The sequence below is a fragment of the Henckelia pumila genome, chromosome 4 (assembly GCF_033568475.1).
Source record: "Henckelia pumila isolate YLH828 chromosome 4, ASM3356847v2, whole genome shotgun sequence".
NCBI lineage: Eukaryota > Viridiplantae > Streptophyta > Magnoliopsida > Lamiales > Gesneriaceae > Henckelia > Henckelia pumila.
In genome coordinates this window covers 3696937-3836151 of record NC_133123.1, presented here as the reverse complement: position 1 = coordinate 3836151, position 139215 = coordinate 3696937, and the positions used below count along the sequence as shown (strand labels likewise).

Genomic DNA, 139215 nt, shown 5'->3' with positions numbered 1-139215 from the left:
TTCATAAGAAACAGCTGCAAGTGCCTACTTCATGTACCCCACAAGGGAAGTCTAATGTTCCAAACAGCGAAAAATACAGAAGCATTTGTGCGATACAGGTTATATCCTTGACAACAAAATAGGAACAAGTACCTCCGGCGTTGTCGTATTTGATCTCGTTCGTCAAAACTGCTCTTAGGATCATAACAACCCAATAGAAATTCCCAAACCTCTCCTCTGATTGATGGATGAATTCCCTTTGAGACATGATTATAAAAATATTTCACAACCATAACTTTTGTCAAAATCACCACTAAAAATTCACAAAATCTTCTATCATGTTAGTGGAACGCCTGACAGTAATGAATTTGATAGATGATCTCAGGCAAAACAATTAAAGTACAAAATAATAATAAACTCACATCTTCTCCCTACAGACCAAAATCTATGAATTAATACCAGATTTTTTTATTTTCTATGAGGAAGAGGACGCTATAGACAGAAAGCACAAAACATAGATAAAAAAAGATATACATTCACATAACGTGCCAAGATAGAATATGACTTCACGTGGAAAGGGTCTGAATCCAAGCACCTTAGCTTTCAAATGAGTAGATTTAAAATCATTTACTAAGTGGAAAGTGATAGCAACAAATCCCTATAAAAACAAGCTTACCCCGCGATGAATACGACCGAGTGTTTTGCCAATATCAAGATAACCTTCTGTAGAGAAAGCAGCATTCCATTTCCGTGCACTTAAAGTTTTTCCAGCCTGATGAATAAAAAAAAAGAAGTTGCTTAAACCTAGATGGAGTTAAAGGAGAAGAGGATTGTGCTTGAATTTTCTAAGAAATCATAATAGAAACTCTCATTATATGAAACCAGAAAATGACACACAATACTTTGATTAATGTTATAGCATCTGCCTAATCTAATGGCATTGCTTCATTCATCTAACAAGCTAGATTCTGGCACTGAAAAGCAGATAGTACTATAACAAATTGTTATTCCACTTGTCCAAGATCTCCAAATTTAGTCTCATCATTCTACTCTCCATATATTAGAAGAAAACAATTCCAAGGCAGTCAAACCACCCTTTTTCAGATATATTCCTGCATGTCCTGATTGCATAATAGAAAGAAAATAATTCACTCCAAGGATCTAAAAAATTCTCTCTGAATCAAACGACACCTCCAATTTCGCATTCTTGTTCAAATTACTCGTACCTAAATTTTACAAACTCGTAGCTCCACTTAGTGTCATCTAACATAACCAGGTTCGAGTAATTTAGGAGGAAATCCACCACTCTAAATAAAAATAAATTGTAGAAGAAAATCAGCATGCAGCAAAATTAGTGTTAGCAACAATTGCTTGAAGCCTAGTGTCTAGCTTGCGTAAGTAGAGGTCAGAGAATATTGATCAGAATTCAGGAATATCATTTAGCTCCACTAAATAGAAAAAACCTTTAAAAAGAATCCCCTTTTCAGATGCCACATTTAAAGGAACGCATAAGGCTTGACAATTATATTATTGGATTCTTCATGACATTGGTCAGCTGGAGGAACACAATTCTCATCAAATATGGATCAAACAAAAGCAAAACAGCCACAAATCGATAAAACACCATCACTCTAGCATTCGGATCATAGCTAAATGGCTATTTTAAACTAGAGCTTGAAAACTTGAATCTCATTCACGATAAAAAGGAAAGAAACACCGAACCTTGATCCTGAACTTGCTTTCGGGAACATCAGTGCATTCAGACCGAACCTGGTAATAGGAATCAGCTGGAGTTCCTGGGTCCCTCCACATTTTTCAGATACTTCACCCCCAAATAAGTAAAATTTATTTATAAAAAAGGGAAATTTAACTTGAAAAGTCCCTTGAAAATCCAAAACCCAGATTAAAAAAGAAAAAGACAAACGAAATGTCAGCAAGAAAATACCCACCGCCCCTAGATCAATCAGCTGACCTTCCCGTTAACAAAGATCAGGGGCCTTTCCAAACCAAGCAAATTAATCATTATGGTTTTATACAGTTTACATGCGCAAAACCAAGAAAATGATCTCTTCGGCGAGTCAGGTGGAGAGGAGAGACCATGAACACCATGTTCACATACAATGCCGTTTTATGCGTTCAATCTATGTTTCTCTCTGGGATTTTATTCAATCCATCTGGTTTAACTGCTTACATTGGAGCGAAAATGACGTGGGATCGAGGACTTTGTAGCCCACTCGCCTTGATTCGCGCTTCCTTCTCATGGAGGAAGGAGAGGAGGAGCGTGTGTACGACGCGCAGGCCTTGTAGACTTTTTGATTGGGTCAAGTTTGACTTCTCTTATGGGCCCCGTTTTGGATTGTTGAATGGGTCTTTGGTCTGTCCATTCAAGTCGGCCTGAGCCCAAAACTTAATCGGATCGGATCCAACCCCTACCCCGGAAACCGGGACTGATTATTAAAAATTGAAGGTAGTAAAATTCCGTAAAATAAATTGAAATTATTTTTATTACGGTCGTCCCATGATTGACTGGATAAACTTATAAATTATAATTGCATTTAAATGTTTGTTTAAAACTTTATATTATTATATCACGAAAAATCATACGTTGCTCGTTGTATGCCACTGAATCTATTCTCAAAGCATATATTGTTAGATAGATTAATCACAATTTTACTATATACCCTCAAATGATTTGTGATTTTGCTTTCAAGAGTAACAAAGATTCAAGGAAATTAACCATGTATCCAATATTAATTAATAAACTCGCTTAGAATTGAAATTATTTGATAATAACCAATCTAATGAGATCAAGAGCAAATATAAAAAATGAGAAATGATGTGCAGGGAATTTTGTGTGTACCACGTGATGTTCGTGCGAACATTTGAGAAGTTCACGCGAACATCGGATTTTTATTTTCAGATGAACATATAAGATGTTCGCGCAAACATCACGCGGTGCACACAAAATCTTTGCATACTGATGTGCAGGAATCATTATTATATTAAAAATATACATCTCCCTTTAATTAAATATATTTGTTGGATACCATTTCCCAAAGTGCAAGACATGGAAAAATTCTTGATATGATGAAGCAAAGTATAAACTAGCGGAACAATTTTTCAGTGGAAGCTAAGAATAACAAAAGGCACCAAAATCTTCATCCCCACAACTTGTGCAACCACACCTACAAATACCTAGCTACCTTGGTCACATCTTCATTACTTCATTAATCACCTTCAACAAATTCCAACATTTCCAGCATATATAAAACAATATTCTTTCATTTTGGTTCTTGGCCTAGCTTATTGGGTGCATGCATTCTTCTCCAATGGCTCGATTCAACATCATCTGTTTCTTGGGGATTTTCAATGTTCTATTGCTGATCAAGAAAGGTGACGCATTTGAATTTAAGGTTGGTGGCTCCCAAGGTACTTGGGCAGTTCCCGCTGATCCTAAATCTTCCGAGTACAATCAATGGGCTGAAAGGAATCGGTTTCAAGTTGGGGACTCCTTGCGTAAGTGAAGCATATCATTTTATAAATAATCAAAAACCATGATATTTTAACCATGCCCATTTTCAATGGCATTAATTAATATATACAATGGGATTGTTTCTTGATAAATTTGCAGTGTTTGTGTATGCTGCGGATCAAGATTCTGTGCTGCATGTAACCAAAGACGATTACACCAACTGCAAAACCACATCGCCTATTGCAAAATACAGTGATGGGCACACGGTGATCAAGTTGAATGAATCAGGGGCGCATTATTTCATCAGTGGGGTGGATGATAATTGCCACAAGAATGAGAAGTTGGTGGTGGTTGTCTTGGCGGATAGAAGCAAGCGTTCTCCTCCACCCGCTCCGGCGGTGGAGACGCCGCCACCGTCTCCGGCACCTTCTGGCGAAGAATCCCCTTCTCCGCCTTCCGATGAGGGGACGAACCCGACCGCAGCTCCCTCTCAGGAAGCTTCTCCTCCTAATAATGGTGTTTCTTCAATTGTGCGTGGTGTCGTTGGGACCATTGGAGTTGCTCTTCTTGGTTCATCACTTGTTCTGGCTATTTGATGTGAATGTGTTGGAGTTGAAGGTGTTTTATTTTATTTTATTTTATTTTATTTTTTGAGGTTGTTTTATGTGGGAGTAATGGGGATTTTGTGGGAAGATTTATTATTTGTTTGGCATGATTTGATAAATAAGGTGACTCCTATGAGGAGTTTGTAACTTTGTATAGAACATTGATTGCATGTTTGTGTGTTATAATATAATCGTACAATTGAAAATAAAATGATCTGAATATTATTAAAAACCTTGTTTGTGTATATATAGTGTTCTAATTGTAATGAATATCCTATGTTATGGACTAGTACATGTTACCCCCGAGGATAGCATCCCCAAAGTGATTTGGACGGAACAGATTGATCTGCTGATATGATCTGATCCGTCCAAATCACTTTGGAGATGTTATCCTCAAGATAGCATCGACCCTTCCCTTATGTTATAACAAATGAATATTTTCAGTTTATTATTTGAAAAATAAATGACCCGTTTTGTAAGATGTACATGTTTTATTTTGATAATTTATGTAGTCATGTTTTAGTTTTAATATTTTTTTTTGTTTATTTAGTTAATTTTTGTTTGAGTTGTGAAGGTGATTGTGATATATATGTTAACGACGCTATCTCAGATATATTACTAACATATGCACACTATATCATTAGTCCCAAAAAAAAATTTGAGAAAAATGAGGGAAAATAGTACGAATTAAATAAGTTATTATTGTGAAATTGAGATTTGATTAAATAAATATCTAAAATTGCAATGGACAAACTTATATAAGTAATTTTTTTTTCTCTTATTAAAAAATCTCTATCTATAATATATCTATACTCTATACTAAAATTGCAATGGGGAAACTTATATGAACAAAAAAAATTTCTTTTATTAAAAAATCTCTATCTACATCTATAATCTATATCTCTTCTATTATAAAAGTGTGAATCAAAATTAAAATTTTACATTGTGCATTATCGACTTTGTCTTTCGTTTATATACACTTAAAAATTTGGTCAAGATAATTTTGTAAATCGATTATTATGATGATATCAAAATTGACAAATTGTGTGTATGCTAAATAGAGATCCAATGCTTAGAAAATTGAAACATCAAAACTATTTCGTTTTTTTTTTTGCTTGTGGATGAAAATGAATCTATATCTATTATACAAAGATCCGAAGTTTTAAATTATATAAATAGATTAGTGTTAAGTGCATAAAATATCACTATATTGTTTTATGATACATTTAAATTATTGAAAATTATATTCACGAGTCAAGACTCATATGATAAATTAAATATTAAAAAACTTAGATTAAGATAAAGAATTTTTTTAATTTTTTTTTAAAACAGATAAAATATGATAATTGTAAATAAGTTACAAATAATTAGATCTATACTCTTTTAACATTATTAATATTGTATAAACACCACCACTTGCTCCAAAACAACTCCAACACTCGATCAAGAACTTAGATCTTTAATATTAATACATTAATTATTGCACTACAAATAAAAAATTAAAAATTATAAAATATATTCAACTCAATCAAGTACTTTAACAATAAAATTTATATACAAATATGTACACCTAATGTTTATATATTTCGTTACACATTTGTAACGCATGTGTCTCGATTGCTAATATATAAAAATTTCTTTCGCCTGCAACACATCATAGTTTTTCTTGATATTCATACAAGTATAAAAAAATTACTAACATCCCACGGTTATATCCAGGGGCGGACCCATGTAGGGTCCAGGGGGGCATGGCCCCTCCTCAAATTTTTTAAAAAATTATTAGTGTATATTTATATTAATTTTTTAATAAAATAAAATATGGTACATGTTAATTTTAAATAATATTGATGTATTATATTTCAAAGAAAATATGTTTAATAACTCATCAAATAATTGTATAATGAATTATTATGAATTGATTATAATGTTTTAACTTTTATGGCCGTCTTTTAGTTGATATAAAATGCATATTCATGATTATTTTATGAATTGTATCCAATAACGGAGTCAGATTTTTATCTCTATCCAAACTAAAATTTTTTAAGCTCTTTATTTTTTTAGTGTTGAGTTTTTATCATTTTATTTTTAAATTTTTTCACGGAGATATTGACAAAGTTGACTAAATTTAATGTATAAAAAATAGGAAAAAAAATTAGGGCGGAACAACACATAGCTCCATCCGTAATTGTGCCCTCTGACCAAATTTTCTGGGTCCACCCCTGGTTATATCCATGTTTATTATTATTATACGATGTCTTTGTCACATTCATGGGCGACTCATTGTTCTATCGAAAAAATAATTCAAATTGAAAGAAAAATCTAAACTTCGTAGGTCATATTATCAAAATCATAGAACGGCAGATACATATGCAGTAAAATTGCAAATTATTTTCCCCTTCAAATAAAAATCATAATTTTTCGAAATAAATAAATAATAAATAAATTAGGCAAGTGTTGCGTTGTCTCCCTTTCAACGACGCCGTTAAATCGAGTTCGTCCCTTCGTCTTCCTGGAGCAAAACTCTTCCAACAGTAATCCATCATAATAATAAAATAAATTAAATTTTTTTTAAAAAAGCCAACAAAACTCATGGCGATCAAGACAATGTTCGGAGCGTTTCGAAATCGTTCCTTTTCTAGTCGCGTATCCCCCTGCTATAGCTCTGTAAGTCATCTTGTTGTCGAGTTCATAGCGGCATAATTTGGTTCATTAACAATAATTGAAGGTGAAAACGAAGCGGGCAGTGTTCGGAAAAATTATTTCTTGTGCTTTTAAGTAGCAAAGTATTTAGTATAAAGAACGCATGCCGGGAAAAAAGATTGGATTTTTTTTAGATTTTGTAGGTGAAATATGTTGGTTTAGGTTTAAGCTGCGTTGACAGAGGGGGTTGGGGCAAGTATCTGAATTCGCTCTCTTGTTGAACTTAATTACCAGCCATCGGTAAGCAATGCATGACAATTTGTTTTCTTGATAAATTGATAGCCAATGTTTTGGTGCTTAAAGGAAATCCTTTAAAGGAATACAAATGGGCCTAAATTTCCTTCGTTTGTGCTTCTAATCAATATCGTGTTTAAGAAATGCCGCTTCTTTAATTTTCGGGAGTGTAGTTTCTGAATGAGTTACTCTTCCACAACTGAAAATTTTCTCATGAGATAACTTTTTGTGGATCCTATATTTTTGTTTGCTGCATAGCTCAGCACACTGGTTTTAGCTGAACATGAAGGAGGCTCAATGAAAGTTTCATCGTTGAGTGCTGTGGAGGCTGCTAAATCTTTGGGTGATGGCAACTTAGTATCTTTACTGCTTGCTGGTTCTGGTCCTTCCTTGCAAGAAGCAGCGGCCCATGCGGCTTCACTGCATCCTTCCATTTCCAAGGTATCTTCTTCTTCTCTGTAGTTTTCTATATCTGTTGCAAATAACCTTTCAATTCAGGTGTTTCGTCTTGTGTATAATTGAATGATGGAATAAAATAAATGATAAATACGCAGATGTTAAAGGCGCACATGTGAATGGAATATAGGCTCTTGGGCTCTTGGCACATGCCTTATCAAACTGAAGTGCCCCAAATAATAATATTTAAAATTTGGATGTATGAAAAAAGTTTACATGTTATGTAAATTACAAGCCAAAGTAATAAAACAAGTCGTCGTTACAGTACAAGAAAATATGAACGACTATTACTTTGGTTTTCATTTATAACGCGCCTTGGGCCTTCTAGGTGATCCAAGATGCTTGTTTTATGCCCAAACCACACACCTCGTTGCAGGGATGCTCCTTGGCATGTCTCCAAATGCGAAGGTTGCACATTGCTTCACCTTGAGCACACTTTGAGGGTTTTTAATGAATGGTTAAAAAGGTAGGATGATCTAGGGATGACAACAGAATTGTCTGTCTTTGCCAAAAACATATTAAACCGTCTCATCATCAAATTTATCTAGCCTTTTGGTGTATGATCAATTGGCTTTGAATAGCTGCTAGTGACAGGCTTGGTGGGAAATAATGAAGTTTATTATTGGTGCCCCCGTGGTATTATACATAAACCTCTCTCGGAAATACAGCAGAGAACTGTGAAAAGTGTCTTCCTTTCACATGATAGGTAACCATGTATGAAAATATTTAGTCCCATATTGTTTTCTAAGAAATGGGATTGCTGCGGTGGAGAAGTAGTTGGTCGGCAGACCTAAAGAATTGTATGTCCAAAATGTACATACTGATGCTAGGTTTCCAGATTCCTTTGTGTTTGATTCGGTGGATTTGGATTGGAAGAAATGATTTCAAAGTGGATTTCAAATGATTCCAAATTTGAAAGCTGTTCAAATCCATTCGAATGACTAAAATATAAGTTTAAAATGGTAGGGAAGGAAATTGAAATTCAAAAAAATCATAGCTATCCAATCAAGTGCAATTGATTTAAATAATGGATCCTCAATCCAAACACTTGTGCTATTTGAAACTGGAACTAATGGTTTATAATTTGGGAAAAAGTTGATTTACCAGATACTAGTTAGCTGTGTTAGCAATATATGACATTATATACCATGCAATTTTTTGTTTTGGATTCTGAAGTTTGCCATGCGTTTGTTATGCAGGTTCTTATTGCTGATTCAGACAAGTTTACCTATCCTCTGGCAGAACCATGGGCTCAACTGGTACGCATAGTGCAGCAAAAAGGTAGCTACTCACATATAATTGCTGGATCTGGTTCTTTTGGAAAAAATATACTCCCTCGTGCAGCTGCTCTGCTGGACATTTCTCCTATCACTGATATCACAGAGATTCAGGGGTCTCATCAATTTGTGAGGTAATTTGAAATTTGATTTTAACCAGCAGAATTTATTTTCTTATGAGAAATAAAAGATTTATTGCCTTTCGATTAACCATTCTTTTGTATGGCAGGCCAATATATGCTGGCAATGCTCTGAGTACTGTCCGTTATACTGGCACCAACCCTTGCATGCTAACAATTAGATCCACGTCTTTCCCACTGGGACCTATGCCGACTCGTTCAGATTCTGATGCTGCACCACTTGAGAAGGTTGATCTCTCGGCCTTAGACGAAGGTTTGTGCCAATTTATATTGCACATATTGAAGGATTAGAGTGGCTAGGTTTCCAGTTTCCTTTGTTCTCTAACTCATATCTAATGCTCAATTATGTAAGCGGAGATTTTTGTCTAGCCTAACGAATTGAGATTGAGAATAGGCATGTTTGGCTGTCAAATTGTAAGTACTCATCGTTTCTATAGAAGAGAAAATGATTGTTCTCTTTTTCAGATGGTGCAATTGGCAAATCAAAATATATAAACCTCTCATCTCAAGATTCTGAACGACCAGATCTAGGAAATGCACGTGTTGTGATCACCGGAGGACGAGCTCTTAAAAGTGCCGAGAATTTCAAAATGATAGACAAGCTTGCGGAGAAACTCGGTGCTGCAGGTTCTTTTCAGTAAGCTCATAAATTATAGGGCACTGCACTTCTGCATGGTTTACCACTTACCAGCACCTACTAAAATTCAATGTTCTGGTGGATTACATATTTGACTCTAAATGACTTTATTCTTTTATTTTTGCGTATATAAATAAGAACATCCCCGCTGTCTTGTTACTTCATATATTTTCTTAAAAAAAATTTGTCGTTTTATTTTTAATAGTTGGCGCCACCCGTGCTGCTGTTGATGCGGGATATGTTCCAAACGAACTACAGGTAAGGAACAAAACTTATCTGGGTTTCTGAGCAGGAAATGATAGAAAATTGCGTCAACATTTACTTTTGTTCATATTTAATGCTCTTCGTCTTTCATTCAATAACAAACTGTATTGCAAATACAATTTAATTTTTTGATAATTTTGGTAATTGATTTAATGATAGGTGCAATGCTATTACAAATAGATATTGGTCTGATTTTTTAGATCTGTTATGCATAAGAGATTGATGCATAACATTGTTGTAAATAACACAGATCGTGATTTTAGAGATTGTAGTTAAAACTTGCATCTCAAAAGTTATAAAGTCCTAAACAATGCTGATGGTTCTCGATTTTGCCCAGTTTACACATGCCTATGCTGATACCACATTATTCTTCCAGGTCGGTCAGACTGGGAAAATTGTTGCTCCTGAATTATACATGGCTTTTGGCGTTTCTGGAGCCATTCAACACTTGGCAGGCATGAGAGATTCTAAGGTCATTGTTGCTGTAAATAAAGATGCTGATGCACCAATTTTCCAGGTCCTTGTTGATCCATCCCACTCTCATGTACATACGAAAGTTTGAAACTGTTATATTTAGTTTCCAATCGTGCAACTTCAAGGCTTCTAGTTTACTTTCTCGATTAAAACTTGGTAAAGAAGTTTATATGGATATTAAATTTTAGAGGTCCATGAGGTGATTCATTTCATTCCTCTGGTAAGGATAAGATGATATATATCATTAAACCGGATTCATCACCAAATTACTGCCTGCAGTTGAAAAACTATGATAATCATATGCCTTTTCGCTTTGCTTTTCTACCAGGTTGCTGATTATGGGCTGGTCGGTGATCTTTTTGAAGTCATACCAGAATTGTTGGAGAAAATTCCTGAGAAAAAGTAGACAGATGACAACTGTAGAAAACTTGATCACATTTCTTCCGGAAAAGGTTATTTTAATTACAGTTTTTTTAGCCGTTGTTATAATAGTCTATGTTGGCTGCTACAGAAAATGGGATTTCTTGAATTTTAAGTGCGGAGACAACCAAAAATTCATTATAGTTTCTTGGTACAGACTTTAATAATACACACTTGCCTACTTGAGATGTTGCATGTTGGTGTTTTTATAAAATCTATGGAATTTTTCTGAGACAGCGCATGTCTATAACGATGAGCTGTTCCAATGACTAGTATATTACGCGCTGATTCATATGAAATTTTGCATGCAAATATACGTATGTATATTGTAATTATTTGGTTTAAAAATGGCTTCAGGACACTGTGAAAGGTGCTACGTATTGGTTTTGGTTCTTGTCGGGTACTTTATTCTCTTTGTGCTAACAAAATAGAGTAAACTTAGCCTGAAATTTTATATTGCGGAGCCTTCCAGCTGAACCTAATTATAAACTTTTAGGCCCCGCTCGTCAATCATTTATGAGTAAAATAATATAAATTAGAAAGGTTGTCACAAAACTATATATATATATATATATATATATATATATATAATAGAATTTTCTTGGATTTGAACTTTGCATCCTCACTTCTCAATAATTGTTATCTAACTAAAATGATTGATCATTAAACATTGAATGCAAATTTGTAAAATATAAATCTCCAAGTCCATCTATCCATGTATTGATTGCTACTTGCTATTATTTCCGGTATATTTGTAGGATGCATCAATCAATATGTCACTTGGTTTCATCCTATTTATTGGTGTGTAGGGATTGAAAAAATAAATGTTTTGGTGTATGATATATCTTACCATAATCGAAAATTCATAATACAATAACTAGTTTTCAATCATTTGTAGATTGAAAATTCGGTCTCTTTATGAGTTATAATTATAATTAGTATTTATTTATTTTTTTTATATAGAAAAATTAAGTTTTAGTTCAAACTGAAAAAGATTGACGAAGCTACAAGAACCGAACATGATCAATGAATGTGGATGTTCGATTTTGCCATACACGACCAAAAAAATTCAAGTTTTATTGCAAACTGAAAAAGATTGGCAAAACCTATTACTTTGAGACTTTTTTATATAAGCTTATCTTCCTTTCTAATTAAGATTTAAATTTTAATAATAAAGATAGATTGAAACTTAATTTGATATATATCACTGCGCAAATCGAAAAACATATTGTCCTTTGCTAAAGATGCGCAAATTGAAAAACATATGGTCCTTTGCTAGAGATGTGATGCAATAGCTAATAGACACCGTTTGGTTTGAGTGATAGGAAAAGTAATATATAGATAAGTAATATAATGTAAATTAAAAATAAATAAAAAAAATAGTTAATACATTATTTGATTTGATGGATAAATTATAATTTATTTGATTTAATTGATGTAAAATTATTAATTAATAAATTGATAAATAATATGAAAAAAAATAAGCGAAATTAATTGGAATAAGTTTTACTCGTGTGACATAAAAACAGCTATCCCAAAAGACGTGGAGGAATCATGTTAATTATACTCGTGTGACATAAAAACAGCTATGGTATATATGTGTATATAGATCAAAGTGTTAGATCTCTAAAATCTGCTTATAGATGTAGTTAACGCATAATATTTGTCATCAAAATCCAATATATATAATATATATATCTACATTAAAAAGTCAGCTACAAAAAATATATATAATTTTATTGTCAACCTTACTGTTGGAGCACTAAAGGTCAAATACTTTCTTTCATATATGATATATTATATGCACAACACATTTTATATGAATCATGATAAGTGATATATCCGTTAGATGAACATAAACATGGAAATGGAGTTCGCTGCCTAAATCCATCGCTATGTACATTAACTTTAATTTGTTCATCCCAATTTATATATATTCAATAATATTGATTTGAAAAGATCATGCTTTAATTTGAAAAATGCCAATGAGTGATACTGGAGAAATTAAATAAGAAGTCCAAATTGAGAATACTTGAAAGAGAGGCACAAAATCCATATAATGATCAAACAAAGATCGAATTAAGTACAGTTGAATGTCACTCATGATCACTTTAATTAGGCACTTCAGTACCCTTTTCTTGAAAATACAATATATAATTAATTATACAACACATATATATGTATCCAAGTGATCGTTTTTATTCTTTGATATTAATGATTTAATTTCTGATATATTCATGATGATACGTAAATAAAGTTTAAAAAATACAATAATCACAGGTTTCTCTTCTTCAAGTCATCAGTGCAGCTACTCTCCTTTTCAAATTGATGATCGTTCAATGATCCACCCTTCCCAAAAATATTTATTTTGGGCTGCTCAACAAAATCAAAGAAAGATAATAAATATATAATTAATCAGCTAAAAATATACTCGAAAAATATTTCATTGAACCCGAATGTCTAATTATCATGAACATGATAAACTATGTACGTACCTCAAAAACATCAGCCTCCTTTCCTTTGATCTCTTTATGATTCATGAACTCATTCATGTAAGAAATCTGTCGAACCGACGAATTAGCATGCAAGAAAAAAAGAGATACATATATAAATTAAACCGAGAAATTAATATATATGTAGATGCCCAACTCTGTGGCCACCATGCACAATAGATTAGTTGACCAGTACAATAGGTGAGTTGAATTGTACATGATGGACATAGAGTTGAGCAACCATGGACAGCATAACAAAACTCTATATATGTAATAGTTATATATGATGTTGGGAGACTAACGTACCTTGGGACTGTTTGCAGGAGAACTTGCGGTGTCCAATAGCTCATAATTCATCACAGGCACTTTAGTTTTCTGTTTCTTGAGACTATTTTGCTTGCACATGATATTACTTATAATATTCCTGCCCATGTTATTATCATTATCATCATGATCATCATTATAATAATTACCTCCGATTCCGTTAGGAAACCCTAATTTCGTATCGAAATCTGTCAACTTTTTGACGGCGGAGGAAGCAGCATCGGAGACAAGAGAAGGGGTTTCGTAATCTGAAGACAAGGAGCTGTTTTGATCATCTTCGTCACACATGAACCCTTGTATGTAGAAAGTCCAGCTGCTCTCTTCAGTACCGGAATCCGCCATTTTTTCATGTGATCAAGAAATCTTCCATGTTTCTTTCATTAATTAATTGAAGTTAGGCATTTAAATGTCTTAATCCAGTTTTTGGAGAATTAAGCCCTCTTGTTGAAATAAAATACATATGTATATATAGTGGAGTACGTACTATACATATTTATAAATAATTATTATTATATTTTAGGGATGGGAATCTTGATTAATTGAAGTTGAGGTAGGTATAATTTTGACCAACTGCAACTGAGTTTTTTTTAGATTATAAATTAATATAAATGCATTTGGTTTATTCCACTCTTAAATTTTATGCTACATTGGTTATTAATTGTTCTTTTTAGTAAACATCGAATATTTTTTTAGCATTATATATGTATAAAATACGTATGTATGTTGTGATGGGTCCGGAGTTTTAATTTTTGTGGTGTTGGATTAGAATTATAATATTGGCAGAGATTTGCCAAATCTTATTTTCTATCTGCCCTTTCCCTTTCAACTAATATATATAATATTAGTTGTACACATTGGAACAAGTCTTTAAGGTTTGAAGATGGATATTTGACATAAACATTTCCTTAAATTATTGTCCTCTCTTTATCAAAATAATCCTCTCTGGATAATCATTAATTGTGTGAACCAAATTAACTTTAAAAAGTTTTATTCATATATATAGATTCCCTATAAAATTATAGAAAAAGTATTTTAATTCAAAAATTATTTTGTAGTTTGCAATACTTTGCATGCCGACATAAATTAATTCATGGATCGATAATTTTGAGATTGACACACAAAGGAGATTGAAGTTAACGATCTTCGAATTTAATTAAACAGTACTATATATTATTTAATCTGCCTATAAAAGTCTAATATCGAACCAAAATTATAAGTTTTATTTATTTATAGAATAAATGAGTTCCGGCCGTTGAAAACAGATAAACGTGACCCAAAGTATCTATTAATTCCATCATATATTTATTGACTTAAGAGCCAACTTAAGAAAGCTTAAGAAACTTTTGACATGCCAAATTAACTATTATTTGTTCATGTCAAACAATTAAGATAGTAGTTATGGTCTTAATTTGTGTAGATACAATAACATCAATTGATCTTCTTTATCATGTCCTCGAAACTTATGTACGCTCTTATATAAAATCATATCAGATGTAGCATAAACTACCTACTAACGTATGCACAATAATAAATGGTATCACATATAGAAGTGAAAATTTATATCGAATTTTCGTCGTCTTTATACATCGAAATGCAGGCGCACAAACGAACACATATGGTGTATTAATGCACATCGAACACTTACCCTACAAAAGTTTGGCGGCTGTAACTGTCAACAGGGAACATGCAGGACAAATTTATATATGCCTATACGTTAAAGTTTAGTATTAGCTAGATAGCTGCATATATATATAACTTCATGCAGGACAAATTTGTAGGCTAGCTAGCTCATCTGAATCCTAGTTCTATACATATATTATTGCATTTTTTTTTACATACATTCATCTTATTATGATTTGATCATAACGTACCGGTGAGATATAAAAGTACTTTAAAATTTTCACGGGCATAAATACAAATGTATGTATATATACACTGTACACAAATCATATATATGGGAGACTCATGAATCGGTCATCTCTGCAGAGTTCATGATTTAAAGGGATCCCAATTTTTTTTAAGTTTTTTTTAAATAATTGGTAGTTTGAGGTAATTTTATTCAACTAAATTCAAATGCTCATCTTCATTCTATGATACGAGCCTTGATAAAAGAGCTTCATTTTAACAATCATATATACTAGCGTCCCTTGCACGCGATGCGTGCATATACATAATTTTTTTTTATGTTAATTGATTTTCGTGTTATTTTTAGAAGTCAGATGATGAATTAGATATTCAAAAATTTAAGAGCGGTAACTATCTAATCTAATCTAATCTAAAAAATTTAAAAATACAAACAAAATAGCGAATGTCATTTTGGTAAATAAGATGAAAACTAATGACTAAAAAAAAAGAGGAGATCATATAAAATGACTAATTTATCTAATAATTTTGGTTTTTTTTTTTTGGAATTAAATTATGATATAATTATAATTTTATCACAAACTTCACTAATTAATTAAAATTTAATTAATTAAATGTTCTCCACTATAATATATAATAATATAGTAAGATACTGTGTCTAGGCTCTAGCCATACAAAGATAGGTTTATACTTTATTGTTCATTTGCCTCCTTCAATTTGATCCCACCGTAACCAGTGGTTTAGAAAATCGAATTTTAGCATTATATTTGATTTCTAATTATTAAAATTTGGTATTGAAAATTCGTAACGAAGTTTTTTTCATGGAAAATTAATTTAATATATTAAAGGCAACAACAATATTACGAGGGACAAAACAACTTGTAAATTGACAGATATGGATCGGTGAGAAAGTTCGAACAACGATAATATTGAAGAACCGATCCATCTATGAAGGATATATAATGATAATGAAAAAGTGATTCAAACTCTCATTGAGAATGAATTATCTATATAAAGAAGTTAATGTAATTAAATACTATTGAATATATATGCATTCTTATTATATATATATATATATATATATATATATATAAATATGTAGCTTTTATTGTGAATTTCCTCTTGTACCCTCTCCTTTTCTTCACATTGTGTTAATGAAACCCCCTCCTCTTCTTCTGTGTTAATCTATCTTTAATTTAAATATATTATCTAACTTGTTGATTCATGTTTTCAATGGTTAATTACTCACGTGCACTTTTTTAATATATATATATGTGAATTAATGAAGAGAATTTGTCCAAATAGATATCGTGTTATTATGTTTTGAATTGTGTTAATGAAACCCCCTCCTCTTCTTCTGTGTTAATCTATCTTTAATTTAAATATATTATCTAACTTGTTGATTCATGTTTTCAATGGTTAATTACTCACGTGCACTTTTTTAATATATATATATATGTGAATTAATGAAGAGAATTTGTCCAAATAGATATCGTGTTATTATGTTTTGAAAAATGTTTATTGACCAAAAGACGATGACCTAATATTTAAGGGACACTAATTTTTTAAGTTCCACTCATACCTCGAAAATTTCAGATACGACACGGTATATGCACATACATATTGAACTTTATGTATCAATTTATGATGTGTGGCAGCCAATATATATATGTGTTACTATTATTACATAAGGAGTAAAGTAACAAATGAAAACTAAGAATTCATACTGTATTTGGTGGGACAAGCAAGTGACCCTACAATTAGGGGAGAGCATACAAATAAATGCAAAACCAGGCAAATTCACCAGCCGACCCTCGTGTTATGATAGTTGTGTTTATTTCCATTTCACCTGTGAACTCTCAAAGCCTAAGGACAACAGAATACGACGTATACCGACAACATTGTTGCAACAAATTAATATGAGGGCGATTATGATGATTAAATTGGGTACTGTAGGTCATGTATTTAATAATTTTACCCATCTGGCCAACGCCGTAACGTCATAAAGCGTAAACTGATAAACATTTTTCAATAGGAGAAAGACTTATATATGTTCAATTTTAACCATTTGGACAATTTCAAAACTAGAGATATTATTAAAACAAGTAGTTTTAGAAAATTATTATTATTATTATTTTTATTATTTTAAATACGATTAGTTATGAGTCCTTCGACTGAATCACCTCTTGCGTCTGACTCAGTACTGCAGCAATTGATTATAAAACACGATGATCGTCGGTTTTAAAATATATGAATAGATTTTGACTTATATGAACTGAATATTTAAGAATATCCATGAGTTTCTGAAATTTGAACCCCGAAAGCAATGAATATATACTAGCAAGCGGATTTTTAACAATAATTAATTATTTTAAAATATTAAGCTATCGATTATTGTTAGTGCATTTAAGTTATTATGAATTATGATTAAAAAAATCATTTAGTTATTTTTAGAATTTTTTTCAAATAGGTTCTTAAAAGTTAAAATAATTTTTATTGAATAAAAAAAGGTATCTTTGTTCATCCATTAGATGACCAAAATATTTACTTAGAGTTGATGCATTATTCGAGAACTTGTAAAAATATTAGTTTCGAGACATATATTTTTTTTTCGAGACATATATATTAATTACATATAATGATTTTAGGAAAATAATTCTTCCTCGCTCGAAACTAGCTTCTAAAATTTGAATTTGATGATGCACCTATATTTTATACAAGAACTTAAACATCCTTTTATTATATGAAACTTCTAAGCCATTAATTTTTTATACTGCCATATCTTAGATATATATTTTATAAAAGAAATATGCTTGAGAAATTTGTTAGATGCATGCATTTAGTTTTACAAGATGTGGGAATTGGACTAATAATATGCTTCAATTATTCTAGATGGATCATATAGTTTTTATAATACGTTGGAATGGGACCATATAATTTATTTAATTATTCTAAAGGTATCGTATATTTTTAAGAGTAAATAGCCGGCAATTTTACATTATTATTTTAAACGAACGACTACACAAAATTATTTTTTCGGTCACGGAATAATTTCGTGAACACAGAGAAAGTGATGTTACTAAATTGGAACATGGCGTGGAAGAGTCAACAATTTGTACCAAAAATTAGGTATAATTCTTTATATACAAATATATTATATATATGACGTGGACTCGCATGACATGCCATTTTTTTTTGACGTGGACTCGCATGACTCGCATGACATGCCATTTTAACACGTGTGACTTGCGTAGATTGTTTCCCGACGGGAACTTTTCCAAATTCCACCCATGCGCTGCCCGCACTCACTTTGTGTGCGTTCAGCCGTTACTTGAAATGAAATTTTTTTTTAAAAAAAAATTCGACCAATATTTTTCAAAATAAATATATCTACCAATATTGGAAAAAAATAATAATTTGGCTAAAATTTGCACACAAAATTTTTTTAAAAATGATTTCACATGTCAATCTTGTGACGTAGAGATATCATGTATCACTCATACAAAAATAATATTTTTTATATTAAAATTATTATTATTATTATTGTGAATATGTACATAGTTGACCCGTATTCGTAAAAATATTATTATTATTATTGTGAATATGTACATAGTTGACCCGTATCCGTGATATCGTTACAAGAGACCCAATGCAAATATATATCCTTGACCTTTTAATGACAGTGATTTTTTCCGGAATTTTTTTTCACTCAAGAGCCCGTTTACTTGACCGGCTGTGATAAATTATGTGATTATCAAACTATTTGAGTTGAGAGTATAATAGTAATTGATAAAGCGATGGATTACAATTTTATTTTTTAAAATCATTTATAAATATAAAATATATGAAAGATAATGCTATAATTTTATATTCAATGATCTTTTCTATCGCCGTAACATAAATAATTAATAATTTGATTGACGTGACATAAAAAATTAATACATAAATTTACAACCAATCCAATCCAATCTCATCAAATGAACTAAACATAATTCAAAGGTCGTTGTTGGTTCGAATCAATTTACCCGAATAATTTTCATCCACGGATGTAGAGAATTATTAGATAAGGGCCACCAAGCTGAATAAAGTCAAGCATTTGAGAACGTTGAAACTTTTTTTTAAAAAAATGTGCGATACTATTTTTGTGCTACATCAACTCTATTTTGGCCCACATGTCCCCTACAACTCACCTTTCAATTTAATCGATCAATATATTTAGTTTTGCAAAAGATTTAAACCATTTCAAACTGTAATGCAATTTTATTTTTTTAAAAAAAATCAACACAAAAGATTGTATTTCTGAAAATAAAGAACAAAAGGACTCTCGATCGTACCAGAAAACAAGATGAAAAGTGGAAGTGAATTAACCCAAGTAAAGTAATTTTCTTAGGTACATTGTGGGGTAAGGAAAAGGGAACTACACCACGAAACCTAGTAGATGGATTGGTGGCTTCAAATAATAATTTGTCGAAACAGTGTGAGTTTGAAGTTGAAAATAATAGACTTGTCCCACACTTTAATAACATCATTTCCACATCAAACCTGCCAAGGACAAAAACATGTATTTCTGGCATGCATATTAGCCCTCAGGCTTTTACCTACCTTAGTCGAAACTAGAAATAATACCTACTTTCTTGGAATAATTTCTCCAAAAGAAAAATCATGGAAAGGAGGACCTGCAACAAGGAAAAGAAATTCATAACTTAAAAAATTGGGAGTGGACAGGGGGAAAGAAGAACAGATGTGACATAAGCTTTGGTTTTAGATTCAAATCATGTAATGAGATTTTGCATTGAAATGAGTACCTTCTTGGCCACCTAAAATATAAAACGGAATATGAGCAATCATTTTTGTGCTGCCTTCGTCCCAGTTGACGATACCTGAATACTGCTTGACTTCACTGGAAGGGTGAACAGGTCCCAAAATAGACATACACACAGCAGGTTCATTCATCAAACTCAAACAATCTTGCGCACGTTTCCACACCCTTGCATCAGAAATTCGTGAGCGAGCAACCTGCGAATTTCACACGAAAGTATAAGCCAGAGGTTAACTGCCTTTGGAAGTTTTGTAAGTCTGTATATGTGTGGAGTACAACTACTCTGACCTTTCCCAATGACACACGAGCTCTTGGAAGTAATTCACGATGATAAGTGGCAAGTTTCGCTATTGCGGTCACCACAAAACAGAGGAGCCTCGACTGAGAAGATTTTTTAAAACCAGAACTTCCAGAACTGTGGGAAGCTTCACCTAATCCCAGACGACTTTTCTCACACACACACACAACAAAAGACAAGAAAATCAACGGTGTGTAATTGAAAATGACAATTGATGAGAAGTACCTTGGAAACCATAATATACCTTGAAGAAAGGTTTTCGTACAGGAGTAATTCCAAGCTCTCAAAAAGTTCACGAGCTGCATCTTTGTGAGCTCCACCACCACCTCCATGCTCCCCAATAGCCCAACAAAGTTGTAGTGCCAACTCAGTCTACACAATATTCATAAATTTTGTTGAATAAAATATCATTTATCGAGCAATCACCATTAATTTAGAGAAAAAAGGTGCAAGCGCAGTCTGAACTGACCTTTGCAGGATTGTCATAAGCTTCTCCAAGCCTGTTCACAATTGGTTTCTGCAATACAAATTCAAACGAATTTCTTCAATTTTGAGTTGCCATAAAAGTATGACACTGTTAGAACCTCTCAGAGAAAGTGTAAGTGAAAATATGCATATGCCACGTTCAGATAATTTGAAGTAAGAACAACTCTAAAAATACCTTCAGAAGTGCAATGAAATGAGGAGCACGGTGAAAGGCAGCAAGCATGAATTCTACAAGCCTCCGCTGAACCTGCAGGTGCATACGTGTGGCTTCATATAAAGCAAAGGACAATTTCAACATCACTGACACATAATCAGAAAACCTCTGCTGGTTAACAATGCATTGAGCCAATATGTTGTGAATGAGTGATTTGAATAACTAGAAGTCACAATGTTGTTTTGTGAAAAAATATAATTGTTCACATTAGTACAACCTCTAAGTAGGAGATTGCATCCACGCACACAAAAATAATAGATCATTTGAAACTTTCTTACCTCATATGAGAACATTTTGTCAGGAAATAATGAGGAGCATCTAGCCATAAGCAGAGGAATCAAAGCACATATTAAAGCTGGCACAGATATAAATCAGAATCAATAACGTAATCCGGCAGAATAACTTATTGCCACACATATGGAGTTATTTTAATCTCATTTCAAGTAAAAGAAAATACAGAATACACGAAGGAGTAAACCTACACTCATTGGCATCGTGATCAGCTGAAGCAAAATAGGAATCAAGAAGCCGTGGAGCTATTTTAAGTACTTCTTTCAATCTATCAGACTGCGGAGAATTAATTACAGCCTGCAAAGCAGCAGCCATTGCAGGAGAGGTCCAATGACGTTCCTGAAACATCATATTGACAAAGAAACATTAGATACCCTGACCCAGGAAAACTATAACCAAACAAAATTCAACTCAGTGGTAGAATAACAGAACTCATTTGCAGGAGAGATCCAATAACTATCAATAAGTAAAATTTCTAGAAACTAATAGCTTAAGTGATCCATATCTAGAAAGGACCTATAATTACTTCAATGGAGAAAAATAAACCAAATTGTTTGGCAAGTTAGAGAAACAGGAGACCATTTGCGCAAACAAATCATAAAAAAAAGTTACAGTCACATACTCTCACAATAAATAAAATGAATAAAAGGTGTGTGAAACATTAGTTGGCCAAAACATTGGCCTCTAACTTGCATAGCACAATCATGGAAAAAATATAGGCGGTTATTAGATTGGATGTTGCTAACCAAAATTTGAAGCAACAAACCAGAGGAAAAGCTATAATAGTTCACTGTCTAATTATGACATTAAATACTTTCATCCTTTGGTTATCCTAAAATTACACAGAAAGTACCATACAGAAAGGCCATCATTCTCATCCTTGAGGAGATCAAGAAAGATAGGATCAACAGCCATAGGAGTGCTATCTTCAGATTCAGAATCTGCACCTCCATCTCCAATGGATCCTGTATATGCTTCATCCATAAGTGCAAGCAACATCTGTATACAACAAACAAGAGTTATTCATTGAGCAGAAATTTAGCTGGTATGTTTTCTAGAAGTTCTGTCCAGACCTCAGGTGCAGCGCTTTTTTGAATTGAAGCTATGCTGCTTCCAACAAGGGACCCAGAACTTCGTTCAACCTTTTCCAGTGCCACAACCAGTACTAGTCAAGACATATAGAAAGATGTCACAGTGCAGAATGATGAGCAAGAAATTTACAACAGACAAATCTTGCAACCAAAACAATGGTTACCGATGTTGCTGCATACTCGACAAATTCTTGCAAAATTGTGAGTGCAAATAAGAACCTGTATATCTAACAAATACGGAATACCTAATCGTGTAAGGCAAAGAGGCTGAAGAATAAAGAAAATGACTTAATTTTACTTTTTTCATAACCACCCGAGTGTGAAATTTGTAAAGGAACCCACTAACATAAATTATGTACATAACTCCCTGATGAAACTGTAGCTTAGGACTTCAACTATAAACACTTTATCTTTAAGCCTAAAAGGAACAATAACTTCTGAAACTAAATTATAAGATTCAAATAATAGCTTTTATAAGTTCAACTCAAATAGAGACTTTGAAAACCATTTTCTCAACACCAATGAACCACAGGTACTACATGGGATAAACCCTTTTGCTCCGGAGTGCTAAATAATGCAAGCCAGAGATCATAGTGGTCACAAAATCTAGATAAACAAACTTACTAGGTAAGTCAATAAGTGATGGGAAAAGGGGAATGAAGGATCCAGGAGAGATGAATCCACTGAAAACTCTTAAGAATAATTTTTCTAATCTGCATGACAAAGAAAAAGATTCAGGGCTGAAAGACCAATCGATACAGACAAGCGACAAGCTCAGTGGTGACAGAAAATGCATTTATTTGGTGACAGAAAATGCATTTATTTGGTGACAGAAAAATGCATTTATTTGGGTGATATTCATAAATAATCATCACTCACCACCTTGAAATTCAGTGGATAACAAAGAAGAATGTGGTAAGAGGAGACTTACTTCTCTCCATTCCATGCAATCAACTTCAGCATTAATGGGAAATACTGCATGTTAACAAAATACATTAATTGACTATATCATGCTGCGAGACATGAAAAGAGGAAAGTAGTGCTTTAATCACTATTCTTTCAGTTATTCATTATGTTGTTCCTAACACAAATCTTGAAAGTCGTTCACTTATCAACACAAAAAGAAATACTGCACCTAAAATCTTTTCAGTTTGTTATTACTTTGTCGCTAATGTAAATCTTGAAAGTCGTTCTGTTACAGGTTTGAGCTAAGGGCCAGGGATATGATGGGCATTCCGGTACGGGCACCCGACCGACCCAATCAGGTCGGGTAATTTTTCAAAAATGTCGGGTTCCAGTTAGTAAGCGAAACTGATAATTTTTTTGGGTTAGTATCAAGTAGCGTTCTGGGTACCTGATCGAGTTTGGGTAGGGTGAGGGTCTTTTCTTTAAAAAAAAGATGTTTTCAGTTTTTATTCATTAAGTTTCATATTTTATTATTAGTTATTAATGATAATAAAAGAAAAGAATTAAAAAAGGCATCAATTTTCATAATTGTTTTGGCTGTCTTTTGTGCAAGGTCGAACTCCAACTTTTTCTGCATGTTTAAAAACCATCATTTTAGGGTACCCGATATTTTGCAGGCACCCGAAATTCGTGTAGCATGCATGATTGTTAGGTTTGGGTAGTATTTCTGCTACCAGACCTGAAAAACTGAACCCGACAAACCCGACCCAACGCCCACCCCTACTAAGGGGTGGTAGTGGACTGGGCCGGACAAAACTAGGGAAATACAAAATATCTAGAAATAAGAGAGGCAGAATGCACGCATGAGCATAAAAAGGGAGGAGTTAATGTTTTAGGAGGAGAAGATTTTTGTTGAGAGACGTAGCTAGTACTGCTAGGTTTTGAGAGAATTTAATCATATGACTCGCAGTCATCTATTGCACACCATTAATTATATTCTCTCATCTATTTACTACAGCGACAAACAACCAAATTATCTCAAACCACATGCGTCGATGATACTCAAAGCATATACCTGCGGAAGCAATGTGGGAAAGGATTTTAGAAGCTTTCCCTTGTTTGAGTTCAAAAATTCAAGAGTTTTTTCAGCAACTAGAGGGTCTGCAAATTCACTACAAGAATAATCCAAAATCGGCATGTATATGAGGGCCATCAAATTGATACTTGATAGATCCAGGTCCATTGGACTGGATAAAAGATGACATTAACAAATGCATTGTGGAAAAGAGATATAACTGTTTTGGCATTAACTCCGATACCTATACACCACAAAAGTAAACAAACTAAAACCAAGAAAGAACGTTTCTAAACACACTGTTATTTTAGAAGATTTTGAAATTCACCATTTACGGTTGCTTGGTAAGTTCAAAAGTAAGTAAAGAGAAAGACTGCTGTCAGTTCAAAATGATGCTGCATTCTATCACAAATTCATGAAATTAAATACTGATATGACAAAAAAACTGGGTCATCTAATTTTTTAGGAACTCAAGCATGAACAACGGACAACCAACACATATTTATCAACATAACAACGAGACGACCAATATTAATTATATGTAAACCTAAATGTGACCTGAAACTATAGCAGATAAAATGAGGAGTACAAACCAGAAGGTAGATGTGAATGTTTCCTTACCGGCTCAAACATGAGCGGAAAAACGTTCTAAGGCTAGGATCAGCATCGTGTAAAATGACATCCCCAAAATCAAGGAAAAATTGAAGAATGAGCTGAAAGACAAAGGATGACAGCATAGAGTATGAGCAAACAATTTGGATTAAAATGAATCAGATTCATCATCAAATGGGAAGAAAAGCAGTACTTATTTCACAACAAAACAATGATTTCAAAACAGATAGCAATATTCTACCATTCTAGAAGACATAACATTGTGCTTTGTTAATAATTTGGATTTCATTTGTTTCTATACTGGAAGATGGAGTCAAAGGTAGCCTCTGGAGTAGTTTATTTCTCAGTTACATATGCTTTTCCCACACATATTCCAAGGAAACTAACTATTTAGATTATCCAGTTTGATGTCAGCAATATGAATTAATGAAGTGCTCAAATGTTGACAGCATGATAAAATACTACAACAAACGAAAACAAGAAGGAAAGAAAGTACCAACAAAAGAAGGCCGTTGGAGGTTTGGGTCTTGGTAATGGATGCAACGGAGCGTTGAAAAATTTTGTTCAAGTGCGGGTAAACCCTAGCAATGAGCTCTTCTGAATTCTCACTTTTACAAAGCTCATATAACCTTCTGATCTACGCAATTCAGACAAACTTCAATCAATCCACAGATAACGTACACTCAGGCAACCGTACATACCTATTTGTCCAATAAGGAAGGGAACTCAACGGAATTGAGGATCGAAGGATCGGAAGCCGGGTCGGTGGCGTAGTTGGAATCTCTGGCACTCGACGATAACGATCGAAGATGAAATTCCCATTCCCTGTTTCTCTCTTCCATTGTTAGATTCCCGATCAGTCTCTCGAATAATCACCACTTCTCCGAGTCTATCAATCGACAATTGCTAATCCATTGCTGTGCTTCAAGCTACCCATTTTTAAGTGCTTCTTCTCACTGAGATAACCGTCCTTCTACCTATATTGGAAAGTTACTTTTTCACATTTTTTTTTTATTTCTGGGAGAATTTATTAAAATATTTCAATTGTTTCAATTTAGTCCCGATTATGTCCCTCTAATATTTCAGGGGCCAATTTTGTCCTTCACAATTTATTATGTGTTCCACTCTATCCTTGCCGTCAATTGTCTAGCCTTTGGTTAACGGAAATACTCACGGGCATCTCACGAGAGTTTTCTATTCCCAATTAAAAGCCTGATATTGAATCCTTAGCCCTAATTCCCAAATCCCAGTGTACCAATCGTCCCATTTTCCCTCCACAACGTCAATCTATCGCTGATAATAGGTTTCAACCGTGTCGGGAGCATGCATCGGCAGGTTTCAACTGCGTCGGGAGCACACATCGGCCTTGTTCGACCACTGTAAGTTCGTTAATTTTATTTATATTTGATTTTGGAATCGACTTGCACATATTTCGGGAGATTGATTTTCACAAAATTGCATATGTTGATTTAGTGATTTGAGAAATGGATTGGAAAAATTTTATATGTTTATGAAAAATTCTGAGTACAAAATAAAATGATGGTGATGAGCACGAAGAAGATGCATGCAGTTTAGGTGAGGGCCTCAAAAATAAAGTTTTTTTTTTCTTGCATCTAATAACAAAAAATGTCGTCATCTTTAGAATATCTAATAAAAAAATTATGTCTTCGTAAATAAAGTTTATTTTTCCTTGCATCTAATAAACGATTTTTCCAGCCACTAGTCTTTCTTGGTGTGATCAAACAACTAGACTAAGACATGGATGAGATGAAAAAAAAGGGAGGTCCAGGAGCTTTGTAAATCATAATTTCTACATGAATTCAGTTAAGTATATTAATTTTTGGTCAGATTTCTTCGTGATCAATCTCCATCGTATATTTATTATTTGCCTTCTTACATTTTTTTACACTGATATCAATTGAAACAGGTCCGTGGTTTTTTAAAATTCAAAGATTTTATTCTATCCCATTCTATTTTATACAGTAAACGATTTTGAAATTTTTGTTAATAGGACAAGAGATATGTTGTTTTTGTTCGACGGAACCCTTGACATTATAATAGTTGGGAAGAAACGCATACACAAGCTTACAAATTTGACGGTATTGTGCACAAGTCGTATCGAACTACAGAGGAAGTTGTGACAGCATTTAATACATACATGGAGAACAATGCGCTTCTTTCACCTTGTTTGCCAAAAATCTCCGAGCTCAACTTCGTTGCCAAGTTCAATTGCCAAGTCAAGTTCTAGTCAATCCAACAAATCTGAAAAACTAGCTAAACTGATAGATGTCCAGTAAGAATTAACACATTGAGCATCGCAAGCATGGAATTGTTTTAATTGTTTGGTGCATGGATGACATCAGTAAAACCAAATATGTATGGAATTGTTTTTGTCTTACTTATTGGTGTAACGTGAATAAAGGATCATTTGAACCAAATCTCTGATCATATATTGAAACATACTAGTATAAATCGATTGAGCTATGTCGAATAATACGTGTGAGTGCACATTATAGTGTATTTTATTATTTCATATACATTTTTGAGTGCATATTATAGCGTATTCTTATTATTTCATATGTATTTTTGTCCTATTATTAAAGTTAAAAGGTTTATTCTCTGCTTATTCAAACATGAATTGACTATATAGGGAAGAAAATTAAAAAAGAAACGTACTTGTTGAATTCAAAAACCAATCTGTAAAATACAATTCCACGCAAACAAGTAATTAAATAATAATGCACAAACCAAAGCTCAATTTTAGTCTCAAGATAATTAGATGACATATTTTTTAATCAAAAATACACTATTTCAATTCAAAAGCTTGAACAAAAGTTCATTTGTCGAATGATAAAATCAACTCCACCAGAATTGCACAACATGAACCAAAATTGAAAACGAAGCATGTTCAAGCAAAAAAAAGCTGGTACTTTTTTAAAATTGTTGCATGAACCAACAACATCAACCAAGACATAAATTTTCCAGTAACATCAACTCCAAGATAAAAATATTCCAGCAAAAAAACAAATGCATACACTTTCCTAAAGCCAAGTCTGGAAGTCCAAATATTTGGTTCATAACACAAATAACTACCCCACATCTAGTCAAGATCATAAGAAACCAAGTTCAATTCTTGACAGTGGAAGCTTCAGAAGCACTTGAGGCTGATTTAGTTTTCGAAACAGCCCTCACATCTCCATGGACTGGAACTAAACGACTCTGCTTTCTTTGATCTCTTAAGATTGCTCCGAGTCTGGAAACAGTCACAAAGTTTTTTCCCCCTTTGACAAGCACATGTTTTTTCATATTTGTGGCCTGAATAACATGCAAAAAACAAATCATAGTAATGTGTATACGTATGTATGCATTAGATGTATAATATTATTAAACTTACATCTATAGTGGCCGAACTACTTGCAGCTCCAGTTTGCATACTAACCTGTGCAACCGACCTTCTCACCTGTATAAAGAAAATTAAATTTATATAAGTAGTATACATATGGTAGCATCAACAAGTTTAAGCAGGTACCTGCAATTTTTTCCTTTTAATTTGTTCTGAAGCAACAAATGTTGTTTGGCTTTGTTGTGTGAGATGCTCATGCACAATCTCCTTGGGTGCTTTACATATCCTTTTGTTATGTCCAAATTCTCCACACTTCTTGCACTTGTTATTTCTTCTTGCTCCACGCAGATGTGTTCGGCTCAAACTAGGCGGTTCATCTCTTTCCCTCCTTCGCAATTTAGCAGGCCTGCCCACTTTCTCTGTGTATTCCGGTGGTAATGGAGATGACAATGCACATTCAGGCCATAGATCAGCACCAGTAACCAATTCATCAATATCAACGCAATTGGCATCACCTTCTTCATTCTGCATAATAGTTAAAACCTTATTAGGAATTTCTCCAGAATCAATAGCCGCTCTATTGTCCAACATTTCAACATCATGATCAACATGACTATCGAAAATCCTATCATCTTCTTCAAAATCATACCCACTATCATAAAACTCCTCTTCTTCCACATCATCGTCACCATAATCTGATCCACTTTCATCATCATCTTCAGCTTCTATATTAACATAAAAAATAGTGTCACTTTCATTAGTTTCTACATTATAATCTTCTATATAAATTTCCACTTCATAGTTAGTTGGGATGTGCCTTTTGATGGCCAATACATCTTCTTCATTCTCTAGATATCTATCATTATGCCAAAATCTAATCCTTTCTTTGTTTTTCAGGCCTAATTCTTCCGCAAATCCCCACAAATGAAGCATCTGGATTTTTTTGGCTATCAACAAAGTCAAAATACTCGATACTCCCTCCAACATATTCCTTGGATGTAGTCATCACATTCATTGTTCCATTATAATACATTTTCAAACTAATAAATGTGGGTTCTCCAAGATGGCCTGCACGTAAAAGCAAACACAACAAATTTTTAGTGCAATTCAGCAACTAAGTAAACAACATATAATGTAAATTCTCATATGAAATAGAATACCATAGTCCGGGGTAAATTTCAAGAAACATGTACTTCGTCTAGCCATCAAATCTCAGTGAGATAATTTTATTTTCCTGTATAATATATCAATTATCAAAATCAATCATGAGGGACAAATAAAACAACAAACACTAATTCACAACACAAAAGTACGTAATAGTTACATCACTATATATATAGATATATATATAATGCTTGTGTAAGAAAGATTGCAACAACCAAAGAAGCTTAAAATAATGAAACAATCTCAACAACACAAATGCAGAAGGCTGTAAAGGTCGAAAGCCCGACCACCATAATCTAGAATTATGAAAAAAGGTTTAAGAATTTGTGATCAAGCATGTATAGATATATACACAAATATATATATATATATATATATATATATATATATATATATATATATATTGAACATACGCCTATTGGATTTGTCAATTGAGAAGTAAATGTTTGAGTTGGCCCGATGATAGATTTTGGCACCAGCATTTTATTTTTGTACTTGCCGCTCAATTATTTATTAGTCTTTTCCATTGAGTGAAAATAGCAATTTACTTCGCCTCGTGGGGAGCCCAATATTTCTTAGAGTGTGACTTTGGCCCAATTATCTGATAGTCCGGCCCATTTCCAAAACACAATGTAAGCCTATCCAAACCCGACCATGCCGGGTTTCGCTTTCGCTATCTTTCCTCAGGGAAGCGACGCAAACCCTGCTCCGAAGCCTAAACCTTAAGGTTAGCCCCCGTTTAGTTTCAAAATCCAGACCAAAAAAGCACTTTTTTAAAATAAAAAAAAAGTGATTTTCAGTTAATAAGGTGTTTGGATAGCCAAATAAGTGCTTAAAAAAGCACTTTTTAAAGTCAAATTAGAGCTTTTTCAAAAGCCAAAAATTATAGCTTAAAAAAGCACTTTTTTAAAAAATATAAATGAAATCCAAACGGGATCTTAGTCCTCTTCAATGGCCGCCTCCATTGTTTAATTCAAAAGTTCAAATTTTTTACTGAACGACACTCGAGAAAAGAAAGAGATTCCATGTACTTTGATTCAAGACATGGAATCTGGAGCTCGATCATTGGCTGAAAATTTCTACCAATCAACAAATTAGATGATGAACGATAATTATATATTAACGATCATCATACAACATATATTATATTAATCCCAACTTCGATATTTAAATCACCAAAAATTATCAACCGTTTTATTTTTCTATCCATTTTCGACATCCAGTATAGCCTTTCCTGTTGGTTATATATATTTCTATAGCATGTATGTATTTTGGAATAAATGAATCAATGAAACTCATTTACATGATCATGGGACTGATGTACGTATTTTGGTAATGCTTAATTATAAATAAATAAATAAATCAACACGATGACAGTAGCAATATTCAACCAAAGAGTCAAAGATCTGCGAACTCTCCATTTTTTTAGCCGTCTTCATCGAAATTGAAAGGGACCATGCACTTATATCAGCATACTCTATATATCAGGCCATAAGTCCCATACTGAAAAACTCGAAAACAACATATATACTTTCGTTGGTTGTGTCTTATAGTTTAAGGAATTTTGCATATGTCCATCCGCAGAAAGTTCAGAGTGAGTGTGAGGCACATATAGACGAATAAAAGATTCTTGTACAGACTTGTATTATTAGATTAAACTCTAATATCACATGTAATGTTAGTACTTTAACGGAGCGCAATATCCAATTGACATCACAAGATTGTTATAAAGTTAAGTATTTGTTCTTAACGGTGAAAATAAATAATTAGGTCATTCTGAATTTGAAAGCAAGTAGAGCACTATGCATTTCAAATGCAACATCATACTGAGAAGGAATAAAATAGCAATTTACTTCGCCTCGTGGGGAGCCCAATATTTTTTACAGTGTGACTTTGACCCAATTATCTGATAGTCCGGCCCATTTCCAAAACACAATGTAAGTCTGTCCAAACCCGACCACGTCGGGTTTCGCTTTCGCTTTCGCTATCTTTCCTCGGGGAAGCGACGCAGACCCTGCTCCGAAGCCTAAACCTTAAGGTTAGTCCTCTTCAATGGCCGCCTCCATTGTTTATTTCAAAGGTTCAATTTTTTTACTGAACGACACTCCATAAAAGAGAGAGATTCTATGTATTTTGATTCAAGGTTTAGTTGGTGATTTGATAGAGATTGCAGAAGATTATTTGAGATGGGCTTTTTTATTTGAAGGAGGGTCTGAAGAGGGAAAGAGATTTCTGAATTTGTGAAGTAGTGTAATACTGATTTTGGTGGTAATGTTTGTTGGGCAAAGCGTATAATAAATTTATGCGCTTTATTAAAGATTTTTGCATTCCCTCTGTTACACTTCTCACTCTTTTTGCATCTTTCGTGGTAATGGTCGTGAAATTGGAGTAGTTGTTAGCAGAGCTGAAAACTTTTAACTCGAGTATTCAGCTAAGTTCAAAAGAATGCATTTGGTATGGATGGAATTTGATTGTTATTGGAATAACGACGACTGGATTAAAACTTCAACTTGCTTGGTTAATATATATCTCAATTTTAGTTAGTCAAACACTGCATTCCATGAAAGCAGTCAATTTAACTCAAAATTTGGACAATAATTTTCAAACCGTGTAAAACTAGCATTACTAGCAAATAAATTACTGTATAATTAAATCCCTGTTCACAGATAATTCTTGCTTTGATACTTGATAGTCTATGTGTGTTTGTCACGAATTGATTTATGTCTCTGTATAAAGGGCATTGATGAGTTAGACATCTCCCATGGGACGAAGCAATTCGGAATCTCTAGTCAAGGGTCAAGGATCTCCTTTAAGGAAGACCCTTTCCCAAAGGGAAAGATCTCCTGTTCAGCATAGGAGTTCCAAAGCTAAAAATTCATCGGGGCATAAGAGGTCACCTAAACGTTCAAGGTCAATGTCCCCTGTGCATCATTCACCAGCGAGAAAGAAGCTCTCCAATCTCCACAAATCTCCAAAACGTAGAACATCACAGTCTACTACATCTCGTTCTCCAGTTAGCCAAAAGCCATCAGGTCGAACTAGGTCCCCAAAACCTGCCCGTTCGAGGTCTCCTCCCCCTCATTCTTGATAAATTTTGGGAAAAGGGATTGAAATCTATCATATTGAAGAAAAAGGAGTCATTACTTAATTTACTTATATACCATTCTGTTTAACTTATCAAAAATAAAAAATTCTTATTAATATTTAAACCTAAATCCCTTTTTCTCTCTAATCAAACTCTTTGTATAACGCAATCCAGTCTTTATCCACTAAAAAATGTCATAAAATTTTTATCAAATCTTCATTCTCTTTTTTCACATACCTTCCAAACTACGCACTTAAGCAAACTCCATGGCTAACAATAGTCTGATAAGGTTTCTTTCAAAATTTTTGTGATTGTTTACAAAACACAAAGAACCCAAACTTCACTCAACCACACTTGAATCGACCGAAGCGTTTGGGTCTTGGTTGATTTGGGTCGTCCCAATAGTGGGTCTCCCCAAACAATGGGGTAAGCATGTTCTTGGTAGAACTTAAGAGCTCTGGATCGACCCAAGCATGGGGTAAGCTTGGGTCCCCATGCTTGGGTCAACCTAGACATGGCAAGCTCTTGGGTCGACCCAAGCTTACCACATGCTTGGGTTGACCCCAGCTTGGGATCGACCCAAGCATGTGGTATGCTTGGGTCGACCCAGAGCTTTCTTGCACCCAAGCATGGGGTAAGCATAGGTCGACCCAAGCTTATCCCTTTCTTGGGTCAACCCAAGCTCTTCCCCAGAGCTCTTGGGTAGACCCAAGCTACTCTTAGCTTAGGTGGGTCCAAGCCCAGAGAGCTGTGGTCTTTGGGTGGACCCTATGATTGTCTGTGTTATTGTTCTAACATTTTTTAAATTTTGAACAGGTATATTTGCCAACAAAATTAGACAGGAATGCAATTTTTTGTATCAAATTAACAATTGAGTCGAGATATAAAGAGACTGCTGAGAAGATTTATCACTATCTGAGCAACGAGGAGAGAACGACATTTTTTTATCAGTCTCCATTTGGTAATCTCGTTAGGTATTACAGAGATTTTAATGTTTCCTGTCAAATTATCTGGTATCTTATGAGTAGTCAGATAGTTGATAACGACAGTGATGATTTTTGGAAGGTCGTGCGTAAGAGGCAGGTTAGATTTTCTATGTTATAGTATTGTTTAATAACCGACCTCGGTTGCATTATAGAGCCGATATATATACCAGAGGGAGGTGCTTTTGTCTCCAGACACTTTGTTGGTAAATCTCAGATTTTTTTTAGTGATTGGAGGCAAAGATTACTGCCCTAGGTCAGAATAAGACCGAGGGGATGGATGTGGAGAAGTTGAAGATAGCTAGTCTTTATTTTTATTGTGTCGTGTTCGGTGGGGAGGTGCGGGAAAAAGAGCATGAAGATCGACCTTAGATGTCTAAGGCTTATAGATGATTTGGATAGATTTAATAGTTATCCTTGGGGTAGAATAGCCTATCATGATGTCGTCAGATCTTTGAAGAAGGACTTTTAAAGAGATATACTTCCCTCACCGAGGAACGGGGTTGTAAAGAAGTTGATGGCAGCTTCTTTCACAGTGGTTTTGTCCTGCCTCTGCAGGTATATCATCTTTTTATTTTTAAAGTGATTTTGTTATATTTATTTCTAATAATAACATTGTTTGAAATTTATGTTATAGATCCTTGCTTATGAATGTTATCCTAGTGTGGCACAAAATTTTTCCAAGAGAAGAGATGTGGTGGACGGTTTGATGTTGCCTTGGATGTTTCAGTGGGTAACTAACACGTGGCCCTCAAATCGTGCCCCGTATGATGTTAATGTTAGTGCAGCCTTTGGTGCCTGTGATATACATGTAAGTAATATGACTTAATTTGATATAGTAACTGTTGTTATAAATTTTTAATTTATCTGATACGATATTGAATAAATATAGGATTGTGTTGTATGTTTGACTCCTACTACCGAGGAGCTCATGTCATCGTATTATACAGCCGGTGTTTTTGTTGATTCTGCACCAGATGTTATCACCACTTGGGTATTAGAGCTGTGGAGTCTGGGTCTGACTGTTATATGTAGCCAACACCCTATTGAGAACGATTTAGAGTCTCCCCTAGTCCAACACACACCTTCTTGTCACTATGGTTTCAGCACCCCTTCTGTTGAAGCCATTAGATCCAGCTCCAGCACCTCTTCTGCCGAAGCCACAAGATCCAACTCTATCACTGCTTCTGCTGAATCCATTATATCCAGCTCCAGCACCAGTTCTCTCATTCGTACGGGTCCTCGAGTCCACTTTGGACTCAATCCTTTCCGCCGCCCATCACCACTGGAGCATCGTTTGAGTGCATTGGAGAATAATGTTAAATCATTGCGTATAGAGATGAGAGCGTGCGGAAGGGAAATGTGATTGGGTTTTGATGATTTGAGATCGAGTTTAGCAGACCAGACTGTTTAGTGTTTACTTGATGCTCGGTTTTGTAGCCGTGAATATGTTTTGCTACACGAGAACTTGACCTGATGATGCTTCTTGCCGCCCTTTTCTGTTGGAAACTATGGAGCAATATTGTAACGAAGTCACCATTTTAATATGACATTCTGAAGTCTACAACTGCGTGTATGACTTGTATTTCCAAAGCTGGCCTCTTTTGAGTACTGCATAGAAACAGCATTTATCTTGTAAATTTTGTGAAAATGACTCCACTTTATGCTGCACAGCCACTGTCTATTTAACAATTGCGTTTTGAGTTAAAAATAGGATTCAATTCTTTTATGCGTATTTTTGATTCTACTGGTGGTCAAAAGTCACCATGTTATCATATAATTCAATTGGACATATTTTTATTGGAATTGGTTTTTCTCTTAATTTTTTTTTCTTTGAAATTTAAACAAATGTGAAAACAAACGATGCACAAAAACTGATAAAAAAATTCTCAAGAAATCTGCCTTGTTACAGACCTGTTTTTGCAAGTAAAAAACCCATAAAAAAAGCATGAAATCGGATAAATCATATTGGGAAATAATAAACAAAAAATTGAAAATGCAACAGAGCATTGTTGTAAAAATCGCATTGAAGCAATATGAAATTTTGGAACAATTGAACAAAACGTATATATAACCTTGAACTGAGTGAAATCAGTTGGGCCTACTGTTGGTTTGCCATAAATCTATCGCACCTTCAAAATTCCAATAAATCTGGAGAGTTTTTTTTTATGTACGTTTGATTTTTCAATTTAGTCGCTGTAGAATTTTTGGCTCCAAGTGAGGAAGCAATAAACTTTGAAACTAAATGGTTGCAACAAACAGATGCGGTTTTGCCAAATATAGGATAATACTCTATTGTTATTTACGGGTTTCTTCATCCATGTCAGCCACGAGCGGTGAACAGGAAGGCGGTGGTTTTTTTTCGGATGAGCCCGTGGTTTTTGGATGGGTGGTTTTCGATTTCTTTTTCCATATCAGCCACGATGAAGAGCAGGGCGATGGCTTGGTTTATTTGGTTTTGGCCATACGAATGTGAACGGTGGATAAGGGATCTGACAGGTGGAAGAAACATGAGATTCTAGTTTCATTATTTTTAATTAAATATATAAATATAAATTTATATTGGGTGAAAATAACAATTTACTTCGCCTCGTAGGGAACCCAATATTTCATATAGTGTGACTTTGGCCCAATTATCTGATAATCCGGCCCATTTCCAAAACACAATGTAAGTCTGTCCAAACCCGACCACGACGGGTTCCGCTTTCGCTATCTTTCCTCGGGAAGCGACGCAGACCCTGCTCCGAAGCCTAACCTTAAGGTTAGTCCTCTTCAATGGCCGCCTCCATTGTTTAATTCAAAGGTTCAAATTTTTTACGGAACGACACTCCAGAAAAGAGAGAGATTCCATGTACTTTGATTCAAGACATGGAATCTCAAGCTCGATCATTGGCTGAAAACTGCTACCAATCAACAAATTAGATGATTAAACGATAATTATATTAAAGGTCATCATAAAACATATATATATTATATTAATCCCAACTTTGATATTTAAATCACCAAAAATTAGCAGCCATTTTATTTTTCTGTCCATTTTCGACATCCGATATAGCCTTTCTTGTTGGTTATATATATATATATATTTATATAGCATGTATGTATTTTGGTATAAATGAATCAATCAAACTCCTTTACATGATCATGGGACTGATGTACGTTTTTTTGGTAAGACTAAATTATAAATAAATAAATAAACACGATGACAATAGCAATATTCATCCAAGGAGTCAAAGATCTGCGAACTCTCCATTTTTTTAGCCGTCTTCATCAAAATTGAAAGTGTAGTAGCCCGGTTCCATTTTACAAGATTAAGTGATTTTAAACATGTTAGAAAATGACATAATTTTAAAAGTGTCAAAACATGTTTAAGGATTCATTATTTGGTGTTTATAAGTGGAAAATCAGATCCGGATTATCTGAATTAAGGTAGGTCCCGGGGGTCCAAAACCAATTCGGAAGCACCCAAAAAGAGTTCGGAAAAAGCAATGCGATCGGAGCTTCTGAACCAGTTTGGAGCTTTCGGTAAGATTGGAGCTTTTGATCCCCATTCGGAGCTTCCAAACGCATCCAGTGCTAGGTGTCTTCGAGGGTTGAACACGTAGCTGCATGCGCAGATCGGAGCTTCCGATACTACAATTGGAGCTTTCGATTGTGGCCTATAAATAGGGGTTTCGAGGGCCACAATTTCACACCAATTTCATTGCTCCTCTCTCAGTTTTTAGTATATTCTAGGTGATTTGGGGTGATTCTAGCCTTCCTAGGCTTGGTCCGGAGGTTGGCGAATTGCTCCAGGAGTACTGCGGAGAGGTGCCCAAGTTCTGGGGTAATCGTTATCAGTGGGCTGACGACGGACGCAGGTATAACTTTGGCTCCTTATAGTAAACAGGAGTATGTTATAGTCTAGTTAAGAATTTTAGAATAAAGTGGTAATGCATAAGTACTTTGCATTGTAGTGTGGACTATAGGCTTGGATCTTAGAGCTGGTATAACTTGCCTAGTAGAACTAAGGTACGTAAGTACATACTAAGATAGCCAGCTGAATATAAATATTTATGTGTTGCATTATTATCTGTCGTGATATGCATGATATACTGTTCATGATTTGTATGTGGCATTTGCATACCATGTTGAGCCTGTTATCATTTGAGTTAGCCAATTGTTCTAGGGCCGCTCATCCCTAGGGTTGTTTTTTTGTACGATCGGGTACCGTGTGACATCCACTAAACCGACGGGGCAGCGTTTGCGGTTTACCTAGGACGGTGATAGTCCAAGATCGAGTTCAGTATGTGTGGCACACACTGAATCTTCGGAGCAGTGTGCGCATACTAGAGGCGCCTATGTACTGAGCATGATTTTCCAGATATGAACTCAGTTTACCCAGAGCATTCATATTTCATGTTGCATGCATTATATAGACCTGTATATTCAATACTTTTCTTGCTGGGTGTTAGCGCTCACGTACCTACTTTTATCTCGGACACCCCATTCGACGGACAGGTTTTGCAGGTGGATCAGGAGCGAGATCAGTGGTTGATAGGTGACCAGAGCTTGGTAGCAAGGGTCATCAGAGGGGTTATAGATTAAGATTTTATTCGGTATTTATTCATTTGGTTGTATTAAGATTTATTTATCTTGGAATTGTATAAGTTTAAGATTTTCCTCTGTTATTTCTCTGATTATGTTTTATTAAGTTAAATGCATGCTTAAGTTTTTTATTAGTAGGTGATCATGACGCGGGTCACTACAGAAAGGGACCCAGCGTTTATATCATCATACTCTATATATCAGGCCATAAGTCCCATACTGAAAGACTCGAAAACAACATATATACTTTTGTTGGTTGTGTCTTATAATTTAAGGAATTTTGCATATGTCCATCCGTAGAAAGTTCATAGTGAGTGTGTGAGGCACATATAGGCGAATAAAAGATACTTGTACAAACTTGTATTATTAGATTAAACTCTAATACCATATGTAATGTTAGTATACGTACTTTTACATAGAGCAATATCCAATTGACATCACAATATCATTATGAAGTTAAAAATTTGTTCTGAATGGTGAAAATAAATAATTAGGTCATTCTGAATTTGAAAGCAGATAGAGCATTGTGCTTTTCAAATGCAACATCATACTGTGAAGGAATAAAAATTTAAGAGAAAAAACCAATTTTAATAAAAATATGAAATGAATAAGAACCGTCATATTATTGGTAAGAATCAACTGTATATACATACTCAATAATAAAAATTACAGATTTAATGAATCAATTAATTAAAGTCCCAAAAATCCATGAACAACCCTTTTCATTTTTGAGCAACAATACTTAGAATGTAAAGGTAATTTCACAACAAATTCATATACGCACAACTTCCCTTCAATTTTTTTTTTTGTTTGAAATTTAAACAGATGTGAAAACAAACGATGCACAAAAACTGATAAAAAAATTCTCAAGAAATCTGCCTTGTTACAGACCTTTTTTTGCAAGTAAAAAACCCATCAAAAAAGTATGAAATTAGATCAAGCATATTGGGAAATAATAAAACAAAAAAAGGGAAATGCAACAGAGCATTGTTGTAAAAATCGCATTGAAGCAATAGAAAATCTTGGAACAATTGAACAAAACGTATATATAACCTTGAACTGAGTGAAATCAGTTGGATCTATTGTTGGTTTGCCATAAATCTATCGTACCTTCAAAATTCCAATAAATCTGAGGAGTTTTTTTTATAAACATTTGATTTTTCAATTTAGTCGCTGTAGAATTTTCGGCTTCAAGTGAGGAAGCATTAAACTTTGAAACGAAAGGGTTGCAACAAACATATGTGGTATTTCCTAATAGAGGATAATAATCGATTGGTGTTTACGGGTTTCTTCATCCATGTCAGTCACGATCGATGAACATGAAGGCGGTGGTTTTTTTCGGATGAACGTGTGGTCTTTGGATGGATGGTTTTCGATTTCTTCTTCCATATCAGCCTCGATGAAGAGCAGGGAAATGGTTTGGTTTATTTGGTTTTGACCATACGAATATGAGCGGTGAAATAAACCGATCTGACAGGTGGAAGAAACGTGAGATTCTAGTTTCATTGTTTTTAATTAAATATATAAATATAAATTGAATTAGATCAATTGATAAATTGATATTGAGTCATACCAAACAGTTTCTAATCCTCCCTCAATCTTTATAAAATAGAAAAGATAGAAAAAGATATAATATAATAAATAAATAAATAAATAAATAAAAATGATAGTTAATATAATATTTGATTTGATTGATAGATTATAAGTTTATTTGATTTGATTGATTAAATTTTATGTAAAAATTATGAATTATGCTTTTTTCTTTTTAAAAATAAAAAAAATGCGAGTAATATTATTTATAAGGAGTAAAATACTAATTTAAATTAAATGATTTGATTCATATAAGATAAATAATTAATGATTTAATTGATGTAAAATAAATAATTAATAAATGGATAAATAATATGACCAGAACGCGAAATTGTCTAAAATAAATTATATATAGATTGCCAAACCATCCTACCAAACGACACCCCAATGTATTATTTTTTTATTTTTTTAATGATTTTAATATTTGTTTTCGATGTAACGCCTTTGCGTGAAATCACAGACTTGTCTCAAACAAAAATATAGTTCCCCTTCTATTTGTATCTACTACACTTGGTAGTGGGGAAAAAAGACTTTCCGCTCAATTATTTATTAGTTTGTTCACTTGAGTGAAAATAACAATTTACTTCGTCTCATAGGAAGCCCAATATTTCATACAGTGTGACTTTGGCTCAATTATCTGATAGTCCGGCCCATTTCCAAAACACAATGTAAGCCTGTCCAAACCCGACCACGTCGGGTTTGTTGGGCAGAGCGTAGAATAAATTTATGCGCTTTATTAAACATTTATCATTCCCTCTGTTACACTTCTCACTCTTTTTGTATCTTTCGTGGTTAGGATGACAATTTTCCCCGCGGGAAAAACCCGAAATGAGACGGGTTTGGAGGAGTACTTTTGGATATGAGTTTGGGTTCGGGGATTTTTAAAAATTCTCGAAACATATTGGGACGGGTTTGGGGATGCTATCCTCATCCCCGAACCCGCCCCGATAATAATAATAATAATAATAATAATGATAATAATAATAATAATAATAATAATAATAATAATAATAATAATAATAATAATATACAAATATTTTAATTATCAAATTTTATTAAATCTAAAATATTATTAAAAAATAAAATTAAAATTATTATTATTATTTCATTTATATATATATTTTTATACATTATATATAATACATCTGTTTATGATAGCGTAGTTTTTTATAACATAAAAATATTATTTGAATCTCATTACGTACACATAAAATATTTATATCAGTCTAAATATATATTATTTATTTTGATAAATTTAGAAATAATATATAATCTTAATAAATTTTTGATACATAGTATTTTTTTAAATAATAATTTTGATTTATAGAAATATTTTGTATTTAAAATATTTTTATTAATTTTAAAAGTTAATATTATAATAAAAAATTTGACCCAAAATATTTTAGGTATTTTATTAAAAAAATTGAATAATAACTTTTATATTCTTATATAATAAAATTTACTAATTCATATATATATATATATAATAATAAAATTTATTTATAATATAGATATATATATGTTTCGAGTATGTGTATGAGTATTGGGATGGGGACTTGGTCCCCGCGGGGATGGGTACGGGGAATCCCTGATAATAATTAATAGGGATTGGGGCGGGTATGGGGATCGGGTTTAAATTCAGGGACGGAGATGGGGAAGGCATCCCCGTCCCCAACCCGCCCCATTGACATCCCTATTCGTAGTAAGGGTCGTGAAACTTGAGTAGTTGTTAGCAGAGCTGAAAACTTTTAACTTGAGTATTCAGTTAAGTTTCAAAGAAGCTGGTGGTATGCATTTGGTATGGATGGAATTTGATTGTTATTGGAATAACGACGATTGAATTAAAACTTTAACTTGCTTGGTTAATATATATCTCAATTTTAGGTAGCCAAACATTGCATTCCCTGAAAGCGGTCGATTTAACTCAGAATTTGGACAGTATAATCAGAATCCCTGTTCACGGACAATTCTTGCTTTGATACTTGATAGTCTATGTGTATTTGTCACGAATTGATTTATGTCATCTCCCATGGGCCAAAGCCAAGGATCTCCTATAAGGAAGGGTTTTTCACGGAAGGAAAAATCTCATGTTCAACATAGGAGTTCCAAAGCTGAAAATGCTTCAGGCATAAGAAGTCACCTAAACGTCCAAGGTTAAGGTCCTCCGTGCATCATTCACCAGCAAGAAAGAAGCTCTCCAGTCTCCACAAATCTCCAAAACGTAAAACATCAGAGTCTATGACATCTCGTTCTCCAGTTAGCCAAAAGCCATCAGGTCGAACTAGGTCCCCAAAACCTGCTCGTTCGAGGTCTCCTCCCCCTCATTCCACCATGAAAAAGAAGCCTTCATCACGAACCAGATCCTCAAAACAGGGAATGTCAAGGTCTTCAGTGTCTCGATCACCCGAGAAAAGCAACTCTATCAAATTTAGCCAAATCCCCTGTTAGTCGCAGATCAAATTCCCCAATAGCTTGCTCTCCTTCTCCACGGGAAAATCGAGAAAAAAGGTGTACTTTCTAATTCATTTAAGAAAAAATATTCAACTTTCTATTTACGATTTTATCATTTTTGTTTAACTACATATATATGTTTTCGGGTATGGGTATGGGTATTGGGATGAGGACTTGGTCCCCGCGGGGATAGGTACGGGGAATCCCTGATAATAATTAATAGGGATTGGGGAGGGTATGGGGATCGAGTTTAAATTCGGGGACGAGGATGGGGAAGGCATCCCCATCCCCGATCCATCCCATTGTCATCCCTATTCGTAGTAAGGGTCGTGAAACTGGAGTAGTTGTTAACAGAGCTGAAAACTTTTAACTTGAGTATTCAGCTAAGTTTCAAAGAAGCTGGTGGTATGCATTTGGTATGGTTTGATTGTTATTGGAATAATGACGATTGATTTAAAACTTCAACTTGCTTGGTTAATATATATCTCAATTTTAGGTAGCCAAACATTGCATTCCATGAAAGCAGTCGATTTAACTTAAAATTTGGACAGTATAATCAGAATCCCTGTTCATAGACAATTCTTTCTTTCATACTTGATAGTCTACGTGTATTTGTCACGAATTGATTTCTGTCATCTCCCATGGGCCGAAGCCAAGGATCTCCTATAAGGAAGGATTTTCACGGAGGGAAAAATCTTCTGTTCAACATAGGAGTTCCAAAGCTGAAAATGCATCAAGCATAAGAGGTCACCTAAACGTCCAAGGTTAAGGTCCTATGTGCATCATTCACCAGCGAGAAAAAAGCTCTCCGGTCTCCACAAATCTCCAAAATGTAGAACATCAGAGCCTACTACATCTCGTTCTCCAGTTAGCCAAAATCCATCAGGTCGAACTAGGTCCCCAAAACCTGCTCGTTCGAGGTCTCCTCCCCCTCATTCCACCATGAAAGAGAAGCCTTCATCACGAACCAGATCCTCAAAACAGGGAATGTCATGGTCTTCAGTGTCTCGATCACCAGAAAAAAGCAACTCTGTCAAATTTAGCCAAATCCCCAGTTAGTCGCATATCAAATTCACCAATAGCTCGCTCTCCTTCACCATGGTAAAATCGAGAAAAAAATGAGTACTTTCTAATTCACTTAAGAAAAAGGATTCAACTTTCTATTTATGATTTTGTCCTTTTTGGGTCTGACCACTGATCAAACCAAGCACTAAACACTTTCTTGGTTCTGACCAAAATTGATCAGACCCAAGCACGTAGTCAGACCCAAGAAAGCATGTGTTTGGGTCTGACCTACTATTGCAAAGCTTTAGATGAGGACATACAAATTTTTTTGATAGACCATAGAAATTTTTTGGTAGACCACGATGGATCATAAAAAATTTTTATAGACCATAAAAATTTGTAGGTAAACCATAGAAATTTTTTGTTAAGTGCATGGGTTGACCCAAGCACTCCCAAGTACTTGCTTGGGTCTGACCACTGATCAACCCAAGCACTCCCAAGCACTTGCTTGGGTCTGACCAAAATTGATCAGACCCAAGCACATGGTCAGACACAAGCAAGCATGTGCTTGGGTCTGACCTATTATTACAAAGCTTTGGATGAGGACATACAATTTTTTTTGGTAGACCATATAAATTTTTTGATAGACCACGGTAGACCATAGAAAATTTTTGGTAGACCATAGAAATTTGTAGGTAAACCATAGAAATTTTATGGTCAAGCCAACAACCCCAACACTGCCAAGCACTTGCTTGGGTCTGACCACTTGTAAGGCCCGATATTAATTAATTCTAATCCGAGAATATTTAATTTTAGAATTAAATTCTAATATTCTTAAATAATTTAGGATTGAAATTGAATTAAATCGATTGTTCGGGGACTGATTTGCAAATATTCCAAAGTTCAGGGACTCAAGTACAAATATGCTAATATATATCATATATCCCACTTGATTTATATCATTTATCACGTGAATATATCAGAAAGAAGGCATAAGAAGGGCTGAACCTATTCCCATGCCATTTTTGTCCCTTTAAAGCTCCGATAATTTGTGATCTAGCCATCAGAATTTCAAGATAAATATATATCTGCGATCACCGCTCCGAGAGCTTCGTTCTGGTACAAGTTTTATTCACTTTTATCATATTTTATTTTGAAGTTGAAGATGGAATTTTATTATTCTTGGATATATATGTGTGTGAGCTAGCATCGATTATATATTCGAAGACGGATCGGTAAAAGACTGTCGTTCGAATTTGATATGAATTTATGAAGCAAATTCAAAACCCTTCCATTTCTGAATTTATTGTATGGCCGTGTACATGTAGAAGGGAGAATGAATATATATTTTTGAGGATTGGTATATTGAATTTGATATCGTTTTGGTTACTGATTTTGCACCGTTACGCCGCCGGTTCAAGAAATTATCAAGGTTTTGTTTAGTGTTATTGAAGCTGAGAAAAGTATGAGATTAAAGGATGATATGGTGGTTTGTTATCATATATTTCAGCTTGTTGTTATAGTGCTTCGAGTTCGAGAATTCATCTTCGCAATCGGAAAAGAAAATATCAAGATTTGAAGCAAGGTTTGAAGTTCATTTGTCGTGAATGTTTGCCAAGACTTTGAACAGCTTTTGATATGTGTCTTTGATATACTCTTTTCAAATTTGAATCACGTTCGGAATCGAGATTGAACGGTATAAATGACAGCGAATCCAGATGGATAGAACACTCGAAATAGATACGATTTTTGAGTATTCCCTTTTAAATCACATACTTGTTTTCTTATATGCTTTTATGTGATTTTGGATGATTGTTATTGTTTGTTTGATTATTTGGTTATGATTTCTAGATGTTTTACAGTATTTAATGCATACAGATTATGTTGCATTCATATTGAACTCTACCTTGAAAAGCACAAAAGGCTGATTGGCCTAGAGTTCATATGACGTTTGGAGAGCTGTAGTTGAGTAGCATGTAATGTAGATTTATTTCCAGAGCTAGATGACTCAGTATAGTTGCACCAAAGTCAGGGGAAATAAAATACTTGACGTCACCTCGATTGGGTGAGTTGGTGATTGGTTTGAGAATTTTATTCCCCGGGATCCCAAGAACCGAAATTCGATTGATATCAGATTTGATAGCTTACCTTTGAAACATGCATTGCATTCATGTTTATTATATTGCATGTTTTGTTATTTATACTGGGATTATATTCTCACTGGAGTTATCCAGCTATTACTGTGTTTTGTATGTGTGCATGGCAATAGGTGGGGCAGGAGCTAGTCAGACTCGACATGGATAGCGAGAGAGAGAGAGAGAGAGAGAGAGAGAGAGAGAGAGAGAGAGAGAGAGAGAGAGTCTTGGCATGTATGGACTCGGGTTTTGGCAAGATGACATGTATATTGAGTTTGCCAAACATTTTAGAATACAAACAAGAACTTTTGTATATGTTTGCGTCAAATACTTGTTTATGTTGACGTCGTGTATCCTAGACAATGAGAATCATGTTTATACCTTGGTAGGTGATTAAGAATGTATGTATATTAAGTTGAGATTGAATAAGAAATGAATACCATGTTTTCAGATTTGAAATATTTAAGTTCTGAATTTTTGTAGCAGGGCACGGACCCCGTGCAAATTTTGGGTAAGGGTTCGTGTACCCCACTGTTTTTGACATTGTGCAGAAAAGCAAAGGCACGGACCCCGTGTCAACCTCCGTGCAGGGGTCCATGTGATCTGTAGTCGAGGCAGAGAGTTGAGATTTTTGAAAACTTGGGCACGGACCCAGGCACGGAGGTGGGCACGAGGTCCGTGTACTTTGCATTTTAAGTTGGTGCATGCATATTAATGCACGGACCTGTGCACGGAGTCCGTGTACCTTTTATTAAAAAAAAAAACTTTTGGTATTAATTTAAATATAGTGCATTAATGTCGTTTAATGTATGATTTTCTCTAAAATAAGATTAGCAACTCTAGGTACCCACACCACTGATCAACCAAGCACTCCCAAACACTTGCTTGGGTCTGACCAAAATTGATCAGAACCAATCAAGTGCTTGGGAGTGCTTGGGTCGACCCAAGCACATGGTCAGACCCAAGCAAGCATGTGCTTGGGTTTGACTTACTATTTCAAAGCTTTGGATGGGGACATACGAAATTTTTTGGTAGACCATAGAAATTTTTTGGTAGACCATAGAAAGTTTTTGGTAGACCATGACCATCGAGATTATCTTATATGATTATACATATTTTAAGATATGAATCATTAATTTTGCGATTATGTTATGTGATTATTGTAGTAACCCAGATTCCATTTTAAGATAATAATATGTTAAAAATGATTAAGTTTTAGTAATTAACCGATTCCGGAGTTTAATTGGGCTTCAGAAAAGAATTTGGGCTTTTGAGTTTGGGCCGGATCGGAAGCTCCGAACCCAGATCGGACGCTCCGATCCCAGCCACTTCGGAAGCTCAGCGGAAGCACCAAGATCGGAAGCTCCGATCCTGGAACGGAAGTTCCGATCTCCAGCTGCCAGCAATGCTCGATGACTCAGCCACGAGTTTTGACAAGTGTTGAACGTAGAGCAGATCGGAAGTTCCGATCCCGATGTGTCACACATGCATGCAATGAGCTGGATCGGAAGCTCCGATCCTGAAATCGGAAGTTCCGATCCTGGCCGGGAATTTTGCTTATAAATAGGGCTCGTTTGATTTTATTTTGAAATACGAATTCTCGAGTTTCCTTCTTCAGTTATATAGTGTGAGATATACACTTGAGGGCCCTATCGGTTATAATAGAGGTTCTGGAATAACCAAGGTGTGGTTATAGTCATCTGGGACTAGCGACTTCAAAGGGCTAACTACGGACGAAGGTATGGTCCGGGAATCTATTTAAGTTTTGGGAGTACTTATTAGCTTAGTTAAGGCTTATAGAATTTATGTAGTGATACGGTGAACTTTTGATTATAGGCTTGGAACCTAGGATCCTACTTTACTTGAACTAGCCTAGAGGTACGTACACATTGACTGAGATTGCCAGCGAGTATACATGTTTATATGTTGCATTTATTTGGCATTATTATATGGCATGATGTATGATTTATCGTTTTCTGTACTCATATGTCATGTGCATATACACGTTGAGCCTATACCTTGTTATACCTGACTATAGAGCCGCTCAGCTCTATACTCGATAGTCTGTCACTGAGAGTACCGCGACGGCGGGGGCATTTATGTCTGTCTACTCTAGTGTACTAGACGAGTGTGGTTGCACCCAGAGGTTGATCCGTGCGGTGGCAGCACTCATGTGGCGCCGGTTCTGAGCATGATTTTTCAGATGACCCTGTACCAGTCATCATGTTGCATGCATTATATACATATGTTTACTCATGTCTATGTACTGGGCGTTAGTGCTCACGTCCTAGTTGTTATCTTGGACACCCTATTCCATGGGGCAGGTCGCAGGATGGACGGAGCTGGTAGTTCAAGGCAGGACTAGGGAGCAGGAGCCTTGAGGATTTTATTATACAGCAGGATTCGATATAGCTGTATAATGTTTACTGTTTAAGGTTTCGATTTGGTTGTATCACTACAGATTTAAGCCTGGATTATGTTCCTAAGCTGATATGTAAATTATGGTTTTTGTTTCCGCATGTTTTACTCTGTTAAGTTATTTTGCTGTATTAAGTTTAATGCATGCTATTTAGTTGCCAGTTAGTAGGTGATATCATGCAGGGTCACTACAATTATACATATTATGACATAGAAATCAACTGATTTCATGATTATGTTATATTATTATACATATTTTAAGATATGAATCCATTAATTTCATGATTATGTTATATAATGATACATATTTTGATATAGGAATCAAATGATTTCATGATTATGTTATGTTATTATACATATTTTAAGATATAAATCTATTAATTTCACGATTATGTTATATAATGATACATATTTTGATATGAGAATCAAATGATTTCATGATTATGTTATGTTATTATATATATTTTAAGATATGAATCAACTAATTTCACAATTATGTTATTTGATTATATATGTTATGACATAGGAATCAACTGATTTCATGATTATGTTATATTATTATACATATTTTAAGATATGAATTCATTAATTTCACGATTTTGTTATATGATTATACATGTTTTGACATATGAATCAACTGATTTCATGATTATGTTATATTATTATACATATTTTAAGATATGAGTCCATTAATTTTACGATTATGTTATATAATGATATATATTTTGACAAAGGAATCAAATGATTTCATGATCATGTTATATTATTATTATAGATAGAAATGATCAATGATAATGCATAACCTACAAAATTATACGTTATTATTATATATGTTATCTTCACTCGCTTTCCATCTACCATATAAATGAACATGATAACTGTAACCATAACCTACAAAATTCACAAATGAGAATAAGACTATTTTAATTAGTAAAAAATAACAAGAAATCTCCACGGTTTACCATGATCTACCCTGAAAATTTCAGGGTCTACAATGGTCTACCCATGGTCTATCCATTGCGAAAAAATTAAGACAACTCGTGGCAAAAATCAAATAAAGTGATTAATTAGTTTAACTAATAAAAATTTGATTTTAATTATAATGAAATGAGTCAACTCCTTTTTTTAAAAAAAATAATAAATCCAAAGTCCTTTTTTTTAATCATAAACTTTTTCAACCGGCGCCCCTTCACCACGATTTTAATAGACACCCAATAAGAGTTTGAGATTGACTAGAATGTTGATATTCACAATTTGAATAGATTTGACTCTATCTAGAATTTGATCGCTTACCTCATCTTGTATATTAATTATTTTGGTATTCAAAGTTCAAACTTCTAAAATTTAATATTTTTTTATAATAATTTATCTGGGTAGAATAATCAAAGAGTGAATTGTCCTAAAATCCCTAATACCCTTCCTAACTTTATTATAACTCCATAGGTAAAAGATTCTTTACTATAACTCTCTAGGACCACCAAACTTGAATATTTTAATATTTAATTCTTGTGCTGGATTTATGCTAATCTATGCTTGAAATCTATAGGTTCTATGCTTAACTTGTAAAGGTTTTATGCTTGAATATGGAGATTTTGTGCTCATTTGCGGTATAAAAAATTATGCGGAAAATTGGTATCAAAGCTTTAGGTTAATTATTCAGACATAATATTATTCGTTAATTCATGCTTTTCTTTGTTGAGGAGAAGATTTTACAAAAAAATGACTTCAAACGAAGGTTTGAATCAAGAGGATTTTATTCATACGAAATCCTATAAACAAGTTAATCTATTCACAATAGATTATTTACAACAGGTTGCGACTAATGCTCTCAATTTTGAAGAGATAAAGAAAAATGATTTCTAACTCTAAATTTTTAGAGATTACCCCAGATTTCTCTAAACTCTCCGAAGATCTTAGAAAAATTCAAAAGACGGTACAATATTACAGCAATCAGTTGTATGAAATACCTCGGAAAATTGAAGAAATCCTTAAGAAACAAGAAAAAATTCTTGGAACTCTAAAGGATCTTCAAAATAAAATCCTAAACCTATAACATACTTCTGGTTCTAGAAAAGGAAATACAGGAGGAACGTTACCACTCTCGTTTGGTACCGAACCTTTGTTACATCAGAAAGGTAAAACCAAAATGGTTCAAAAACCTTTAACTAATGATGAAATGATGATTAATCTTATAAAAACAGTATCAGAAAAAAATACTATCTGATGACTACTTTAGAAAGATTAAATCTCGAGGATCTACAAGATCTTGTGGATTCTTTTGTGAATCTCAAAGTTATAGATCTAAAAATGAATTTCCCTAAGGGTGAACAACTCATGGGAAATCCCCCAAGATATGTGGTAAAAATAGAAGAACCACATAGTGAGTTCCATGTGGAAGAAAATTCACATCCAGCAGGAACCAGATCAAGAAGGAGTAAAATACCACTACATCAAACTCCTTATGGAAAAACTGTTTTAGACCCGATACATCCTTATGGGGTTATGTTAAACCTTGATGTTTTGGACTTCAAAAACAGAGAAGATCTTATAGATGATTGGACGTCAGCTATGAGAATTGCAGCAGGGACATTAGATCTCAATAAAGAAGGATTCATTAAACTTCTAGAAATGAGTCTAATGGGATCTGTCAAGATCGCATGGGAGATGACTATGCCAGATACGAAGGAATCAATCTTAGCAGGAAAATCCCTCAGCGAGATTGGAGAAAGAATGACCACCCTATTTAAAGCACAATTCATAGGGGTAGACTATTTCAATAATCAAGATACAGAGAAAAAGAGAAGATATACTCAAGCTCTGTATAGCCTCGAGTTACATGATATCTGTTTAGTTGATGAATACATTATGTTATTCACTAAATACAGATGGAATTCGGGAGTCGAGAAAAATGTAGTTATTCAGCTATTTTTCGCAAAAATGCCAAGTCCCTGGAGAGAAATGCTGATTAAAGAATACGTTCCAGGTAATATTGATACATTGGCAAGACGCCCGTCCTTTTTGAAAGGAAAATTGGCAGAATGGTGCCATATGGCAGCATTACAAAAGAATTACAAGAAAATAAAGGGTATAGATAAGCGTACACCTTTGTGTTGTAGAGAAAATGATCTTCCAACGATCATTAAAAACAGAACACAGAGATTTAAAAGGAAGAAATTCAGAAATAATCCCTATAATAAAAAAATGAAGAGTTCTTAGAAACCAAGAACATTTTGGTCCAAACAAAAAGCCAGATCCTATAGATCAGATAGAAGAAGTGGACCTACAAGAATGTCCCCAGCAACAGGCTCATCAAAAAGCAGGGGAAGAACACCATCAAGAAAAACTTTCAGAATAACTCATACAAGAGCAAGTGAAAGTTTCAAGGATTGCAACTGCTGGACATGTGGAGCAAAAGGACATATATCTACAAATTGTCCAGAAAACGAGAAAAAAGAGTCAAACTCTTTGAAGCAATACCAGATATGGATGATGCGGTTTTCTTTCAAGATCTAGTCCAAGTATATCAATTTGAGGATATCCCCTCAGATGAAAGCATATACGAAGAAGAGATATTATTTAGTCAAGAAGTTTCTGAGGATGAATCAGAATCAGAATCAGAGTAAAGAAAAGGTGTTTCGACATGAAACACATGAAAATTTGGCTGGGTTCTTTAGTCAAACCACGATATCTCATAATATGGTTCAAAGGATTATGAGAGAAAATCCAACACTACAGAAGTACCAAGGATTTTCGGCTGGACAAGTTGAAAGAGTTTTAGGAAACCTAGGGCTAAGACAAAGAAGACATAATTTGATTTATAAGGTATCCAGAAGGGAAATGTCGATTCCTATGGAATTAACCAATAATCAAATTGAGATGCAGTTGATTTCCTTTGAAGAAATTCGAGAAGAATTACAAAAATTAAAAGCAGAAGTAGCAAAGACAATGTCTTGGATTCATATTGGAGCAATCCAGATTATGATCAAAGCTACTTTTAAAGAAGGAATAGATTCACCCATAGATATCGTAGTATGCGATAAAAGAATGAGGAATATACAAGATGCGGTTCTAGGAACTATCTCAGGAAATTTGTGCGCAGGAAAAATTGTGGGAGTTATTTATCCAAGAATAGCCTACAATTTAGCTGATAGAGATTTTAGTCGAGCCTTGACATTGCATCAAAACTTCAAGGAAAAAAGGCTAATGAAGGAAGGTAATAGGCCATATTCTATTACATATCAAATTTCATATGCTATTTCTAACACTCACCATTCTGAATTATTTATTAGAAATGAGTTCATTGAAATTCCAGAGATATTTGGGAAAGTTGCTCATGCAATATACCCGGAAAAAATCGAGTTTCCTTTAATTCAGGAAACAGACATTCAAATTCAAGACAGGCCTGTTCTATACAGAGACCTTAAAATAGAACCCCGAAGGTTATCTTTCCAATGAGACCGAATGACAAGTAGGAGATGGGACAAATCTCCTATTCAAGAAATTCCACCAGAAGAAAAGGAGTTTTCTATAATATGAAAACTTAGATCTCCAGAAGAATGGAAAGAAGTGAAAATAGTATTCAAAATTACAAGTCATCGGAATCAGTTCCCTTGTAATTCGATTTACTATTTGAAACAACAAAAAAAAGGAACTTACCAAGGAGTGATAAATATTGGAGAATTGGAAGTTCAAATCTGTGGAATTCGAGAAAAAGAAATGGATCAGCTCATTCTTGGCCTAGAATTTCTGGAGGACCATAAACCATGGAAACGCCTTGAAAAAGAAATAGAGTTTATGGCAAAAGAGAAGACTTGGAGGATTCAATAAAAAATTCTACGAGATGGAAAACCAAGAGAATTGGATAAGGGACAATCCCTTAAACAGATTCGAAAACTCTGTTTACAAACAGAGGAAGAAGCAACTATTAAAATTAGTAAGTCATGAATATGATTTACTAGGACGCATCGAAGAAGTAGAAAGAAGTAACCATACTCTACCTTCTGAAGCCTTAGGAAAACTAAAGGTGAAAAGTCTTAATCGGATTACTGAGTTGCAACACAGTCTGTTAAAAATGGCAGGACCATTTAGTAATCCCTTTAAAAAATGACAACAAGTCCTTTCTCCATATACATTCCAATAGGAATGTTGTATGAACAATATAAGGCTGAATATTTTGCAGCTTATATTGACTCGGGAGCAAAAATTTGTACAGCAAAAAGAGGAGTATTCTCTGAAGAATGTGAATAAGAATTGCCAAAAATTGCTGGACGGGATTTCTCTAGAAGAATTTTAATTCTTTGCAAAGGAATAAAACAAGCAGAAATCCTCATGGGAGGAGCAGGTCAAACACCTTGGTACAAGGTAAAGACACCACCAATCTATTTCCATGATACAGGAGCTGATATCCTGTTAGAAAATAACTTCTTACAAATGTTTAAGAAGTACACACAAGACAATGAGTCAAGAAGACTTATGTTCACTACAATTTGTGATCATAAAATTATCGTTCAAAGACTCAAAGTTGCTTTTTATCGACAATTTTCGATAATATTTCGCAGCCAGCGTGGTGATAAAAGACAATTTTTTCACCCAAAAATGAAAGATCCAAGAAGGTTTGGAGAAACCATGTTGAAAATAACAACAGAACAAGAACTCCAAACAGAGGATATGGAGCTTCTCAAGGTGACTCTAAATCACAGAGATATAGAGTTAGAAAATAAGGTATCCCTTGAAGATGTCAAAAAGAGGCTCAAAGAAAGTTACAACGAGCATCCTTTGGCATGTTGGGATAGAAATCAACTCAAAGCTAGTCTTACTTTAAAGGAAGGCAAAAAGTATGAATTCGTCAGATATAAGCCTATCCCGATGAACATAACAGATCAAAGGGATATGAGAATAATTATCAAGGAACATTTGGACTTTGGTCTAATCAAAGAAGGAGTTTCACCATATAGCAGCCCAGGATTTCTGGTCAGAAATCATGGTGAAATAAAAAGAGGGAAACTCAGGTTAGTTATTAACTACCAAGGTATTAATAAAATCCTGGAGTTTGACGGATACTTCATACCGAGTAAAGAACACCTAATTAGCTGTGTACGAAATGCTAGAGTGTTCTCAAAATTTGATTGTAAGTATGGATTTTACCAGATTCGAATGGAAGAAGGCAGTAAGAAATTCACAGCCTTCTCTACTCCACAAGGACACTATATTTGGGAAGTTATGCCTATGGGATTGGCTAATGCACCCCAGATATTTCAAAGAAAGATGGATAACCTTTTTAAAGATTATTTCAACTTTATGTTTGTTTATATTGATGATATTCTTATAGCATCAAAAAATATAGACGAACACGTTAAACACTTAGAGATTTTCTCTAAAATTTGTAAACAAGAAGGACTTGTCTTATCTGAAAAGAAAGCAGTCATAGCAACAAGGAAAATTGAATTCCTTGGTATTGAGATTGATGAAACTGGAATAATTCTACAACCCCATATTGTGGAAAAGGTAAACAATTTTTCAGATAAAATCAAAGACATAAAACAACTCCAGAGTTTTCTTGGAGTAGTTAATTTCGCAGGGATGTTCATTAACAACCTAGCAATGTACAGAAAGGTGTTCAGGCCTTTGTTAAAAAAGGATGCTAGGTTTATATGGACCGAAGACCATACTCAAGGGGTAAACCAATTAAAGGAGATATGTAAGAATCTCCCAAAAATGGTTATACCCGAAGATGAAGATGATCTGGTTTTATTTACGGATGCTAGTGACGATTGGTGGGCAGCAGTCCTTACCAAGATCACTTCGAATGGAGAAATACCATGCAGATACTGTAGCGGTCTTTTTTCAGAATCAGAGGCCATCAGATGGCATATCAACGAAAAAGAATTTTATGCAGTTAAAAGGGCGTTCGAAAAATGGCCATTATTTTTACTTGCTAAAAAATTCACGCTAAAGGTTGATAACACTCAGGTAAAAGCTTTCTTAAAAAATAAGATTGAATCTAAACCTGAGAAAGCTAGGTTATTAAGATGGCAAGCATTATGTCAAAATTATATTTTTGATATTGTTATTATTAAATCTCATGAAAATATTCTTGCAGATTTCTTAACAAGAGATGGAAGGCAGTGACGTGGATTCCATCATGAAAATGCAGAGGTATCTCAGGGAACACCTTGGGTTGCTTCAAATCGAGTTCAACCAGTTAGCCATTAATGCTGAAATGGCCGGCATGTTACAACAAGCTGATCGGATCAAAGTATCTAATCGAATTACAGGATGCATGCAAGCTCAAACACAACTATGGGCTGCTATTCAAGGGCCAATTGTGAAGGCCATAGAGAAACCATTGGTTTCTCATAAACAAGATATGCTAAAACCATTGGTTTTACAAAAACAAAAAATACAACCACCGGTTGGAAAACAAGATGTTGAGGAAGCTAAAACTCAAGAAACAAGTGTTAATCTATCATCAGCTTTTGATGATCTAGATGAAGCAACAATTGATGAGGATTCCTCATCAAGTCAACCCTCCGCCTCTGGGGTAAAAGAGGAAGAGATCAATCTTAGGCCCAACACTGACAAGGGCAAATCTAAGATCGATACTAATCCAGCTATTATTTCTCCATTTCAGGTTTATCAACAGAGGTGGGAGAAATTAAGTACAAGAAGTGAAATTAACCCTAACACTTGCAGGGTTGATGTTGCAGGGATATATCCAAGGATATGGCTAAAAAACAATGTCAATCCTAAGGATGTAAAGCTTTTGTATGAATTTGGAGCCTTGGCCTCAGTTTATACAACGTCACCAAGCTTCCCGGAGATATCACATTTACCCAAATGGATTCAGGAAGCAGTCCAAGAAACATGGGCAAATAACGACCATTTGTTCAGAGGAGATGTGCTTGAATTATATTTCTTTAGTGCAGCTCCAGAACCAACAGGGAAAGGATCACACGAACCCTTTCATTTCATCAAGCTAAGGAGACCTGACATGAATAATCAAAGATTCATTAAGGACCCTATTCCTGAGGAAATACCATTAGTGTCCACTTTTGGAGAAAATGAAATCTCAACCAGAAGGGCATGGGGTATTTGGGTTTGTCTCACCGAGATGGACAAGGTCAAGTTTTTGTTCAAATTTTTATCAGAATTCTGTGAACGGATCATTCTTGTTAAACACAATGACAGGAAAAAACTACGGCTTTTGCGGAAGAACTCTTCGAAAAAAAGAAAAACTTTTTATGGAACAACAAGCTACCGGGGAGTAAAGAGACTCGCCAAAAATTTTGTAACATGGCTCATATCGGAAGATGGTCAGAGAACATCTGCCCAGAGTGTCCCAACCAGAAGGAGCCAAAATTCGAAAAAAACTTCAGACCCCGAATGGATCAAAAAGATTTTTCCGAGACAAGCAAAGGTGGACAAGGACCACCAAAGATGCGTTTTCACAGGGGCCTACTTCAAAAGCAAAAGATGCCCCGACAACAATAAAGCAGGCATGTGAGGAGAATAAAGCCAAAAGAAAGTGGCAGACATGTGATTCCTCCACTAGTAAAAGATGTCATCAATAATGACATAAAAAATACAAGACAACTGCCTCCTCCACTAGTAAAAGATGTCATCAATAATGGCATAAAGAAAGAGAAGATAGCTGTAAGATTCCCTGAAGTTTCTCGGTGAAACGAGTGGAACCTCAGCTATAAATACAAGCGTTCAAGGAAGCTGAAGACATCGATCATTCCCTTCAGTTTTCTTACAAATAAATTGTTGTAATATTTCTCTCTCTATTGTATTAAGTTTTCTTTATGTATTACAAGAACAAGGCTACTATGAGTAGCTAAACAAGTTGTCTTCTCCTCTTCAAAGGAGTTGATTTATGTAATAATATCATGTCTGAATAATTTCTTTAAAGCCTCTTGTTCTTTCATGCTCATATTTTATAATTAAATTTATATACCATATGTCTTAAGGTAGAAAATGAATTAAGGCTGTGCTGGGTGTCGTTGAAGTAGCTTGTGCAGAAACCATCTGTTGCGACTGCATGGTTGGAGTGTGAGGAGCACTTCGTAAAACTCGGCAGGTATGACCCGACAACATTTTGGTCAAAGAGGTATTTGAATTTATTTCATCTTACGAAAGCATGTTGGACCCTAATTCAGAGTATATCGGTTGGAAACCTTGCGTAACTGATAGTCTTGCATGACCGAGACTGGTTCGATAGGTTAACAATGCCACGTACAAAGAATTAATTGCTAAATAATATTTAATTCAAAAATGGGGACCATTAGGGAATTAAAATAAAGAAAATTATGATTAGAGAGTTAAAATAAAGTTTGAAGGTTTACCCATAATCAAATCAATTAAAACCAAGATTTTAATATTTGTAACCCTTAAACACCAGGGTTTCACATCCTCCCCTCATTACACAATGAAGCCTTCGTCACGAACCAAATCCCCAGTTAGTTCCCCAATAGCTCGCTCTCCTTCGCCACGCAGTAAAAGGCTGAAGAGAGGTAAAGGTCTCAGAGATGTTGAAAAAGGGGGCGACAAGGAGCATGACAAAAACTACGGTAGAAACGGCGACAGGGCCACACACAAGGAAAGGGATTATGACAGGGCATTGCCGGTGCAGAGATCCGATAAAAGGCAAGGAAGGGATGCGATTGACAATGGTTCTTCTAAATCGAGGCGCAGACGCTCAGGTTCACCAACTGATAGTCGCCATAGAGGTCAACACAGATCAAGATCACCCTCAGCTACAGATGATAGAGCACGCGACCGGGTATCTGATGAAACCTACTAACTTTTGCGGATTTTCATTTTTAAAATTAGATATGTATGTTGATGAAATAATTTTTTCTCTTCATTTGAAAAGCAGCAAGGTGCACAGATTGGTAATTCCTAGCGTACTTTTCCAGTCTAATTATTTATCTGTGTGAATATTTTATATCATTGTCGTATCTGATGCTGATATTATACCCTCATTTTCACAATTTAATTGACCCTTTAAACATTTTCTGCAATATTGTTTGTCATGAATATACTTACTGATCTATTAATAGTGTAGAGGTAATTTGATTCAATTATTTTTTTTAAAAAAATATCTTTGGTCTCAATGTTTCTGAAAAGGCTCAAAATAACTGTTAGTTGTATACTTGTATTGTTTTTGACATAATGGGAAGGATGTCATCTGATCGTTTCTTGTATTTCTGCAGAGAGCATACCCAAGAAATGCTGAACAGAGGTGAGGCACCTCTTTACAATCATTAATACTTGAATTTTGCATCTCAAGATGCATATTTTAGCTGTCAGTGACTCTCACCAATTTTTCCTTTACATAGATAACAAGTAGATTGGGTGCTTTTGAGAACTGCAAGTTATATGTGCATTTAGGTTGGATCGGTTATCTTCTAAGATCACCGACATTCATGCTTCAAGAAATATCATGTTTGTTAATTCTAGTTTCTGGTTTTTGTGAGATTTGGCTTGGATAGATATTTCAATCATCGAAGTCCATTACATTTTCTTTTTTTCGCCTTTTCAGATCTATTGTTATCTCATTTTTTAAGAGAGAGGTTAGAATCCCAGGGGATTTGTTTCTCTGGTGTGTAGTAAGCTGCTGCACGGCTTTAGCTTTTGCATCCTTTTACAATGTTATTTCTTGTGCAAGCAGGAACGATGACAATGATTCATTAGCTAAAATGAAGGCTGCTGAAGATACGCTGGAAGCCAAAGAAAAGGTATATTTTCCATGTCACATAGTTATTTCATTCATAGTCGCCTAAGCCTTTTTTAATCTGTTTTTTTCTTACTTACTTTTGCTTAAACATTGAGCTCAATTTTATTCTCTACGTATTTAGTTTAGAAAAATATGAGCATCCGTGACTTGTGCATGAATTATACACATATGAATCTATTTACATTTGCAGCAAAAGCCTTCATTTGAGCTGTCTGGAAAGCTTGCCGCTGAAACCAATCGATTCAGAGGTAAATATTTGATTGTCTGTCCAATCAAGTTAAAAGTCTGCATCTAAACATAATATGCTCTTTTGTATTCCACTTCTGATTGTGGTCAAAGTGGGAGAGATTGTGATTTGTGAACCTATAGAGAGAATTGGAAAAAAAATAATTATGATCTTCATCTTGTTTGAGTTGTTCACCATGCTCAATGTTTGGTATCTTCTAAAGATTTTTAGGCTTTCTGTCACATGGGTTAACCGTCTACAATGAAGAATATTTGTTTTGCTTTTATCAAACTTGCAAAAAATTGTTTACGAAGCAGTGTTAAATCATCTATCATTTTATAGGCATTATCAACTAGCCCTCATAGATGTTCCTAGTGCTTTCAGTTTTATATTTTGTTAATCTTACATGTCCTTCTCTCATACCTATCACAGACAAACTAGGTACAAACTAAAGCTAACTCCCAAGTAGAGAATTTTAGAAGTTGCCGTGGCTACTTCTTTTTTGGTGAACTTTTTGATTGAATTGTCTGTTTCATTTGATAGTGTTGATTAGTTGGTTGGTGCAGAAGAGAGCATGTGATGAATGAAATTGATTGAATGGTTGTTATCCTCTTTCCTTGCTTTGATAGATTATTTTCAACATTGACCTGCACTGCATTGATACTGTACTTTTGTGTATAAGGCTGTAAGCCATGAAATTTCTTGTGAAGCGAGCATATAGCTGCCTTCCATGCAGCTTTTTTCCATCATGTGATTTCATGATGTAGGGTGATCAAATGAGGATGAAAGTTCGAAGTTCTTTGAGTTCATTTCTATTATTCTAGGCTAGGAATTGTAAAAAATAAGCTGCTATGGGATAAAATAGAAACGATTGTTTTGGATGGAATTGCCACCCGGTTGTTTAATATCTCCATACTCTGTACGATAATTAATGATGGAAGTACGCAATTCTGACCTTGTACATGGTAAATCTTGCCACTTATATTATTACTAGTCTAACACGCGTAGAGCCTTGTCAGGTATAACGCTGCTGTTCAACGAGGCACCAGATGCTCGAAAACCTGACATTAGGTGGAGATTTTATGTGTTCAAGGGTGGTGAAGTACTTAATGGTAAATATTTGTCGGGCATGTGATTTACCTATACGCATTTATTTTGTTCCTTTCAAATCCAGATTCATGTGCTTTAGTTCATACTTCCACGACTTTTGATGTCCAGAACCCCTTTATGTTCATCGGCAAAGCTGCTATCTTTTTGGAAGAGAGAGGAGGATTGCAGATATCCCTACTGACCATCCATCCTGCAGCAAGCAACATGCTGTTCTTCAGTATCGGTAGAATCAGAATTCAAACTCGTTACTTTCTTAAATTCATGTTGCACCAGTAAAGTATTTTCATATTTTTGCAGGCAAGTGGAGCAGGAGAACCCAGATGGTACCACGTCTAGGAAAGTCAGGTAGTATTGTGGATTTTCCGCTTGATTTCTTTTCAGCCAATTAAAGTTTTTCCAGTAACTTTTGATGTATTCGTGTATGACCCAGGCCTTATGTTATGGATCTTGGGAGCACGAATGGAACCTTCATTAACGTGAGTGATTCATCCCAATAACCCACAAATATTTTCTTCCTATTTTCTTCTTGCTAATTGCTTCGGACAGTTAATTCACTTAAGACACATCGGTCGCAGGATAATCAAATAGAACCTCAACGATACTATGAACTGTTCGAAAAAGATACTCTGAAGTTTGGGAACAGCAGGTAGACCACAATTTATATAGATTGTTGTTATTTTCCCAGACTGTTTGGTGTTTACTTGATGTTCGGTTTTGTAGCCGTGAATATGTTCTGCTACATGAGAACTCGGCCTGATGATGCTTCGCGCGGCCCTTGTCTGTTTGAAACTATGGAGCAATATTGTAGCAGAAGTCACCATTTTGATTTAACATTCTGAAGCCTACTACCGCGTGTATGACTTGTATTTCCAAAGCTGGTCTCTTTTGAGCTCTGCATAGAAACAGTATTTATCTTGTAAATTTTGTGAAAATGACTCCACTTAATGCTGGGGAGCCACTTTTATGCGTTTTGAGTTAAAATAGGTTTCAATTCTTTTATGCGTATTCCGATTCTACTAGTAATCAAAAGTCACCATGTTATCATATAATCAATTATCTAATGAATTATTAAATCCCCCAAAAAATGATTGTGTAGAATCAAATCAGGTTTGTTATGTTATGCTGCCCCTTGTTGGTTTAGTTTTAAAATCGGATCTTACAATTTGATTCTGATTTTTGAACACAAAATATTAAAATTGAAATTGTGCAAAAATTAGTAGATTTTTAGGTATTGTTTGGTTTGTTGTATTATTAATTTATGTATAATTTATTTCATCCAATCTTGCGTTATTCTCGTTATATTATTTATTCATTTATTAATTATTAATTTTACATCAATTAAATCAAGTAAATCTTAATTTATCCATCAAATCAAATAATACATTAAATATTATTTTTTATTTATTTTTAATTAACATTATATTTCTTATCTATATATTACTTATCCTATCAGTCAAACTAAACGATACTTTAAAAAAGTTGACTTGTACAAATAATTCAAATTAATTTTCGAAAAAACTTCGACGAACCATATCACGATTCTATTGTCTTATGAAAAAAAAATATTTTTTATATATAAAAATTATTAGATTTTGTTAATCGTTTATGTCACAAGACTATTTTTATTTATTTATCTTCACGTTGTTTTAATTTTCGTTTGTATAGAATCAATGTTTAACACAAAGCTAATTGATATTCAGATTGTTTTTGTTATATCCTTTTTAAAAAAACTATTATTAAAAATTGTTATTTTATATATTATTCTCTATTTAGGGGAGGTCATTTAAAAAAAAAAAATAAAAATTGACCACGGTTAATTCCCCAAATTTGGCCTCTATTGTTCTATTCTATTTGATTGTTATTTTTAAAATTGATTTTTTTAAAACAGAGGAGTCACAAACTCGGAAGCCCTAACCACTAACCCCAAATTTCGCTCCGATCCCGCGCGCTGCCATACCTGGGAGAACAGCTACCAGCCTACACCAGTTTACCTCAGAAACTTCAATTTGCATGTTCGTTTCTCCCATTTGGACGGAATCGATTGTCCCCAACCCATCTTCCCAATTGTTGCTCAGAATCATCGCAGCTTCTCAATTCCTCGGAGTTATTCTGGCTTTTTTTTCTTGGGTGCCGGAGACGGATTGAATGCATATGGCTACAGATATTGAAACAGTTGAGCAGAGATTGAAGTCCTTTCTAGGTCAGCTCCTAACGGAAAGTGCTATTCTTGAGAGAATTGTCTATAAACACAAGAATCAACATCGAAGATGCTCTTACTTTCAATTTGTGCTGAAGGTTTAGTTTCGCTTCCTTATGAACGTGGCTTGGCTGGAAGTGGCAAGTCATCTTTCTTTTTTGTGTAAATGTGAGTAACGGCTTTTTTCTTTTTTAATGAGTAGGTTCGAAGAGATTTGAACCTTCTGAAATCTGGGAACTTAGAGGAGATATTGGACGCCTCTTTCTTGGTGATCAGCGGGAATAAACCAAAACAAAAGGTGCAGCATTTGGAAAGGTCTTGTATTCATTTTTTGATGTTTTCTTTTATTTATTCTCAGTTTTTCTTATTTTCTAAACGACTTCCGTTGAATTCCTTATGCATAGGTCTTACAAAGTTTCATCCCCTTTGAGTTATATTAATTGTTGGCGACCCTTGTGATTTTAAATAGATACTTGTGAAATCTAATGTTGTTTTCAGAGCTCATTTTATGCTCACTGACAAATATTCATTAGTGTTTATAATTATTTTTATGTATATCGTCTCTGTTGAGTTCTTAGCTAATCAATTAGAGCAGTGATTTACTAGTAGTTTGGGGGAGTTCAAAACAGGGTCGAATTACACAGTTTAAGTGATTGGGTCCAGATATTAGTTAAAATTTCTTGTGAAGACACTATATTTGGTTAAGGCTTCTGTTGTGTTTCCCACTTTTTTTTTTGGCATTCCCATATTGATGTATGAATATTTCACTAGATTAATATAGCTTTGGAAGGAGGACCTCTTAAAACTTATTTAAGATATACCTATTTCTTATCATATGCCAAGGAGAATAAAAAAATTACAACAAACTAAATTATTCATTTTCATCTGTTGGTGATGTAATAAAACTTTGATTATAAATTCTTTGTATGTTGATCAATTTTACATGTGAAAGGAGATTATTGTATCATATTTCTTGCTGTTTTTGCATCTTCAGTTTGAAGAGGAGACGGTGTGATGGTGGCAAATTCAATTTTTTGGAGAGGCTCTTGGGAGCGGCCCGCTTACTCTCACAGGTTTTTCCCATAAAACTTGCAATTTCCTTTTGTCTGACCAATGTACTCTTAGTTGTAACATAGACTATACTTTATTGCAGATGGTCGAGCCCCTATTGAGGGCAGCTATGTATCCTTTCATTTTATTTACTGATAACCATTGATGACAATTTTCTAGATATCATTGGATCCATTTCCACGTCATAATATCGTATGTCGTATGGTTGCACGCATTAATAGTCCCAGTTTTTATATTATATCTGCAACTACTTTTTAGTTTTCACAAGATTTTTGTGTTATTTATCCCTAGTAACAGCGTGCTGACATAATTTAATATCTTATTTTACTTCAATAGCTTTTATTTTCTTGTTGCATGCCGCAATAATGCTTTCGTATTCCTGTTCAATGACTAATTATGTTTCTCTACAGTCTGTTGCTATCAATTTTCCATCTCGCATGTTATTCTCAGGATGGATAAATACTTGTAACACAATTTTACATGATACAAATTTTTTGTGCTTTTTGGTGTTTAGTTTAGCCTCTATCATTATATGTAGTTGTGATGTACACGAAATCAACAAATATGTTCTTTTGTCAATGTTTTCTCTTAACAATTTTTAGGGAGATATCTACGCTGCTTGCTCAATCATTTTTTATGAAGTTTTCCCTGACTACATTGGCTGTGCTTGCACGCATTCGAGTATTAGTTCAACAAGTAAGTGTGATTGTGTATCTTGCAGCACTCACCCCGAACTTCACAACCTTTAAGCATCTTTTTGTCACGTTCATTGCTTTAATCCTAGAAAAGTTTTTTTGAACATTGTTTGCCTCGATCATGTACGCAGGTACTTGTTGATGCTGTTCTTGTCTATAATTGTGTTTCTTCTATTTCTCAAAGGGAACATACTATAAAATTAAACCAAGAGGGATTTGAGGTTAGTCTGCTTTAGTTCATGCAAACGAGTTTTCTCTGATGCGACACATTTATTTGATTTCAAAAGTTGCTTTCGTTACATTTATATACAGGTATTTCGAGAATATTATCCTGGGAAGATGGAAGCTACCGTGACTTTAGACTGCATTTGGCAAATAGATAAGTATGTGTTAGTCGAGAGGACAAATGAAAGTGAATCTAAAAGTCAAGAGAAGGATGGCCAAGAAGATGTATTGATTCATCCGTCAAATATACAATACGACAATATTGATGCTTTCCTGGGAGGTATATCCTCTAAAGTAAATGCGATGCATTAAATTAGTACTTTATTTAATGACGGGGGTACTGAAGTTTTTGTGGACATTAGTCTTCATATTTTCCTTTTCTCCTCTTTCTGTTGAATGTAATTCTTGTAGCTTAATGTATTTGGTATGTTTGCATTATGTTTTTTCCCTTGTTTATTTGTGTAGCGGATGAATCCGATCCCATAGATGCGGAGCTTGTTTCCGCAGAACCGATTGATGGTGAAGAAAGTTCAGCGAGCCATCTTGAAAAGCATCTTCAAAATGATACACAAAGTGCTGGATCGTCGTGTTTGGATTTGGCTTCCCATAAATCTGAAACGTCTGGGGAAAACTTGATGGAATATGGTTCATTGACTGCTAGTTGTAGCACAGCTCCTCTTGTTAAGCCTGTGAAACTTAAAAGCCCAACAAAGAAGAGTGTTGCATTTGTATCTGTTAATCCAACGAGAACACCATCAGCTGCAAATCGATAGAAGGTTCTGCGGAGAGGAACCTAGAAGAGCACTGGAGAAGATCACCGTTGGAATTCACAAAAATAGTCTTTTCTCAGCGATAAAAGGAGGTGGAATATAGGTGGCATTGAAATTATATGAGATCTTGATGCAAATTTAATTCTCAGACATCATCAAGGGGCATTATATTTTTGTAAATCTAAACTAAATTTTATCTCCCCCACGATAATCTTTTTATTTTAATTATTACGGTTTATACTTTAGAACCGAGACCTCACCCATTGTTTATTTTTTAGATATTTATTCCAAGACTAAAGGAGTTCAAACTCACTATTTTCAATTCATTAAACTACAAGCAGAGACTTTTTTTGATATTCTTATTGATCCATTGTTCAGTTTTTAGGTATTTATTTCAAGACTAAAAGACTTCAAACTCATTATTTTCAATTCATAAAACTACGCATAGATTTTTTTTTTTTGACGTGGAACCTGCCGCCGCTGTCTTTGATGCGCACTAGGTAAATATTAACGCAATAGCCTGAAAACTATGTTAATCAGGTAAATCACAAAAGCCCTATGTGACAAGCTAATCCAAAAAACTGTTGGTAGAAGGAATCGAACTTCTAACTTTTGATCAAAAGTTTATCTACTCCATCAACTTCCACCAACTTCCCGGACTACACACATAGACTTTTTGATATTCTTATTGATCCAAGAGTTCACCTACTCCATCAACTTCCCTTATGGACTTTTTGATATTTTTATTGATATTTTTATTGATCCATTTTGATATTCTTATTGATCCATGATCATTTTGATATTCTTATTGATCTTTTTGATATTTTTATTGATCCATTTTGATATTCTTATTGATCCATGATCATTTTGATATTCTTATTGATCCATCATGAACTTCGCTACACGCATAAGACTTTTTGATATTCTTATTGATCCATGATGAACTTCGATTTGCTTCAGCTTCATTTCTTGATTTTGGTCTAATTAAAATCCACTTCCTATGGGAAATTGAATTCTTATACAAATTAAATGGGCGGATTTCCATTTACATACATGAGTAAATAGTTATATCTTCTTTAATTAAGTCTGTCTTCATTTGTCAAGAAGAATGGGTAGATAAATCACCAAGCTTTTAATTCATAGATATGTTGAAGAAAAATAATTATAAACCTTGGAGTCGCAGTAATATTATAAGGACATACTTTATTCAACCCGAAACCGGAGAAGGTACAGTACAGTACTCATACACGCTGCTCCACCATGTTAAATGTACAAATTACACACACGATAGTATGCATAAATTCTACTTAATTCCACAAATTCGAGGCACAACTTTATTCTCGGGGCATGAGGGGCAAGCGTGGGGCTATGGAGTACTTCAGAAAGAACTGAGGCGGCACTCCTCACGCATTTGCATTCCGCACATTTGTGGAAGATTCTCCAGCATTTCCCTCATCTCTCGCATTTCTCCCTTGCTTCCCTCTTCTCTCTGCTGCTTCCACATCATTTTCATGACTTGGCACTTGCATGGAGAGCTTATTTGCTCCATCTGCTGGCAGCACTGCTGGAGGTGCTCCCCTTGGCCACCCATCGGATTGCTCACAGCAGTCCTAAGGAAGGAGACATCCAAGTACTTTCCTCCCATTTTCTCCTTCATCCACATCTGGCAGTGCCTCATCTTCTGCTGCTGTTCGTATTCCTGCATGCAGGAATCTCCACCGCCACGTGGGTTCACGTCATCCACCACCGTGGTGGTCACCACCGTGGTGTAGGTGGTGGCGCTGGCCACGGCCAGAAGAGCGGCGAAGAGAGCGGCGAAAGCGATGACTTTAGCCATTATATTTTTTTGCAGTTGATTGTTTGATACTGAATTATGTTTGTTGTGAGGGAATGGAAAGGGGACGAGGGTGGTATTTGTAGTGGAGTGAAGCGTTTGCATGGCGAGAACGTGGAATGTGAGTCACATGCGAACCGGAAACAGGTCGAAGAGGTGGCATCACCATTGAAACCGAGCTTCCACGTGTGTTAATTCATGCAAATGCCTGGGTTCTATACATGATACGAATTATCATTTAACACTCCCATATTTGGCAGTATCTGATTATATATGTTTTTAGAAATATAAATTTTCGAACAATGAAATGTATATTCAGTTATAAGAAGAAAAAAAACTCAAATGATAGATTATTAGGGCGATTGATAATTCTTGAACCTAATTAAATAATTGTCACTTTATTGATTAATACAATATTTTTGAAGTGATATTCGGGATCGATTTAATTTATAAATTATAATATAAGTAATATTTTTTTATAAATCAGATCAAATCAAAAATTCATTATAAAATTAATCCGTCGTCAGACGATTTCATAAAAAAAATTTTGTAAAATCTTTATTGAAAGAAATTTTTTATTTTTCAAAAAAGGAATCGAAATCTTAATTTATTGCACTTATTAAGTTAATATACGATATTTTTTTTAAATAAAAAAAAAAATTTAAAGGAAACAATGGCCCCTTGTCGCGCGTCATTATTATTATTAATTAAAAGGGTTGTTTTGAATATGTACATCAGTACATGCTTCCCTTGAGGCCTTGACTTGAATGTTTAATCAAAGCGATTAAAATTGATTTTGATGTGTAAGGCTTATAAAATATATAAACTTCACAAAATCAAATTAAAATTTAATTTTTAGATGTAGTATGAAAATACTAACATGCAGTTTATTGTATTAGTCCAAGAATTTACCTATTATGCAACAAAAAATAACAAAATTTTTACGTCTTAAATTTTTTTTAAACAAAACGCTTGAAGTTTATTTGAGAACTAGCTCAAGGTAAATTTAATTAAGACTTAGTTTGTAAAAGATATAGATTTTTGTGCTAATTAATTTTAAATAAAGTGTAAAAGACCAATCGTACGTAGTCACAGAGATTAACAAAACCAATCATGGCTAACAACCTTTAAAATTTTAAAAAAAATTAAAAAATTATAATTTTTAAAATTGAATTCGTGGTAACTAATTAGTATATATATATTATTATTATTTTTCGTAGGATGTTGCATCGTAATCTCAATTTTTTTGGTATACCGAATATACCGAAATTATTTTTTCTTTTAAAATTTTTCACGATATATCGAAATTTGTCGATATACCGAATTTTTTTTTATTTTCGATACGGTATCCGGTATAAAAATTCTCCATACCGAAAATTCGATTCGGTATGGTACCGATATGAATTTATTCATACCGATACGATACGGTATGATATACGGTATCGTAGTTCGGTACGATATATCATACCATACCCGGCCCTACCCTTGACATCGTCTACATGGTATTGAAATTTTAGATGATACATCTAAACTATTAATAAAACAAGAGGGTGAATAATAAGTGCATTTTTTGGTGAAGCTTTTTTTCTTAATTTCAAACTTACCCTTTCATATATTAACTTTTAAACATATTTAATTTTATAGAGATGGTTAAATTCTCATATTTTATATAAAGAATTATCTTACTAAATCTAACTTCATATTTAATTTTATAGAGATGGTTAAATTATCATATTTTATATAAAGAATTATCTTACTAAATCATATATCATATTTATTTTTGTACAATTAGTAACTAAATTGAAATCTTCAAAAAAAAAAAAAAAATACACTACAAGGGGATATACTATGGTCTGAGTAACCTTTTAACCCCAAAAAAAAAACAAACAAAAATCTCCACATCTCTTTTTGACCAATCATGTGATTACATATTAAAAGACCAATCATGTAATTACATGTCACCCGCAGGGTGACCAATCATGTAATTATATATCACCCGCAGGGCACTACCCTGCGGGTGACATGTACTAAACTTGCCCTGCGGGTGACATGTACTAAACCAGAAGAATGATAACCCACCGCAAGACACTACTCTGCGGGTAACATGTACTAAACCAAAAGAGTGATAACTCATGATGTGGATGTATATATGCTCGATTATTTTTACATTTTCTCTCCTAAGTTATAATAAAGAGTAAAAAGCGTTATAAAATTATATATAAAAATCCATTATTTATAAACTTTATTTAATTGTATCTAATAGATATACTCTTTACAAAAGCTTTTTTCACGATAAACTTCAATTTCCAAGTTCGTTTTCCTCCCATGCATCTGCTGGCACACAATCATGGCAACTTCTCGAATATTCCTGAGTTCCAACTGTTCGAGAAATATACACAGTTCTATTAGCTAGTAGTTTGGGACTTTGAAAAGGGTTTAATTTCATGAATTACCCATGCAGTTAATCATGAGTAATGGGGTCAATATACATTCGTTAAAATTATTTCTGGTGATGGATAAGAAATATGGCTTTAATATTCAATCGTACGTCACGCATTTAATTTATCAACATGTTAATTAATGTTTCATAAGTTGCTGATCAAGAATAATTATAAAAAAAAGACATATTTTATTCAACCCGAAACCGGAGAAGATACACTCACGCTGCATGCACGTACACCACCTTGCAAAACTCTACTACAGTAAAAATTACACACACGATTGTATGCATAAAGTCTACTTAATTATTGCATACATTAACCATAAACCAGGCGCGACGTACGATTCGCGGGGAGAGAGGCACAACTTTATTGATCTCTTGGCATGAAGGCAAGCAAGCGTGGGCTATCTAGTAAGTACTTCAGAAAGAACTGAGGCGGCACTCCTCACGCATTTGCATTCCGCACATTTGTGGAAGATTCTCCAGCATTTCCCTCATCTCTCGCATTTCTCCCTTGCTTCCCTCTTCTCTCTGCTGCTTCCACATCATTTTCATGACTTGGCACTTGCATGGAGCGCTGATTTGCTCCATCTGCTGGCAGCACTGCTGGAGGTGCTCCCCTTGGCCACCCATCGGATTGCTCACAGCAGTCCTAAGGAAGGAGACATCCATGTACTTTCCTCCCATTTTCTCCTGCATCCACATCTGGCAGTGCCTCATCTTCTGCTGCTGTTCGTATTCCTGCATGCAGGAATCTTCACCGCCACGTGGGTTCACGTCATCCACCACTGTGGTGGTCACCACCGTGGTGTAGGTGGTGGCGCTGGCCACGGCCAGAAGAGCGGCAAAGAGAGCGGCGAAAGCGATGACTTTAGCCATTATATTTTTTGCAGTTGATTGTTTGATATATACTGAATTATGTTTGTTGTGAGGGAATGGAAAGGGGACGAGGGTGGTATTTGTAGTGGAGTGAAGCGTTTGCATGGCGAGAACGTGGAATGTGAGTCACATGCGAACCGGAAACGGGTCGAAGAGGTGGCATCACCATTGAAACCGAGCTTCCACGTGTGTAAATTCATGCAAATGTAAAATACCTAGGGACCTGCTGAAAGATATGGAGCCAATAGTTGGCAGTATCTGCTTGTGTTTTAGAAAAATAAATTTAAAAATCATTATCGCACATAAGTTATTATACGAGGCCTATTACACACGTATGTAACTAGTAATTACACATTTGCAAAGATACAAATTTGCAGTGTATATACGAAAGGGATTTGAGAAGACCTCTACAAAACACCTGCGCATGTTTGGAGAACATCAAGCGGACAGAAACAAACCTTGTGAAAATGAAAATTACAGCTTATCAAAACGTGAAACAGCTAGCTTTCATATGCGAGATTCTGAGAATGTGATGCATATATTTCTTTATCAACTAACTATTGATCAATTCTTATAACAGTAGATTCATATAAATCCTATATCAATTCCTAGATCAACATGGATGGCTCAAACTTTTCACTCGAATTACTCAGCTCATTTATAATTTAAAAGAAGACCGACCAAAGAAGCCAGTTCTATTTTGAATGTGCTAAACGCAATGTCTGTAAACCACACAAAGGATACTATCAATAAAAAAAAAAACACATAACCATTGGTGTCTGTCCGCAAATATACTCAGTGAGCAACCAAAAAAAGCCCTCAAACTTATCTTACAAGTTTAGCTAGAGAACTGACCGATCACAAGGTAAATTTATACAGCAACCACCGATTGATCTGGGGAACAAATACAACATGAAGACAAGATAAAATCTTTAGGGACAGAAAAGTGCAGTCTTGATATGCGATTCAAGAATCATCAAGCTTTTTGCACAGAAAAGCCAAGAATAAATTCCTTGATTTCATCGCTGGTTGCTCTATCCAGCGCGGTCCGACCCTGTGCATCCTTGACGGTGTAATTAGCTCCAGCTCGCATCAACTCTTCGATCTTCGGTTTATCACCCTCTGAAGCAGCCATCAATAACAAAATATCGACAGGGTGGATGTTCTGGTTCAATAGAGCCTCCATTTTATCGTATGAACCCTCCACAGCTAACATGCCCATATAGTTGAAGTACTGCTCAAAAAGTTCAAATTGTCATAGAGACCATGTTCTTTAAGAAGATTAAAACTATTAATTAGAAGATCTAGATGAGGAGATACACTTTGAATCTATCAATGCAGCATCAACTTCAAAATTTATACTGGATAAGCCTCGACGACATATTTTATTGCCTCGTTTTCAATCATAACATGCACAGTCCTCACCTTCAACATTTACTACGTAGTATTCAAACTAAACCATCTAAATTTGTTATCAATGATACTATAGCATTTATCCAAGCAATCCAAGATTTGCCCATCTTGTAGCTTAAATTCTATCTACACTGCAGCTTCAAGCTTGAAATGGATATCTAACTGGTGTATTCAGTAAATATTCAATCAATCGAAAACTACCTCTATGGTTCTACTAATCAAGTGAAAGTACTGCATGGGAATCCAGTATTGACATAAATAATATCGCCATAACCATACTTTCGCAAGCTTTTCCTACGAAAATCAGGGCAAAAACAGAGGAGTTTTTATTTTCTGTGAAATTTCTCTAAAACTAAAATCTTTGCCCTCAAATCCACCTCCGAATCCATTACCTACACGGCTACACCAAAGCATTCAACCTGCATTTTCGGCGTTCTAAAATAATATGGAAAATAATCAGCCATTGAGTATCAACTATCAAAGATTAGGCAATACTCAATGTTAAATCTTTTTCACATTCTGTTTTCCCAATTTGACGAAAAAGAACAGCGTCCGTAAAAATCGGCCAACATATAAAACCACAGTAATCGCCACTGAACACAAAAGGAAGCCCAGAAAACAATTGCCAACAATTAAGGCGTAAGCAAGAACAAAATCAGCAGAGATATATACTATACCTGTTCCACATCATCGCGGTCGAAATCATCGCGGGACTGACTACCATAAATGCCGGCACCTTCAGCATCGACTCCATTCTTCCCGAACTTGAACCAGCAAGTGGTTCTCGAACCGCAGCTGGTTCCCAATTTTCTTGTGCTTCTGCACCATCCAAGACTATTTGCACACCCCAGAAATGGACAAGTCCGCTGCGGGAGAGCTACCACAGCAGACCCACTCGAAGAAGAAGAAGAAGATCCTACAGGTTTTGATGAGAAATTTGGTTGCAGAGAGAGTGGAAATGTTGACGCCATTGGCGATTATTTCAGATTTTCACTTTACTTTGGAAACCAAACGGTTCTTATCATCTATTAGACTCTTGGGGATTGAAATCTGAAATAGACTGAGATAATTGTTTAGTAAATGTGAATAATATATTATAGATATATATATATTTACTTCATCTTTTGTTCAAGAAATCAGAGTGGCGCAGCGGAAGCGTGGTTGGCCCATAACCCACAGGCCACAGGATCGAAACCTGTCTCTGATAAATTTAATTTTTTTAAATCCTTTCGTTATTATAAGTGTAAATAAATAAAAATATATCATATATTATATTAGAAAAATTGCAAAAAAACATTATAAAATCTAATCTATCTATTTTATTTTATAATAATTGAGGGTATCATAGAAACTGCTTTAGTATGTCAAATATTCTTTCACGATTATTTTTCATGTTTTACAATGATTTATCTTTTTTTAATTTAAATATTTAAAAGTTTTTTATATTATCTTCCTCATTCTCAACCACTAACCAAAAAAATAACTCTCATTCTAACATCTCCACTACTTCATGTTTCAATTTGATAAATTAGTTCTTCCATTTATTTCTTGATTACAAAAATTAAATTTTAATCTATGATAATTAATTTTTTTTTGTGTGCTCCGGTTATTAGTATAATTTTAATAGCTATCAACTTGGTACTACAGTAATATTCAATGAATTTAGGATCTCTTAAAAAAAAGTTATATATCCTTAAAAAAAAGTAATATATCAGATTCTTATTGTTTTTATCCTCTCATAGACTGATACCTTTGGGCTTTTATAATACAACGAGGCTCATCTTTTCTGCAAAGCCCATGTTTTATCCTGATTCTTCAGCACTAAGACCTTTACTTTTTGGATTTCACAGTTCAAGTTTTATGGATCTTTGGCAGTGCGTTGTCAAGAATACTAGTGGTACAGATCTTGGAATCTTTGCAATGGTTTCTTTGGAGTATCTGGATAAACCGGAATCAATTTGTTTTTCATGGGCGGTGTGAATTAGTTGGTGATGTTGTTAATCGTGCAGGTACACTACTAGTGCAATATTTATCATGTCAACCCACTGCCTCTCCCATGACTCCTTTGCAAGCATGTCGAACAATATGGAGTGCACTTTCATTGGGTTTCTTCAAAATTAATGTTGATGCGTCGATTCCACCATCGACTGCATTTATTGAAGTGGGAGTGGTCATCAGAGATGCCCAAGGTATTGTATTGTTAACTCAAGCTACTCGAATTTTCGGAATTTTCTCGTCACAGGTAGCCGAATTATTAGCAGTACGTGAAAGTATCAAAGTTGTTCAAAATCATTGGAATCAAGGCATACTTGAGACTGATGCAAAGAATGTTGTGAAGGCCATTAACCATCCATTTCCATTTTATGCTGATGTTCTAATTGTTTCCTGTATTCGCCAAGTTTGCTGTCATGAAACTGATTTCATTGTTCATCACTATTCACGATCCGCTAATAAAGTTGCTCATGCCCTTGCATCTCGAGATGTGACCCATGGCCAGATTATTGCAAATGTGGAATCAAGTGCTTTGTTTTTGCACTTTTGTATCTATTGACTTGATGAGTATTTAATAAATAACTTCTTTACTCAAAGAAAAAAAATGTGCATAATAAATTATATATATATAATTACTGATTATTATAATAAAAAAGTCGGCGTGGCGCAGCGGAAGCGTGGCGGGCTTCATAACCCGCAGGTCACAGGATCGAAACCTGTCTCTGACGAGGCCTATGTCTAGAGTAAGCTTTTTAATCCATTAATTTCATATTTTGAGCAAAACATAATCAAAACATGGGGTTAAAAACACAAAAACTGATTTTTTTTTAAAAAAATGAAATATGAAAAATAAATGTTTTTAATGATTGTAAACACTTTTTAGATGGTAACAATAAACTGGTTAATGGACTTATTGGTGCAACAGTGTTTGGTAGCTCATCAAAATACTATGACGCACATTAATCTGATGGGGCTTGCATACCTATTGCGAAAAGGGTGGATTCAACAGCACCTCAATAATATTTTCTATGGGCCATCAACTTTTATGTTATGTGATGGAGACAAGTACTCACAGTTAACATGTGTCATATATAACTTGTTAAAGTGTTTTCATTATGTCCCTTAACCATATGTTGAATTATATTATTTTTTGGGCCCTTAAATTCAAATTCCCATGTGCACTCTTCTGATTGATTATATACCCAAATTATTCAGCCACAACATGCCAGTTTACTACTGCATTCATTTATTACTTGACTATGCTCTAATAAAAAATTATCATCCTATTGGAATCAGATCTGAACTTTTATATATTTGATGGATATTTCCCAATTCTTGCAAAAGAAGGAAAAAAAAAAGGTTGAAAAAAATGAAAGAGGATAATTTATACGAGTAAATTAAAATTGGATTACTTGTATTGAGAATGGGGAATTTGATCCACTCTTGAGTCACAGATCTATCTAACTGAGCTTTCCAGCACAGCTGCTGCTCTCATTTTTGCTTTCGATTTTAGTAACCACCATTGATTACAACCCCTTCCTTCCTTGATTCTCACCCTTCCCTTCGAATATCTTGCATTTTCAATTCAAAAAGATTTCAAATTTTACCTCAGTACCCGTCTTCCTTTTCCTCTTAAATTCAAAAAAACTTGAATTTTTGCATCGTTTAGTTGTTATTGTGCTGCAAAAATTCAAAAATGAGTTCGCAAAGATCTTCAAAACCCACGAAACCTCCCAACCAGACAACCCCTTTGAGATCTTCATCTGTTTCTTCCTCATCTTCGTTGTCGTCCCATTTGGCCATGGTTGAATTGAAGCAGAGAATCCTTACTTCACTTTCTAAGCTAGCCGACCGAGACACCCACCAGATCGCTGTCGAAGATCTTGAGAAGATCATAAATGGACTGTCAAGCGACGGCATTTCAATGCTACTCAACTGCCTTTACGACGCCTCCAACGACCCCAAGCCTGCGGTCAAGAAGGAAGGTCTCCGCCTCCTAGCCGTGCTATGTGCCGTACACACCGACCCTGCCGCGACCCACCTCACCAAAATCATTGCCCACATTGTGAAAAGGCTCAAGGACTCTGATTCACAGGTCAGGGACGCGTGTCGTGATGCCATTGGCTCTCTGGCAGGGTTGTACCTGAAGGGCGGTAATGGTGGGGATGGAGTTGCTTCTCTGTTTGTGAAGCCTTTGTTTGAAGTGATGAATGAGAATAACAAAACTGCCCAAGGCGCCGCGGCCATGTGTTTGGCTAAAATGATTGAATGCGCCCCTGACCCGCCTTTGGTTACGTTCCAGAAACTTTGTCCGAGGGTTTGCAAGCACTTGAATAGTCTGAACTTCTTGGCCAAAGCATCACTGTTGCAAGTGGTTTCCAGTTTGTCCCAGGTTTGGTCCCCAATGATGAGGATTGATCTGCTTAGTTGATGCTTGATATCTTATGTAATTCGCCTTTTGAATTCATTACTACTAGGAATTTTTGTTTGTTTTTGTTTTTTATATATCAATCGGAATTTATGAGAAGAGCCTGCTGAAGTTTGACTGTATCTCAAGCTATATCTGATGATTTATTCTACCTTTTGTAGTATGTTTAATAACACCATTGTGAGAGACTAGATCAATCAAGAGCTATATTTGATTGCTTATTACTTTTTGTATATATTTGATAACACCATAGTGAGAGTATATCGGCGGAATATGGAATATTTGCCATATTGGTTTCTGCTGTTCTGCTTTGTGCTTACACATCCGAGGCAAAACTCCTAGACTATGATGAACTTGTACCAGACAACGTTGTATTACATTGCTCTAACAAATCACTGTAGCCGGGATGATTTTGATATGTGCTAGAATCCATCCTTCTATGCTTTATTTGTATCTATGTGGTTTCCAAAAGTTTGGCTGTACTGAAACATGTGCACAAACGAGTGAATTGGTCTGTACCGAAAACATTTATGCACCAACCTTATCCAAGTCAACGAGGATTCAAAATTGTCATCATATTACTTTACATATCTGGCATCTTATTATACACTAGGAGATTATGATTCCTGTGGATGAATTTCAACGGGCAATATTTCTTCTGCTCATTGTGCTTCATAATGTTGCAGGTTGGAGCAATCACACCTCAAAGCTTAGAATCGTTGCTGCCAAGCATTCATGAGTGTCTTGGCAGTTCAGATTGGGCCACTAGAAAGGCTGCAGCTGAGGCTTTAATTTCTTTACCTTCCAACGTGAGTAACATAACACCAGAAGGAGCTGCTTCCACATTGAATGTGCTCGAGTCTTGTCGATTTGACAAGGTATGCATCGTGTTATATCTACCCAAACCATTGTATCCAAACAGTATGATATCTTCCTGAACCATGTTACAGTTTTTTTATCTTTTATGAATATCTGTCCTTGATGCAAAAGAAAATAGTTAATATGACAGTTGGGTGAGGTATATTTTCATCTGTGATTCTCCACTTCTGAAATGGTGTTTGATTTTCTAAAATAGTGATTTTAGCTGGGAAGTGTAGTCGTTTGGGGATGTATTACTTCTTGTATCATGGGTAACCTAACCAACTATTACAATGTCAACGTTTTCCTCAGATTAAACCTGCAAGAGAAAGTATGACCGAGGCCTTGCAGATATGGAAGAAAATTGCTGGGAAAGGAGATGGATCTTCAGATGATAATAAAGCTTCATCTCATGGTAGGCTGTCTGGTCAAAAACTTCATCATTGAATTTATAATTCAAATAGAATTTTTCTCTTTACATGTTCCATATTAAAATGCTCAATATTCAGAGGGTGAGTCTACTGACCCATCAGATAGAAACGATCTTACAAGTCTCGGTGATAAAGGATGCGGAAATTCTGTAAAGGATTCAGCCAACGGATTGTCCCACAACATTTCTGACAAGACTGTAGGGATACTAAAGAAGAAAGCCCCAGCATTGACCGACAAAGAACTGAACCCTGAATTCTTCCAGAATCTTGAAACTAGAGGTTCGGGTGAGTTACCTGTAGAAGTTATTGTCTCTCGCCGATGTATTAAAGCTTCAAATTCACAAATTGAGGAAGAGTCAGAATCCTATGATACAGATCTGAATGGGAATGCTAGGCTTAACTTACAGGCTGGTGAAATCAGAGGGAAATATGGAAGCATGGAAAGGGGCATTGTTGGTGAACGTGGTAATTCTTCTAATCAGCGAGAGTCACCCAACATTTATCCTGATTTTTCCAGAAATCCAGGTCAATCTGAGGGATTTATGAGTACTAAAGGAAACTGGTTGGTAATTCAGAGGCAATTGTTACAACTGGAGAGGCAACAGGCTCATCTAATGAATATGTTGCAGGTTCTCTTATTTTATTTGCAGCTAGATCTTGATTCCTGAATTGGCATTTATGAATGTTTCTTTTCCATTGCAGGATTTTATGGGCGGGTCTCATGATAGCATGGTGACCTTAGAAAACAGAGTACGGGGCCTTGAGAGAGTTGTTGAAGACATGGCACGAGATATGTCTGTATCCTCGAGCAGAAGGGGAAGTAGTTCTATGGTAGGATTTGAGGGATCTTCCAATAGGTCTCTCAGTAGATACAATGGCTTTCCTGACTATTCTGGTGGAAAACTTGGAAGAGGTAACGATGGGCGCGGTCACTTTGGGGAGAGGTTTACTGCATTTGATAATGTTTCTTCAGGACTGAAAGGTAGGGGCTCTTCTTGGAGATCTGATGTGTCAGATTCTTGGGACTTCCCCACATATGGTAAAAATGGCCAAATTGTCTCAAGGAGAGCTGGTGGTGGTGGTCCGACAGACTTCAGAAATTCTAAAACAGAAAATGAGGCTGATCAGTCTGGTAGCCGGAGAGCTTGGGAAAACGGAGCTGGGCCTGTTAGATTTGGTGAAGGACCTTCTGCAAGAAGTGTTTGGCAAGCTTCAAAGGATGAAGCAACTTTGGAAGCTATTCGAGTTGCTGGTGAAGACAATGGAGTTACACGTAATGCTCGAGTGGCGATACCAGAAATGACAGCTGAAGCACTAGGAGACGATGGTCCAGTGCAAGAACGTGATCCAATTTGGACATCTTGGAGCAATGCAATGGATGCTCTTCATGTTGGTGATCTGGATTCTGCTTTTGTCGACGTTTTGTCTACTGGAGATGACCTCTTACTAGTAAAACTCATGGACAAGTCAGGCCCTGTAATTGACCAACTCTCAATTGAGGTGGCCGGTGAAGTTCTGCATGCTGTTTCACAGTTTCTTTTGGACCAGAACTTGTTTGATATGTGCTTATATTGGATTCAACAGGTATAACTTCTGTTTCAATGTCAGTATTTAAAATTTGGTCTTTTCACGCGACTTCATTTGTCCCGTGGTAAAGGATGAGTCTATTTATCATGTTCTGCTTCCTTTATTTAGTTGGCAGACATTGTCCTCGAAAATGGTCAAGATGTTCATGGCATTCCGATGGAAGTGAAAATGGAGATTTTGCAGAATTTGCAAGAATGTTCTTCGGTAGACCTGCCTGAGGACTGGGAAGGCGCGTCAACCGACCAATTGCTACTGCAATTGGCATCTGCCTGGGGAATTGATCTGCGAAATTTGAGTAAATAGCTTTAGTAATTCCTTTTCGCTTGATGATGGTGTCAGGAGTTGAAGTTTGATACACATTTTATATTTACACACCCTAGCTCAAATGCCTGGAGTGCATTGTTAAATTGCAGTAGCATCAATCTTGAAATGGATGTAGAGAATTTTGTCGGAGTGCATTATTTGTTTACAAATTCTCGGAGATATTAACAGAATTGTGTGTTGATGACTTCGATCACTTTCATTCAACCAATTCGTCGTTTGTTTTATGTATTTTGGCTACGATTATGTTTATGTTAAAACCCTATTCCTCTTTCCATTTCTTCTTCTCTTTTTTTTCCTTTTTGTTGAAGATGTTTACTTGATTTTGAACCAATGAAATCTGGTAAAATGAACTGCAGCATTCCTACGAGAATGAATGCCAGACAAGCAGCATGCGTACGGCTTGAGGAGGCCCTTCAGTTTCTAAGCGAAATAAAATTTCATAGTTGAGGTAATGTATTGTAGAAATACTGCTTGAAATCCAAAGTTCATGTATTTATACAATTTCATCTTTATTGAGATTGAGATGTTTGCACGTTTAGAGCAACAATGATGGAATTCTGGTTTTCTGTTTAGTTTTTTTTTTTTAACAAAGCAGCCATTGAAATCCAATACAACGTCAAAAATAAAGAGCTGGGGCCAGTTCCAAATATTTACGTGCAGTTATTGAAAAATGAATCAAAATTCTGACCGAGTATTCATCGGCATCATTTGTTCAGTTAAGATGTAAATTTATCAAGAAATGAGGTTTTCTTATGGAAACTACATACATCTTCCCTCTCATTCTTCAAGGTGTTGATTCATAGACAGATGGAATAGACGATGATCCTCGGATAAAATCAGAATCCAACAGTGGAACGGAGGTGGAAAAGGGCTCTTCACTTAATTCCAGTTCCGCACTTATTATTTCATCCAATATTTGAATCAAGCGAGAATAATGTGACCAAAAACCGGTGGAGGTGAAAAGGCCCCAAGACATCAATAAAATTACTCAACAAGATTAGGATGAGCAAGGAGACTCTAAACAATAATTTCACAGGAAATCATCGATTACCATGGAAACTTGCTCAGCTCCACACTTGCCCAAGTGAAACTCATTACGAAAACTTTCCACATCCCTCAGAACCAATTTCGCATCAATGAATTCAGTCTACTTTTAACGATAAATTTTTTTCAAGAAACATCATTGGGATGCAGTGTAGTAGCGCACAAACACACACACGCACGCTGGTAACAAAAAGATATTTCAAATCACGGATTTCTTCCAGATGATAACATAAACAAATTTCATGAAATCATGGAGCACAGCACTTTGACTGTATGCTGCAAAAGATTGTTTTTTTTTTACCAGAAGAAATTGAGGGGGTGGGGGGCGTGGAGAAGAGAATCCCTCGGAATAATAATATCATCATCGATATCAGGCCACTACTTTTGATTTATCATGACGTTCGTCACAGGGATTTCGAAATAAAAAGATTTTGAAAAAAAAATGGAATCTCTAGAGAGAATTAACCCTAATTGACGCAGAAGGAACAATCGAAGCTGAATTACGGCTTTGGCAGAGCGGCGATTTGGGGATGGAAGTTTTATACCCTGCTTATATAGACGAGGAGAATGGGCCGGGTAGTTACATATCACATGTTGGGCTTCTAACCTACGTGAATTGTGGGCCTCATCGAGTCAACATTATTCAATTTTTTTTCCAGTCGGCCACATAACAATAATCAATTTTCACATTGCGATTTTAATTTTAAACAATATATTTTTGTAGAAAGTAATTTACCCAAAAAAAAAAAAAAAACCACGAAACTAAAGTCAAATTTCTGTTACAATAGTGTTGGTAATCTCTAAAAATAAGTTATTAGAGATTTTGTCTTAACAACTATATAGATTGAGATGCAGTATCTATTATTTAAAACTAGCGTTTTTTGCACGTCATGCGTGCATATATAGAAATTTTTTATGCTATTTTATTTTTATGTTATTTGTAAAAGTCACGTGATTAATTAAATATTCAAAATTTTAAAAGTGATAACAATCTAATCTAAAAATTTAAAAATACAAACAAAGATAGAGCATGTCATTTTAAAAAATAAGATAAAATTTAATTGCAAAAGAAATAGGAGATCATATAAAATTACTAATTTATCTAATAATTTTGATTTTTGTTTGGAATTAAATTAGTATATAATTGTAATTTCATCTCAAATTTCACCAATTAATTTAAAGTTAGTTAATTAAAGACTCTCTACTATAATAAAATAGTAAGATAATAATTTTGGTTTTTGTTTGGAATTAAATTAGAATATAATTGTAATTTCATCTCAAATTTCACCAATTAATTTAAAGTTAGTTAATTAAAAACTCTCTACTATAATAAAAGAGTAAGATACATAAGTTAGATTCAAAATAAATAATTTTAAAAATAGTTTAAGATTTTGCTTTTAGGTTGCCTGCGAATGATTTGAAGTTATAGATTTCAAATTTATTTGACCACTTTTGATAAATTTATGTTTGATGGATTTGAAATATGTCCCTTCCTAATCAATGCAAATGCAATGCTAATTATGATGGTTCGTAATACATATCTTATATAAGATTTGTGTCATTTCAAAATTCATCGTTAAAATTAGGGGTGCAAACGAACCGAATCGAGCAGAATAATGGTAAAATTTTAAGGTTCGAATTCGCCTCGATAAGAGTATATTCGAGTTCAAGCTCGATTCGAAGTTCGATAATTTTAAATATTTTGGCTCGAGTTCGGCTCGAAATGAAGTTCGGGTTCGAGTTCGGTTCGAAATATTCGAACCTATTCGTGAACTATTCGGATATTATGGTTCGAAAGCTCGAAATGAATATATATTATTATATAATTATATTATATTAATTAAATATTAAGGCTCGCGAACTATTCGCGAACTATCGAACAGAGTAATTTCGGCTCGAGCTCGGCTCGAAAAAAAGTTCGAACATGTTCGAATTCGGCTCGAGTTCGATAAGCTCGAATACGAATCAAATATTTATCGAGCGGACTCATAAAACTCAAGAACACGTTCGATTCATTTGCACCCCTAATTAAAATCCACTATTAGATCAAATACTTTATTGCAAATCAAATTATCTCATCCAGGTGCAACATTAAATATTTTCTAAAAAAAAATACAGTAATACCATACAAGAATTTATCTTTTTTTTTTTAAACAAATAAAAGTAAAAAATTCACCCCGTTTGACATTTTTTTTGGCTTCTCGATAATTATTTTTTTCAGTATTTATTAAAACAATTTTTAGTTAAATAAGTAATTTTTTGAATAAAAATACCTTTCTCTAAAACACACACTCTAGATTTTTAATGACTTTTGTAGACTTTAAAAGTTTAAAATTTTTATTATATTTTACCAATATACATACTAAATTGCTAGGGCGACCAATTCTAATGCTAGTCCTTGTATTTTTTATGATGCCCCTTCTTTTATTATGAATGTACTAATCTCGGATTGTAATAACTCTTTGATAATTAAATGAAATCTTTGTTTTGTGGGTTCAAAAAAAAAAAACACACATATAATATATTTAATAGTAACATAAAATTTCTCAAAATTTTAAAACACAAAAATATCAAAATTATAATTTTTAGTTGTGTCTATAGCTAGACCACATAAAAAAAATTTAAATATTATTTAGAACACAATAATTTTGAGGAGAAAAGTTTCGAGAGAAATATGACCTGATGTATTTCTTTGATTTTGAAAAAAAATGATTTTTATTTCGAGATTTTTTAATTGATATAATTTTTTTTTAAAAATAATATATATTTTTTAAAAACCACATTTAATACTATCAACTACTCGAATCTTAACAATTTTATCACATTTTACGTTAATCCTGTTTAATATCGTTTTTAATAACACTGGTAAGAAATAAGATGGACCAAAAAGAAAAAAATTAGACGGTACTTAAAAAAATAAAACTATTAAAAGCTTTTGTAAACTATTAATTAAAAATAAACAAATAAATAAAATACGTCGTCTTCCCCTCTTCCTTCATGACATCGCAATTGCAATTTGCAAATGAGGTGAACTATATTGGTGCTGTCGAAACGGCTTTACGAGGAAGTATCGTTGGAGCTGCAACAATAAACCAACGAACGACAATTTCTCACCTGCGTACTTGAAGCGAGAATCCCCTTCCCCGATCAATTCTGTAGCTGATTCGCCCATCGCCGTTCCGGAATGAGGCGAAGACCCGGAATCGGTGGCCTGCAGAACGCCGCCGCCGCCAGGGTTCCCCACTTCTCTCTATCTACGTTGATAGGTTGCTCTCGTTGGATATATTTTGTTATAATTTTGTGCTGTGATTAATGTAGGATCAATATCGACTGCTGGGGGAAAATGTAGCAAAACTGCGGACCGATCTAATGAAAGAACAGCTCGCTACTTTTCGTTCCCAGCTTGAGGACTTTGCTCGCAAGCATAAGGTCGTCTTATTGTTTTTGTGTTTAATGTTTTGTGCAAGGCTTTGTTGATCTTTAGCCTGTCCTGCTGGCTTAAATTTTGCATCTTTCTTATCTGAAAGATAGTGGGAGGCTTGTTAGAAAATTAATTGGGTTTCAAATTTCAAGCTGTAGTTTTGCTGTTGTCTCCGCAAAGGCTGTAAGGATATAGGCGTCAAAATGTCTATGCTGGAAAAATATGAAAATGTTAAAGAAAGAAGCTACATCTATTTCTTGGTGTTTTAGTTTTTGAAAAACGGGATGGAATTAACATTAGGCCGATAATATTTTTGATTTTAATCATTTTCTTATAAAATATTTGTATTTCCTCGTGTTTGGGCAGAATGACATCCGCAAGAATCCAACTTTTCGATCACAGTTTCATGAGATGTGTGCTAAAGTAGGAGTGGATCCTCTGGCCTCTAATAAGGGTTTTTGGGCTGAGTTATTGGGCATTGGTGACTTTTATTACGAACTTGGTGGGTACCACCAACCTTCTTACCTGTGTTTTCACTTGTGCAATCCACCATTTGCCACATTTGATTTTGATATGCTTGTCATGACTTCATGTCAGTATGTGAACTTGCGTATTACTTGTGCAATCCACCAATTGCTACATTTGATTTTGTGTTAGTTGGAAATATACTCCCTTCTTTGTTTTTATATATCTACCTTTCCATTTCCTTCTCCTTGAATTTTAAGATTCCAAGTTTTAATTATATATTTTTGTCAGAATCTTTCCTCGGTTGAAATACTTACTTTGAATCGATGAGGCTACACTTCATCCGAACACTTATGAGATCACTTTATTTTTATTAAATTAATGAGACTACACTTCATCTGAACACTCGTGTACCTTTCCGCTTGATGAAATTTTATAGCTCACGTTGTCTGTATTTTTACTTGTCTGTTCTGCATCTTATTAGAATATTAGTTGGGATGAACTTCTTAGTATCAAGAAAGCATTAATTTTGAGGTGAACTCTGTATTTTGAGATGTACCATGTGTTATAGTTCATTTTCTCACTCGGTGAAAGTTTACATTAGGAAAACATTTAGTTGCATCTCACAACCTTCATTTTACGATTGTGTTTGTCTGATTCATACGTCTATAATTTTTAATTTGGTATTTTCTCTACTTATGTCTGATAAAACTAATCTATTTATCTAGTCAGGTGTGCAAATTGTTGATATTTGTCTGGCCACTAGACCTCTCAATGGTGGTTTGATCAGCTTGGAAGAATTATGCAATGTGCTAGGTCAAAGAAGGAAGAGTGCTCGTGAGGCTGTTTCTCAGGATGACTGTTTGAGAGCAATTAGTAAACTGAAGGTAATGTAGAATTTTGGCGAGAATAACATAGAGTCTTGATGGGAAAAGAAAAAAGAAAAAGTCCTGTAGTGAAGACAGGATAAGCTTTAAATTGCCTTATTTGCTACCATGCACTAACGAACCAATGCATGAGAAAGTTTTATTGAGTTTCAGAATAAAGCCTAAAGTTTTTGTAGTCTGATGTGGTTGCTAGTTTGGCATGATACTTCAAGATTTGCATGTTTAATGTACAACAACCTGAGACTCAAATCTTTTTCCCACCAAATTTTAGCTGGAGGATGCAACAGTCTTGACATATTTTGGGAGATTTGGATCATGTGATGAGCTCACCAATTGAACAGAGGTTGAATCTTTGAATTAATGACTATTGAGTCATTATTCTGACTTGGGCAACGGAGAGAATGTTGAGATTTCTTGCCTTAATGTTACCCTAATAAAGTATTTATTTGTGTTGTGTAGTTAAGCATTCCTCCTCTTGGATCTCAAATTTATTCTATTAATTGCTAAGATTATCCCTGTTTTTACTGCTGGATTGATTGTGTAGGTTTCTGGTGATCACTGGAGATACCTTATACTGACCCTTTAACTTAACATCCCATTTCACTTGCATCTTTGGACCGTGTTGTTCAAGGATAACTCTATTGTGTTTCCAGGTACTCGGTAATGGTTTTGAGGTGATATCTCTGGGTAAAAAGAAGCTTGTTAGATCTGTTCCTACCGAGTTGAATAAAGACCACAATGAAATTTTAGAGCTCGCTCAGGTTCTCCTAGCCTATACATTATTTCCCATGTCAAGCTCTTGAATATGGTTGTTCACTTGCTCACATTCACACATCTTAATTATTTCACAATTTTTTGGAGGAAAAAATTATTTAATTGCTCCATTAAAACTAGACGATATTGAAGCAGTTTTATTTCTTGCTTTCTATTATCAATGTTGCATTTTGTACTTATCTTTAGGTTTGAACATGTATGACTATATAGTTATCCGAATAACTTAATAATGAACTTCAGGTCATGGTTTGACCCTTGATGCGAGACAAAACAAAATTTGGGACAGATTGTAAGCACTGTTTCTGAGACAGAACTTAAAAATGCTTGTGAATAAATTTTCATGTTCAAAACTGGCCCATCATTGACCCAACGAAGTCTGGAGGTGCCCATAATACCAATCTTCACAGTTTCAATATAGTATGGAACCTATAATTTGATTTAAGTTGGCTCTGATTTCAGCAAGTCCACCATATTGTATCTCAGGGGTTCGATTGGCTGTACCCTCCATGCCCCTCGGCCTCCTCTTCATAATGATGCAATTTATTTAGCAATTTCCTCCTCTTGCACTGACATTTATATCATAATTATTACCTTGAAACCTTTTTTTTTGTTCTTAAAATGATTAGTTACCTTGCTTTGTTTGTTTTAGGGTCTAGGCTATGTGACAGTTGATGAGGTACAAAGACGGCTCTCTTGGGCATCAGGACGTGCAATTGATGCCCTTGAAACTTTACTAGAAGTAAGTCATATCTTCTTCATCAACATGCTTATGCTTTAGAATTTAACGAGTGTTAATCGATTCAGTTTGGTAATACAGGGAGGTCTTGCTATGATTGATGATGGTCACAAGGATGGCAGACGTAGATATTGGTTTCCCTGTGTATCATCTGTTTCTTCCTATGCAGTGATGGATGCTGTCTAATATTTCTTCGTCTTCTTGTTGACCCTGAGTGTTACATGGTGTATTCAATTTTGCGTCAGGCGAACTTATTTTGGGGGTCTTGTTCCGTCAAAAAATTAAAATGTGGTATTCTTGTCATCTTGTGGACCTTTTCCGTCTGCAAAGTCAACCAACCATTCGTAAGTTGGGTGTATATGATGGAATATGCCTCCATACCCCTCTGCAGCTGAGCATGATTCGTGGGAATATTCAGCATGATAAAATGTTTAGACTTGTCATGTGGCCCTAGTTATCAGGAACATTTGAATGGTGTTGTAGTTGTGTAACGTTTGGAGACTTTGATGTGACATGAATAAATGTATCCTATATTGTGTGAAGCAAACCAACATATAGTTTTGGGATTGTTCTACATGTACAATTTCGAGGCCTGCAACAGATTATTTATGTATAAAATTTGATTATTCTTTTTTTGTTTGTGGTGCTAGAGAGGTTCCCTCTTCATACATCATTAAAGTCGAAAATTTGTATGGTTTGTATATCGATGTACAAGTGACAACCGATGGATGATAGCTGTGTACAATTTACAAATTATGGTGGCAAGACTTGGCTTTACCGATGAAAGTTGAGGGACACGCGAGATTGGAACTTTGAAGTAGAATTTCGTTAATGTACATATCATTGTTTTCAAAACCGGACTGACCGGAACCGGTCACTGGTCCGGTTCGAAATACTTCAAATAACCATTTTATCGGTCGGACCGTTCAGAACCGGTCAAAACCGGTCGAACCGGCTAAGAACCGGCCAAGAACCGTTTTCAAGAACCGGCCAAGAACCGGTCCGACCGGAATTTTGATTTTTTTTTTATTTTTTTTAAAAAAATTAATTTTTTTTAAAAATAATTAAAACTTTAATTTAATATTTTATTATATATATACATTATTAATGGAATTTGTACATTCTTAAAAATATTATTGTACTATTATTAGAGTTTTTTTAATTTATTTATTTAATTTTAAAATTATATATAACTATAATTAATATTTTAAATATATTTATATTGTTATTTATTTTTAAAACTAGGATAAATATATTTTTTTGTCTATTTATATACATCTTTTAGGTTTTAAATTTTAAAATATATTATTAATTTTATTATATTATATAAACGGTTTTCCGGTTCGACCATCCGGTTAAAACGGTCCGACCGGTTGAATCGTTTTTTCAAGGTAATCCGGTTCGATCACCGGTCCGGTTATGAAAATATTGGTATATATGATCAAATGATATGTTACAGTAAAAAATTCGAGTAACCCAATCTGTTCTTCATACACAAAAATAATATAAAATGAATATTTGAACAATGGTATTCCAAGTTATGGAGCCAAAGATGCAGTTTCTGCTTCTTCGGTCCAATCAGAGTCGGGTTCAGTCCATGATCTTGGCCTCACCCCAAACTTGAAGAAAATCGCCATTTCCAGCGCCTCGAAAAACCTCGACTCATCCAAAATCTCATTCCACATCCCACTCACTATGCAGTAGTTGTTGTTATATGGTGTGCGGTGGTGCGCCGCGTGTTGCGACCTCGATACCAGAACTCCGGCGTCTTGCAGTGCCACCACCAACGGCGGGAGTTTGCTCTTGGTGGTATGAGCCCACGCGTGAAACTGCTGACTGAACATAATGCAGCCCGAGCTCACGGAAACGAACCCCATTACTGTCGGATCGTCGCAGATGAAGTATATCGGGAGGACAGTGAAAATCGTGCCTTTGGCCAGCGAGTGTAAGTTGTTGGCGAACTGTCGACGTGCGATAATCCAAGGCCACTTGTGGTGACCCTGAAACGCTTCAATTTGCGCGCCGAAGACCGGTGTTCCGCCGTCGCCGTAGTTGTCGATGCCCCAGTGGTAGACGCCGGAGGCGAGATCGGCCAGCACGTAGCCAATCACGCCGGCTAAGATGGGCTCGAGCCAAATGTGGGATCCCTCAGCTGCAAATACAGATTTCGCTAGAGATATCAACACAGTGGTGCAACCGCCTGCCACCCATGCACGCTGAGGCCACGTAGATTTCAAAGTTGGGTCATTTAGCACCGGGGAGCCGCGGCTTGTGAGCTTGGGTTCGAGTTCCAAGTTACCCGGACGGTGGTGCTTGGGCGGCGCCACGGCAGAGCAATGAATTAGTCTGTTAGGAAGGGAAATTCGATGGCGAATTCTGGCACCGTATACAAGTTTATTAAGAGCTGGATTGGAGTGAAACACAACGTCCATTGAAATAAATATTAGTGCCTGTGATCAAGAAAAGCGAGTACAGAGCCAAATATATGTATGTACAAAATCACAATGGAAAGTGCGGAATTGGAAATCAAGAATTGGTGGCTGGAATTGGGATTGGGCGTGGCGATTCTGGGATGTGGCTTAGACCCCTGTTGCGTGGGGCAATAGCAGTCGTAGACACTTTGTGAGACTCACAATGTTTGTTTCATTTTCAAAGCCTTTGCGGTCAATTAAAGAGAGCTCTTGAGGAAGGCGACGTGAATCACTTGTTTCATTCCGGCAAGTTGATCATGGAATTCGCTAGAATATTGCGTGCAAAATAAGGTAAATTATATTACATGTTAAACTTGAGCAATGATATAAAATATTTTCGAGTAAGGGAGAGACTTGAGAAGCGACAAACCCATATCATTACTGTAATTAAAATTAGTACATAATTGTGCTCTTCAACATTTCACATTGGTTTCTCGATCCACCAACCCAACAATATAGATCCAATAACTTGGCACCTTAAATTGGTCAACACAGCCCAAACGGCAGACGATTGCCAAACATTGGACATATCATCAAGAATAATTGAATAATACTAGTGTTAGTTCCGGGTATACAAAATACGCATTGAAAGATAGCGGTCGTGATTTACTACGTCGTTAAAAAATGGTGAGTCATGTGGAATTTGAATATGCAGCCCACTACTCGTAGTTCTATTAAAAGACATGGTTAACTTATAAGTTTATAACAAGAAGCGGATTGAATATTCTCTCACCGGTTCGTAATGAATTTTGGACCATCTTTAGTTTATTGGGTAGCTCACTATCTGAAAAATATAAAAAGAGAGACCCTTCCGCCCATTTTGTTGAACTTATTGCGTAATAATCCAATTTATCATCCCGATTATTTATTTAATTGGTTGAAACATAAAGTAAAATTGTCAATTTTCCTTTACAATTGTTTGTTTCCGTACTTTATAAACTCACAAAACAAAATGATATCTTTTTATTTAAAATTCATTTCTATATTGTGTCTGATATTTTCATAACGTCTAAATTAAGTAGAAACCGTTTTCAAAAGTTTTGAATAGAACCAGTTTTTGCTAATATTAGGGGCATGACACATCGTATGATCAAAACAGTTATGTATGTGATAAAATCAAGTTAATTCCTTTTTTTTTTCCTGCAATGTACACTTTAAAAGCTAAAAACAGATTTTGGTATAAATTGAATATGTCGAGAGTTTTTTTGCCTTTTATTAAACGTATTCAAAACCTAAACAAACTTTATACTTTATAGTACTGTATGTATGTATAATTTTAAATATATATATATATATTGTTCTTTTATGGTGCCAACAACTATGCCAAACTCCGTGACCACCATGTACAATAGGTGAGTTGACCAACACAATTGGTGAGTTGACTTATACATGATGGACACGAAGTTGGGCATAGTTATTAGGCACCATAAAAAAACTCTAAATATATATATATAAAGAAAAAACTTCTTCGGTTCGTCCTACGTCAACGGATGGGAACAGAATGCATGTAATATTTATTTCTATCACATATTATAATATTACATATCATAAATAATCTGCTTTTCCTAAAAAAAAATATATAGTTTACAAATTAAATTAGATTTAACGAAAAATAGACACGCAACTTTTGAGATGCTTTTATGACTCCACGATGCACCAAATTCCATGGGACAATTTACTCAAAAAAAAAAAAAAAAAAAAATCCCATCGGACAGTTCACGGCATCCCTCGTAGCTCAACTAAAATCTTCCAAAGACAAGAAGTTAACCCTCGCCATTCACATAAAATCCCAAGTGATCATCTGCCAAGAACACCATTAATTGAAGTCAAATCTTACCCACTAGAGGAGGACTCCGATCCTCGCAACCCCACTCAATCTTTGAATTCCTTGAATCGTCTTTCTGTCTCTTCCGCTATGATACTTTTGTTCAAGATCAGCATGAGAACCCATCATGTATTGATGATATTGTCGACTATTTTAATCATTTCTGGTGTATACACTCGGGAAGCACAAGCCTATAAATCAATCTTTCGTCCTAAAGATTTGTTGCCGCTGCTTCCTAGACAAGTTTCTTGGCCTATTCTAAAATCTCTTAATAACGCGGCGGACCTTTTGCCTGCTTTTGTCGGAGCTGCCACTGCTGGTAACACTCCCCAATTACAGTGGAAAGGTGCTTGCTTTTACAATAACACTGCTTGGTTGGAGTTTCACAACAAAAGTGAGAGTAAATTTGGGGGCGGTACTCTTCATATTAAGGTGATTTGATGCAGCTTAATTGCTTTCTATCCATCGATTTCGTGGGAGTTGGGACTATTGAAGGGACTTTTTGGATTGGGCATTTGGGATTTCTTATTTTATGTTTCGGGTTGGTTTATTTGATTGCTTTGATTTTTTTTTCGAAGGACTTTCATATTATAGGCTGATTTTCTTCAGTTCCTTTTGTTTGACTTATTTACATAGTTTGATTCGTGATTTTAACTATTGAGGAAAATTTCACTGTCTAAGTCGCCAAGGCGGGGCCTTTGTAAATTCTGCTTCATTTGAAACTATTTTTGGTGAAAATCTGGAAAAGTGGCATTCGATTATTCCTTCTACAGATTACTTTAATGTTAACTAGGGTGACGTACAAAGGTAAACCACAATACCTGTTGAAAGTTTCAGTTGCAGCTTAATGCCTTTTTAATGTCCATCTTCTTGTCAATTAGATTCTTTCTTCTTCTTCTTCTTCTTCTTCTTCTTCTTCTTCTTCTTCTTCTTCTTCTTTTTTGAGTCAAGTTAGATTATTTCTTGATCTCGGATAAAAGGGGAAATAACGATTATTTCTTGATTCAGGTAAGCAATGCCCACAGTTGGACATGCATGGATCTTTATATCTTTGCCACTCCTTATCAAGTTACATGGGATTATTACATCTTATCTCGAGAACACACCCTCGAATTCAAAGAGTGGGTATCAGAAGCTGAGTTTGAATATGTGAGTTCAAGTTTATTTTAATCATAACCATACTCCTTTGTTTTAAAGAAAGTATTTTTTTCACACTAAACAAGGATTAATTCCCTTAAAAATCAGGTAAAAAATAGAGGGGTATCGATCTTTCTCATGCAAGCGGGGATGTTAGGAACCCTTCGCGCTCTATGGGAAGTGTTCCCCTTGTTCACCGCCTCCGGTTGGGGGGAGAGTTCTAATATTGCATTTCTTAAAAAGCACATGGATGCTACTTTTGATGAACGCCCCGAACCGTGGGTTACTAACATTACTGTGGAGGATATCCATTCTGGAGATTTCCTTGTATTATCGAAAATCCGAGGTCGGTGGGGTGGTTTTGAGACATTAGAAAAGTGGGTAACTGGATCTTACGCTGGTCATTCTGCGGTCTGCCTGAGGGACTCTGATGGAAAGCTATGGGTTGCAGAATCAGGAAACGAGAATGAGCAGGTGATGATTTAACTGGTGCTGGTATTTTCTAGTCTTAAATTCTTCTGAAATCCAGGACTTTTTGTTGGTTTTGCATGATTTCGCTTATTTCTTCAGATTTGCATTATTTCAGATATATTTCTCTATCTGGCCCGTGAGGAATCCTCATGACTTGCTATCCATAATAAAGAGAGAGACATCGCCTATTGTCTCCTTGTTATGTCGTTGTTTTACGTCTTTAAAGTTAATTTGATGACTGCCGGTCTAATCTAATAGACATAGCCTGCATGGAACATTTGTATATGTTGGTTCTTGATCCTAAGTTATTGAGGGTTGAAAGTTGAAACGGCACTTGGTGTCGACTTGGTGACGCGTAATTTCTTTCTTTGTCTTTTAACATTTATGCCGTTTTAAATTTCAGTTTGCATTTTTTAGGGGGAAGATGTAATTGCTATCTTACCATGGGATGAATGGTGGGAATTTGAACTCACAAAAGATGATGCCAATCCGCATATAGCCTTACTTCCTTTGCATCCAGAACTCCGGGAAAAGTTCAACGAAAGTGCTGCCTGGGAATACGCACGAAGCATGTTGGGAAAACCTTATGGTTATCACAATTTGATATTTAGCTGGATAGACACAATTAGTGGGAATTACCCAGAACCTTTGGATGCTCACCTGGTACTGCTTTTTTGTCCTTTTTGAGAGTTTTTCTTCCATCTCTCCAAATTTTCAGGTTCCAAGATGCTTCAATACAATATAAATCCTTGCGAGAGGTGTTAGATGAAACTTACAAAAAAATGATTAGATGAAGCTTCTAAAAAGAAACAAACAAAGAAAGAAAGACAGCCAGCGTGAACAGATCATATCCCATTGAACTCAATGTCTTACGATCACTGATGCTGCTGGTTGGTTATGCCCCACCATCTATACCTGCAGATATTGCATCCCCTTTCGATTGCTGAGATATTTTTGCTCCTTTATTTAATTTTTTAAGGCCCTTAGAAATGTGAACTATATTTCTGCTTCTTTTTCTTACTTCTTTAGTTGTTATATCCACAGGTGGCTTCTTGTATGACTGTTTGGAGCCAGATGCAACCTTCATACGCCAGTAACTTGTGGACTGAAGCATTGAACAAACGTCTTGGGACTGAGGTTTCATTATACACATATTTTTTTATGAAATATGTAATGCATCAAATATGTAATGCATTTTGAAGGACCTATAAACTTGATCTGGTGGATTGATGGAAATTTTTGGGAATAGTTGCATTGCTACCGAATGAGATTCAATTGGATAGTAAATGTGGTATACTTTTGTCCTTGCAGAACTCATCTCTTTCTGAAATTCTCGTCGAAGTTGAGAGGCGTGGATCATCCTTTGGTGCATTGTTGGCCGTTCCTGAACAAGATGATTGGGTTTATGCAGATGGGAAGTCGACATCATGCGTTGCTTTTGTCTTCGAATTATACAAGGCAGCAGGGCTGTTTGGTAACCTTTCAAGCTCTATTCAAGTCACTGAGTTCACTGTAAGTAAAGATTCTGAAGTATTCCTTCTTCCAGTTTATAGTTGTTTTTCTGTTATTCTCTTGATATTAAAAAGAATCGATAATTCTCCAATTTTTATTAGTTCTTTCAAAGTTCAAACTATGCAATTGACTTTCTGTTTCTGCAGATAAAAGATGCTTACTCTATCAAGTTTTTTGAAAATGATATGAGCCGTTTACCTAAATGGTGTAACGATGGGGACACGGTGAAACTCCCCTTCTGTCAAATTCGAGGAAAGTATCGAATGGAATTACCGGGTTACAACACCATGAAACCTTACCCTCACATGAATGAAAGGTGCCCTTCTATGCCTAAAGATTATTTCAGACCAGCTGGCTGCTGATGGACTATCCCACCTTTAAATCCCGGGCCATATCGTCCGGCGCTGATATACTAGTTGTAGGTTGTGAACCTTATCTTGTATCATTGTATACGTCTTGTATATTTCGGTAACAACATGTAATATTAAAAATATCAAATGCAGATTCAATCATCTGTACTTACTTTCTAGTGAAGTATAATAGAACCATTTTATTATTTATACTTTATTTACGCCAGAGGAAAACAGACACCAAGTGGCATCCACTAGTAATCTGCCAAATTGCCAATTGTGATATTTTTTTTCCAGCTAGAAGAGAAATTTGAGGATCTCGTTCGAGTAAAATAGTAGCAAAGCTGTAGTCCGCGTAGGAAGATTATGACAATTTGGTTAGTGGAATTACACCTCGGCCGGCCAACGCAGCATTCAAACAATTTTAGTAGAGTTTATGAGTGAAGTTCATTTCTGGATCGCGGAGGCAATTCAAGAACTTTAAAACTGTAATTTTGTTTACAACTCAAAAGTAGCTTGTTTTCTGTCTGTAAATATATTGTTGAAAATATATGGTAATAAATTCTCGATGTCATTACTCCTTCTTAGGTGGGATATGGTTCCCACCGGTTGCAATTTTGGAAAGATAAAATCCAGTCATGACAAAGCTGCAAACAAGAAGATACGACAACAAAATCAGTTCATTTAGCGTATAGTTTCCTGATGCAATTGATGAGTACCATGAAAGAAGTTTTAAAGCAAGAAACCAAACAATTCAAAAATCACTGGAAAACCAGAAAAGTTGGACGAACCGTCCCCATCTCCAGTTGATGATTTGACATTAGTTATTGAATAAGTAGACAATGATATAATTTAAGATGATGATTTGACATTAGTGATTGAATAAGTAGACAATGATATAATTTAAGAAACGCTACGCCTAGTGAAATGTTTGAAAATTATAACAGGTTTATGTGAACAATATATGAATCAGTCCAGTCTTCGTTTATGGAAACCAGAAGCATTGGTACATTTTTAAATCTTTTCAGTTACCTGAGACCAGCAACAACACCAGCAGGCATTATCTTGGAAGTTTGCATGTATCGCTGTCCCATGACCCATGTTAGTACGGCAGCAATAACTGTTCAAGGCGATCCCGAATCAAATAAATGTACACATAACTCGCAAGGCACAAACATGGCACCACCCGATTTTAACAGAAAAGGAATGATCTTTTCGTGGTTAGTCATTCTACGTAATGATAAAGAGATTGATGGTAAGAAGAGGTAGTGAGGCCTAAGAATTTTAAGATACGTAAAAAAGGTTATTAAGTTACGTCCACAAGAATAATAGAACTGAACACTTGTTTGGTGGAAACAGATGTTTCGAATGCATAGTTCATTTACACGGTGAAGTTTAGAATTGGATAGGTTCTGCATGTAAACGAGCTCTGATCATTTGCAAGATCATTAATGTGAAATCAATTGTAGAATTTTTTCAGCAATGAAAGATATGGCCCTGGATATTTATTGCCAATACAGAACATCATCTTGATCAACCATTTGAATCGCAACAAGAAATCAGAATAATAAGTCCGTTCCATTTACAACACCGGTGGATGTAAATTGTAAAGTAACAACTCTTCAAGTTGCAAAATCATTTTTGGATCAGTTCAATCATTGCTTCAAATATTTATTCTCTACATGGTTATCCACAAGCTAAATGCTCAATGCCAATAGTTTCCCAAATATCGTACGCATTGCAGCAAGAAATTCAATTACCAAACAACATCACAACAAAAATAATGAGCCCGAATCCCAGAAATCCGGCAGAAGCTAACCCCAACTTTTAGGCGAAATCACTATCAAGGCCAAAAGTTGACATAAAATATTGTCGATATAATTCTGTTTTTAATCTCTAATGTCTAGTAATTGAGTCTAAACGAGAGGTGGAAAATTCACAACATAGAGATAGATAATTCGTTTCATTGTAATTTGCAGAGGACACAAGCTCTACAGATCCGACTCAGATTCATCAAGAACTTGTTCATGCACACAAATCTAAACACCGTGGTAACTGGTAAAACGATAGTAATTCCTGTATGTGTGTACACCGACAATCAAAGGAACTGTAAATCCGTAAAAAAAAAAAAAATTCAAGCATACCCGTTTGAAGAATCAATGCGAAGTAAGAATTTTTGCGCTTATGGAATGCTTGGAGACTGAGGTAACCAGCGAGAATAAGAAACAACCCAGTCCCACAGCCCCCAGCCAGCGACGCTACGCTGCCTTTTTTGGCATATCCGAAGACGCCACCACACACTAGAAGCAGCCCATATGGGATCGTGAAGCAAAAGTCATGCATTTCCGAATCTGGATCTTTGGAGACTGGTATGTAATTTGGGTGCGAAGCTCAAAAGGAAATGGCGATTGGCGTCTTGGTTCGACGGGCTTCTGCTGGTCAAACTTCCGGAGGTTAATTTTGTAAATAAGAAATGTAAGCGTGACCACCACACCCCTCACATCAGGTTTATTTTATTAAGGGGTTAATAATAATAATAAATAAATTACAGGTAAATAATTATCGACACGACGCTCGTAGCACTAGAAAACAAAGGTAGTAATAAATTGGAAGATGCTTTCACCAAAAAAAATAATAATAAATGGTTTTGGGCAATCATGATTGACATTTATATAAATAATGAATTGACGTGATGTTCATTTATTGAAGGTATAATATGTATTAATTGTTGTTCATGTAGATATTTACGGTGGTTGTTCGAGATAACAAAATTTATCTCAATTTAATCATTAACATTAACATAAACAAATAAAGAAAAAAAGTAGATTAAAACCTTCTCAAAAGTGCTGATGTTACATTTTTTGAGTTAAAATTCTAGGATAAAATAAATTCTCAATGTAATATATCTATTTACCAAGCTCGCTAATTGCCGGGGAAAATTGCTAGGTCATTTTTTAAAATACAAACTAAAAAAACAATATTTTAATACACATGATTAGTTTGGTTAGGTTTTTTAACATTCCTACTACATACAAATTACAAACTAAATCATATACAATTATAATATGTAGGAATTTATTTTTATCTATAGTTAAATTTAGTGTTATTTCTCAAGAATAAAAGTTATTTCATATTTTCTTTCCAAAAAAAAAGTTATTTCATATTTATAGCTAGATACTTCATAGTAGAAGCACTCCTAGCTTTTCAAACACAAAATTTTCAAATAAAGCAGACAAATGCTTCCTAAAAACTCTTTCAAATGCTACTTAAAACATTGCATAATCGATATTATATCAATTTTTTTTTTGGGTTTAAATATACAATTAATAATTAGAGGAAAATCAGTAATCAGATCAATGATACACTGCAACCTTCAGCTCATGCCGCTCGGTTCTGTGATACGAATCGGATCACAACATGTAACCTCGCCATTCAACTATATTCTTAACCCACTGAAAAACCAAATCCTTAAATTCCCCAAAACCAATTTGCGATTTCTGCAAATGGTGCATCAATCCGGGTTAATGAAGAGATCCACTTGCCCTTCATGCTCCAAACCCACCATTGTTTGCCTCTGCGACACAATGAAGACCCCTGCTCTCCATAATTCCGTCGCCGTCACCATTCTCCAGCACAGTCTTGAGAAGAAGCACCCCTTGAATTCCGCAAGAATCGCCACCCTGGGGTTGCGAAATGTGGATGTTGTCACCGTGTCTGATGTCAACTTCCAGGCCCGGTTCTTTATTCGGTTGCTGGACTCTGGTGGAGAGATGGATCGGATTGAGACGGATGGAAGCTGCAATGTGTTTGATGAAATGTCAAGTGAAGGGGATACTAATGGCTGTGTTGATGAGTCTGTTATGGATGGACAAGTTAGGGAAAGAGACTACTTTGATGGTGCCAAAATACGTGAAATTTGCAAGGATGATACAATATTACCGATGAGGAGTTCTCGACAGGATGTCTTGGGTGGGAACAGTAAAGAAGATGCACCTAACGAGGATATAGCAGCTTTCCAAGATAGTAAATTTTCTGAAATCAATTTCACCATTGAAAAATATGGAGCTATTATGTCCTTTGATCAAAGTTGGGCAGCAACAAGCAAATGGAGGAAAGTGGATTTTGATCAACTGTTGCACTCTGATGTAGCTGTTGATGATTTAAGAAAAGGGTTCGTCGTGAAAAAGCTTCAAAGCAAGCCAGTGGTTGGGAGCGACGAATACGAAGAGCTTGAAGAATTTGACTTTACTGTTCCTCCAGGATCAGTTCTTTTATTTCCAAGTGAAGAATCATTAGGCATTGAAGCTTTAACTGTTGATGTCAAGAATTTAATTGTGTTGGATGGAACTTGGGCCAAGGCAAAGAGAATGTACAAGGAGAATCCTTGGCTGAAGTTCTTGCCACACATAAGGTTGGATATAAACGAGTTGAGCTTATATGCAGAAGTGAGGCATCAGCCAAAGGCCGAATTTTTGTCCACTATTGAAAGTATCGTGTATGCATTGAAAGGTGTGGGAGAAGAGCCCGATGGATTGGATGGTCTTTTAGATGTTTTTCGATCCATGGTCGGACATCAAAGGCGTTGCAAAGATGAGAGATTGAGCAACGGTTCTTGAGAGATTGAGCAACATTTCTTGAGCTGCATTCCGATTCTATGCCCGTACCCTTTTCTTGCATGCTCTGTCACAAGAAAGCAAAGAGCTAACAAAAGTGAACAACCACTCGAAAGAGATTATTGAAATATGACACCTACATTTGTTAGTTCTTTTGATTCTGCTCCCAAATGTAACTATTGATCGATCCACCCGCTTCAATTGTAATGTGACTTGTGCAATTATATAATTATAATCTATTACAAAAATTTCAAAAACAAATTTACGAATAAAGTATTTTTTTTTAGTAACTCAAGTATTTTTATGTAACGTGTGATTCTACCCCCGTTCATTTCTGCCTCCAAAACCCCCAGCGTATGTCAAATGCTGAAGCTCCTTTCATGGCGTCGCTCAATCTTCCGACAACCTTCAAACCCTAGATTATCTACTGAATTACGCCCATCGTCCATCTTCTTCATCGCTTGTTTTCTGTGCCACAAGGAAGGAATTTACGACCCGCCATTTTCACGGGCCACAACACAACCGCCCGAAAAGAAAAGCAAATCAAGTACTTCCCTCGGCAAAAATCAACCCCAAAAAAGAACCAAAAAGACGAGCTCTGAAAATGCGAACAAGTTTCCGGTGAAGTCCGAGTTGGCCTTTGATTTTATGTATTCTTATTCCGAGAACAGCCCGGATGTTCAGCCCATTGGCTTCCGTGAACCTCCGCGTTTCTCACCGTTTGGACCGGGTCGGATAGATCGTAAATGGACCGGTATTTGTGCTCCGCTTGACCATAAGCCGGATTTCGAGAAGTTGAAGGAGGAACGTGAAAGAGTTCTCGGCGAGAGGCTTTCAGAGCAGGAAATAACGGAGCTTGTGGAGAAGTATAGCCACACTGATTGCTCGCGCCAAATCAATTTGGGTAAGTCCCCGTTTCATGACTATTTTGTTTGTGACCAGGATTATTCTTGTGTGAGAACCAAGAACCATGTTGTTTTCGTTTTTCCATCAATTTTTTTGGGGCCACCTGAGAATTTTGAAAGTGTTTTGACATGCACAAGTGACAAGACTGATACGAATCATTTCTACTTCACATTAATCTTTTGGCAAAATAATTCCGATCGTGCTAGGAAAAGGAGGAGTTACTCACAACATGCTTGAAGACATCCACAACCACTGGAAAAGGGCAGAAGCAGTGAGATTAAAGTGCTTGGGAGTGCCAACACTTGATATGGACAATGTTTGCTTCCATCTTGAGGTTTAAGAAATCCTGCTTCCTATGTCTGAAATATTGAAGTTTTTTTATTCAATTTCCACAGCGTGTAAGCTGATGAGAATTTCAGTGTGTTTCGTAGGACAAATCTGGAGGGAAAATTATCTACCGCCACATAAATATCCTCCTCCTATATCGTGGGCGTAACTATGAATTCACAAAACGGCCACAAATTCCTCTAATGTTGTGGAAGCCTTATGCACCAATTTATCCAAAGCTCGTTAAGAATGTCGCTGATGGTTTGACTTTTGAAGAAACCAAGGAGATGCGGAACCAAGGGCTTACTTCTCCCCCTTTGATGAAACTATGTAAATGGATTTGGTGTTTTTGTTCAAGTAAATATCTCAGATATTGTTGATTTGTAGGTGGAGACTGTTAATCAATGTCTTGTTCTGCAGCTAGGAATGGTGTGTATGTTAATGTAGTGGATAGAGTACGAGCAGCATTTGAGAATGAGGAAGTAGTGAGGCTCGATTGTACTCACATGGGTGCCAGCGACTGTAAAAAGATTGGTGTCAAATTAAGAGTACGTGGCCCTTTCCTTTATAGCAGTTGGCTTTTGCACTTTCTTTCTACCATCTTTGGATCTTAACTTGAAATTGCTATTCTTCACAGCAACTGGTTCATAGAGCTAAGATTTCTGCATCATTTAAAAAATTCTTTTGGGATTAGTTATACCATGAATAATAAATTTAAGATAGAGTGAGAGACATTCGGGCTATTTGCATGTCTAGTCTTGATATTTCTTCTAAATTCATTCACATACCATAAAGGCCAGTTGTGATCGACTGCTTCTTCTTTTCTGTTCTGTTGTGCAGGATCTGGTTCCTTGTGTCCCTATCCTTTTCAAAGATGAACAGATTATCCTCTGGAGGGGAAACAAAGAGAGGGAATAGAACTCCTGATTACCCATGAGATTTCAAACAACACAAGCATTATATGTCAATTTTGATCTCCTTTCCCTGAAAAATTTGCCTCCGAACTTTTAAACTTGGTTGCATTGTTATCCCCAGAATGGCCAGTAGGAATGTTTTCCATTTATTAGAGAATTTGTTAGAGTACACTTGCATAAGGATAGTGTTTTAGTACAAAATTCAAGGGTCCAAAATTGATTTGGACAAATGAAATCCGTAAATTTTCTTGGATATCACATGACTAAATTAAAACTGGACCCTTGGATTTGGAAACGTTGAGCATCTCAGTTTGGTTCTACATACTTGATTACATCTTATATTTATGAGAACTGAAAATGTAGTCTTGTTGAGTAATGCATTTAGGGTGTGTTTACTTAGCTTGATAACGATAGGATAAGCTTATTAATTCAATTTAATCCATTGTTTACTTTAAAAAAAAATTAAATCTCTCAAATCTTAAGGCCCGTCATTTAACCCTAATTCATGAGATTAGACATCCTTAATTACATAAGGGATAACACATCCTAACCAATATTTGTGGAAAAAAATAAACATAAATCCTAATCTACCCTCCTTCAATTCTTTTGTTTTCCTCCCAATTTCTTTCCGTCTCTCTCTTTTTTATAACTCGATTAATCAATTTTATTATTTTTGAAAAATACATATTTTTATACCTAATAATTTTGATAGATGAATATCTCCGTGTGAATTAATAATAATTTAGTTCAAAAATAACTCAATCCAAATTATATGATACAAAATTAAGCATAAGATTGTATATCATAAGTGGAGGGTAAAACTGTCATTCATCCTTCAATCATCATTTCAATTTCAAAATTAATAACTCGAAGTAAACATGTTATTGTTTATCCATAATTATTCTAAATCCTTCACAATCATTTTAATAATCCTAATATGATTTATCCATGTGTAATCTCGTCTCAGTAATTAAACGCAGCCTTATGAAATATATTTCATTCGCGTATATGTAAGCATGGAATAGTTGGTTTTGAGTGAATTTCCTTTTGCCTCAACGTTGAGAAATGCCGTCGCACCTTTAACGCCATGGACAGAACCGCGAAATGGCTTCCAGCAATAATTTGGTTAGCAGGCCATCAATGAAACCTACCTCCATTACTTTGCTTTGTTCACATAAGACACACATTGAACGAGCTACAAGTTCTTGCAGTTTAGCGTATTAAATCTTGGTTTTTCAATGTACGCACGCTTACGGGACTCAAAACTAGTTTTGAGAAAAGAAATAGGATTCATGAACTCGAAAACTACCACAGTAACTCATTTAAATTGATTTTGCTGCACCGACGCTTTTCAAGTGGAAGCACGTTGCGTCTAGTCCTTGAAATTGGAAATAAAACGCCGATCGAAATATACAAGCATCAAATACTTGTGCTGCAACTAATTTCCCTATTCCCTCTTTTGGACAAATGCCGCAACTACATCTTGAATAAACCAATCCAGTAACTTTAGATAGATACTTCCATCACGGCCATCAACTTTAGATATAACTGCCATTTTTTGGTTGGTTGATATTAAAGAGACGGGAAGATCTACATCTATAAATATAATTGGCTACACTAGATTCTTAAGAGCCAATAATGCAATTTTTTTCCCTGCTGCGGAAACAAAAAGCAGCAACGTTCGAGGCCATAATCTGATATAAGACGAGGGTTTAAGGATGCATCGATCTCAACACTTTCAGTGCCAATTCCTCTTGCTCTGCAAGAGTAATGGAGTCGGTACTCATGCTAGTATTCGTTTTGCCTTGCCTCATCTCACCATCTTCACTATCGTGGAGATAGATCTTCAACTTTTTATGTGCTCTACCAGTGGGTGTCTCTTTGTGTGGACCAGAGAGATCATCCTCATCCTCATCCTCACTCTCACTCTCACCCTCACCATTCTCATCTCTACGCCTCTTCAACTTCATCTTTTGCTTGATTCGCTTTTCTCTTAAACGTTGGCGGTAAGCAGCTTTGTCTTCCTTGTCTACCTCAGTCACCTCCTCTCGCAGCTTGGTGTATCTTTGATTTACTGCAAGATAGGACAGGCAAAACTATGAGGCAACTCTTCAATCGTTTATTATGATTCAGTGGCAGCTCAACTTGAATGACACACACTAACTATAAGAAGATGCTTCGCATACGGGTATATTAGACATAATTTTTTTTTTCAATGTTTTTCATTTGAAAAATGGCCAGTGTTTAACTTCAAGCACAATGGAGAAGGATACACAATCGCTGAGACCTGCTAGTTTGGAACTAGTGTTTGTCCGATAATTAGGATGACAATTTGAAATAGGACAACTAGACTGGATAAGGCCTCAAGTGCCCATGAGCTTAATTTCTACTTGGACGTTTTAAAAATTCCACAGAAAATAGCCACAACTGCTAGCATTTGATGATAGAATTATGGGGCAAATCCATAGCATTAAAGTTTACCTGTGTCCTTATCCAGCCTATTGGAATCAGACCATGTCTGGGTATTGCCTAGTTTTGTAGGAGAGGTTGAAGTATCACTATCACAATCACCATCATCATCAAATACAACCCGTTTGCCTGCTGGTCTATCCACATTGATCTTCAGCTTCTTATTCTTTAATACCCTAGTGGCAGGACTGCAAAATTAAACAGCTTAGATTAAGGGGGGGGAAAAAAGATAACCAGATCATCTGAAGATGGTGATCATCTCAGAGTCGCTGCATACAATGGGCAAGAACAAATATTGCATTATCAGCAATGGACAATGGGCAAGAACAAATATTGCATTATCAGCAATGGACACAAAGTAATTGAGCACTCATTTTTCAGAAGGTAAATTAACCCACAGTGGAAACGAAGACCCCTCACTGCAGCTTTTTTCCAAATATATAATAATACAAAATGTAGATAAAGACCTATCTGACACCAAAATTTTGTCAGCAAACAAAATGATTTTGTGATAAATTTCTCAGTTCTATGCAAGTGGAGCCTTTTCCAAATTCTGGGATGCCCATAATCAAGTCCTTTCCTTAACAGAAGTTTGGAAAAAGAGGTAACGTTCAGAAATATAAATATACAAAAAAAGTTAAGAGCGGAATGTACCCGTCATCTCTAATATCGGGAGTATTATCTTCTCCAAAATGCCGAGTGGCCATCTTCAAACTAAGGCCATCTTCAGTATGCAATTCTACTTCATCCAATATACCAGTGCCGGCAGTTTCTTCTGACCGTTCGAATCCGTTCTCAGTAGCATTGGTTTCAGGAGCAAGGGTCAATTCTTCCGACACTTTTTTGTCCTTAGATTTTGTTTTCAGGAAACGGATCTTTGGGGTCATGGGGAGACCTAGTGATGCTGAGAATTCATCTATCGGAAGTTTAGCAACATCAAAAATCTCCTTATCACGCTGCTTATGGATAGACCTCAAATATGTTACAAAGGATCTCTGAGCCAGATATTGCAGATCAGGGTATTTGACTAATAATGCTTTTAACAATCCTGAAACAGGTTGCAACCTTTTGGTATTTGCCTGCGAAGGATCATTATCAATTAGTAATATTAACATGCAATTTTTCCAATAATTAAAAATGCTCGATATTACCTGACAGTGGTTAAAAACCAAGTATCTGTGGGGTCAATAAAAAGAAATAATGAAATACTAGGAAAACTAAACAGAAAAGAACAGACCTTAATAAATCGAATAGGTATCTTTTTCTCTTGTAACTTTTCAAGCATCTTTGTTTCTGAGGGTGTAAGGAATAAGATGGATCTCCCACCAGAAAGGTAACGGGCAGTGCGCCCCACTCTGTGTATGTAAGAAGCAACATCTTCAGGGCAATCTACCTAGAAGTGCAAGGGCAATCAAACCAATACAAAGTTTATGTAGTATGTTTCCAAGTGATATTTCATTTTATGTCACTAGTCAAAGTTGGGAACTAAATTAGGATAGAAACAGAAACCAACCTGGACAACCCAATCGACAGCTTTATTAAAATCAAGTCCTCTAGAAGCCACATCAGTGGAAAAAAGAACAGAATTCTTTTCACAGAATTGTGCATATATTCCCATGCGTCTCTCCAGCTTCATCCTTCCATGGAGACATTTCAGAGGCATTCCGGGACGAAGTTTCTTGAATGCTTCAAACACAAATTTTACCTGTGGAATGCACCAATATCCAGATAAGCAAAGTTGTCAAGAACAATAATTTCATAATAAAAAGGAAAGGAAAAACAAATAAAAATAGAAAATATGTGTTTCATCACAGAGTTGGCCTGTGTTCGCATCCTTGATACTGAATCACACCATTTCAGGAACCCTAAGTACATAAACAACATACAGAATTGAATGACCACAAACGCTAAAAGTTTAAAACAATGTTCAGATACAAACATTCCTCTTATCAGTCACAGTCATAGACCTAAAAAGAACCTGTACATAAGGCATTGGATAAAAATGAACCTTTGACTTACAGGAAATTATATTTTAAAAAAAATTAAAGATACAGTGGGACAATTGGCAGATGAGACATCTTGATCAATACTAGCTCTTAACAGTCCATGCAGCATTACCTGCTTGCAGCTCGAAATAAAGACCAGTATCCTTGAACCGAGATGTGCCTTTATAAAACTCCATAACATGTCAAGCTTTTGGTCCAGAGGGACAACCATAGCTGTCTGCTGTAAACGATTTGGCGTAGCAGTTTCAGACTCCTCATGCACGCTAAGGTACTCTGGATCTTTCAGACTGAGTCTTGCAAGATCTTGAACAGACTTTGTTTGGGTTGCAGAAAATAATAATGTTTGTCTCTTTTTTGGTAATTGAGATATTATAGCATTAACTTCTTTCTTAAAACCAACATCAAGAATCCGGTCTGCTTCATCAAGAACCAACACCTGTTTCCAAGCCAGAAATCTAAAATCAAGTCAATTAAACTGTCTTCTTATCGCATCTAAGAGCAGTCACACAGAGAGTGAATAAACCAGCGGAATCTCCAGATATAACACATCTAGGAACCTAGTGTGAGGGGATGCTGGACGTTCCATTAAAAGATACTCAATTATTTTTAGTGGCCTCTTTATTGTGAATATAACTGACTAAAGTACAGATGACATTGTCCATGACAAATAGGCATTAAGTGGTTACACAAGTCATAAGCATGATAAATTATATAAAAGTATGACCGCAATTCTCCATGCTAAGAAACTTGACCTACAATGCTCAGGCTGAAAGGAAACACACAAGCAACGTACGAGTAAACCATAACCAACCAAATTAAATAAATAAACAAAATAGTAAAAAAGAAAGCTGCTAATGGCACACAAGAACAGGCAAGGGCAACTGCACGCAAAAATTGAGGATGACAATAGAAGCATGATCGATTGCCTACGTGACAATTAATCACATATAAGAAATACTGTCTTATTCTACATCGTGAACATTTGTCACAGTCAAACACAATTACACAATGCAAGAGGCCAAAAACATGATTATACTACTAATAAAATAACTATGTTATGCATGATATATGTATCAATTATCAGCCAAGAAGGACTATAATACACAAATGATGAAGCAAAATTGCCCAAACGAAGACCTGAAGTTGTGAACAGTCAAAATTTAGGGTTTCATCCATGTGCTGAAGGAGTCGACCTGGAGTACAAACCAAAATGTTCAGCTCATTTACACACTCTTTCTCTGTGTCAACATCCTTGCGACCACCGATTAAAAGTCCAGCACTGAAGCCATGGTGCCTCCCCACAGATTTAAATACTTCAAAAAGCTGACCTGCTAATTCTCTAGTGGGAGACATGATTATGCATCCAACCCCATCCTCTGGACCCCATCTATCTCTGTATAACTTCTCTAAAACCTGCATGACAAGAAAACATTGCGATCACGAATCTACTTCCGTACTTCATACAAACCGCATTTAGTGAGACATACAAGAAAAGTTCCCAAAACATTTCCAAAATCATAGGTAACAGAATTCGACCTGAACACAGTATCGTCCAATATATTACTAACACGAATTCCATTTCCTGATCCCTCCACAAGTTTTAGTACTCGACACGACAAAAGTACAGAGCAGTCAAAAGTCATTGACCAAGCTACAAACCCGTAAGACTTCAATTCCAAACAAAAGCCTTTTAATTATCATTTTCAGACAAAACCATCGAAAACAGACACGGTGCCACCACTGAAGTACAAGAATATCAGCAATATCATCTAAAGCTCACCGGGATAACAAAAGCCAAAGTCTTCCCAGACCCCGTTTTAGCAGCCCCAAGGATGTCACGGCCGCAAAGCGAGTGTGGGAGCGAGGCCCTCTGAATGTCAGTCATTTTTGAATACTTGGATTGCGTCAATCCATCTCTGGTTTTCTTCGATATAGGCAGTTGAGTAAATTTCTCAGCCCCGGAATAGGGAGAAAAGGAACCGTCAGGGAGCCTCCCAATTCGACCTTTTTCCGGTGGACGAGGCTGGGAGAGTGGATTGGTGCCGGAATCAGGCTTACCCGAATCGATCCATGAATTGAGTAGCTCGATTTCATTGACCTCGGATAACCGATTCTGCACTTTGAACTTGTTGGTTTTGGGTTTTCTCATTATTTCGACGGTGGTTAGGCGTTCTGTCACTAGGGTTTTGCAGGGAGGTTTATGAAAAACTATGCATATAAATAAAATATTAAAAAATAATTGTTATTGTTTTTTATTTGAAGATACGAAAATGCCCATGGCTTATTAATTATTGGGTGAATTGGTGTTCAGTCCCTAAACACAAAGTTAAATTAAGAATTAATCTCTGTCAGAAAAATAGTTGTTTGCACTACCTGGACCACGTTATTTTTCTCGGATGAAATTCGGTACAAAATATTGAAAATATAATACAAATACATGATATTTGAGCACTAATTGTTCAATATTGTAACACCCGATATTTTAAATACGTAAATCCGCATGCATAATTAGGATATTTAATTATTTAAATTTGTGATTTATGGGTTAAATAATTATGTGAATTATTTATGCATGATTTAATTTATTTTTTAAGCATTTAACCCATAATTAGTGATTTTTATGATTTTTAGTATTTTAATTATTTTATCGCGTAGGCGGGACCGTGGACGGACGAGATGACAACTTTCTATCCAGATTATTTTATGAGTCTTTTAGGAGCCCAAAAATATTATTTTGAGTTTTATTTCCTCAAAATTTTCAGTATTTGATTTTAAATAATTTTAGGAGTCCGTTTTTATCCAAATTAAGCCATTTTAATGACTTTTTATTATCTTTAAAATTCCCTTAATTCTTTATTTCGGGATTTAATTATTTTATTAAGTTAGCTAGTATTTGAATTAGTTGGGAGATTTTTTTTAAGTTGGTATTATCTCCTAATTAGTTATTAAAAATATTATCTACTTAAAATAATCCCCAAACCCACGCCTAGACTCAAAATCACACGTTCAATCTCCTTTGCCTCACCCTAGCCGCCTCCATCACTTCTCCCTTTCCCCTCCATCGACGCAAACAGTACGAGAAAAACCATAGAAGATTTTTGAAGTTTTTTCGAAGGTTGCTCGTCGTAGTCGTCCCGGAAACGTTCTACGCACTTTGTTATATTATTTTCATCGGTGAAAGGCATGTCTTCCTTTCTCTTTTTCATACCATATCAGTTATTATGCGGGTGTGTGTGTAGGCATCAGATTTTTCAATCTAGATTTCAGAAAATCGAATCAGTTTTTGAATGTATGCGCATGTCTCTTGTTTGGTTGATCATGTTCACGTTTTTATTACATGGATTGGTCCAAGGCTGATGGCTCGGTCCAGAGGTGTCCTAGGGTGCCTTAGGGTCGGTTGGGGTCAGACGGTTCAGGCTGGAATGGGCTAGGTTCGAAGGGGTTCATGTGTTGGTCCTAGGTGGTTGCAGATTAGGGTTATGGGGAAGAAGGCTCGGCTGGTCCATGCAGGGCCATGAACCAACGGGGAGTGGCTTGGGTTAGGACCGGCAGGACCCTGGGAAGGTCCTGCCGGCGGCGCTCCGGCCGGCCATGGCCAGAACAAGGCGGCAGCAGCCCTTAAAGGGCTGCTGCTCGCGCAGCGGGTAGAAGGGCTAGGGGGGGGTTCGGGTTTTGGGCTGGGCTGGGGTGCTGGGTCGGGTCTTGGGGTCAGGGTTGGGTCTGGTAGGTCTAGGGTCGGGTCAGGTGGTCCGGGTCCGGGTTTGGTGGGCCGGGCTCGGGTATTTTAATTTCTAAGTATTTAATAGTTTAGGTGTATTTTTGGGTTTTTTTTAAATTAATTAGAAAATTATTTGGGCCTCCAAATAATTTTATTTGGGACTTAAATAATTTATTTAAGTTAGCCCAATGATTTTTATGGGCTTGAAAGCCCATGAGAATTTTTGGGCCAGTCCATGGAAATGATTGGGTCAGCCTTTGGGCTTTTGGGCCCATTGGGCCAGTTTAAGTATGTTATTGGGCCTAGAATGTTTTAATGGGCTTTAATTATTTAATTGGGCTTAGAATAATTTTTATTGGGCTTAAGTATGTATTTGGGCCAGTCTCAGTGTTAATGGGCCAGATTTAAGTAAGTGGGCTTGAGTGTTAGGGCCAGCAGTCCAGGACCATCCGTGAGAAATTTGCATGTGTCCTGATTATATATTTAATTATTTTATGCATTGAAGTTATTTTAATATTTATATGTTAGTAAGAAATTAAATTAAATATATATGAAGGACACACCTTTTATTTAAGTACAAGCATTCATGAAATAATTTTATGCATAATTAAATGTTTAAGGTTGAGCAATAATAAAATATTTTATGTTGGAAGTTGAAGTAGTGTGACAATTTAAGGGGGATTCGTCCCCATATGTGACCTATTGAAGGGCAGTTTACTGCCAATTTAAGAGGTGATTCGTCATCGCCACGTACGTTGGTTTTCACGCTGATCAGTATTTAATGTATGATTTAAGGTTACACTACGGATACAACCATGCGATGTTAGAAAATTAATTGCTCAACAATGTTTATGTATTATGTATGATTATGATATTTAAGTTAATTTAAGTTATGTTATGTTTATGATATTTTAAGCATGCTCATTCATGTATATGTTATGTACTAGTATTTAAGTGTTTTAAATTATTTTAAACCCTTGTTATGTTAGCATGTTGGGCCTCTAGGCTCACTACACTGGTATGGTGCAGGTGAGTACATTGAGGATGAGGTTGTACCCACCGGAGGCGAGGATGTATGAGCGGGCATGCAGTGACCCCGTGACCGTGATAGACGTCTGAGTCACATGCATGTTTTGATTATGTCAGCACGTTACATACGTTATATTATTTTTTCAGTGGTTGTGAGTTTTGAATATTTTATTGATTATTGTCAGTGCATGCAAATTTTAATCATTTTATTTATGCAGTATTTTTTAACTAAATGTTTGACTCAGATATTTATTTTATTTTAAAGAATGCATTTTTATTTAAGTATTTAATTGTTTATTTATTTATTTATTTTTAAATCTTTTTATTCTGTGCATATATGTATGGGCATATATGTACATATTTTATTTAGTAAGTATATATAAAAAAAAAAAATTTCCGCATATTTATTTATTTAATAATTATAGAGTTAGGGTCGTTTCAGTTGGTATCAGAGCACGGTCCTTGGAGGGGTCATTACTGCTATGCGAGCTCAGAAATCCACGCTACCGGTCTGTAAGTTTTAAGTGTTTATAGCATGATTTAATTTTTAGAATTTAAGTTAGCATTAATTTGAAACAACTTAGTTATGCATGGCGATTTACGTAAAGAAATATGTGGTGGTGCAGAATGCCTCCGAGACCAGTTAACAGACGTGGGGGACCTCCACCTCCACCTCCACCTCCGCAGAACCCTATTGCAGCATTGGAGCAGGCCAATGCAAATATGATGGCAGGGATTACTGCTCTGTTAGAGCAGCAGGCTACTCGTCCCAGGTTGTCCCATGAGGAGGACGTTGCTGAGAGGTTCCAGAATAAGGGACCCAAGGAGTTTGTTGGTACCACCGATCCTTTGGTGGCGGAGGGATGGATTCGCTCTCTGGAGTCCATCTTTGCTTATATGGGGATCACAGACACCGACAGGGTGAACTGTGCGACGTACATGCTGAGGGGTGATGCAGCGCTCTGGTGGGAGGGTGCAGCCAGGGGAGTTCACCTTCCTACACTGACCTGGGCAGAGTTTAGGCGTATCTTCTACGCCAAGTACTTCACTGAGGATGTGCGCAGTCGCATGATCCGAGAGTTTATGAGTCTCCGTCAGGGGGACAAGACAGTGGTTGAGTATGTGAGACAGTTCGAGAGGGGCTGTCACTTTGTGCCTCTGATTTCAGATAGTCCACCAGAGAAGTTGAGGCAGTTTGTGGAGGGTTTGAAGGCGGATATCAAGCATGATGTTCGCATGACAGACGTCCTTACTTATGAGTCTGCAGTCAGTAGAGCCTTGCGTTCCGAGGAGGGTCAGAGAGAGATTCAGAGAGAGCAGCAAGGGAAGAGGCAGTTTCAGGCTGGGTATCAGCGACCATCTTCGCAGCCTCCTGCGAAGAAGCAGTATACAGGGCCGGCTAAGGGCCCGAATCCACAGCAGAGGCCACAGCAGTAGAGGCCGCAGCAGCAGAGGGGCGGGGCCCCTAATGCCATAGCTTATCCTACTTGCCCGAAGTGCCATAAGATGCATTCGGGACCTTGTCTATTGGGAGCAGGAGTTTGCTACCACTGTAGGGAGCCAGGGCATCAGATAGCTAACTGCCCGAGGAAAAAGAACACCGCTGGTAGGGTGTTTGTGATGCAGGCCGAGGAGGTAGATCCAGACACCTCCTTGATCACTGGTATATCTTACCCCTAACTTTTAATAATTTTCCTTTGGTTAAAAATTTCGTCTTTAATTTGGAATTTGTTGTTATTTGGGTTATTTAACTGCATGTTAGAATAGGAAGCATGTTTTACTTGTGATTAGAATTAAGAATTTGTAGTGACTCGTTGGGAAAAATTTAGTAGTGGTATGAAACTGTTGGGAATTTTCTGCGTGCAGGGAGAATTCTAGTTGGAGGCAACTCCACGTTTGCGTTGCTAGATTCAGGGGCTATGCATTTGTTTATCTCCCTGGAGTTTATCAGGCGGGTAGGCATCACACCTGAGAGTAGTGACAGTGGGTATGATGTTACTATGCCGTCAGGGCAGATTATTTCTACCTCGAAGGTTATTCGAGGACTGGAGTTAGAGCTGCAGGGACACTCCATTCGAGCAGATGTAGTAGTTTTGCCATTGAGTGGATTCGATTTGATTTTGGGCATGGACTGGTTGACAGTCAATGGAGCTTCGATTGATTTTCGTCGGAGATCAGTGTCAGTGAGACCTACAGTAGGCGACCCGTTCACTTTTCATGCATCTCAGAGCAGTGATATTCCTCGGGTGATATCTCATATTCAGGCGAGGAAGTTGTTGGGACGGGGTTGCCAGGGGTTTCTAGCGAGTATTGTCACGACTTCAGAGCCATCTAGCAGATCATTATCAGAGATAGAGGTGGTTCGTGACTTTCCGGATGTCTTTCCGGAGGATGTTGCAGGAATTCCACCAGTGAGAGATGTGGAGTTCAGCATCGACTTAGTGCCAGACACCGTGCCTATCTCTAAGGCACCGTACAGACTTGCTCCTACCGAGATGAAAGAGTTGAAGGAGCAGATTCAGGAGTTGTTAGAGAAAGGCTTTGTTCGTCCTAGCTTTTCTCCGTGGGGAGCTCCGGTGTTATTTGTGAAGAAGAAGGATGGCAGTATAAGACTGTGCATCGATTACCGAGAGCTCAACAGGGTCACAGTGAAGAACAAGTATCCACTGCCGAGGATAGAGGATTTATTTGACCAGTTGCAGGGAGCTTCAGTGTTCTCCAAGATCGATCTGCGATCTGGTTATCATCAGTTGCGTGTCAGAGATGCAGATGTGTCCAAGACTGCTTTCAGGACACGATATGGGCATTACGAGTTCTTAGTGATGCCATTTGGGATGACCAATGCTCCAGCGGTTTTCATGGATCTCATAAACCGAGTCTTTCAACCGTATCTAGATCAGTTCATCATAGTCTTTATTGATGATATTTTGATCTATTCTAGGAGCATCGAGGAGCATAGACAGCATCTTCAGACAGCCTTGCAGACTTTGAGGGAGCATCGGTTGTATGCCAAGTTCAGCAAGTGCGAGTTTTGGCTTGAGCAGGTGGCATTTCTTGGCCACATTATTTCGAGAGATGGGATTGCAGTTGATCAGTCTAAGGTTGAGGCAGTGCAGAATTGGGGTATTCCGAAGAATGCTTCAGAGATTCGCAGTTTCTTGGGTTTGGCAGGATATTATCGGAAGTTCATCAAGGGTTTTTCCTCTATTGCAGTACCCTTGACTTCCTTGACCAAGAAGAATGCGAAGTTTATCTGGAGTTCAGACTGTCAGAGGAGCTTCGATCAGCTGAAGGAAGCACTCACTACTGCACCAGTGTTAGCGATGACAGTACCACACGAGGAGTTAGTGGTGTACACCAACGCGTCTAAACTAGGTTTAGGCGCAGTGCTTATGCAGTGTGGTAAGGTTATTGCGTATGCATCGAGGCAGCTGAAGATTCATGAGCAGAATTATCCGACGCATTACTTGGAGTTGGCAGCAGTGGTTTTCGCTTTGAAAATCTGGAGGCACTATCTGTATGGCGAGAAGTGCAAGATTTTCACACACCACAAGAGTCTCAAGTACTTCTTCACACAGAAGGAGTTGAACATGAGACAGCGCAGATGGTTGGAGTTGGTGAAGGACTACGACTGTGACATTAGCTACCATCCGGGTAAAGCTAATGTAGTGGCCGATGATTTGAGTCGGAAGTCGTCAGTGGTATCATGTTTGACCGTACAGTTACCACTACAGAGCGAGATTCAGAGATTTGGCTTGGAGTGTTATCCGAGTGGCCATGCACCGAGCTTGTCAGTGTTGACGGTGCAGCCAGTTCTGCGGGATCGGATTAGAGAGGGACAGTCTACTGATGAGGAGTTACAGCGATGGAGACAGAGAGATGAGGCTAGAGGTAATCTCTTGTATACAGTGGAGGATGGTATCATTCAGTACCGTGGTAGGATGTGGGTACCGAACGTCGATCAGTTGAGAGCTGAGATTTTAGCAGAGGCTCACACATCTCCGTACTCCATTCACCCCGGAAGTATGAAGATGTACAAAGATTTGCAGCTATTGTATTGATGGCCCGGGATGAAGAGTGACATCGGGAGAGTGGTGTCAGAGTGCTTGACTTGTCAGCAAGTCAAGGCAGAGCATCAGCGTCCAGCAGGACTTCTTAGACCTCTTCCTATTCCGGAATGGAAATGGGAGAATATTACCATGGACTTTGTGGTTGGCTTACCGAGGAGTGCCAGAGGTTGTACAGCGATTTGGGTGATTGTGGATAGACTCACCAAGTCAGCTCATTTCTTGCCGGTGAGGACTACTTATACTTTGACACAGTATGCAGAGCTTTACATCAGAGAGATTGTTAGACTGCATGACATACCAGTGTCTATTGTGTCAGACAGAGATCCGAGATTCACATCTGCGTTTTGGAAGAGTCTGCACACAGCTTTGGGGACGAGGCTTTTGTTCAGTACAGCATTTCATCCCCAGACAGATGGTCAGTCTGAAAGAGTGATCCAGGTTCTCGAGGATCTTCTGAGAGCTTGTGTCATTGATTTTCGGGGCTCTTGGGAGACTAGACTGCCATTAGTGGAGTTTACCTATAACAACAGTTTTCAGTCGTCTATAGGTATGGCTCCTTATGCAGCATTGTATGGGAGGAGATGTAGATCTCCTGTGCATTGGGATGAGGTTGGTGAGCGGATTTTGCTGGGTCCTGAGATTGTGCAGCAGACAGCTGACATAGTGACTCAGATTCGAGATCGGATGAGGACTGCTCAGAGTCAGCAGAAGAGTTATGCAGATGCCAGACGACGAGATTTGGAGTTCGCTGTAGGTGATCACGTATTCCTGAAGGTGTCACCGATGAAGGGAGTAGTGCGTTTTGGCCGGAGAGGCAAGCTTAATCCGAGGTATATAGGGCCATTCGAGATCTTGGAGAGAGTTGGCACATTGGCCTACCGGTTAGCTCTACCTCCAGGGCTAGCGGCAGTGCACAACGTTTTCCATGTATCCATGCTTCGGAGATATGTCTCCAACCCGTCGCACATGTTGGATTTCGAGCCCTTGCAGTTGCCATCAGATCTAGTGTATGAGGAGAGGCCAGTACGAATTTTGGCTAGGGTGGAGCGGAGGCTTAGGACGCGGGTCATATCGATGGTCAGAGTCCAGTGGCTGAATCACTCGGAGGAGGAAGCTACTTGGGAGACCGAGGCAGACATGAGGACTCGGTACCCGGAGTTGTTCGGGTAAGTACTTTAATTTCGAGGACGAAATTCAATTTAAGGGGGGGAGAATTGTAACACCCGGTATTTTAAATACGTAAATCCGCATGCATAATTAGGATATTTAATTATTTAAATTTGTGATTTATGGGTTAAATAATTATGTGAATTATTTATGCATGATTTAATTTATTTTTTAAGCATTTAACCCATAATTAGTGATTTTTATGATTTTTAGTATTTTAATTATTTTATCGCGTAGGCGGGACCGTGGACGGACGAGATGACAACTTTCTATCCAGATTATTTTATGAGTCTTTTAGGAGCCCAAAAATATTATTTTGAGTTTTATTTCCTCAAAATTTTCAGTATTTGATTTTAAATAATTTTAGGAGTCCGTTTTTATCCAAATTAAGCCATTTTAATGACTTTTTATTATCTTTAAAATTCCCTTAATTCTTTATTTCGGGATTTAATTATTTTATTAAGTTAGCTAGTATTTGAATTAGTTGGGAGATTTTTTTTAAGTTGGTATTATCTCCTAATTAGTTATTAAAAATATTATCTACTTAAAATAATCCCCAAACCCACGCCTAGACTCAAAATCACACGTTCAATCTCCTTTGCCTCACCCTAGCCGCCTCCATCACTTCTCCCTTTCCCCTCCATCGACGCAAACAGTACGAGAAAAACCATAGAAGATTTTTGAAGTTTTTTCGAAGGTTGCTCGTCGTAGTCGTCCCGAAAACGTTCTACGCACTTTGTTATATTATCTTCATCGGTGAAAGGCATGTCTTCCTTTCTCTTTTTCATACCATATCAGTTATTATGCGGGTGTGTGTGTAGGCATCAGATTTTTCAATCTAGATTTCAGAAAATCGAATCAGTTTTTGAATGTATGCGCATGTCTCTTGTTTGGTTGATCATGTTCACGTTTTTATTACATGGATTGGTCCAAGGCTGATGGCTCGGTCCAGAGGTGTCCTAGGGTGCCTTAGGGTCGGTTGGGGTCAGACGGTTCAGGCTGGAATGGGCTAGGTTCGAAGGGGTTCATGTGTTGGTCCTAGGTGGTTGCAGATTAGGGTTATGGGGAAGAAGGCTCGGCTGGTCCATGCAGGGCCATGGACCAACGGGGCGTGGCTTGGGTTAGGACCGGCAGGACCCTGGGAAGGTCCTGCCGGCGGCGCTCCGGCCGGCCATGGCCAGAGCAAGGCGGCAGCAGCCCTTAAAGGGCTGCTGCTCGCGCAGCGGGTAGAAGGGCTAGGGGGGGGGGGTTCGGGTTTTGGGCTGGGCTGGGGTGCTGGGTCGGGTCTTGGGGTCAGGGTCGGGTCTGGTAGGTCTAGGGTCGGGTCAGGTGGTCCGGGTCCGGGTTTGGTGGGCCGGGCTCGGGTATTTTAATTTCTAAGTATTTAATAGTTTAGGTGTATTTTTGGGTTTTTTTTAAATTAATTAGAAAATTATTTGGGCCTCCAAATAATTTTATTTGGGACTTAAATAATTTATTTAAGTTAGCCCAATGATTTTTATGGGCTTGAAAGCCCATGAGAATTTTTGGGCCAGTCCATGGAAATGATTGGGTCAGCCTTTGGGCTTTTGGGCCCATTGGGCCAGTTTAAGTATGTTATTGGGCCTAGAATGTTTTAATGGGCTTTAATTATTTAATTGGGCTTAGAATAATTTTTATTGGGCTTAAGTATGTATTTGGGCCAGTCTCAGTGTTAATGGGCCAGATTTAAGTAAGTGGGCTTGAGTGTTAGGGCCAGCAGTCCAGGACCATCCGTGAGAAATTTGCATGTGTCCTGATTATATATTTAATTATTTTATGCATTGAAGTTATTTTAATATTTATATGTTAGTAAGAAATTAAATTAAATATATATGAAGGACACACCTTTTATTTAAGTACAAGCATTCATGAAATAATTTTATGCATAATTAAATATTTAAGGTTGAGCAATAATAAAATATTTTATGTTGGAAGTTGAAGTAGTGTGACAATTTAAGGGGGATTCGTCCCCATATGTGACCTATTGAAGGGCAGTTTACTGCCAATTTAAGAGGTGATTCGTCACCGCCACGTACGTTGGTTTCCACGCTGATCAGTATTTAATGTATGATTTAAGGTTACACTACGGATACAACCATGCGATGTTAGAAAATTAATTGCTCAACAATGTTTATGTATTATGTATGATTATGATATTTAAGTTAATTTAAGTTATGTTATGTTTATGATATTTTAAGCATGCTCATTCATGTATATGTTATGTACTAGTATTTAAGTGTTTTAAATTATTTTAAACCCTTGTTATGTTAGCATGTTGGGCCTCTAGGCTCACTACACTGGTATGGTGCAGGTGTAACGCCCAGAAATTCGGCACGTAAATCCGCATGCATAACTAGGGGATTTAATAATTTTAAAATAATGTGAAAATGTGTCAAATTGTTTTTATGAGTGATTATTTAAATTATATGATTTATTAGCATGTTTTAAATATTTGTTCGGTATTTAAATAGGTATGATGTGATTTATGAATTTATCTTAGAAAGTTTATTTTATGATTGCGTAGGCGGGACCGTGGACGGACGAAATATTACTTTTACACCCAAAATATTTTATGATATTTTTAGTAGCCTTAAAATATTATTTTATGGTATAATATGAAGAAAATTAAGGTATTTAGATATATATTTTTAATTATATGCTAGTTTTTACCCAAAATAAGTCATTTTAATGACTTTTATTAAGCTTTAAAAATCCAATTATTTATAATTTCGGGATTTACTTAGTTTTAGCAAATTAGAATTTATTTTAAAAGTTTAAAATTTGAGTATTTAATTATCCTAATTATCTATTTATTTATTAAACCTATATTATCTTAAAAATCTACCCTAATCCTCCTACCTCCATTCACGTTTTCTCACCTAGCCGCCTCCACCTTCTTCCTTCTCATCTCCCACATTTTTACAACAGAATCACTAGCCTCCATAATCAATTCTTCAAGGTTTTTAAATTAGTTTGAAGGTCCGTTCGTCCCGGCGAGCCGATACGTGTCGATATCAACGTTTTGTTTAAATCTTCAACAAGGCACGTTTCGAATCCATTCTTGAACACCATTTAAATCATTATACACTGATTTATGCATGAAAGATTGGATGATTGCATGTGTATGTGGTTTTAGAATAATAATCTTCATGTTCATGCCAAGCATTCACGTTTTATTTACATGTTGGCTTATTTATGCATGATTTTGATCCATGGGCTGTTAGAGGAGCTAACCATCGGTTTAAGGTTCGAGCTAGGGTCCTTAGGGTCGGTTTTGGCTAGGTGGTTCATGGCTGGAAGGGCTGGAGCCATCCTGGAGTCGGCCATGACAGCAGCTACGCGCGAGCAGTGGCATCGGTTGGGTTTGGGGGGCTTGGCCGAGCCATGCATGGGCTTGGCTCGAGTCAGGCCTGGTCTTGGGGATGCACTGGGTTCAGGGGTGGTCCAGGTGTCGGAGCTCCGGTCGGTGGTGGCCGGAGCTGGTCAGAAAATCCACGGTGTGTGGACTGCGCAACTTGCGCGGCAGTTTCGGGATTCCCGGAAGCGTGATTCGCTAGGGCTGTGTAGGGATCGGTTTTAGTCGAGTCATGGCTCGTTGGAACCGCCCAAATGTGGGCTACGTCTGGGTAGTGGAGATCCGGCCGGTGGGTGGCCGGATCTGGCCGGCGCAGGCCATAATGGCCTGCTGCTCACGGCCGAGAAAAGAATGGAATAAGGAAAGTCTGTACGTGCATGATTGGGTTTGGGAAGTGGGTTCTTTTGTTTAGTTCGGGTTAGGGGTTTTCTTTTTTTAGGAGGTCCGGGCTTGGGTCCGGGTTCGGGTCGGGTCACGTCTTGATGGGTCAAATTAATTTTAGTCCGTGTCTAGATTTTTATTAATTAGGCTTGGGTATTTTATTTTAATTAATTAAGAGTTTAAGTTAGTAAATTAATTAATGAGTTGGGCTTGATTAATTAATTAATTGAAATAGTTTAATGGGATTAAATAATTAATGAAGTGAGCCCACTAATTTGTCATGGGCCGTGTGATCCATGAGAATTATTGGGCCAAGTTTTGTCGGGTTTAATAATTTTATCGGTCTAGTTTATAATTAATGGTTAAATAATACTTTTATTAATTAAATGTTAAGTTAATTAGTTAATGGGCTTAAAGTATATTTTAAGTGAGCCCGTTAGTTTCTCTTGGGCTTGAGGGCCCAAGAAGCTTAATGGGCCAAGTCAGGTTGGGCTTTTGGGTTTTTGGGCCAGTCTAAGAATTTTTGAGTTTAAGTCTAGGGGTCAGCAGCTCGAACAAGTCCTTGGAAAAATAAATGTTCGTAAATATATATTTAATTCATGCATGCATTTTTATTAGATATATAAGTATTATTTTTAAGAAAATAAATTAAATATATATTTACGGGCGAATTTTCATGAAAATAAAGAAATATATGAGAATTTTTATGTTCATGCATCATTAAGAATTTTTATGATAAGTTTAATTGCATGTTAAGAAAAATATATTTTTATGGAAGTTGAAGTGAAGGTGAAAAGTGATGTGGTTGGAGGCCGGGATACCTGGGCCCGGTGACCTTCCTAATGATGTATAAGTATGATGAGCTTATGGATCCAGCTGAGAGGGCTGGTGAAGTAGCAGCACAGAGGTGGAAATCCCACCGCCGCGTACGTTGGTTTATAGATTGATCAATCGCTTAGTATGATGCCACCGACATGGATACGACCTGTTGAGAACTAAGAAATGATGAAAAGTATTTAATGAGATTTATTAAATATGATGTTTATGTTTAGCATGATGATGAAGCATTATAATTATTTATTCATGTCTATATGCATATATTTTTAAGATCATGCACATGTAATTATATTCACGTATTTTATATGATGTGTGCTTGTGTGTGGTTTCATTTTGTTATATAAGGATAGAACGTGCTGAGCCTCTAGGCTCACTAGATTTAAATGGTGCAGGTGAGCAGATTATTAATGAAGTTAATGTGTTCCCGACTGGCGGCGAGGGCGTATGAGTATCCAGGCGGCTAGTACCCGTGACCATCGCTCAATTATGAATTTTATGTTGAGACTAGAACCTTTATTTCCGCATAAGTTTTATTATTATATATATTTAGTATATGCATGGATTTTTTATTTAAGTATTTATTTTCTAAGTTTTCATGAATTTTTGTGAAAGAAATATTATTTAGGAGTTTTATTATGGAATTCTTATAAAATATTATTTAGTATTTAATGTTAGGTATTTATTTTCATGCATGTACTTTTGTTATTATTTATGTTTAATGTGTAGATATATTTTAAATTAAGTAAAGTATATTTTTTTTAGTACGATATATATATGTATGTGCATATATATATATTTATTATTTTATAGTTAGAGAGTTATTTTAAAAAAAAAAAAAAATTCACTAGAAGTTCTAGGATGTTTCAGCAGGTGAGTACATTGAGGATGAGGTTGTACCCACCGGAGGCAAGGATGTATGAGCGGGTATGCAGTGACCCCGTGACCGTGATAGACGTCTGAGTCACATGCATGTTTTGATTATGTCAGCACGTTACATACGTTATATTATTTTTTCAGTGGTTGTGAGTTTTGAATATTTTATTGATTATTGTCAGTGCATGCAAATTTTAATCATTTTATTTATGCAGTATTTTTTAACTAAATGTTTGACTCAGATATTTATTTTATTTTAAAGAATGCATTTTTATTTAAGTATTTAATTGTTTATTTATTTATTTATTTTTAAATCTTTTTATTCTGTGCATATATGTATGGGCATATATGTACATATTTTATTTAGTAAGTATATAAAAAAAAAAAAAAATTTCCGCATATTTATTTATTTAATAATTATAGAATTAGGGTCGTTTCAAATATCGAGTACAAAAAATAAAATTTTGAGTATAAAATTTAAATATTTTTATTAATGTGAACTTGTAACATATGCTTGAGTACTCAAAAATCATATATTTGTACCAAATCTAACACATTGGATACTCAAATATCATATATTGGTACCATATTTTCAATGTTTTGTAACGATTTTCATCCAAATAAGATAAATATGCTATTAATATCAATATTTTTTTAATACTCAAAAATCATATATTTGTATAAGATCTAACACATTTGATACTCAAATATCATATATTAGTATCGTATTTCTAATATTTTGTACTGATTGTCATCTTAAGAAGACAAATGTGTCATTAAATCAATATTTGCTTACATATTTGAGTACTAAAAAATCATACATTAATATCATATTTGAAACATTTGATACTCAAATATCATGTACGTGTACCATATTTTTTATGTTTTATACCGAATTTCATCCGAGACAAAACTTGTGGGACCAGAGAATTAAAAAAAAATTCTGGCAAGGACTGATCACCGATTTATATTTTGATTTAGGGACTGAATTACAAATTACCGAATTATTTAATAGTATAGAATAGACAAAAAAAAACACAAAACATCAAATCAAATAAATACGTAATACCGTCTAAAAGTAAATGATTATATATATACAGCTCCGATTCCCTGCACCCTAGGGTGCAGAAAAACTGTGTACGACCACTAAAACCCGGTAGTGGGTTTTGTTTCTTTTTTTTGCACCACCGGGTTTTAGTGGTCGCATACAGTTTTTCTACACCCTAGGGTATGGGATCGGAGCTGTATATGTATATATATATGGTCTCAAATTATATATCAATTGTTTTTTATGTAACATTACGCTTATAATTAAAAATGTCTATTTTCATACTTCCAAAAAAAAATTGTCTATTTTCAGAATGGCTCATGCATTCGGCGATTTTCCAATGGAACTTCTAGGAATATATTTCAGGAAATATTTTGCAGAAAAATCAAAATCACCACCAAACGCTTAACACGCTCATTTTGTGCAGAAGTTAAAAAATATATACAATTTTGTTAACAACACAAACTTTTGTCTCATCACTGACTGGATCGGTTATATGAATTGATCGTACTCTATCTCCTGTTATATCATGATTTGTAGTTATATAATACATATCATGTTTGATCCTTATTACCCAAACTTTTTTTGTCTTACTCTTCGTCTATTAATAGGAGTACTAGTCATAACTTTACTATAAATAGAATATTTGCGTTAAATTCAAATAAAACTACCCGAGAGAGAAAATATAGAAATACGCTACGTGAAATGTACTCAACAAGTGAATTAACTTGAACAATTCATCATCATAATTTATTGTTAAAAATTAAAATTATATTTCAAAAGAATCAAATGTGATTGTTAATTTTTTTTAATTTGACAAGTGTGTTGCCAAATGGATAATGTAAATATCCATCTAAAAGAGAAGGCTTCTGAAGTGTACATGTACTCACATCACACACGTGTTTTGAAAATGGTCTTTCAATAATCTTTTGAAGTAATACATTCATCAGAACACAAAACAGCAAAACTGAAGTACACCAAAGATGAACACAAGGGAGCCAAATTAACTGAATGAAAGATTAAACAAAGGTCATGAAAGCGTCTGTTAATAAGATTATCATCAAACCCATGGCATAGAAAATGGCGATTTGATTCAATGTAGATATAAAGAGAGAGTCACTTTATTATTATCAATCAAATCCTTTCTGGACCTGAAAATCAGCTATCCCTCTTGTAGATCCTCGATCACAATAAACAAATCCTTCAGCAATCTTGAGGTTGAAATTCAAGTACTTCTAGAAGTTGAATCCTTAACACAAGGTATGAACCAAGTATTTCCATCACGGGATGCTTGCTTCATTTTTAGGATCAGTTTCTGCACTCATAGTTGCATGATATTCAACTTGGGGCGCAAAGCTCAGCTGTTCAGCAATTTGCATCGAGTTATCTTTCATATTTTCCTGCACAGCCTACAGATTGGCATCCAATTTAAGATCATCGAGGCAAATAATTAATTAAACACAAATATTTGCAAGGTTTATTCTACATCCCACCTTTAAAAGCTCGGTCATTTTTCCAGTTCCGTAGGTGAACAGAGGTTTTGCAACAAAAGTAGTTTGCATGGACTCAGTTAAGAAGGGCTCATTGGAATTTCCAGCCTCCTGGTTAGACACGATGCCTGAATTTTCTGGTGAAGATTTCCAAGCTTCTGAGTCACTCTCGACTTGACTATATGTTGATTGTGACGAGTCAGGTGTATTAACATCTGTTGATTTCATTGGCTCGCCTTTCTCACCATGCCCAGCCACGGGGATGCCTTCATTAAGTGAAGAAACCCTGTCATTCTGCTCACTTTCTTTGGAAACTCGGTGGCTTGAATTGGGTTCTGTGCTCACAAAAATCTGGCTAGCTGGAATAGATTGATTTGGAGGTAACATAGCTGACGTTCCGACCATATGATCATCTTTGTTTCCAAAAGCAATCACATGAGGAGCTCGGGATGTATCTGACGGAATTGGATTGGTACCCGAATATCCATTTGAACGGTTAACAGGTTGAAGGACAACAGGAACAACAGTGCCTCTCGCGCCCACAGTGGGAACAGAAGGAGCTGTTGCTGGTGAGGGATACTTTAATTTTGAAGGCACGGGACCAGTTGTTTGGACGGAAAGTTTCTGGCTTCGTGACCAACTTCGGTGCTCATGTGGGAGACGGACATCATTTCTTTTGATCATTTGGAGATGTGGAGCTAAATCAGTTTCAGCAGTGATAGGAGCGTAATTCCCTGGCTTAAAAACCACACCTCTAAAATTTGTGTTCGAGTTGCCTATTCTGACAGTAAGCAAATAACCAGCATCAAATGTGGCCTGAACAACACCAGTCACAGCCTGGCCAACCATAATATCACTATTTGTTTTATAAGCTCTCTGAGGAGGATATTCTTGCTTGACCTCAAAACCAGGAGGTGCATAAGCAGCTCGAGCATGCTTAAGGCCTGTATCTTTACGTGGACGACCCCGTCGCTTCTTTACTTGATGGATAAATGGGATAACAGAGCCCTCACCTTGATTAACTTGATTCATTTTGAGAAATTACAGAAAAGTTTACCTTATATTTTAGCTATATTCGTTAGTCCCTGAAAGTAAAATTGTAAATTAAGACAATGCAATAGGCCCTGGTGTATATTCTGAAAAATATCTGGCAATAATAACAGAGAAAATCAGTAGTAGTTATAACTTTTACATATGGAGACACACATGCACAAAAAAAAAAGGAAAAAAACAAGAAAAAAAAAGAAGCTGCATAAGGCAACTTATTTGTTTCCTATGAAAGTGAATATATCATCTTCAAAGCCATTTTTTTTTTTCTAAGATGTAGATAAAATCGACTGACACCGAGTTACAAAATTTAACGAACAAGAACTGACCACATTCACCCAAACATGATGGTGCTGATAACCTACAAGAGTATTTTTTCCCTGTTGAAAACCGAGCCCGCTCTAATCTTGAATTGCATGTAATCACTATAGGAATCCTTTATTTCAGGCGGTAAGTGATAAACTCCTATAGTCTGAGTGATACGTGGAGTGACACATGGTTCCACAAGGAGACTATAACATAGCACAATAATACTACCGAGGGTGGATATTAGCTAAAGCTAATTCACTGTCTGGATCATCAAGAATGAATAGCAACAATAATTAACCTTATTTAGAATCTAACTCAGAAATAGGAAACTAAAAGGACATGCCAAAGAAAGCAAAAAAGAAAAAAAAAATCAATAGAACAAATAAAGACAGGCACAATCTGACCTTCTCAGTTTTTAGGGATAACAAATGAAACAACATATTTTACAGCATTATTACGCTGTGTTAAAAAAAAATTCAATAGAAAATATGCTTTGTGACCTTTCTTGAAAGAATGGAACCCGTACATCATTAATCCATAGGTTCTATAGTTACTTCTTAAGCAGTGAGGTCTTCTCTCCCACTTTTCTTAAATTTTTTTAGCAAAATGAAAATGTAGAAGAACCGAAGAGCAAACAAAGATTATAAATTGAAAACGTTACATTTCAAAATCTGGTCAAACAAAGGATATTCTTTCAAATCTCTCCACTTATGGTTATCGCATAGAATTATACAACTCAATCAAGCTTTAGGAACTGTATCTATATTACTGATATTTGATTCTTTTTCGTCAGTCCTCCACTACATTGCAATAAATGCAGCCAAAACCTCGAACAAGCACTACGATACCGCTTTCGCGGATAGAAACTCGACAAAACTTAGCAGTATTGTAATGATAGAAGCAAAAGAAACCGAGAGTACAAATGGGTTTAAGGGGTTGAAATTACACAGCCTCTTTTACAGTAGCAACAAAAACTCATCATCCTTTCCTGAGAAGATTACTAAACCATAAATTATCACATGATAGAAAACTCAAAAAGCTCACAGACACCATGCAACAAAAAGAACCCAGAAATTTCCAATCCTCGTTTAACCAAAATCAACAGAAATGGCCCCCCGAAAGTAGAGCTCCCAGTCTAAACAAGCTAAATGCCCGCGACAAAAGCACAGATTTACACGCGTTAGAGGAAGAACGACAAAAAAAAAAAATTTGCTAGCAAAAGAAAGGAAATCAGATGTAAGAGCTGAAATCTTGAGAAGGGTGCACCTTAGAGTAGAGTTCCGGGAGGAAATTAAACTTTATACTAATGATTATACATAGCTGAAAGAACCATGGGTCAGTTCGTATGATATAGAAAGTGTGCGAAAGAAAGTGATTTAATTCAAAATTTGGGATTTAGGTTAAAGACCAACCCTGGTAATACGTCTCTTTCGAATAAATTAATGTCATTTATTTTGAATTTCGAGTTCCGAGTCCTGTACAGTTGCATCATAATATATACACAAATATTCTCGTAAAAAAGATATATATATATATATATATATATATATATATATATATATAGTTTTTTTTAGGTCCCTACCTATCATGCCCACTACCATGTCCACCAATGATGTGTCACTATTCTATTGGATGTGATAAAGATGTGATAAATTGTAGGTTCAATATAATAGTGCCACATCATTAGTGGGCATGATAGTGGGTATGATAGGTGGACACTTGAAAAAAACTCTATATATATATATATTTAATTTTTTGTTTCTTTACTAATAAGATTAAGACAAGAGTAAAGTTGCACGACTTATATGTCTGAACTAATTTAACAATTAAATATTTTTTAAAAAATGCTCATCATCACTCAATACCATATCTACGGACAAAGTCCTGAAATGCTGGGGGCTGGGTAAAATGTCCAGTTAGGACCCATTATTTTTGGGCCTATGTCAGGATTTTGATTCAAATGGGCCTCATCTTCATCTATATCTTAAACAAAGCCGAAATTATGCGCTCTCAGACATGTATAGCGAGCATCACTGATAAATCTACAGCAACCATTTCTCAGAGTGGTCCAGACTTTATGTCGTGTTTGGAAAAAAGACTTTAGGTCATCATCACTCAATACCATATTCTCTATCATTTCATTCTCAACAACTAATTTTTTCCACAAAATATTTTTAAACACAATAATTAAAATATCAATTATATCTAAAATAATATTTTCTATGTAGAAATATTAATGAATTAAAAATTTACATATATTTTCAGAATAATTTTAAGCATTTTTTAAATTTTATTTTATTTATTTAAATATTTAAGCTCATTATTTAATTTATGAATTTTATTTTTATTTATTTAAATAATTAAATAATAAATTAGAAAAAAAAAACAAGACAAAAAAACCAAAAAAAAAGAAAAGAAAAAGAAAAAAGATAGCGTAAAGCTAGAGTGTTGCACCATATTGCATTTGGAGATGCTCTAATAATTTGAACTGAAATGTTCTGAAACGGTTAATTTGAGGCGGAATTTTCTGTAGTTAAAATTTAATTGCTTGTATTTGACAGATTAGACGAAAGTTTATTTTTTTCATGGGAACTAGTTAGAGACTTGAGAGTAAAGAATAAAGCAACGTTCTTATTTTGAGGGGGGAAAAAGTTTCTATTTACACAATCACAATTCCATTTCCAGCAATAAATCTCCAGGTCCAGGCTCCATCCTCCCAACTGATCGTGAACAAAATCTCCAAATTAAAACCTAATTTTAGCGAACAGAGACCAGAGAATTGCTCGAGAAGGAGTGTGAATCGACAGAAGAAGTAACCTGCCGACCAAGCTTGCTTATTCAGCTACACTCTGCAGGGAAGGGATCCACGGCCGTTGATCACCGGCGTTCATCAATCGGGATAAAAGGTCCTCGGATGACAGCCCCTCAACATCCGCTTGTTGCAGCAACTGCTGCAGCTGTTTCTTCGAGACTTTAACCGTCACCCGATCCGCTCCCTTTTCTTCTCCGACAAGCGTACTCTTCTCCGAACCCGCGCCTTTCGAGTCTCCGCGGCATGTATCGTGAAACTGCTTGCGAGTTTGTTTCCTGATGCAATTTCCCATATTGATCTGTATGAAATCAAATTCAAAGCTGGTGCTGGTAATGGTGCTGGTGTGGTGTCGAATATAAAGGAGGCAGGGGAGGGTGGCCACATTGATGGTGTTGGGGCTATCCTACGTGGCAGATACGTTGACCTGTTCAGCTTTTTTTGTTTCTCCACGTAACAATTTATAATTGGTTCGAGAAATTTGGTGACTGCGCTGTCGATAATTAAATTTAATTTTGGTAGCAACTTGTTGAATGGGGTGTTGGATTGAGTGCAACTATGAACTGCTGAAATGGTCGGGGCATTGAAAGAGTGGCACGACAAAGTCCTTGACATGATTATTATTATTATTGTTATTGGTTTTTTTTAAGGGACATTGGATATTATTATTATGAAAAAATTGTTTTTTTGTCTTATATGTTTGTTATTTTGCGATTCAGTCCTTTAAATTTTTAGATTTCAGTTTTAGTCCGCTATCTTTATTTTTTGGCAATTTTAGTCATTTTTCAGACATGACGCTGACATGGCACAAATTCAGTGCTGATGCGGAGCTGACGTGTACAGTGCCACGTAAGCATTTTCGAATAAAAAGGACCTAAATTGCCAAAGATCAGAACGTATAAGACTAAAACTGAAATATGAAAACATAAAGGACCAAAATCGCAAAATGACAAACATACAGAACCAAATTTGCAGTTTTATCTATTATTATTATTATTAAAAAGCAATTGCTCTAATGCCATAGTTTTAGGAATTAATTTTGTTATTATTAGATTTGATTCAAGAAAATATATTGTTTTTATATTAATTTTTTTTTTTATTTTGGATAAGGGTCGGTCAGGTTGTGTCGATGTGTTTTACAAATATAGATCCACATAGACGAACATAAAAATTAAAGTAAAGGTAGATTTGAACTTAATGTAATAAATTATATATTATATTATATATAATATAATATTATTAAAGGGTGATAAGTTATGTAGCTAGAGCTTCATTAAACAGTACAATGTAATGAGCCAAGAAATGAGCTAGAATTTAATGGACTAATTAAAATTTTGCATTGGTATAAAAATTAATTGAGGTGCGTTGTGGTTCAAGATTGACTTAAGATAAATACATCTTTGTATATCATTATAATTGTCTCGCGAGAGATTTAATCAAATCTTATTAGGTCAGATTGACCAAACAAGGAAACAAATTCTATGTGGAAAATGGTTGACGTGATGCAGTATATATCGTGTCTATGAATACATATTTTTATATTGTATAATATATAATAATCACAACGTAAATTAAAAATTGTTAGATAGCTCACAAGTTTAGTCATCGTTTTTAATTTTTCCTCCCGAATTGAACCAACCATTTACAACCTAGAGAGTCGGACGAAATTTTGAATCACGAGATTAACGACAATTAAATCGAGCTCCAAAATTGTTGTGTTTAACATATCCTTAGATATTATCTTAAATTCCAACAACCCACATTGATTCTTACCAATCTTTTTTTTTTTGAGTTGGGTTGATGGATTGTCGATATTGAAAAACATTCTCAAACTTGAAACATTGATTTCAGATCAACTATAAATTATTGGCATGACTCCGTTTTTTTAACAGACTTCTTATCATTTATGTAAAAACGAGTAAAGATCGGCTTTGTCTATTGGGCACTGCTCATGTGCTACGTCCAACGGTCAATTTTTTTTTGGCATTTGAGATCATCATGATTCGGGCAGGGTCAGCATAGACAAAATCGTAAAGATCAATGTGCTAAACGGCCCAAACCCGACTAGGATTTCAATCTGTCCTCAGCCCAAATTGTTTTTCAATCGGGCTCCAGTCAAATGGTGTAGCGCAAAATTTTGGTTAGGGTTGTAGTAGTATCGGCCCAGTACTAATCAAAAGATCCAATATCAAAGGATATGAAACTGGGAAAACTGACGTCAGGCCCATATAAAAGACCCGGCCCAATAATTAAGTACAGATGTCATACAAAAAAATTTGTAAAATGCCCTTCAAATAAAAGGAAATGCAAAAACAAAACAAAAAAAAAAATTAAGAAGATTATATTTTCAAATCGATCTAAGGGTTATTTAATTAAATAAATCCAAATTCCACCTCACCTTCCTCTTCCGCACAAAGGAACTTGAGAGCTGCATATTTTGCCACACCTTCTACAAATCCCTCCGTTCCGTGAATCGCAAATCCTATCTGTACTAGCTTTCTGTAGACTATTGTGACCATCCTACAATAATTTTTTTATTCTACAATAATTTTTTTGATAACTTTTTCCTGAAGATCCCATTTTGCTTTATCTCCTTTCTGGTTTGTCTCAAAGCTAACGCAATTCCTGGCACGTAATCTAGATCTAAAACTTGCTTCTTCTTCGATTTCAGCTGATTATTCAGGTAAAACTCTAACATTTGGAATGTTTTGATTGAATAAAGATTGTTGATGGTTTTATTTTTGCCTGAGCGTAGAGGCTGAATAAAAAAGTTTGATGCTTGATTGGTTTTACTTTTCTTTAATTGTCATACTATGGGAATGAATAGAATGAGGGCTGCGAAATATGTCTTTTAAGATAATTATCTAAAAATTTTAATTTTTTTTTCCGCTTGTCGCTCCTGTTGGGTGCAGCCGTGATTTTGGATTCATGATTTTACAGTTAGTCTTCATCAATTATATGTTTCTTGTGCAGAAAACTTCAGAATAATTTATGCATGATTTTGATGATTATCAGGTTTGAAATGGAAGGTATCGTCGTTAGGAGAGTTATTCCATCAGATAACAGTTGCCTCTTCAATGCAGTCGGGTAAGCTTCAAATGTTGATAAGAGTACATTTTTATTGAGAATTCATATTTAAAGGTGTGATTTTTCAGGAGATGTTCTGATTAGATAGGAAAGCTATTTTTGAAACCAGGAATCAGAAAATATGGCTTTTTGTAGCTGTTTTGGCTTCTGTTTTATAAATAGAGAAGAGTTTTTCATAGAATTTATTTTTTTGATAGAAAGATAGCTTTCCCAATCCAATCACATTCATCTTTCAAATACACAACTGCTTTTGCTACTATTTTCGTGACAAAATCACGTAAAAAGCTCGGATCTTAAAATTAATGTTCAAGGCTTCTGTATTCAAGATACTTCTAAGCTTTAACTTGTTAAGAAAGTAAAACGTGCCAAATGTGATACATCCGCATGTATAAACCTTAAGCTTGTATATGGACATGTGTGAGTTAATCTGTTGGGTTTTGGGTTTTTATATTCAGTTACGTTATGGACCACGACAAAAACAAAGCTTCTGAGTTGAGACAGGTAACCAGTGATATTTGTTATCAAACTGCAAAGACAATTCCTCTAAGATGTCGCTTACGAATTATGCAAACTGTCGGTGCTATGATTCTTCAGATGCTAAAATGCAGCACTTCACTAATACATCTTGTTGTCATGTTTTGTTGTAATCATCACTGGCAAGAATGCCCTTTTCTATTAAAACAAATAATAGATTAATCAGTCTAGGTCAAAATCAGCGCTATTACCGAAGCATTATGGTATATGGTCATCGTTTTAGATATAACGTTGACTCAAAATATTATGTTGTGAAGCTTGATAGCATAAGAGTAAGGGTTACCGTGTATTTTTCGTCGGTGTGGTTAACCCGTGATGATATGCTGACATAATTAATACCAGAAGCTGAGCCCATATATCGTATGTGTGTACACATGATATGCATTTAAAATTTTAGTTATACAAGTCTTTTTTAAATTAATGTGTCATATTAGAGGAATCAGAATTTAACATATGGTATCATTAATTAGAGAAATCATCATCTTGACAACTGGGGGAAAGGAAAAAAAAGACAAAGGTATGTTTTTACTGGTATTTTGGGAAAAACAAAAGTTACACATCAAGAGGCCCAAGCGTTTACTCTTTATGACCTTAATTAATAATATAACATAGAGATACAGTTTCTCAGGATGATATTTCTTCGTTTCCAATCTCGATCAGTGAGAGAAATATTCCAACCAGGGGCTACAATAGTCTTCTAATTAGCCAGATCGCATTAACAATGTTGTTCTGTTGCTGTTTTTCGTTCGCTATTTATGCCACTTTATTGTACTTTTGCATGGAGATCAATGAAAAGTTATATTAAGCATGCCTTTGTTTATATTCGGCTTATATTTTCATTGTTTCTTGTATGACAAATTGTTGATTGATTGTTGAAGGTCATAGCTGCAACTGTAGCTAGTGATCCAGATAAATATTCTGAAGCATTTCTTGGAAAGAGTAATGAAGAATATTGTACATGGATTCTTAACCCAGAGAAGTGGGGAGGTTGGTGTCCAATTCTATTTATAGATCTTGTTATTTCTTGTCCATTTAATCTATGATCTGTTTGTTCTCTGCGAGTCATGATTCCATGGATTAAATTTGGTTTTCCAAAATGTAAATTCTGTGTATTTCCTCTTGTCTTAAATAAGTAAATAACTGATATCGGTAACATAATTCCATGGTGGGATTCAAGCAGCTCATGCCACCTTCGGCAACAAATACCAGTTTGATGCACAAAAAATAAATGCTTTGTTAATTGTCATTGGGCGTACTGTTTTGAACTCAAAAAGTTGTTAACATTTTGTGTAGAGACTTAATTTGATGCCAGTTATTTCCTAGGATGCTGCTATATTTTGGTCTTTAGTTGAACTGAATTAACTCCCTTGATTGTATGATAACTGTGTGTTCTTTAATATGTTATTGCATATAAATCTTCATGCATTTGCGTTTCATTTTGCATTCATATGAAGTTATTGATACAAATATTGGATTTTTAATATAAATACTAACTTGATTAACCCCATTGAAGAGCTACCAAGTACAAATCTGTCCGTTAATATGCAGCTTGAGGTATTCAATGTCTGCCTGGCTTGCATAATTTCAAACTCATTTTCATCCTTCTCAGCAATCATGGGATTGTGGTGTCTGTACGTGGAGTACTTGTGCAAAATATATGTCAGCAATCCAATTGATAACTGCTTTGTGAAGAACAGTTTCTTCTAAAATTTCCTTCCATAAAATATTTTTGGTTGTAGGCAGCATCGTTAAGCATCTTATCATTGCCATTAAAAGTTATGGAATGTGTAATTTACGTTGCTTTTTAGCAGTCGCCATGACATGCAATTCCTGCGCTTGCATATTTCTTTGGATACAGCAGTTTACTCAAACAATTGAGAGAGCAAACATTATTTTTTATTAGGAGTTCAGGTTGGTAAATTGAACATTATTGGCTTTCCATATTTTTTGCATTGTTGTTTCTTGAGAAAGAAATTTCAGTCAACAATGGGACTCTTTATCTTGTGTCTCGGATACTCTATGATATACTCGCTGTTTGGAATGTCGATATTTTATCTGGTCAGTCATCCGAGTATGTTTTGCAAAAAAATCAAGGCTTGTTCACTAATTGGAATTCTGAGCTTTCCCTTTTCTATCTAAAGGTGCCATTGAACTAGCCATATTGGCTGATTATTGCGGGCGTGAGATTGCAGCATACGATATACAGACCACTAGATGTGATATCTATGGACAGGTTAGAATTCATGCCCTGTTTTAAGTTGATCATAGTACCAGTGCTGGATTTTTTTTGTATTTATTTGATTCTTCAATCTTTGAGTGCTGTGTGTACAGGATAAAAACTACAATGAAAGAGTTATGCTGATCTATGACGGGCTCCATTATGATGCTTTGGCCGTATGGTTTCTTCTTCTTCCATCGCTTTTTTTTCTGTAGACTAGTATTAATCCATCGTGGGCATAAACTGTGCACTAAAATGCGCATATTTGTAAGCTATTTATACCTTTTAATATCCAGGATAGATGAGAAGAAAGTTATATTGTCGAAAAAGCACTTCGTAAATTTGTTTTCTGATACAGGTGCCAAATTTTTCTTAATGGCTCTCAAATTGTAAAATATTAGTGTAATAAACTCATGTCCTAGGTATCAGTACTTGTTGGAATTCTGTTTATGCATATTCTAGTGCACCTCATAATATCTGCCTCTCAACAGATGTCTCCCTTTGAAGGAGCTCCAGAAGAGTTTGATCAGACGATATTCAATGTTCTGAAGGACCGGATAATAGGGCTAGTTGACCAACTTGCTCTTAACCTGGTTAAAGACCAGCAAAGGTAAACAATTAAACACGGCGTTGCCTTGCCTTTTCTTTTCCTCTCAACTTTGAAATCACTTACTTCGTTCTCCTCGTGGTTAAATTCTATATTACTCAGTAAACAAGGAAACTCTTGTCAGAAAATATAAATCCTCATCACTATAAGGATTTCCTATGCATGGATTATGTGTTTTAGTTGATGTTTTTTGTCTTGTCCGCATCACCATACAAAGTATCTTGCAACAGTCAAGCGTGGTCCACACAAATCAATCCATTATGTTTCTTTCTCCCAATTTTAGGAAAAGGAGTTATACGGACACTTCCAACTTCACTTTACGTTGTGGAGTATGCCAAATTGGGGTCATTGGACAAAAGGTTAACATTCCTCTTTATCTTTTCTCTTTCTTTTAAGCGTCAATCCATTCTTCAGTGAACTCGGAAATCTAATAGAAGATGCTTCTTATTTTAACTGATTTTTTTTTCTTTCACTCAACTAATTTTACAGGAAGCGGTGGAGCACGCTCAAGCTACCGGCCATGTGAACTTTCAAGAATTCAGATGACAAGATTTACTTCAAAAGCAGGGTGAAATTTGTCTCCAGCAAAACTACTCTATTCTGTAAAACCTGCATTTACTAGTGTTCAAGTTATTTGTACTATCCTTGGCTTCTGTTATGGTTATGGATTGATGGATTGTAAACTATCGTGCTTGTCATTTGATTGTGGATTTGTAACTGTAACCCTTTTGAAATAATTGATTTACAAGGATTGATACATAAACTATATCACACTTCTAAAAGTAAGATATGGTTTGGTAAGTATAATAAGATAAGTAATACATAGATATTTAGAATATCCCACACACTGTGAGAAGCTAAACAATTTGGTATTTTATAATGTGGTAGAAGTATGAACATGTATTTAATAATATTCTTATCACATAACTAAGCAAAAATACATGCAGAAAGAACCACTGCAATCTTATTGAGAAGACTGGGATCACAAGGCCAGATTGGGGTCCGCTCGATAATTCTAAGGAAGCACTAGATGGCAGATAACCACCTTTTTTTATGGCTACACAACACATCAACATTAATTAGTGCATATAAATTTAAAGCAAGATAATATATTTTATTGTTTCCACGACTCCTTAAAAGTACTTCAGAGAAATTATATAGACGAAGCAGTGTAGATAGATAGATATATACAAAAGAACATATATAAATGCAGCCGCAGGTCGGAAGCTTGACAGCTGATCCATTCGCTATTGGTTTTAAAAATATGCGGTCTGTGGGGTATATGGCCAATAATATACTTTATTTAATATTGAACAGAAAACGGAAAATAATAACAAATATAGATTTGAAAAAATGACACCTTATAAAGTATTTATTTTACATCAATCAAATTATTAATTATTTATCTTACATCAATCAAATTATCGAATTTAAATTACTATATTAACCCTTATAAATAATATTATTCATACTTTATTTATCCTAAGAATTTTTGTATTGTATTATATATACCGACAAATGATCAGAAACCTGATAGAGGAGTAAATGAACTACATTGCAATGATATAGTACGATTATTATTGTTTTATAATAATAAGTACCTAAATTTGCAACTTAGTAATTAATTTTATTATTTAATACCTAAAATCACAAAATCATACTTAAAAAATTACATTGAGTGGAAAATATATATGTCACGGGTGTGGTTTTTCGGTATACCGTATAAAAAATATTGGTATGAAAAAAACTCACAATGATACCAATACCGAAAATCTGAAAATATTGATACCGTATAGATACTGAAAAAAAATTTGGTATACGGAAAAAATATTTGTATATCAAAAATATTTCGATACAATATGCCGAAAATTCGATATTTTGATCCGATATGTCAACCCTTATGTCACCATTTCAATTTTTATGATATTGAAAATTGCTAAGATGACATCTGATATTACTAATATTTTACGGCACCACACAATGCGACAATAATTAAGTTTGAACATTAATTAAAAGAGTAAAAATTAATTTGGTACATGAACTATTGATTAAATGTCAAATTGGTACACGAACTTTTGTTAATGACTTAATTGGTACATGTTCACCTAATTTTGACCAAATTATGATGAAAAAAGGGTATAATAGTCTTTTGATGAGACAAATTAATTAAAACATTAACATTATTTTAGTTTCAAAATCAGTTTCATCATTTTTGTTCTTAATAAAAATCGAGAACGACTTTCAATTTTTTATTAGTCATGTTCCCTTATAAAATTATTGTGTTTAAATAAATTAAACTTTCAATTTTTTTTAAATTTATTTTATATTTTTATGACGTGAAAACCCGCAGCCGCTACCTTTTGGCGCGCACTGGGTAAACCTTCGGACTAACGCAATTCAATTTTTTATTTGTTGATTAAAAACATGTGACACGTTATATCGAAGTTTAATTGGTGTTTCGATGAATTTTTCTTATAAATATGATTTGAAAATTAAAATTAATTTTTAGTAGAAGTTACTTAATATTTTTATTAAAATATATATTCAATAAATTTTTACATAGTTAAAATATTAAAAAATATTTTATCACAATCACTATTTATTTATTATTATTTTTCAAAATAGTATCGAGAAAATTATGTATACAAAAATCAGAATTTTAGCTAAAAAATATTTATTTATTTTATCTGGTATCAATTTATTAATTTATAATTATTTAGATATTGTATGTCTTAATTTAATTTATCTAATCTTTTGAAATATATAACCATCTAATATAATAAATATTATGTACAAATAAAAATTTTAATCAAATTAATTTTTACTTATAAAATACAATATACAAATATATCAAATATAAATAAAAAATAAAATATGCATTTTTTTTGTAATAAAGGGCAAATTTGACATTTTACATAAATGTCACCGAAAATTGATAGGAATCCGGCGGACATGTACCAATTAAGACATTAACAAAAGTTCGTGTACCAATTTGACATTTAATCAATAGATGTATACCAAATTAAATTTTACTCTTAATTAAAATAATAATATTTCATTTCCAAATTCCAATAACTTATTATCATAAAATGTAAATGCTAACTGCAATATAATAATGAATATTGGTATAAACTTGGAATCTTACTTCGTATATCAATATTTTATACTCATCAAAACGAAATTTACAGCAGATATATATTAATTAATTGTTACATTAATATATATTATTTGGTAATTGCTATCCAAAGTGTTGTCTACAGAGAGGGCAAGTAGGGCGCCGGGTGAGCCATTCATCTATGCAGTGTATGTGGAACAAATGCCTGCAGCTTGGCAGCAACCTCGCGCGTTCCCCATTCATTACATCCTAAGAAAGCCATTCCAAATTAACAAGTCAAGTCCCAATTGCAATCATTTCTCAAATACATTTTTTTTTTTAAAGGATTGGACCTTGAATGAGACCTCATTTAACACGAGTCAAAGGTTTATTGACGCATTACATGGTTAAATCGAGGGATGTACACAAGTGAATATTTAACCCATTGTATTTCGACATTCAAATAATATAAGTTCTAGCTTAGTTACGTACGTTCATAAAATATTTTACCTATACTAGTTTTGAATATTATATTATAATTAATAAAAAAATATTTTAAGTAAAATAATATTATTTTTATAATAAACAAAATATTACTTTATAAAAAAATCTTACAATTGGAAGTAAAAAATGATCTTTGATATACTTATTATTAATAAGTATATTATTAACAAATTTTCTAAACTAACCTAGAGAAGAACATAAATAACCTTATGTATTATGAACAACTAAGATGTTAAAATAGTATTCTCACATTTTTGTGAATATTTAACCTATTATATTTCGACCTTCAAATAATATAAGTTCTAGCTTAGTTATGTACGTTCGTAAAATATTTTACCCAGATTAGTAATGAATATTAGATGATAATTAATAAAAAAATTAGTTTAAGTAAAATAATATCATTTTTTATAATAAACAAAATATTACTTTATACAAAAATCTTGCAAGCAAAGAAAAAAATATGAAAAATGATCTTTGCTATACTTAGTATTAAGTATATTATTAATGACTCTTCTAAATTAACATAGAGAATGACATAAATAACCTTATGTATAATGAATAACTAAGATGTTAAAATAGTAAGCTCACATTTCAAACTCACAAATTTATAATAAAATAAAATAAAATAGATAGATAGATATAGAAGAGAGACACACTTACACACACTTTAATTAAAAATATATCCCGTTTACTAACTAATTTTCAATTAATTTTACAGAAAATACACTCAAATCTTCTTTTATCCTCCTCTCGCTTATTTATTTATTTTTTCATATTTTCTAACTTTTTATAATTCTTAAATTGTTAAATATTCTTTTATTTTAATAAAAAATTGAATATTTAATTCATGGTATCAATTCTGAAAATAAAATGAAAATTAATTAATATATTAAAAAATTACAAGGAGCCAGTGTGAATACATATAATGAGTTGCTTGACATTATGCATTTAAGTCGAGAATAATCATCTTCAACAACTTCTTGCTTTTGTTTCAAAAACAAAGATATATTTCTCTTTCTTTTACATCTTCCAATACAGAATTACCCTTTACTACTTATTTTTCATATCTACGATTACATTATTGCTATATTGAACTCGAATTAGAAATATAAAGAATTACAATTTACAGGGATAGATATTTTTGGAACAAGAAATAGTACTTCAATAATGATGTATATATAAACAGGGCATGCCATCAAAGTTACGTACATGGCATTTATTACATACGTACATCACACATACACACATACGTACATATATATAATATACATATATAATGCTGAATTGAATGCAATTGCACATAGAAAAGGATGAGTGGTATAGCAAGAGAGATCAAATTACCAACCTGGAAGCAGATTGCACAATTAATCATATCATGAGTCTCCGTCTTCTTGGACTCGAATTCGATAATCGGTAACTCTTTGATCACTTCCTCAGGCAATCCCATGAATTCACTCACCTCAAATACGTCGTCCACGATCAAGTTACTAGATTCCATGTTACTAATCTGAAACAACCAAAATAATGAATCGAACCAAAGTTGTTTAATTTATTGCAAATTAATTATTAAGATCATTCAAG

General features: G+C 35.3%; 22 protein-coding genes and 2 non-coding genes across 32 annotated transcripts in view; 11 read left to right on the top strand and 13 right to left on the bottom strand.

Moving 5' to 3' along the window:
* The window catches only part of LOC140860039 (rab GTPase-activating protein 22), a 7310-nt gene extending 5066 nt beyond the window's left edge, over positions 1-2244 (bottom strand). Inside the window, exons 1-4 of one of the 2 annotated variants that reach the window (XM_073262788.1) lie at positions 1929-2244; positions 1702-1801; positions 656-751; positions 133-236 (exon numbers count right to left, since the gene is read on the bottom strand). In XM_073262788.1, the coding sequence (XP_073118889.1) occupies positions 133-236; positions 656-751; positions 1702-1791 (290 nt within the window). In that variant the 5' untranslated portion in view covers positions 1792-1801; positions 1929-2244. Of the gene's footprint in view, positions 1-132; positions 237-655; positions 752-1701 lie in introns of both variants that reach the window. The other variant, XM_073262787.1, reaches the window with a different exon arrangement.
* Positions 2245-3220: 976 nt separating this feature from the next.
* Positions 3221-4262, top strand: LOC140867116 (early nodulin-like protein 9). Its single transcript, XM_073272192.1, has 2 exons — positions 3221-3495; positions 3611-4262. Exons 1-2 carry the CDS (start codon positions 3294-3296, stop codon positions 4045-4047), a joined length of 639 nt encoding a protein of 212 aa, XP_073128293.1. The 5' UTR covers positions 3221-3293; the 3' UTR covers positions 4048-4262.
* Positions 4263-6540: 2278 nt separating this feature from the next.
* LOC140865735 (electron transfer flavoprotein subunit alpha, mitochondrial) lies at positions 6541-10914 on the top strand. Of its 2 annotated transcripts, none has more exons than XM_073270477.1 (8): positions 6541-6720; positions 7249-7431; positions 8646-8857; positions 8953-9116; positions 9329-9490; positions 9706-9758; positions 10141-10281; positions 10567-10914. In XM_073270477.1, the coding sequence occupies exons 1-8, from the start codon at positions 6646-6648 to the stop codon at positions 10642-10644; spliced, it is 1068 nt and encodes a 355-aa protein (XP_073126578.1). In that variant the 5' UTR covers positions 6541-6645; the 3' UTR covers positions 10645-10914. The 2 variants fall into 2 exon arrangements, with proteins under 2 accessions (XP_073126578.1, XP_073126579.1); XM_073270478.1 differs by having other exon boundaries at positions 6586-6720; positions 7254-7431.
* Positions 10915-12666: 1752 nt separating this feature from the next.
* Positions 12667-13933, bottom strand: LOC140867342 (uncharacterized). The gene is made up of 3 exons (XM_073272417.1): positions 13457-13933; positions 13154-13219; positions 12667-13031 (listed from the first exon to the last, which is right to left on the bottom strand). The coding sequence occupies exons 1-3, from the start codon at positions 13814-13816 to the stop codon at positions 12933-12935; spliced, it is 525 nt and encodes a 174-aa protein (XP_073128518.1). The 5' UTR covers positions 13817-13933; the 3' UTR covers positions 12667-12932.
* A 5777-nt stretch (positions 13934-19710) lies between these two features.
* On the bottom strand, positions 19711-26110 carry LOC140863502 (uncharacterized). The gene is made up of 16 exons (XM_073266967.1): positions 25861-26110; positions 25626-25766; positions 25139-25230; positions 24518-24614; positions 23468-23511; positions 23161-23249; positions 22519-22610; positions 22304-22444; positions 21637-21784; positions 21433-21509; positions 21116-21187; positions 20924-20971; positions 20699-20826; positions 20445-20601; positions 20143-20353; positions 19711-20013 (listed from the first exon to the last, which is right to left on the bottom strand). Exons 1-16 carry the CDS (start codon positions 25969-25971, stop codon positions 19964-19966), a joined length of 1698 nt encoding a protein of 565 aa, XP_073123068.1. The 5' UTR covers positions 25972-26110; the 3' UTR covers positions 19711-19963.
* Positions 26111-57279: 31169 nt separating this feature from the next.
* Positions 57280-60963, top strand: LOC140863477 (FHA domain-containing protein DDL). Its single transcript, XM_073266935.1, has 10 exons — positions 57280-57671; positions 58105-58133; positions 58563-58629; positions 58819-58876; positions 59874-59966; positions 60073-60187; positions 60262-60309; positions 60395-60440; positions 60540-60610; positions 60685-60963. The coding sequence occupies exons 1-10, from the start codon at positions 57318-57320 to the stop codon at positions 60719-60721; spliced, it is 918 nt and encodes a 305-aa protein (XP_073123036.1). The 5' UTR covers positions 57280-57317; the 3' UTR covers positions 60722-60963.
* Positions 60964-61859: 896 nt separating this feature from the next.
* LOC140865291 (uncharacterized) lies at positions 61860-65170 on the top strand. The gene is made up of 8 exons (XM_073269885.1): positions 61860-62259; positions 62364-62476; positions 63156-63234; positions 63315-63343; positions 63835-63928; positions 64059-64148; positions 64240-64432; positions 64618-65170. The coding sequence occupies exons 1-8, from the start codon at positions 62110-62112 to the stop codon at positions 64923-64925; spliced, it is 1056 nt and encodes a 351-aa protein (XP_073125986.1). The 5' UTR covers positions 61860-62109; the 3' UTR covers positions 64926-65170.
* Positions 65171-66300: 1130 nt separating this feature from the next.
* LOC140894495 (2S seed storage protein 1-like) lies at positions 66301-66759 on the bottom strand. Its single transcript, XM_073302993.1, has one exon. It carries the CDS (start codon positions 66757-66759, stop codon positions 66301-66303), a length of 459 nt encoding a protein of 152 aa, XP_073159094.1.
* Positions 66760-69616: 2857 nt separating this feature from the next.
* LOC140894493 (2S seed storage protein 1-like) lies at positions 69617-70075 on the bottom strand. Its single transcript, XM_073302992.1, has one exon. It carries the CDS (start codon positions 70073-70075, stop codon positions 69617-69619), a length of 459 nt encoding a protein of 152 aa, XP_073159093.1.
* Positions 70076-70793: 718 nt separating this feature from the next.
* LOC140866551 (protein LHCP TRANSLOCATION DEFECT) lies at positions 70794-72514 on the bottom strand. Its single transcript, XM_073271567.1, has 2 exons — positions 72166-72514; positions 70794-71309 (listed from the first exon to the last, which is right to left on the bottom strand). The coding sequence occupies exons 1-2, from the start codon at positions 72457-72459 to the stop codon at positions 71052-71054; spliced, it is 552 nt and encodes a 183-aa protein (XP_073127668.1). The 5' UTR covers positions 72460-72514; the 3' UTR covers positions 70794-71051.
* A 1030-nt stretch (positions 72515-73544) lies between these two features.
* On the top strand, positions 73545-74443 carry LOC140894488 (uncharacterized). The gene is made up of 2 exons (XM_073302987.1): positions 73545-74007; positions 74364-74443. The coding sequence occupies exons 1-2, from the start codon at positions 73545-73547 to the stop codon at positions 74441-74443; spliced, it is 543 nt and encodes a 180-aa protein (XP_073159088.1).
* A 314-nt stretch (positions 74444-74757) lies between these two features.
* LOC140863037 (microtubule-associated protein TORTIFOLIA1) lies at positions 74758-79539 on the top strand. 4 transcript variants are annotated; one of them, XM_073266145.1, is made up of 7 exons: positions 74758-75872; positions 76595-76786; positions 77079-77181; positions 77276-77482; positions 77573-77826; positions 77900-78781; positions 78893-79539. In XM_073266145.1, exons 1-7 carry the CDS (start codon positions 75177-75179, stop codon positions 79085-79087), a joined length of 2529 nt encoding a protein of 842 aa, XP_073122246.1. In that variant the 5' UTR covers positions 74758-75176; the 3' UTR covers positions 79088-79539. The 4 variants fall into 4 exon arrangements, with proteins under 4 accessions (XP_073122246.1, XP_073122245.1, XP_073122244.1 ...); XM_073266144.1 differs by having other exon boundaries at positions 77276-77653; positions 77723-77826; XM_073266143.1 differs by having other exon boundaries at positions 74759-75872; positions 77300-77826; positions 78893-79538.
* Positions 79540-80218: 679 nt separating this feature from the next.
* Positions 80219-80299, bottom strand: LOC140870240 (small nucleolar RNA R21). The gene has a single exon (XR_012147210.1). It is a non-coding gene; the product is annotated as a small nucleolar RNA R21 (small nucleolar RNA).
* Positions 80300-80490: 191 nt separating this feature from the next.
* On the bottom strand, positions 80491-80567 carry LOC140870239 (small nucleolar RNA R21). The gene has a single exon (XR_012147209.1). It is a non-coding gene; the product is annotated as a small nucleolar RNA R21 (small nucleolar RNA).
* A 2567-nt stretch (positions 80568-83134) lies between these two features.
* On the top strand, positions 83135-87070 carry LOC140864045 (vacuolar protein sorting-associated protein 22 homolog 1). Its single transcript, XM_073267940.1, has 7 exons — positions 83135-83387; positions 83471-83581; positions 83940-84075; positions 84771-84925; positions 85579-85686; positions 86349-86438; positions 86517-87070. The coding sequence occupies exons 1-7, from the start codon at positions 83337-83339 to the stop codon at positions 86619-86621; spliced, it is 756 nt and encodes a 251-aa protein (XP_073124041.1). The 5' UTR covers positions 83135-83336; the 3' UTR covers positions 86622-87070.
* An 873-nt stretch (positions 87071-87943) lies between these two features.
* LOC140867435 (fatty acid desaturase 4, chloroplastic) lies at positions 87944-88880 on the bottom strand. The gene has a single exon (XM_073272508.1). It carries the CDS (start codon positions 88865-88867, stop codon positions 87974-87976), a length of 894 nt encoding a protein of 297 aa, XP_073128609.1. The 5' UTR covers positions 88868-88880; the 3' UTR covers positions 87944-87973.
* Positions 88881-90582: 1702 nt separating this feature from the next.
* LOC140860333 (uncharacterized) lies at positions 90583-94413 on the top strand. Its single transcript, XM_073263299.1, has 7 exons — positions 90583-91163; positions 91740-91880; positions 91977-92342; positions 92757-93002; positions 93384-93476; positions 93651-93851; positions 93998-94413. The coding sequence occupies exons 1-7, from the start codon at positions 90822-90824 to the stop codon at positions 94211-94213; spliced, it is 1605 nt and encodes a 534-aa protein (XP_073119400.1). The 5' UTR covers positions 90583-90821; the 3' UTR covers positions 94214-94413.
* Positions 94414-94530: 117 nt separating this feature from the next.
* On the bottom strand, positions 94531-96659 carry LOC140860334 (protein FATTY ACID EXPORT 5). Of its 2 annotated transcripts, XR_012143679.1 has the most exons (4): positions 96346-96659; positions 95234-95321; positions 94672-94848; positions 94531-94607 (listed from the first exon to the last, which is right to left on the bottom strand). XR_012143679.1 is itself a non-coding variant. In XM_073263300.1 (3 exons), the coding sequence occupies exons 1-3, from the start codon at positions 96542-96544 to the stop codon at positions 94776-94778; spliced, it is 360 nt and encodes a 119-aa protein (XP_073119401.1). In that variant the 5' UTR covers positions 96545-96659; the 3' UTR covers positions 94622-94775. The 2 variants fall into 2 exon arrangements, 1 of the variants encoding a protein (XP_073119401.1); XM_073263300.1 differs by lacking the exon at positions 94531-94607 and having other exon boundaries at positions 94622-94848.
* Positions 96660-97506: 847 nt separating this feature from the next.
* On the top strand, positions 97507-98820 carry LOC140863950 (uncharacterized). Its single transcript, XM_073267765.1, has one exon. It carries the CDS (start codon positions 97558-97560, stop codon positions 98815-98817), a length of 1260 nt encoding a protein of 419 aa, XP_073123866.1. The 5' UTR covers positions 97507-97557; the 3' UTR covers positions 98818-98820.
* A 100-nt stretch (positions 98821-98920) lies between these two features.
* Positions 98921-101252, top strand: LOC140863951 (CRS2-associated factor 2, mitochondrial). The gene is made up of 6 exons (XM_073267766.1): positions 98921-99022; positions 99168-99718; positions 99927-100054; positions 100152-100377; positions 100468-100595; positions 100888-101252. Exons 2-6 carry the CDS (start codon positions 99178-99180, stop codon positions 100963-100965), a joined length of 1101 nt encoding a protein of 366 aa, XP_073123867.1. The 5' UTR covers positions 98921-99022; positions 99168-99177; the 3' UTR covers positions 100966-101252.
* Positions 101253-102449: 1197 nt separating this feature from the next.
* Positions 102450-107607, bottom strand: LOC140863349 (DEAD-box ATP-dependent RNA helicase 32). The gene is made up of 8 exons (XM_073266713.1): positions 107217-107607; positions 106574-106849; positions 105549-105872; positions 104944-105135; positions 104668-104823; positions 104085-104509; positions 103443-103618; positions 102450-103035 (listed from the first exon to the last, which is right to left on the bottom strand). The coding sequence occupies exons 1-8, from the start codon at positions 107583-107585 to the stop codon at positions 102674-102676; spliced, it is 2280 nt and encodes a 759-aa protein (XP_073122814.1). The 5' UTR covers positions 107586-107607; the 3' UTR covers positions 102450-102673.
* A 15293-nt stretch (positions 107608-122900) lies between these two features.
* Positions 122901-126206, bottom strand: LOC140864175 (uncharacterized). Of its 2 annotated transcripts, XM_073268143.1 has the most exons (3): positions 126048-126206; positions 123429-124510; positions 122901-123344 (listed from the first exon to the last, which is right to left on the bottom strand). In XM_073268143.1, exons 2-3 carry the CDS (start codon positions 124455-124457, stop codon positions 123216-123218), a joined length of 1158 nt encoding a protein of 385 aa, XP_073124244.1. In that variant the 5' UTR covers positions 124458-124510; positions 126048-126206; the 3' UTR covers positions 122901-123215. The 2 variants fall into 2 exon arrangements, with proteins under 2 accessions (XP_073124244.1, XP_073124245.1); XM_073268144.1 differs by lacking the exon at positions 126048-126206 and having other exon boundaries at positions 123429-126041.
* A 3777-nt stretch (positions 126207-129983) lies between these two features.
* On the top strand, positions 129984-134794 carry LOC140864131 (OVARIAN TUMOR DOMAIN-containing deubiquitinating enzyme 2). Its single transcript, XM_073268078.1, has 9 exons — positions 129984-130273; positions 130606-130677; positions 131133-131178; positions 132090-132198; positions 133353-133444; positions 133543-133605; positions 133921-134039; positions 134320-134395; positions 134526-134794. Exons 2-9 carry the CDS (start codon positions 130613-130615, stop codon positions 134580-134582), a joined length of 627 nt encoding a protein of 208 aa, XP_073124179.1. The 5' UTR covers positions 129984-130273; positions 130606-130612; the 3' UTR covers positions 134583-134794.
* A 2350-nt stretch (positions 134795-137144) lies between these two features.
* LOC140864435 (NEP1-interacting protein-like 1) overlaps positions 137145-139215 on the bottom strand; it is a 3210-nt gene continuing 1139 nt past the window's right edge. The window contains exons 4-5 of one of the 2 annotated variants that reach the window (XM_073268617.1): positions 138980-139141; positions 137145-137400 (exon numbers count right to left, since the gene is read on the bottom strand). In XM_073268617.1, coding sequence (XP_073124718.1) covers positions 137275-137400; positions 138980-139141 — 288 coding nt within the window. In that variant the 3' untranslated portion in view covers positions 137145-137274. Of the gene's footprint in view, positions 137401-138979; positions 139145-139215 lie in introns of both variants that reach the window. The other variant, XM_073268616.1, reaches the window with a different exon arrangement.

Bases quoted from the DNA above. Each gene is read 5' to 3' on its own strand.
- LOC140867116 (XM_073272192.1), top strand. From the start codon at position 3,294: ATGCATTCTTCTCCAATGGCTCGATTCAACATCATCTGTTTCTTGGGG. The intron at 3,496-3,610 runs GTAAGTGAAGCA...ATAAATTTGCAG, and splicing joins TCAAGTTGGGGACTCCTTGC to TGTTTGTGTATGCTGCGGAT.
- LOC140865735 (XM_073270477.1), top strand. From the start codon at position 6,646: ATGGCGATCAAGACAATGTTCGGAGCGTTTCGAAATCGTTCCTTTTCT. The intron at 9,117-9,328 runs GTTTGTGCCAAT...TCTCTTTTTCAG, and splicing joins TCTCTCGGCCTTAGACGAAG to ATGGTGCAATTGGCAAATCA. The intron at 9,491-9,705 runs GTTCTTTTCAGT...TATTTTTAATAG, and splicing joins GGAGAAACTCGGTGCTGCAG to TTGGCGCCACCCGTGCTGCT.
- LOC140867342 (XM_073272417.1), bottom strand. From the start codon at position 13,816: ATGGCGGATTCCGGTACTGAAGAGAGCAGCTGGACTTTCTACATACAA. The intron at 13,220-13,456 runs GTACGTTAGTCT...TCGGTTCGACAG, and splicing joins CTCCTGCAAACAGTCCCAAG to ATTTCTTACATGAATGAGTT. The intron at 13,032-13,153 runs GTACGTACATAG...TTTGTTGAGCAG, and splicing joins AGGAGGCTGATGTTTTTGAG to CCCAAAATAAATATTTTTGG.
- LOC140863502 (XM_073266967.1), bottom strand. From the start codon at position 25,971: ATGGAAGAGAGAAACAGGGAATGGGAATTTCATCTTCGATCGTTATCG. The intron at 22,611-23,160 runs GTAAGTTTGTTT...TGTCTTGACTAG, and splicing joins ATCACTTATTGACTTACCTA to TACTGGTTGTGGCACTGGAA. The intron at 21,785-22,303 runs GTATGGTACTTT...ATGATGTTTCAG, and splicing joins ATGAGAATGATGGCCTTTCT to GAACGTCATTGGACCTCTCC.
- LOC140863477 (XM_073266935.1), top strand. From the start codon at position 57,318: ATGAAGCCTTCGTCACGAACCAAATCCCCAGTTAGTTCCCCAATAGCT. The intron at 58,134-58,562 runs GTGAGGCACCTC...TTGTGCAAGCAG, and splicing joins CCAAGAAATGCTGAACAGAG to GAACGATGACAATGATTCAT. The intron at 60,441-60,539 runs GTGAGTGATTCA...CATCGGTCGCAG, and splicing joins CGAATGGAACCTTCATTAAC to GATAATCAAATAGAACCTCA.
- LOC140865291 (XM_073269885.1), top strand. From the start codon at position 62,110: ATGCATATGGCTACAGATATTGAAACAGTTGAGCAGAGATTGAAGTCC. The intron at 62,260-62,363 runs GTTTAGTTTCGC...TTTAATGAGTAG, and splicing joins ACTTTCAATTTGTGCTGAAG to GTTCGAAGAGATTTGAACCT. The intron at 63,929-64,058 runs GTAAGTGTGATT...TCATGTACGCAG, and splicing joins TTCGAGTATTAGTTCAACAA to GTACTTGTTGATGCTGTTCT.
- LOC140894495 (XM_073302993.1), bottom strand. From the start codon at position 66,759: ATGGCTAAAGTCATCGCTTTCGCCGCTCTCTTCGCCGCTCTTCTGGCC.
- LOC140894493 (XM_073302992.1), bottom strand. From the start codon at position 70,075: ATGGCTAAAGTCATCGCTTTCGCCGCTCTCTTTGCCGCTCTTCTGGCC.
- LOC140866551 (XM_073271567.1), bottom strand. From the start codon at position 72,459: ATGGCGTCAACATTTCCACTCTCTCTGCAACCAAATTTCTCATCAAAA. The intron at 71,310-72,165 runs GTATAGTATATA...CTTTTTGAGCAG, and splicing joins ACCGCGATGATGTGGAACAG to TACTTCAACTATATGGGCAT.
- LOC140894488 (XM_073302987.1), top strand. From the start codon at position 73,545: ATGACTCCTTTGCAAGCATGTCGAACAATATGGAGTGCACTTTCATTG. The intron at 74,008-74,363 runs GTGCTTTGTTTT...AACACTTTTTAG, and splicing joins TATTGCAAATGTGGAATCAA to ATGGTAACAATAAACTGGTT.
- LOC140863037 (XM_073266142.1), top strand. From the start codon at position 75,177: ATGAGTTCGCAAAGATCTTCAAAACCCACGAAACCTCCCAACCAGACA. The intron at 75,873-76,594 runs GTTTGGTCCCCA...ATAATGTTGCAG, and splicing joins TGGTTTCCAGTTTGTCCCAG to GTTGGAGCAATCACACCTCA. The intron at 76,787-77,078 runs GTATGCATCGTG...CGTTTTCCTCAG, and splicing joins AGTCTTGTCGATTTGACAAG to ATTAAACCTGCAAGAGAAAG.
- LOC140864045 (XM_073267940.1), top strand. From the start codon at position 83,337: ATGAGGCGAAGACCCGGAATCGGTGGCCTGCAGAACGCCGCCGCCGCC. The intron at 84,076-84,770 runs GTGGGTACCACC...TTATCTAGTCAG, and splicing joins TGACTTTTATTACGAACTTG to GTGTGCAAATTGTTGATATT. The intron at 84,926-85,578 runs GTAATGTAGAAT...TTGTGTTTCCAG, and splicing joins GAGCAATTAGTAAACTGAAG to GTACTCGGTAATGGTTTTGA.
- LOC140867435 (XM_073272508.1), bottom strand. From the start codon at position 88,867: ATGGACGTTGTGTTTCACTCCAATCCAGCTCTTAATAAACTTGTATAC.
- LOC140860333 (XM_073263299.1), top strand. From the start codon at position 90,822: ATGATACTTTTGTTCAAGATCAGCATGAGAACCCATCATGTATTGATG. The intron at 92,343-92,756 runs GTGATGATTTAA...TGCATTTTTTAG, and splicing joins CAGGAAACGAGAATGAGCAG to GGGGAAGATGTAATTGCTAT. The intron at 93,003-93,383 runs GTACTGCTTTTT...TTATATCCACAG, and splicing joins AACCTTTGGATGCTCACCTG to GTGGCTTCTTGTATGACTGT.
- LOC140860334 (XM_073263300.1), bottom strand. From the start codon at position 96,544: ATGCATGACTTTTGCTTCACGATCCCATATGGGCTGCTTCTAGTGTGT. The intron at 95,322-96,345 runs GTATGCTTGAAT...CGCCTTGAACAG, and splicing joins CGCATTGATTCTTCAAACGG to TTATTGCTGCCGTACTAACA. The intron at 94,849-95,233 runs GTAACTGAAAAG...TCTTGTTTGCAG, and splicing joins GGTGTTGTTGCTGGTCTCAG to CTTTGTCATGACTGGATTTT.
- LOC140863950 (XM_073267765.1), top strand. From the start codon at position 97,558: ATGATACACTGCAACCTTCAGCTCATGCCGCTCGGTTCTGTGATACGA.
- LOC140863951 (XM_073267766.1), top strand. From the start codon at position 99,178: ATGCTGAAGCTCCTTTCATGGCGTCGCTCAATCTTCCGACAACCTTCA. The intron at 100,055-100,151 runs GTTTAAGAAATC...TGTGTTTCGTAG, and splicing joins ATGTTTGCTTCCATCTTGAG to GACAAATCTGGAGGGAAAAT. The intron at 100,378-100,467 runs GTAAATGGATTT...CTTGTTCTGCAG, and splicing joins TCCCCCTTTGATGAAACTAT to CTAGGAATGGTGTGTATGTT.
- LOC140863349 (XM_073266713.1), bottom strand. From the start codon at position 107,585: ATGAGAAAACCCAAAACCAACAAGTTCAAAGTGCAGAATCGGTTATCC. The intron at 104,824-104,943 runs GTTGGTTTCTGT...TTGCACTTCTAG, and splicing joins CTGTCGATTGGGTTGTCCAG to GTAGATTGCCCTGAAGATGT. The intron at 103,619-104,084 runs GTACATTCCGCT...TTAATTTTGCAG, and splicing joins CCCGATATTAGAGATGACGG to TCCTGCCACTAGGGTATTAA.
- LOC140864175 (XM_073268143.1), bottom strand. From the start codon at position 124,457: ATGAATCAAGTTAATCAAGGTGAGGGCTCTGTTATCCCATTTATCCAT. The intron at 123,345-123,428 runs GTGGGATGTAGA...GCCAATCTGTAG, and splicing joins AAATGACCGAGCTTTTAAAG to GCTGTGCAGGAAAATATGAA.
- LOC140864131 (XM_073268078.1), top strand. From the start codon at position 130,613: ATGGAAGGTATCGTCGTTAGGAGAGTTATTCCATCAGATAACAGTTGC. The intron at 131,179-132,089 runs GTAACCAGTGAT...TGATTGTTGAAG, and splicing joins AAGCTTCTGAGTTGAGACAG to GTCATAGCTGCAACTGTAGC. The intron at 134,040-134,319 runs GTAAACAATTAA...TCCCAATTTTAG, and splicing joins CTGGTTAAAGACCAGCAAAG to GAAAAGGAGTTATACGGACA.